Below are 144,179 nucleotides of genomic sequence, written 5' to 3'. Positions count from 1 at the left end.
AAGCCTAGTGATGAAAATACTAGCTTAGGACCACTAACAGCAAAGTTTATATTTGACTAAACAACATCATCCATTCAGTTACAACTATTTTTCCTGTACAGTTATACAATTTTCTACAGTCGTTAAAATATTTGAAATATGGAATATATTGTTAAAATAGTTATGTGGATGGTTGGTAATGTTATTGTTGTTTTAGTTTAAATAGTGTTTAAATAATATACTGGGTGACTATTAAGTCTTAGGACGACTTTATAGCTTCAAAGCAAAAAGAGATATCATAACCAATTTAGTTAGGATACCTCTTTTCGTTTTAAAGTTATAAAGTCGTCTTAAGACTTAATTGTCACCCTATATAAGTAGAGCAGCTTTTCATTCTATAGTTCGTCCGCTTAGAAACCGACCTGCGCGCTAATGCTAAACCAATGCTAGAGGAGGTCGTTTTCTAAGCGGCCGAACTATAATACTTGTTGATGTATGTTTTATATGCTTAAACACATAAAAAAGGAAATGATAAAACATAAAAATACCCGTATTACTTTTCGGTAAAGAAACCATTCTTTCTCTATAGTTTTATTTAAGTGTGTGTATTTTTCCTCTTACTTTGTGTAAGTGTGAAAAAATCATTAAAGAACATATCTGGTGCATGTAAAATTTAATAGTTTCACCCGTGGGATAAAATAAGTATTTAGAGGCAAACATTACAACTGGAATCAAAATGAGTGATCGATTTTATTATGCCATGTCGTCATGAACAAAATATACGAAAAATCTTATATTGGATAAAAAGTGCAGTAAGTGACAATATTTGACCTCAGTTTGACCTCTCAAGAGACGAAAACACATTATCTGAACAAGAAATCTCAATCTTAACTTTTCTATTTCCAATTGTAAAGTGTCTCGAGCGTTACTCTTCAGAAATAGTTTGATAATTTATGTCTATGTATAAACATATTAAATATATTAATTTGTATGATGTATCAGGGAAACAATCTTTAATAACATAAGACAAACAAAATAGGCATGGATAATCGTCAAAACTACAACTTTTAAAAACAAACAGAGCCTTAAAACTATGCAAATAAAAATAAATATAACTTGTACTTTACAATAATAATTTTCAGCTTTGTATACTTACATTCGGTTCTTAATATTTGCTAGGTTTTATTTTATATCATGAACGTGACATTTAAAAAAAATAATAATTAATGTTATTTTAAAATTGGGTTCAATATTTCAATTAAAGAAACTTTGGATCTCACATATAACCAATTGAACAATTAGTCCACATTTATCATAGTAAAATTTGTTTAGACGAGGTATAAGTTGATATAACACATCGAGGGTTGAAAAGAAAGACATACAAATACTAACAATAATAAATTTTTTTTAAGATACGTAATTATCGAATTTATCTGAATCGTTAATAATTATCACCTCACAATAAAATAATGATTATATACGTATAATATCTATAACTAAAATAAAAATAAATACAAAACTCCTTAAAAATAGATATGATTGTCAGAATAGAGTTGTGAAGGTTACAATATTGAGTACACCACTGTCCTCTCTGGGGACGAAAACACATTTCCTGAACAAGAAATCACAACCTGAGTACTTTTTAACTTTTGTCAAGTTTGAAGATGTCCCCAATGTCATCACCGAAAGTCATCTTCACCAAATCTGTCCAACTAAATCGGACAATCGTCTTGCTGCCGTGTATTTTGTTACACACTATTGATAATGTTTCGTTATAACTAAAACACTTTTGAAATATTTTTTACCTACGACCGTTTATTAAAGTAGCCGTTTCAGTACAGTTATTAGAATTGAAAAGTATCTCATAACAGCATTGTTTACTTTCATAAAAGCATAGTTTTACTCATAACAACACGGGTAACGGACCAATGAGGTTCAAGGATTGAGAGAGGAGAAGTAAAATTGTAATGATTCGAAATTCAACTAATCAGCTGTTCAGGCCAATTTTATTGTTGATTGGTGCAATTAGTGTTTGATACAATGTTTCGTTGCATCACTGTCACTGGCAATGAGAGGTTATAAACGAAAACATAACCTCTTTTAGAAGTTATGAGTAGTGATTTTTAGTAATTAAAACAATGTCGTAGTGTACGCAACTCGCGTAAATAATGTTAACGACACTCGTAGAAGTTTTTAAGGCACTCGCCAAGGCTCGTACTTTAAATGTTCTACTCGTGTCGTTAACACTATCTTTACGCAATCGTTGCGTAAACTACTATTACTGATCTTAAGATCAAGAAGCTAGTTTGGAAGTAGCTATTTCGCTTGAAATCCAACCGGCGGCCTTCAGATTTGAAGTACGATATGTAATAAAAGTTAGACGTCCAATATGAAGATTCAATATCAACAGTCAATTGAATCAACCCTAGCCCTATTGCTGCAATTTTGTTTAATTTTGGCTACAAGTTTGAGCAGCTGCTATGTCACACGCTATGAAGGTATGAAGGGATGTGCCAGTTTTTAAGTCAGAAACCTCTTAGGCTGTCATGAAAACACATCAAGTTGTGTGAAACTGAAAGCTTCCAACAAAACCACAACTTCACACTTGGGTACTCGGTCACAAATTTATGTGTGAACTAAGTTTACATTGAAAATAAACATTTTTTCTGAACAGAGTTTATTAATATTTTCTCTGTGTCCTTACAGTGGTAGTTAATATTGTAGGAACGTTGCTGTAGTTTACAACGGTGAGTGATTTCAGTTTGGTTGAAATATAGTTGAAGTAAACGAATATCAGTAATTTACAGCCGCATATTATCTCAATCTCTCAATTTAACTAACGGAAAGTAAATAATACGTCTTATAACACTTAAAACGTATATTTACGCTTATACTGTTACTCACAAGACGGTAAATATACAAAAGATGGTAAGTGGTGATCGATTTCGACTGGACACTCCAATCATCATCAGACCCAATAGGCGAATGCCTATTGGTGTGTCCAATTGAAATCGATCACCACTTACCATCTTTTGTATATTTACCGTCTTGTGAGTAACAGTATAAGCGTAAATATATGTTTTAAGTGTAATAAGACGTATTATTTACTTTCCGTAAATTTAATAACACGTACAATGCTGATCAAGAAGTTATTTAATTTAACTAAGGATATTTTCTGTTCTAAAGTTGACTACAACCTTAACGTGTGCAATGTGTACTTTTAGTAATGCAATATAGTTCTAGCTATGTAAAATGTAATAATCATACATGATCTTAGTACAACGTCTAAAATTATAACGTACTGCTAATATTCATATGTGCATTTCTTAAAGGTGCTTTTTCAGCTCATGTAAAACGAAAATTTTCATATCAGACAAATAACTAGCTGAGTAGTTAAAACCCTCATATTTCATCCCGGTGGATACAGGTTTTGGACATCAAAAGGTTTCTGGTTGAAAGTATTATTTTGTCTAAGAATGTGGAAGATTTCTCAACAAAATTTAATAAGTTGGTTTTGGACCTGTTGCTTGAAAGTCCTAAAGATAACGCCACGAACGTGGACGCAGTGAGGCAAGATTTAGGTTAAATCAAATTAACGCCTATGAGACAACTTGAATATTAGACCCTATCACAGAACATTGTGTAATCAAATATAATTAAATCGTATTTTGGTATACAGTATAAGTTATCCAACTCAATAGAGCTGCCTAATATCACTGTTTTGGCTGTTTTTTTTTTTTTTTTTTTTTGTTTTTTTTTACTCACACTGACCGCATGTGCAGGTTTAGTCATTTATTTACTCAAAAACGTTTTTGAATTACCCTCGCAAGTGTGCTATGAAGATATTTTTCCTCCGCTGTATTTTAATACTACAATAGTCAATGCTGCTTGATGTATACATAATTTACGTTATAATTGACGATAGCGTTTTTATTAAAAAAAATGACAAAATCCATAACGTGAGAATGATTGTTTTAACTTTTGACTAACGACTAACAAACTAATGTCTAATTTTAAATTAAGTTTAAACCCCATGCATATTATGGTACTGGTATTATGATTTTAAATATAGGCCTATAAAATATTTACACTAATTATTTTCAAAAATCCTAATTGATTATTTTTAAGGAAAGGTATACAAGGGAAAATTTGCAAGGTTTGGGCAACAAAAATACATCTTTACTACGGCACACTAAAAGCCCAGTTAAATAAGAAAGAGAAATGTAAAGTTTAAATGTGACTTCTTCATCTCACTTTTATAACTCTACAGACCACGTTGTTTCATTGAGATTTTGTAATCGTGTTCTTTGTTGTTACCTTTGTTTATAGTTATTTAGTTTATTTATCTAAAACTATCACCTATTTCCATTTCAATTAAATAGTTTGGTTTGATTACCCACTATAAAAACGTTCGTTTTTTATGAATCAAAACAATGAAAGCGTAAATTACCTAAAGTAGTAAGAGGGCAAAAAGTTTTTTATTACTTAGTTGTACCAACATATTTTTCTTCATTTATTAAAGTTAAATTATTTTTTACTTATAAAATATAAGTTTAATAAACTAAGTACATATTATTATTTATTTCGAATAGTTAACTCTGGTTTTGTACAGTTAGTGTGATATACAGGAATATTTTGATTTATCTACAAATTACGATATTGCAACATTTCATGTAGTGTTTTCACGTTATAAAGTAAAATGATGTTTCAAATTATTAGATTACACATAACTTTTAACTTTTCATGAAGGGTGGCTGAAATGGTAAAATTTTAAAAGAATCATAGCAGAGGAATGTATTTTGATGCCCAGGCAACCAAATGTATTAGTCCCTTTGCTTTTTTGACCGTGAAGTTATATACGCTTTTCGTGGGATATGAATCAATTTGATGAAAGCACTTGTGGTTTTAATCTCAAAAAGTCAAAATAAATTGGAGTTTTTAATCTGCTGGACTTGTTAACTAACAAAACTGAACTTGATATATTACCAACGGTTTTTCAATATAATTATTATGACTATCAGGTTGTCTTCCATAAACAGTTAATTAATCTAACAGGAAGACAGTCGTACATTATAATAATTTTAATACAACAAAAATTACTATTTGTGTAAAGAAATTATTTTTTTAGTTTTAACTTCATTTTATCATGTGAATTTTTTGTACTACTTATAAAGTAAAACGAATTGTCTATACATATATTATAAATACAATTTTTTAATTTATCGGTATATATTATTAAAATTGTAAACATAACTTTGAAAAGTTTTTTTTAAGTCAATGTTATAAATAGGAGTAATTAATGACATTTTACTCAGGTTTCTCAAAGGTTTTATTAAGTTAAAAACATGAAAGAATATGTGTCACTGAGTTGTTAAAACTGGCTTAATAGATCAGTCAATATAAGTACAAATATGTGTTTAAATAGCAATCAGATTAAGGCAAAACATTACCAAGGCATACTGACTTGAAGAACACCAAATATTTATTGCATTTTATAGCATTTGATACTTTTTTTAAATTATCTCCTCCCTCATTCACGTTTTGATTCCATCAATAAATAAAAAACCATTACTGACGTAGCAAACCGTTTTAAAACACACTTTAATCGTGACCAATGCCGAACATTTGAACACAGAATGGGTTTAATGGCCACATTTGCTGTGAGGTTTATGTTTATTTATCTCTGCCTACACAATACAATACATTCACACAATACATTCACACAATACATACATACAATACATAAACACAACACATACCTACACACAATACATTTCATGGCATTCTGGAGTTAATTTGTGGAATTTAAATTTAGATTTAGATTTTGATTTTGAATCTAAAATGTAATATCATTGTGAAGGGTTTATACATCTTGTTTAGTTCATACTAAAACAATATATTATTACCTATTTTTTACATGTTTAAAAGCAAACTACATTAAAAAATTGGAAGAAGAAAACTTATGTGTATATAGTGTTTACGCGTGCATTGATATAGTATACGTGATGGTACAGTATCGAGATTTACACCCACAGGCCACAACATCTCTGTTAAACATCTCTGTTTTTGTATAGTAGCCCGTTGCTCTACTATGAGCTACCTACTTACAAATTTAATGATCTTGATATCAGAAATGCCCTTTGATTATTATCTTTTGTCTATACTGTTCATATAATTATCATATTTCGAGTTTTATCATTTAATTTAGACTAGAGGTCGTCCAGTGGTCGAAAATTCGGCCAAAAATATGTAATGTACACGCATTGCCTATTGAATACTGAAGTAGACATTCCATCTATATGGACCAGCTGTTGCCATAAAAAAAACACACACATATAGTTGTGGGAGCCAGTCATAGAATGTGTGACTAAAATCATATTTTCTACCTTATTTTTTGATGCTGACAAAGTTTATGGGTCATAAACAGTTGCTATAGCTTATAATAAGTCATTCCATAAGTTTGATTTAGTAAAAAAACATCGTATATTCGACAGAAATTAGTCATTTAGATCAGCGCAATCTGTTGGTGGCTCACGTAAACTATGACGAATTTAATTTAAAAACTGGCTACAACGTTAGCATGGGGATGTAAGTCAAAGGTACAAACTTCTCTATTTTCAACCAACACTGTAAATAAAACATGTGATTGTAATTTGTTCCATTTGTTTTGATTTTCTGTTTATATTTCGTTGTTATTTCGTCACCAGCATGGCAACCCATAAAGCTCTTGTTAATTTTTTTATTTCAAATTCATTTTTGTGCTTATATTTGAGCCTATTTTAATTTTTAAAGGGATTCTGCACATCTACAGGAAAATATCTTTCTAACGGTATGCGTAGATTTTCCCTGCGATGCACACGAGCTGAGAAAAAGGATTTAAAGAAACATGCTTGCCTATTAATATGTAGATAATCACCTGTTTAAGTAAGTAACAACTCAATATGATAACGCTTACAATATAGTTCGGACAGTAATTATCTAATCCATCCATACTATTATAAAATTGAGGTGGTGTCTGTCTGTCTGTCTGGCTGCCACGCCTAAAATACTAAACCGACACAGCCCAAATTAAGCACAAAGTTTGTCCACATACCTAGGCATGACATCGCATTCACTTCTCTGAGTTTCTCTCGGGCTACCTCCCTTGGATGTCCAAAATTTTGAGGTGAGGTTTTCAAAAGTAAATATTAATTGGTCTCCATGGAATCATGAGAAAATTCAAAAATTTTGTTTACCTTTGCGTAAACATTTCAATGTTAACAGTCAGAACTGCTAAATGCTTATGTCACAATTTCAGACAGCTGATCCAAACAGATTTAGATAAAATATTTTAAACAACTGGAAATAAAAGAATGGAAATAAAGAAAGATTCTATAACCGTAAGTTATGAAAATTATGTTATTGATATATTTTGATGTAAACAGTAGGACAATAATTAATTACAATGTAGTTCATAATTTTTTGTAAAAATTTGGTGGTTTTTTGTTTATAAATTCGATCTACTTAACAAGTGTTTGTATTAGGTGGTATAGTACATCTTCTCGTTGCGAAGCACGGGTACAGCATCTAGTATAAACTAAAGATACGACTCATTGACAACATATACCTAATATAAGGCAGGGTTTTATAAGCCACTTACTACTTGTACTACTTATTTATCTTGTGTTAACATGTTGGTCACACGTGTTCATTAAGTGGAGGCTTTGTTGGAATCCTTGAGTTCCAAACCACTGTTGGTGTTTTCCTGACAGCTTAAAAGGTTTCTCACTGTAGTACCTTCACATATCTGTTCAACTAACTCTTAACTAAGCTTTTAGTCACTTATTTTAACTGCCTATTCATTGAAAGGAAAACGTTTAGACGTTATTGTTGGCACTAGTTAGTGTTTGGTCGTTGAGAACTGATCTTTTACATGTCTACAGCGTGTATTTTACATTATACACATTTTAGACTAATTGCTAGATATTCGTATGTAGCCTTTTAGCGAATTTCCCATATAGGGAATAAGCTATTACCGTAGTACTCATGGTAAGACCTGGACGCGGGACCGATTTTTTTTTCATTTTGAGGTCCCTAGAGGCCAAAAACACCATCCGTTCAAATTCATATATATATATATATTTATATATTTATATATTTATATATTTATATATTTATATATTTATATATTTATATATATATATATATATATATATATATATATATATATATATGAATTTGAACGGATGGTGTTTTTGGCCTCTAGGGACCTCAAAATGAAAAAAAAATCGGTCCCGCGTCCAGGTCCGTTAGCACGATAACTCGAGCAAAAATGATCCGATTTTGATGAAATTTGGTACAAACGTGTAAACCTACGTTTATTCGAACGAGTTCGCGATCCAGCATGATCGGACCATGGAAACGGGGGTTTACGGGGTTTTTATGGGGTAAAATTAGGTTTTTCCCATTTTTGACCCAAAAAACATAAAATTTAGCAATTTCTTTCCAAACCATTTTGTAGAGCTTAAAAAAACAAATAATCTAGTATATTTAAGCGTTATTATGCGCCTAATGGTTACGGAGAAAATTCCGAAAAATTGTAAATTTAAAATTCCCATTTTATTCTTATGGAGAATATGTAAATTGTTGTAGTTTGCTTGTTTATGAACATATTTTGATCAAATTTGGAAAATGTTTCTATTTCTTACTAACTATTAACGTTAAAAAAAAACAGTTTTACCCTCCCTGATGCAGCAAACCTAAGTACTAGTTAAACTAATTCTATTTAAATAGAGAATAAATGTTATATTTTTAAGTAGACATTTCAGTGTAAATCCAATCAGTCAAATGGAAATTCGCTTAGTCTGCAGGTTTGCTGCGGCGGGGGTATTGATACAATTACACTGTTTCATATTCATATTACAATAAAATTGTTATCGTAGCGTACTCAAAGTATAGACCTGTTGAAATATATTATCCAACCAATACAAAAAGATTATGGTGATTGTCATTTTTTTTATTAGAAGGTATAAAAGATTATAAAAAACTAATTTCATAGGCTATAGGGTTTTACTTATTTTTATACTTAGTAAAAATAAACAAATTTTTATAGCTTGGATATATAGTTTTTGCTTTTAGCTCATCAATATGTACACAAGTTACTCTAAATCTTTGTCAAGTTATGCTCTTAACTGTATCAACCTACTCTGTCATGTCCATCCCAGGTTGTAGCCACTATATCAAGCCAGTTTGACAGTATAATAGAACACTGCCCCATACATCGTGAATACATGTAGTGTGTCATTACAATAGAACGGTTCTGGAGACATGTATATTGCTTCACATAAGATAGTTATATGTAGTTGTATACCAAAGTATACTTTATTAAAACCTCTAATAAAAGTGTACGGGGGAGGGGGATAAATAGGTTGGTGGTATGTTGGTATACTTGTTTTAAAATTTTTGAATATTTTCCAACTACATGTATGAACAAAATTGCTACTGTTTATTCATGTGACCCCTTCATATTCTTAGTATAACCTGACATTTTGTGTAAACAAAGTAAATAGGAATAGAAAATATCAAATTATGAGACAAAAGTTACAAGTGTAGTTTTCTATTTAAATATATTTAATAGGTTCACAAAACAGCCTGATTGGACATATACATTTGTTTTGATGGGATTTGGCTGTAACCTCTCAAAAAAACATATTCATTTATAGGTTAAACCCCCTTAAACAAAACTTTTAGTTACAATAACTTCATCAAGAGTTAACTCATTTTTACATTATAATTATTAGTCTACTCCTGTCGACCAAAGACTAAAAAAAGACGGACATTTTTATACCCATGGTTAAACTTCAGAGTTAAAATGATTTGGTGGACACTATTTATTTATTTTTTAAGATTTTTTTTATTACTTTGGGAATCCTTTTAATTTTAAGGCAATTTTTTTAAATCTAATTGAGACGAGTTTTTTTCTCTGTACTCTGTGACTTAATGATTTTATAGGGAACCCAGGAAAGCCACTCAAACCTTTCTTATTTCACAGGTTAGTACTATGTATAGGTCAGATTTAAAGAATTTTTCTAAAAAAAAAAGTTTCACCTTTGCTGTTTGGTTTATGTTTACTAGCGATTTAGACTTACAAGATTATGTAAGTGTAGTATGTTCATTTTAATGTTATATTTTTCCGTATTTTATAATTTCTTTATCAACTAACTATGCTCTGGTAGGCCTACTCAAGTTTCAAACATATTTACTAAATTGTTGAGCCAAAAAATCTACTTTCAAAATATCAAAATAAAATTAATGGTGAGTTGACATTATATTAATTTGCAACTGTAATTTCTTACATTAATGTACGTATTTCTAACATAGTACATCAATTAAGAAATAACAGTATTATAGTCATACAGTACTTTGGCACCAAGGTTGCTGTTTTACCTGGAACCAATATGTTTAAATTGGACCGGTGATTCCTGGAATACAAAAAGAGAAACCATTTATATTGGCAAAACGACGAGAAGGTTTCAAGAGAATCAGTGATTAGATTTTCGAAAGAAGAGGATATTGCTGTTTAGAAGGTTTTTTATTACACGAGTCTTCATTTAGACGGACATTTAAATTATTATCATCTCTATAGTTATTCTAAGTCATCTTTATTCACTTCATTAAATAAGTTAGTATTACACAACAGAGTAAACGCGTTATTAAAAAGTCAAGAGAATAATATTCCGTCGGGACGTTTTACTCGAATGTAGCTTGGACAAGACTAGATATTGTAATAATTAGTTTCGGCATTTAAATTCAGTTCAAAGCATTTATGTTTTTTCAAAATTTTGCAGACGATTAATCGTTTAAAGGACTTAATTCATTTTTTATTATGAAGATAAATGGTTTTTAGGATTAAACGACATTATCTGATAGCATGAAGCTCTTTGTCGACATAAACTACTCAAATCTCTTAATCTCTTGAAAAGAATGATCTTCGACATAAAAATTCTCTTATCATAGTGGAAAAATGCGTCGTGTTTATGAATATACATTTTAATATGAATTTTATTATTTAGGCTCTATTGCATTTTGAAGTCTTTATAAACGGATTTATAAGGTTCAGAATTTTTGTTTCTCTTTTGGTTGTCATGGCAAAGTAAACCAATTTTAGAGTTGTACTATGTGAACAGGTCCTTTTGTTAATAGGATAACAATTTAAAAAAAGATATAGCTATACATTCCACAATCGTTTACAGAGGCAATGTCGAGTATAGAGGATGTCTCAAAGTATGATTACATTACAGAACCGATTCATCTAACTAGCTTAGAAGTCTGTATTTTGTAACTGTAAATTGAGCCCAAAATATTAGTAAAAAAATTTCCGAAACATTTATAGAAAGAAACAGTTTAAAATAAAAGTAGAGAGATTATAGGTAAAAACTTTTACCCGTGAAACAGTAGCTGTATATTATGAGCTAACTAATGTGTTTCTTGTCCTTGAAATTAAAACTGACTCTTCGTACATGGAATCATTATTATTTTAATCAAAAGTTCCCGACAACGTCTAAACACACGGTTTACGACGAACGGTCCCAGATTTGACAACTGGATGGGCTTGTGATGCAGCTCCAGGAGTAGAAAAGAGATCATCTTCTGTTGTTGTTTGGTGCAGGGTCTTAAGAGAACTGTACAAACACTAGCATGTAAGAGATGAGAGCAGCAGTCGCCGTGACCAGAGACACGCGGCTGACGACGAACAGTCCCAGAGCTGGCAACTGGATGGGCTTGTGATGCAGCTCCAGGAGTAGCAGAGAGATCATCTTTTATTGTTGTTTGGTGCAGGGTCTTAAAGGAACTGTACAAACACCAGCATGTAAGAGATGAGAGCAGCAGTCACCGTGACAAGAGACACACGGTTGACGACGAACAGTCCCAGAGCTGACAACTGGATGGGCTTGTGATGCAGCTCCAGGAGTAGAAAAGAGATCATCTTCTATTGTTGTTTGGTGCAGGGTCTTAAGAGAACTGTACAAACACCAGCATGTTAGAGATGAGAGCAGCAGTCACCGTGACCAGAGACACGCGGCTGACGACGAACAGTCCCAGAGCTGACAACTGGATGGGCTTGTGATGCAGCTCCAGGAGTAGAAAAGAGATCATCTTCTATTGTTGTTTGGTGCAGGGTCTTAAGAGAACTGTACAAACACCAGCATGTAAGAGATGAGAGCAGCAGTCACCGTGACAAGAGACACACGGTTGACGACGAACAGTCCCAGAGCTGACAACTGGATGGGCTTGTGATGCAGCTCCAGGAGAAGTAGAAAGATCAGCTTCTGTTGTTGTTTGGTGTTAGGTCTTGGTCTTAAGAGGACTGTACAAACACCAGCATGTAAGAGATGAGAGCAGCAGTCGCCGTGACCAGAGACACGCGGTTGACGACGAACAGTCCCAGAGCTGACAACTGGATGGGCTTGTGATGCAGCTCCTGGAGTAGTAGAGAGATCATCTTCTGATGTTGTTTGATGCTAGGTCTTAGTCTTAAGAAAACTGTACAAACACCAGCATGTAAGAGATGAGAGCAGCAGTTGCCATGACGAGAGACACGCGGTTGACGACGAACAGTCCCAGAGCTGACAACTGGATGGGCTTGTGATGCAGCTCCAGGTGTAGTAGAGAGATCATCTTCTGTTGTTGTTTGGTGCAGGGTCTTAAGGGAACTGTCCAAACACCAGCATGTAAGAGATGAGAACAGCAGTCGCCGTGACGAGAGACACGCGGTTGACGACGAACAGTCCCAGAGCTGACAACTGGATGAGCTTGTGATGCAGCTCCAGGTGTAGTAGAGAGATCATCTTCTGTTGTTGTTTGGTGCAGGGTCTTAAGGGAACTGTACAAACACCAGCATGTAAGAGATGAGAACAGCAGTCGCCGTGACGAGAGACACGCGGTTGACGACGAACAGTCCCAGAGCTGACAACTGGATGGGCTTGTGATGCAGCTCCAGGAGTAGCAGAGAGATCATCTTCTGTTGTTGTTTGGTGCAGGGCCTCGCTGTCATGGTTACGTCAAGCTCTTGTTTGATTTCATCCAACTCGTCAGATACAGAAGAACAGAATACAGCCAAAAGGACAATCGATGATGTAAAGTTCAAAACACGAAGCATCGCATACAGAGGTGATAAGTTAAACACATATTTTGAAGGGTCTTGAACACCATAGATAGCCCAGAGGCCGTACAGATGCCTAATAGTAAACAGCCATCCGACTACAGAGTACGCTGTCACCAGGGCCGTGTATGTTTTGTTTATATCGTCGTTACATTTTAGCACTCGTCTGATTCTTGGTATTACTTTTTCAATGTTTGCTGCTGATTCTGTCATTATCATGACATCTTTGAGTCTCTTTACAACCAAATGTTTCAAGATTGCAGCGTTTTCAATGTGGCAATTACAAAGCCAAAGACCAAGTGCAGTTAGATCGACAAATATCGTAAAGTTAAGGGAGTGCATTATTGCGAAGGTGGAGATGAACGTGACAAATTTGTGTAGAACAAGCGTTGTCAACTTGAGATCTGGCAACAAAACTCTGTCATTGATTTCTTGTCCGAGAGATTCCGTCATTTCATTGTGCAGCATTGAGAGATCTTGACCAGAGCATGTCATATATAGGTTAATCAGCACCATGACAAAAATTGCACTTCGCACAACTGCAGCTAGAAACACACCTATGTTTAGTTGTGGGGACGACACGACTGCTTTGAACATTAACACCATGTGTGCTAGGCTTATACAAGTTTTTAGAGCAGTCATTAGCGTAACTTCTCTTTGCAGTATATTTACTGACATGTGAAATTTGAGAGTCAAAAATCTCATTATTGCTGGTTCAGTAAACATTTTGAGCAAATAACCAAATACGGTTTCTCCTTTGAAGTTTTAACTATCTCAGGAACGATGATATTAACGTTCCTGAGATCATGTACGTAATGTTTGCAGCAGATATACGTGACAAGGAAATATTATAAATGGATTATTTTATGTCATTATTGGAATACCTCATGATATTCCAGACAGACACATGATGTTTATCCCATCACATTAATGCAATATCAACAATATCGTATCCCACTTTAACCACTCATTTTTGTTATCGATTTAATAAGAGTAAAAGATGATTTTCATGCTAGTAAATGTTTAAATAATACGTGACAAATTTGCATTCAATTATACAGGGTGTCCCTCGTAATGAGTCTCGAATTGATTATGAAAAACGGCTTAACGTACAAGGGTGAAATAAAGAATTTCCTGCTTAACTGATCCCAAGAAATAACGTAAAAATAATCTTAAGCTTTTTCCGATACGGGGTGTGCCAAAAACTGAGGGTCACTAGTTCGAACCTCGGAATTTTCAAATAAAAACATATGTCATGTTATACATCGCTTTAAAGGTGTTTAATTAATAGACAAACATTTTGGCAATAACAAAAGGCAGAGGATACGCGTCCGGTAACCGGACGTGGATTAGACGTCCGGCAATTACTGTCATAACCTAACCTAACCAACCAAACTTGCTGATAGTGAAAAAATCGAATTAAGGTGAAATTCTTTCTCTATAAAAAAAATTATAAATGCCAAAAATTCTAATAAAAGACGTACAGTTAAGAATAAATGGTATTCAATGCAAAACTCTTCGACAAAAAGTTAAAGTCATCAATGGGATTCGAACCCTGGACCTCTTGCATATCAGCCGAGCACCTTATCCACTACACCACGAACACCGATGGCTGGTCACTGTATTGTTGTGGTAAAGGCGTTCCAGGCTCCCGCAACCCCATGACGTCATTGCCGTACGCCTTATCCACGTCCGGTTACCGGACGCGTATCCTCTATGATAACAAAAATGTATTATCTTTTTTCGTTTCAAAATGGCGGCAGTTTTTGGGGGGGAAACTAATAACGTTTTTAGTACTCTGTTTTTCCTATTCTAATGCACTTAGCCATTCTCCGGTTGAATTTGCTCGACCATTATGAAATTAGCTTTACTGTAATAACGTAGGAGTACAGTAACTTAATAGTTTTTTTTTTATTCCAAAAAAATGATGTTTGAAAATTTCCAATGCCCGTTGTTTATAATTTTCAAATAGCAACATATTTCAAGTGGCTTATCATTTTATAGGTTTTTTTAAATTCTTAACAACCTTGTAACTTACACTTACTTAGTATCTCTTTTAGTTTTTTTTTTTTTTTTTTTTAGTTTTTTTATAATTTAATTTACCAATATCAAATTATTGTTATTTGGGTCACTAATGGCCCCATTTTATTTAGTGTTACACCCCCTAGTTGTCATTAGCTGTATTAATTAATTAACATCTGTGTCTAAGGAACATGTCGGCCTTAGTCACTATCAAGACTACAAGATCGCGCTACTCGTCCTACGTTTACCTCCATTCATACTTGGGTCAAATACCTACTTTGTATTGTCTTTATTTCAATAAGTTTTATTTTACAAGTTATGTAAAGCCCTTAGTATAAAAGGATGTAGGTTTGAAATAAAGTTATCAAAAGTTTCCTCAGGTGCCAACTTCAGCCATATAATTATCACGTGCAGGCAGTTAAACTGGTAAAGAACACTTATACACTGGTTTATATATCTTAGCACCTGCTTTAGGTTTCTTAAAGTATCTCGCAGTTAAAGTTTGTCTTTGTTAAAACGTTTTTAAACTTGTTGTAATATTATTTGTAATTTCAAACATTTACGCTATCGGGTTATGTTAAGGACAGGTAAAAAATGATAAAAATGTTTAGTTTTACCCACAAAAGATGTTAAAAGAAACGTGCATTTAAAATGATTAATCGTAAATATTTATTAATTTCTATTAGAGTCTGTGTGTCCTCTTTTTGTCCTGTGTGCTGAAAAAAATTCAGCTTACAAAACATTCAAACTCATGGTGAATTCTGTGCGAAACGTAATATTTTAAAAAGTTCTTTTAGTTAATGAACACTTTAGAACTATTATTGTAGTTGTATTTATATATATATGTAACTATTAAACTAGTATAGTAAAAAACCAAATAGGTATATTGTATCTATAGTTATTAAACTAAGCACTGTAAATATAAGGAGGTAGAGATCTCTATGTGTAGAAATGAAATACGATGAATGAAAATTAAATGACACACAAATAAAAGCATGTTTCTGAAAAGTCATGATATATTATAATATGAAAGAGTAGTTTGTGGAACTGGTAGCTTTGGTATGTTGTTTGTTGTTGATATGAGTTTCTGGGAAGAGAATACCTAATTTATATAATTACATTCTGCACATAAAAAACTTTTGTACAAAGAAATTTACATTAATAGATAAAATTCTGTATTCCATTATCATTTCAATTTATGGAAGTAGTAAAAGTGGGTAGGTAAGTCAATTCAACCAATAGAGTTTGTAAGAGACTTCACAAGTTATTATTTCTTTTCCTTATAACATTGATAAGTTATGAGAACTAATACAGCTGAATATCGACGAGTGTCAAACATAAAGACGATTTAGTTGACAGTTAATCGAAATTAACCAATTTGATAATAATGCGGTGAATAAATAATAAGATGAAATTTATGATTTTTGTGCTGAACATAAACTGTATCATACAAACATCAACCGTGCTTCGGGAAAACCATCGCGGATAAAATGGTGTGCAATTGAACTGTGATTATTGTAATTATTTTTCAAAACATTGTAAATATGCCTTCTGAAACTTCTGTAATGAGGTTTGTGACTCTAAAATGTCCCTTGTCAGTGAATATATTTCAAAAGGAAGTTCCTTTAATGAACGTACTAACAGCTCTCCTACCAACTATCAGCATATTTTTTACGTTGCGAGGCATCTTAAGTGAAACTGTATTAAACATAGTAACGTGTTTATCTATTGTTATGCGTAGCATGGTTATTACCATGTTGTTTGCGTTGACTTGCTCTGGCCAGGCCTTCACAATGTTGTACGGTGAAATAACGGAATCTCTCGGACATGAAGACAACGAGATGCTTTTGCGTTCTGCAGGTCTTACGTTGACAGCGCTAGTTGTACACAAATGGTGGCCACTTTTGGTGACTCTGGCAGTTAATTACAGCCTAGGCCCACAAATCGGAAGTAACATGACTTTCATGGGTATGTGGCTTTGCAATTCACAAATTGGAAACGCTGTTATCTTAAAGCATCTGATTGTAAATAGACTCAAGGCTGTCAGGAGAATGGCAGAATCAGCTGATATCTTGGACCAGGTAGTCATTGGAGTCCGTCAGGTGCTGAAATGTAACAACAAGATTAACAAAGCTTACATGTTCCAGGTAACACCATATGTCGGTGTCGCATTTATGTACACTATCAGGTATCTTTACAGCTGTTGGATGGTCTATGGTTGTAAAAGCCCCTCCAAACATGATTTTCTTTTTTCAATTCCATACGCAATGATCGCGTTTTGTTCCTTTATATCTCCCTTAGTACTACTGGCCTTCATCTCGTCTTCAATATCTGACGAGTTGGAAGAAATCAAACAAGAGCTTGACGTAACCATGACAGCGAGGCCATGCACTAAACAACAACAGAATGTGATTTCTTCACTACTCCTAGAGCTGCATCACAAGCCCATCCAGTTGTCAGCTCTGGGACTGTTCGTCATCAACCGTGTGTCCCTCGTCACGGCGACTGCTACTTTCATCTCTTACATGCTGGTGTTTGTACAGTTCTCTAAAGACTAAGACCTTGCATCAAACAACAACAGAATGTGATTTCTTCACTACTCCTAGAGCTGCATCACAAGCCAATCCAGTTGTCCTGGGACTGTTCGTCGTCAACCGCAGGTCTCTCATCATAGCGACTGCTCTTTTAAATTGCCAAACACCCCTAGAAATGTCCCGGAACAGCGAAACTGTAAATCAGGGACTGTAAGATTAGTGCGTTATGATCAACACCCATAAGCCGTAATCATAATATACCGGCTTTTGTTTACAGTCCTTGTGTCCAAGGAGAGTGAATAATATGCAACAGTTGTATAGCATGCTTTATCAGCTAGGAGTCCTTTTATAGTCTTAGTTCCACGTTAGTTTCCTTATCTCTTAATATTTTTAACACAAGCCACAATCCCAGAATGCACCAGTTTATTAACCAAGTTAGTCAAACCCGTACAAGAGATTACCCAGGCGAGAAATCAGTTCTGTAATGAAATCAAATTGCACGTCTTTGAGACATCCTGGATGTTCCACACTGCTTCTCAGACAGTTGTAGAACACTATCTGTTATTGCTTTAACTTGTATAGAATGTATTTCTCAAAAATAGAAATCATTATAGTTTCTTAACCGGCTACTATACCTCCATAATATAAAATAGTTTCATAATATAAACAGTTTTTATTTTTTATTCACATCCAGTTTAATGAATGAACACATTAAAAGATACATTTGTCCTAAAAAATAATTACAGGAGAAATAAATAATATAAATGTTTCACTACGTTTTGAAAATAACGTACAAAAATAACTACATGATACAAACATTGTGAAACATGACATATGGCATGTACCAACATATTTGACAAAGAACAAATTACACTTGTAGAGCTATATAATATTGTAAATGTAAACATAAAGCATATATATTCTGCTGACAAACATTGTGGTCTTTCTGTATAACATGAACGTGCGTAAATTTACACTACAACGAAAATGTAATGTGAATATATGTTTGTGAATGGATGTGAATAATTAAAACAAAAATTAGAAGAACTACGGTATCATATTTAAAAGGAAATGTGTTAGAGATTCTTTTATTTTTTAAATTAAGAACTTTTCTTGCAAAAAAACACTAAGATTTTAAGAGAGGTGAAACAATATTTTACTTTACTTTAGGCAATTATTAAAAATACACTGTAAATGGTTATTATTTACTATAAGACTACATCTGGAGATTTCAGACGTTATAGTAGCCATTAATCTACTTATGTGCAGCAGATTTATACAAAATTTAACAATTTTGTTAACAAAAATAGTGAAACTTTGGGGTTCTCCCAGAGACATAATTTGATGTAGGTCTATTTTAAAGATTGCAAATGAAGATTTGTGATATTGCCATTAGTATGTTTTTTAATAGGCATTTAGCACTTGCTTGGTATACAACCACCTAACGTAAGCAATGTACATGTCACCCGAACCGTTCTATTGTCATGACACACTACATGCATTCACGATGTATATGCCAGTGTTCTATTATACTGTCAAACTGGCTTGATATAGTGGCTACAACCTGGGATGGACATGACATATAGTCGTTTGACACAACTAAGAACATAGCTTGACATAGATTTGTAGTAGATATTTAGTAGATTTTATAGTATTAACCAATAATTATTATAATGCTTCACGTTAATAACTTAACACTTCTACTTATACTATGTAGATTTCCATATACAGTGTACATCATGTCATTCAAATTTTTAAGTAAGTTATCAGACTATGAATGACTTATTCCTGGCCAAGGTGACAATTGATATAATTTGTTTGGATAACAGATATCCAAAGAACATTATGATATTAAAAAGTAGTTCAAGCAAAAAATAAATTTATCGATTATATATTGCAGAAACGGTATTTTTCACCTTTTCGTTTGCACAATGAAACTAAATTGAAAAAAATCAACTTAACTTGTAACAACATAAATTGTGATTTATGAGGTGTTTGTGAACCAAAATTAAAAAAACCCTTGTCTAAAAGTTTTTTTATGATAAAATAAAAGTGGATGTCATTGATAAATTGTACTCAAAGTGGAATTATATAAGTAAAGTATATACTTGCAAAGGTTTTGTTGTCACAAGCCGTTTTACTTATTAGAAGAACATCAGTAGTTGTTTTGCTACTCGAGGTTTCCAAGAAAGCCACAACTTTTATTGGAATTGTAGAGGCACATGTACACGTGTAATTAACATGTTAACAAAATTAACAACTAGGACAGGAGAAATGTACTCACGTGTAACCTATATGTAACATGTGGCTTATTTGTATCCTTCCTTGCCAATCAGCTGATTGGTTACTGTGGAAAAAGTCTCCTGTTATTCAGTAGCTGTGTAATAGTTTGCAGATGAATGCAGCAGTGTACAAAGCTAGACCTGTACAAGAGATTACCCAGGCGAGAAATAGGTTCTGTAATGAAATCAAATTAAACGTCTTTGAGACATCCTGGATGTTCCACGCCGTGGGAAATAGATTTATCACAAAGGAAATGTAAAACTCAATAATCTTTTTTTTAATGCATATTAAATAGTATTATCCTTTAAGTTCGGGGATAACCAATTATAACATGGTTATTAATTGTGTTTCAATATTATTTGGTGTTCTCCATGAACAGCTGCGAAATTAGCACAGAAGTGAGAACTGTTATTGACAAATGAACGCATAAACAATAAAGTTTAAAACGTGCAAGGTCCAGTTATGATAAAAAATGTTCCAAAAACTGAAAGTTCTGACGAGTAGCTATAGGTTTGATTGTGTCGTTGTAGGGGCTTCATCCTTTGAGTGGAAGAGAGTTCACAATATTATTTGTAGCTCAAATATACTGTCTGAGAAATTTGAAAAATATTTGTTGCCACAAGTATGCGGATTGTAACTGTCAAAAATAAAGAGATTTTGGTTTGAGTTTGGGTTTATTCCACATTCTGACATGTTTTTGCAACGCAAACATTTAGTTACAGTTTTTACGACTTAAAAAAATACATACACAAAACGAAAGTGACATGACTAAAAATCAACCAATGATACTACTGCAATTTTTTTGGATCGGAATTAAATAATCTATTTTGATTGTGTGAAACCTTTGTAGATTTTGATAGTGTTGCTCTTACACCCAAACTATGCAGCGTTTGATAAAAATAGCCTACAGCAGGTGATATTTACAGTTATTATTCCAAATTATCTTTTAAGTGTTTTTTAATAAATGTTTGAGGTATGTCTAAGTAGTTTACTAAACTGCACTTGCTATATTACCAAATAAATACAAAAAAAAATGTCAATATATTTATAATCATGGGGTTAGTCCTGTAAAGTATAAATGTACAAAGTGAATTATAAACTTTATGGGAAACACAATCTATGTAGCCCAACTAAGTGTTTTTATTGTCGATAAGAGAGTTGTTCACATATGAACGTGTGACTTTATGTTCCTAAGTATAAAGTGATGGCTTTGTTGCAAACACTAAGTTCTAAACAACTTGCTGGTGTTTTCCTGACAGCTTAAAAGGTTTCTGACTTCAGAAAAGTCACAGGAATCTACTAAACCTCCTCCATAATAGAATTATGTTAGATTTTCAAACACTTTTGTTTATGGCATTCGGATATAAAACTATCTTATTTTTTAACACCTGTTATACAATCTTTAGAATGCACCGCTACAAAAATAGCCTTCATCATAATTTTAACCGGTAAAGTGACATTTACATGGAAAAGCTACAATCAATATATTTTACTTATTTTTAAAGTCATTTTAGGTTATTATTATAATAGTTTAGGTTAAAGTTCCAATGTTATTTTTTCATCTAAAAAATAATTTTTATCTCAAATCCATATCAATACAAGAACTGTAATTTGAAACATACGTCATACATATTTTTTGTTACTTTAATGTTCCAGATATTAAATAATATTGTGAGTACAAAAATTATATATACTTTTATTCGTCATATCTAAACATTGTAAGATATGATGTTCACGTATTTTTTTATCAATAACAAATCTAAAAATTTTAAATTTTCACTACGGTTACTTTAGTATTTATTGAGAATAAATTTTAAAAAGTATGTTATACTGGCACTGGTATACTGACACTGGTAACTGGTGGTATACTGAGTGATTGGCACTACTGTATTATGTAGTGGTAATACTTACATTATATTCTGTAGTATTTTACTTTTACGTTTGCTTAGTTTTACTAATGTAACTTATTAATTTATATAGTAAAAAAAATAGTTGTGATGAGGGCTATTTTCATATCCAGCATTATTGATTTATTTGTTATCAATCAAATAGTTTTGGTAATTTATGATTTAATCATGGAAAGCAATTTTGTTATTACTGCCCCTAACTAATTGGAATATTTACTCATTGAAATTTTAAATAATGAAAACTGATTAATATAACAAGGTAATAGGAAATAATAATACAATTTAAATAATGATTAATTTATAACTATAAAGACAAATTATATTTATAGAAAGGCAAATGCAATTTATTTAATATATTTTTAGATATTCCCAAATGCTCTGTTTGTAACCTTGAGTGTATATAAAACATATCTGTTCAAATGCAGGTCTTAGCCATGAGAAAGATCTAGAGATTGAATAGAACGTAAAAATCGGTCTTATATCGAGTTACTTCAACCCAGCTCTTATACATTGGGTTCTGCTTGTCTTTTATATCCAACAAGTGAGTCATGGTTTTAAAGAGATATATCTGTATTATGCTTCTTAACTCATCCTAAAATGCAGGAAGATAACTCAAAGTAAGTTAATAGACTCCAAGCCTTGGATGGCTACTAGAATAGCTTATTATAATTAACATTGAATAAAAGGGGTATATACAGGGTGATTGATATAAGTGTGCCAGCCGTTTTATTTGAAAACCATAAGAGATATCAAAAAAAGTTAAATGGTAACTTAAGTGCCTTGGATTTTTTATTGAACAAATTGTAGTCAAATCGAAAAAATTATTTTAGCCGCCATTTTTCCTATATGGCCGCCAACTTTGATTTTTCTTATGGAACACCCTGTATTTTATGATGTATTCCGGTAGAAAATGTAATTTTAAGACGATTTCATTCTTGTGATTTTTTTCATAAACCTAACAGTTTCAAAGATAATAATGGTTAATTTTTTGAAATTTCTGCATGAGGAAGAGTTTCGATAAAAGCCTAAGCAAGCATGCCAGCTGTTTTATTCGAAAACTATTCGAAATTTCACAACTTAAACCATTATTATCTTTGAAACGGTTAGGCTTATGAAAAAAATCACAAGAATAAAATCGTCTTAAAATTACATTTTCTACCGAAATACATCATAAAATACAGGGTGTTCTATAAGAAAAATTAAAGTTGGCGGCCATATTGGAAAATGGCGGCTAAAATATTTGTTCGACTTGACTACAATTTTTTAACTAAAAAATCCAAGGCACTTATTATTTAACTTTTTTTATAATCTCTTATAGTTTTCGAATAAAACGGTTGGCACTCTTATATCAATCACCCTGTATATTTCATCAAATTACAACGTATTGCATTACCTTTATTGGGTGAATCCAATCATCTTGATGTATTTATGATAAGAAGTAGGCCCTGCACTGAAAAGTTAAAAAATGTATATACTTCCACCGGATTTTGTTCACCCATTTATTTATTTTTATTGATGATTGTGCTTGTTTGCCAATTTAATTTAAGTAAGCTACCTTTATATTATTAGTATACATTTGTTATACTGTAGCCTGTATATTTGTATATGGCAATGTTTTATTAATATAAAAGTAATTTGTTTAGGGTTAATTTATTGTTATATTACCTTTTGCATGTGTTTAAGTAAACAATAAAATATTACCCATACTTAAGACCAGTAATGACAAAGAGGACTAAGACTGTATATCCAACTGATTCATTAGTATCATCATCCGGAATATATTTTTCACATCAAGAGTACATCACTATTAATAATTTAAATTTTGTTTCAGGATTTTGCTTTATCAGTTATTTATTAAGTAAGCATTCTAACAAATAAAATACTGTATAACGAAGTAGAAATTGAGCTGAAATGCCATCCTAAAACATTAACGAGTGATGGAAAAAGCAAAACCGGTAACAGAGAATAATGAAATAGAAAAAAGCAATATCAGAACGCCTTTTACTTACTTTCAATCTATATTTCTTCATTGACAGTTTATATATTTATTCTACGGTATTAGATCATGAAAAAAGCCTTCTTTTGCATCATCAACAATATTTCGTATTTATTTAGCAAGGGGATATTAAAAGTAGTATTTAATATGCTTTGATATTGTGTAGAGAAATTGTATAAAATACATATATTTTGTTATATGTAATTTATAATGATTTGTTTACAACCTGTAAATCTAGAAAAATTCTGCAAAGAATTTATAAACTGCTATCATTGACTATTGGATACTGAATTAGAAATCCCATTTATATGGACCAGCTGTAGCCAATACTTTAGAAAAAAAGAACTTGGTTGTTTGACCAAGTCACAGAATGCGCTTGTCTCTAAACTCTGTTTTATACCTTCTTTTTTTACCTGATGGGTCATAACAGTTGCTATAGCTTACCATTAGTCATTCCCTAAGCTAGACTTGGTAAAAAAGTTTGTGTATTCGACAGAATTTAGTAATTTAGATCAGTGCAATCTGGAGGTGCGCACATCAACTATGTCAATTTTTACCAAAAAATCTGGCTACAAATTTAACATCATGATGGAAGGTACGATTGTGTCGTTGCAGTGGCTTCATCCTTTGAGTGGAGGAGAGTTCACAATATTTGTAGCTCAAATATACTGTCTGAGAAATTTGAAAAATATTTGTTGTCACAATTATGTGGTTTGTAACTGTCAAAAATAAAGAGATTTCGGTTTGAGTTTGAGTTTATTCAACATTCTGACATGTTTTTGCAACGCAAACATATAGATACAGTTTTTACGACTTAAAAAAATACATACACGAAACGAAAGTTACATGACTAAAATCAACCAACGATACTACTGCCCTTTTGTTGGATTGAAATTTAGTTTCAATTTAAATAATCTATTTTGATTCTCTGAAACTTTGTAGATTTTGATCGTGTTGGTCTTGCAACGAAAATATTTAGTTAGAATAGAATAGAAGAGTGCTTTATTGAGTACATACTATGTACAGTAGGCTACATGAAATGGGTGCGATAATTTATACATGCACATACAACAATGGTCATACGACCGTCTGCTGGGTTGGCATAATGTCCATTCAATATTAATGAAATAAAATTGTCCCACATAAATCAACATACTGAGCACTAAAACAAAATAAAATAACACTTCTTTATGCACACATATACATAGACATATACACATACACATGTATGCATATATACACATATATTTATACTCTAAACATATTGTAATACAAAATTAAAAATTAAATTCCCTAACTAGCTCCCATCTACGTTTCCATGCAATTTTTAAAAAACTTCCAAGGCCCCGCCAATCCTTCCCATTCAAATAATCCACAAACTCCTCATATTGTATTTTTTGTTTACCAAAATACAAGAGTCGCAAGTCATTGAACACAGGGCAACTAGCCACAAAGTGTAAAGCAGATTCATTTTCGTTTAAATTACACAAGGAACATGTGTAGTTTTTGTCGACAAACCGTGGAAACTATTTAGTTTAGCGTTTGATAAAAATAGCCTACACCAGATGGCATTCAAAGTTATTTTCCATATTATCTTTTAATAGTTTTCAATAAATGTTTGAGGTATGTCCTGTGGTACTGTAGTTTCCTAAACTGCACTAGCTATATTATCAAATAAATACAAAAATAATTTGTAAATATATTTATAATCATGGGTTGTTAGCCCTGTAAAGTATAAATGTGCAAAGTGAATTATAAACTTACTGGGAAAGACAGGAATCTTTGTAAGTGTTTTTACTGTTGATAAGTTAAGAGTTGTTCACATATGAACGTGTGACTTTATGTTACCAAGTATAAAGTGGTAGCTTTGTTGCAAACACTAAGTTCTAAACAGCTTGCTGGTGTTTTCCTGACAGCTTAAAAGGTTTCTGACTTCAGAAAAGTCACAGGATTCTACTTAACCTCCTCCATAATAGAATTATGTTAGATTTTCAAACACTTTTGTTTATGGAATTTGGATAGAAAACGATCTTATTTTAAAACACCTGTTATACAATCTTTAGAACGCACCGCCGTGAATATATACAAAAATAGCCTACATTGATAATTTTAACCGGTAAAGTGAAATGTATATGGAAAAACTGTAATCAATATATTTTACTTATTTTTAAAGGCATTTTAGGTTATTGTTATAATAGTTTGGTTTAAAGTTCCAATGTTATTTTTTCATCTTAAAAATAATTTTTATCTCTAATACATATCAGTACAAGAATTGTAATTTGAAACATACGTCATACTTATTTTTTGTTACTTTAATGTTCCAGATATTAAATAATATTGTGAGTACAAAAATTATATATACTTTAATTCGTCATATCTAAACATTGTAAGATATGACGTTCACGTATTTGTTGATCAATAACAAATCTAAAAATTTTTAATTTTCACTACGGTTACTTTAGTATTTATTAAGAATAAATTTTAAAAAGTATGTTATACTGGCACTGGTATACTGACACTGGTAACTGGTGGTATACTGAGTGATTGGCACTACTGTATTATGTAGTGGTAATACTTACATTATATTCTGTAGTATTTTACTTTTACGTTTGCTTAGTTTTACTAATGTAACTTATTAATTTATATAGTAAACAAAAAATTGTGATTATGGCTATTTTCATATCCAGCATTATTGATTTATTTGTCATCAATCAAATAATTTTGGCAATTCATGATTTAATCATGGAACACAATTTATTACTGTTCCTAACTAATTGGAATATTTACTCATTGAAATTTTAAATAACGTAAACTGATTATTATAACAAGGTAATAGGAAATAATAATATAATTTAAAATATGATTAATTTATAACTATACAAGCAAATTATATTTATAGAAAGGAAAATGCAATTTATTTAATATATTTTTAGATATTCCCAAATGCTCTGTTTGTAACCTTGAGTGTATATAAAACATATCTGTTCAAATACAGGTCTTAGCCTTGAGGAGGATCTAGAGATTGAATAGAACGTAAAAATCGGGATTATATCGAGTTATTTCAACCCAGCTCTTATACATTGGGTTCTGCTTGTCTTTTATATCCAACAAGTGAGTCATGGGTTTAAAGAGATATATTTGTATTATGGTTCTTAACTCATCCTAAAATGCAGGAAGATAACTCAAAGTAAGTTAATAGACTCCAAGCCTTGGATGGCTACTAGAATAGCTTATTATAATTAGCATTGAATAAAAGGGGTATATATATTTAATTGAATTACAACTTATTGCATTACCATTATTGGATGAATCCAATCATCTTGATGTATTTATGATAACAAGTAGGCCCTGCATTGAAAAGTTAAAAAAATATATACTTTCACCGGATTTTGTTAACCCATTTATTTATTTTTGTTGATGATTTTGCTTGTTTGCCAATTTAATTTAAGTAAGCTACCTTTATATTATTAGTATACATTTGTTATACTGTAGCCTGCATATTATTTGTATCTGGCAATGCTTTATTATACAAAGTAATTTGTTTAGGGTTAATTTATTTTTATATTACCTTTTGCATGTGTTCAAGTAAACAATAAAACATTACCCATACTTAAGACCAGTAGCGACAAAGAGGACTAAGACTGTATATCCAACTGATTCATTAGTATCATCATCCGGAATATATTTTTCACATCAGGAGTCCATCACTATAATAATTGAAATTTTGTTTCAGAATTTTGCTTTATCAGTTATTTATTAAGTAAACATTCTTAACAAATAAGATACTGTATAACGAAGTAGAAATTGAGCTGAAATGCCATCCTAAAACATTAACGAGTGATAGAAAAATCAAAACCGGTAACAGAGAATAATGTAGTTGAGAAACGCAATATCAGAACGCCCTTTACTTCTATTTCTTCATTGACAGTCTATATATTGATCCTACGGTTTTATTAGATCATGCAAAAATGTCTTCTTTTACAACATCAACAATATTTAGTATTTTCTTAACAAGGGGATATTAAGAGCAGTATTTAATATTCTTTGATAGTGTGTGTTCAGTAAGGAGTCTTTAAACTGCTATCATTGACTATTGGTTACTAAAGTAGAAATCCTATCTATATGGACCAGCTGACGCCGATATTTTAGAAAAAATAATTTAGTTGTGTGATCCAGTCACAGAATGCGCTAGTGTCTAAAATTCTATTTAATACCTTATTTTTTGTTTCTAACTAGGTTGATGGGTCATAACAACTGCTATAGCTCACAATTAGTGAATACCCTAAGCTTGACGTGGTAAAAAGGATTGTGTATTCGACAGAATTTAGTAATTTAGATATGCTCAATCTGTAGGGAGCTCACATCAATTACAATGATTTTGATCAATAATCTTGCTACAAACTTAACATGGAGATGGAATGTCTAGTTGTATTAATGGTAAAAAAAACTACTATTTATCAAGTAATTTTGTCATTGTAAAATATAAATTTATGGGTGATTTCAATAGATCTGAAAAACATTATATACTTCGATTAAAATAGGACATTTTACGTAAACTTGTGATGCAGCTCCAGGAGTAGCAGAGAGATCATCTTCTGCTCTTGTTCAGTGCAGGGTCTTAAGAGAACTGTACAAACACCAGCATGTAAGAAATTAGCGCAGCAGTCGCCGTGACTAGAGACACACGGTTGACGACGAACAGTCCCAGAGCTGACAACTGGATGGGATAGTGATTCAGCTCCAGGAGTAGCAGAGAGATAATCTTCTGTTGTTGTTTGGTGCAGGGCCTCGCTGTCATGGTTACATCAAGCTCTTGTTTTATTTCATCTACTTCGTTGGACACAGATGATGAAAAAAATACTTTTACTATCAAACATGAACAAAACCAGACAAAGATAAAGGCAGCAGTCAAAGGCTTTGCGATGAACAAATACCTTGACGGATCCTTTACTCCATACAGCATCCAAACGCTGAATAGATATCTGATGGACACTGTAAGTGTTACTAAAGAGTATACTGTTACCAATATCTGGTACACTTTGTTTATATCCGCGTTGCATTTAAGCACTTGTCGAACTCCAGTAATTACTTTGTCCAGCATGATAGCTGACTCAGCCATTTTGCTCACAATTCGTAGTTTCTTACACACCAAACGTTTCAAAATGGCGGCGTTCAAAATGTGATTGCTGCAAATCCACATTGCAAAAAGTACTGGACTGTGCACGAACTCGATTGCAGTAGTCACCAAAACCACCATTTCCACTGATATCAAACATTTGTATGTTACAAGAACTGTTAGGATGTGATTTGTGGTGCTTGGCTGATCATCTTGGATACCTTCATTGATATGTCCATACAATTCAGAGTACAAATCTGTGAAACTGACGGCAAAGCAAACTGTTAGTAGGTCTGATAGAAACAAGATCAAATAGAAGAAAAAAACTAAGTTTTCCGTGCACGCTACGAGACCTCTATTTTCATTTGCTAACAACATATAGCTTACGGATGCCATGCCACAAATTAGTGAAAAACATGTCAAACAAGCAACTGATTTTCTCAACAGTTGTTGTCCAAGATACGGACATTTCAGTTCATAGTTCAAAGATAATAGTTCGATCAAACATTCTTCTGAAAACATTTTCCCCGAAGAACTATAATGCTACATATATAGCTTATTGTGTTGGCAACCTAAGTATTGTAAACCAAATTGATCCGTATTGTTTCTGAATTTTCTTCTGACACTCTATTTCTGACAAATATGGTACAAGTGTTATTATATTGCTCTTGACTATGACGTCATACGTCTTATACGATAATTGTACGTTGACATGACATGTGTGAGGACAACTGTGCAAGTTCTATTGTTGACATAACCATGAATTGACACATTAGATAAATGAGTATTATAATAATTTATTGACATCAACTGAATATTTAAATCTTTAAATATTTTTTTTTATTTTACTTTACTTTTACTTTTTAAACCCCGAAAAATTCTTTCTGCCATGGTGTCGGGATTAAGATAATGACTCAAGATATCGATGTTCTATTTGTTAATTTTCCCAATATCAACATCTACCAAAATCAAACGCAACTAGCTTCTAAAAAAGATTAATACCATTGTCATTCTACTGTTGGAATAGAAATAAACTTATAAGATTGTAAACCATTGTTTAAACCCACAGTCTATTGGACTAATATAAATTCCTAATAAGATGTGTTCAATAAAAACCCTCACGCACAGCAATATCCTTTTGCTTTAGAAAACTTCGACACTGACTCTCTTGGAACATTCTGATTTCTGATGCAATTGAAGTAATTTATTTTCTCAATATTACAAGAAAATTGCACCTGATAAATTAGTTTTGGGATGAAATATAGCACATCCTATTGGAGATTGAAATAGTTTGCAATAATTTCATATCACTCAGTATATAAAAATAGAATAAATCCATATTAGTAGGCCTATGAGTAGCTTTATATTGTATATTTTATGAGTTTACCTCCAACAGAATTCCAAGGTTCAGGTTACGAAAAACAGTTTAAAACTGTTAAAATGTAAATAGTCAAATTAAAGAAAAATTTTTTAAAATACTTCTTTACAAACACATCTAGAGTACCATTGAATTTTAACTTCATATTAGTTGACGGCAAGAACCACAATTTCACATAAGATAATGGGGATAGTGAAAATTAAATTATTTACATTTTCATACTAAATATTATTTTGAATACCACACATTTCTAATAGAAAAACATTATAAACTATATAGGCTATATAACGATTTTATTGTACGATATTACTTTTGTTTACCACAACCCTTATAAATCTATAAATAATGTGTTTCTTCTTTATTGCCTAAGTAAACAATAAACATGTTGATGTTTATTGTAAGTTAAGTCTGCATTGTTGTTGTACAATAGACACATTACGTCACAATAGATGAGGTCATCATGATGTCATACTACATAATTACATTGTACTGGTTATCAAAGTGTGCATATCAAATCAAATCAAAATATATTTATTCATCATCTGTACATGATTGGTACATTGAATTGTGTCAAAATAGCCTATATTACATTTAACCTATTTGTAACATAAACTTAAAAATTAAATAGTTGAATTGACAATAGTTGAAGAAAGTTGTGCAGACTAGGTGAATTACCATTTTCCCAATTTCATTTTAACTAAAATAAACACTTAACATGTCACATTTAATTGCCTAATTGAATAACATTATGTTTAACGAGTATTTAGGTTAGCTGCTACAGGAAGGGAAAATGTATTTTTCATCAAATTTTAAAGGATTGAATAAATATATTTGTCAAATTTGATCAAATCATATCCACAAACAGGTTAACTACAACAGTTTTTTTCTCCATAAGAATATCGTGGAAATTTTAAATGTAGTGTTTTTATGTAGCCTGCAACAACACTTACTAAAATTAATATACTAAATTATTTGTTATTGTAAGCTCTACAAGATGGTTGTAGTTTAAACTAAACATTTATATGTTTAAGGGGGATAATAAGAAAACTAAATTTGTAAAAAGCTTAACCCCCAACCAAAGAGCACCCACAACCACCCATATTACCCTAACTTAATGGTTCGTGAACTATTGAAAATGTATCCAATATAAATTAAATTCTTGCCAAATTAATTTCAAATATAATCATAATTGTTTGAGCTATCGCGTTCATGGACATATACACATATATGTAAATTAATCAAGGTCTCTAAACATGTCACCTACGGTAATAGCTTTTACTCTTTGGGTTAAATTTGTAAAAAATAAATGTTTAAACGTAACCGCAAATTTGTATGTCACAAACAAAACTAATAGTTTAAACCCTTTACAATTCATCGTGGACTACACCAGCTAAACGACCCGTATAATTTACTTTGAACAAGTGATTTCCAGCCATGCAAGATTTAATTGCTATGTTCATTTGCTATGTGTTTCATTCGCTAATTTATCTTCGTTTGAATAACTATAAACCATGCAAAATATGTATATTTTAAGTATTAATGCGTCTAATAATTAATATTTCTCACTATATTCTAATTTATTTAGGTCTTTTAAATACTGTTAACATTTAGTATATATCTCATTAACCTATTAACTGATATACCATATTCGAACAGATATATCATCTTTAACCTAGGAATGAATTCCAAGTCCTTAGCAAGTTCATATTTTATTGTCGGAGGACATTGTTCACAAACCCGGTTTTACTTAACATCTAGATTAGTGGCATTGTGCTATTGGGAATATTTATAGATACAAATGGAGTTTGCTTTGTTCAAAATAAGTTTTGAAGTAAATCACGCATTAAAATAGAATATCTTGAGATCTAATTTATTTGGAACAAAAGTAAGTATCTCTCACTGCCTTAAACCACCACTCTGACCAGACGTGATTTCATCCAGAAGAAAGTTCATACTAAAATAATGATTTTACATTATATTACCGGGCTTTACTTCAATCATCCAACGATTGATACCTTAGTGGTCTAACGCTTGGTTATGAGTTTAGTATTACACAAAAAAGTAAGTATGTATTCCCAAACAAAATTGAAACAAATCGGAAATGGTCATTAAGTCAAAAGTATGTTTACTGTCTGCTCAAAGCTAATAAACAACAGAGATTGTTAATGAGTTAGAAGTAATATTGTATCCAATGATGTGATTGAAATCTAATTATAATAATGATTAAATATCTCTCCTTTGTAATCCATTGAGTTGTTGATCACCAGACTGTAAAATTCAATTTGTATTTTATTACACTATTCCTCATAATCACTGTTGTACTAATTACTGATTACATGACCACTCTTTATACATAATGAAAATTTAATTTTCTTTGTATGACACAGCAGAGTATTAAATGCTGTGTAAATGTGCTCGATTATAAACTGAAACCCCCAACCTGGTTTACATAAAAATCCTCTTTAGATACGTAATAATTTAGGCTATTTCTTTATATAAATATTTTCACCATTGAATAAGTTTTGCCGTAATTCAGTTTTATTTCTTACGCAAGAGTTAATGTTGCAGTTCATAGCAATTAGAAAATAAAGTAGTCAGCTGATGTTTATCTTTCGCTCGAACCCATCGCTGATTCTGGGTCCAGATGCAATTTTTCTTTGTTATTGCTAATACAGTAACTTATGATTCTTAAAAAACATTTAAAACCAAACATAAAATGGTTTACGTTACCTTTTGCGTCAAACGATCCTTGATGTAGTTAAAATGAACTACATCTGTTTCATGCCACTGGGGCACATCTTCAGGATGTTGAACGTTGAGATAAAAGTGCTTTCATCCATGGATGAGTTTAATAAATAATTGTTATTACACACAAAATAAATTACATATATTTACAAACTCATCCATGGATGAAAGCACTTGTATCTCAACGTTTGACAGCCTGAAGATGTGCCCCAGTGGCTTGAAACAGCTGTAGTTGATTTTGACTACATCAAGGATCGTACGACGCAAAAGGTAACGTAAATATATATTGCAATTTTCAATCCAGAAAACCCATCATGAAATTTAAAACACATTTAAAACATATAAAGAATGTTATTGTAGTGGAAACCTCTCACATAAAAACCCACTAGTCGGGTATCCAATCGTTTAATACTTTCAATGATTAAATGATTTAGACATTTTTATCAAAATACTTCTTATAGTCATAGGATGGAGAAAAGTTACATATTCAAAGATTTAAAATCAATAATAGGCTAAGTATAGGGACATAAAGATAGATCCTAGATTTAAAGGCTGGCCGGATCGGTTTTGCGATATTGCTTTTATTATGAGCCGGAGAGATAACTTGTTGTATAATGTGTCTATAGAGTTCACTTATGTTACTACAGCTGTTGTCAAATGCTTACACTTGGAAATTAGGTCTGAAATTTTTTACGATATATTATTTTTATTTAAACATATATTAGGGCATTATTGACCCTAACCACTGTAAAAGAACACTACGCTACTTATTCATAAAACAGGAGTACGAGTTTTTATTACAAGCCAGACTGAAACATAAAAAGTGGAACAATAAACCAATAAAACCAATAACCAATCAAATGAAACCAATAAAACCAATAAAAACAATGGGTAACAATATATTACTTGTGGCCAATAGAAATGTGTTTTGCAAACATGATGCGCTGAAATAGTCACGAGCAAGCAATAGATTAAGGGAATGGCGTATAAATTGTCACTGGTTAACAGGCTGTTTTGCCATTCAATTTTGCATTCCATGTTAATATTAACTGTAAAACAATGTATAACAATCATATATATACCAATAATAAATCTTCATAGTAATTAAAGTGGGTTATGGCACACAGTATCTATTTATTCCGTTACAGTGAAAATGTTTAAAAAAATATATTACTTTGCTTTTCAAGTTCCTTTTGTTAAAGTGATATATCGATTATTTATTGACTACAGTATTATCAGACACAATAATAATAATTCTGGGAAACGTTACAATTTGTTACTACAACTATATCGTGTTATTCACAAGAAAATTTCAGCTAAGTCGGTATACATACTAATTTTATTTTGTGATGTAAAAAATATCAATTTCACTTTTAACCAAAAACAGTAAATATAATGTTAATTATTTGTAAAAACATAGTACATTAAAGTGTATAGAACGTTGCCTGAGATTTTAAGGTGTTAGATTCTAAACTGTTGGAGAATTTATACAAATGCTCCAACGTTTCCATTACACGTAATTTTATTAGTTTCCTCCTGACTGTTCTAGCTCTCTAGATTTTAGGCAACCGAAATCAACGCATTCCCTTCATTTTAATAGGACTAAATTTTATTATTTCAATCAAAGGAAATTAATTTGCATAAATCCCAATATTTGTCAAATATTTACAAAACATGAAATATTTGAACAAAGATTTAGTTAATTTTGGTTTGAAAATATTAAAATAGAATATAACTTTTCACAATACTGTTCAGATCATGAATGGAATTTAAACCACAATCTAAAAGAGGGGCATGTATTTATGCTTATTTTTAAATAACCTACGCTAATAAATTTTCTAGTAAATATTATATTAACCAGAATTTCACGTAGTATTTTATTTTATATTTTTGTTATAACTGTAATTATTAACATAAACAAATTATCTCTCAGGGAAGATTTATCATTGCATTCTGATACGTTTATTTCTAAGCTTGAATCTTTTCATCTCGAGCAAGGTTTGTGTAAAATTAAATTATTTAATTTAATCAAAACTGTTTGCTATTAATGGTGTGAAACATTTATAGAGATTATAAAGATGTTAATAGTGTAAAAAACACAAAATAATAAATAAATAAAATATCAACAAACGAACAGGGGTGTTAATATGAGCGTGGTGGTATTGGATAGTCCAACCAGAGTAAATTGTTCACTCTGTTGATTTAGTCGGTATTGAATTACAAATCAGACCTAGTAAATCAGCTGTTTAACTATCTATATTGCCAAAGAATGTTTTTTTGTGACGAATTAGATTCGTTTTAATTGTCATTTTATTTTAAAACAGCGACGCCCACACATAGCTATGTATTATAAGTTGAACACAAATGCAATGTGAGTGTAGAATGGAGTGAGATCATCTGTTTGGCTTTGTAAAATCAGCTGTTTCTTCAGCCAAGAGAATTTATTCCAGACTAATGCAATTTTCAGTAACAGCTGGATCCAATTTGAAACAATAAAAAAACTACTGACTCTTCTCAAGATCGAATCATCATCTTTTTTATTACAATGCAAACACTTTAACTACTAAGCTAACCAGCCATGTCAATATTTGTGTAAAAACCATTACTTCAAGAAATAATGTTATGTTAAATTAATACACCTGTTTACTCATTAAAGAGGAATTGATGATGGAACGCCAAAGTTTCATGTAATGTCACATTTATCACACCTGGGATAAGATACATTGTCTAACTCTGGCTTTTGAGAAATTCAATATAACACAGTTGGGTTTAGTAGTTCAATTCCAATTTTAATATACAACTAAAGATGCAAAAACGAATTAAAATAACAATGTTTACTAAAATAATATAGGACGCAGTACAAAAATCAAAGTACACCAAGAACACATCAAGGAAGCACCAGATTATATATTTTTAAAAAGTTAACTCTTGTGTATAAAACGTAACACAGTTAACATTCCAGTAAAGGTAAGTTAAAAAAGCTCCTAAAATGCTCACCCACTTTTTCGTTGTAGTTTATTCAAATTGCATTATAAAGATTTACAACTGCAAAAAGAACGGTAATCTGTATGTAGTGTTTTACTTTCAGAGTTAAATACAAATCAAAGAAAAACGGTAAAAAGGTTTAGACGAGTATAGGACAATCTTTACGACTCTTCAGTTTGCAAAAGGAAGAGAGAGATTCTTGTGGATTTAGAATCCCTCGTATTACCAACTATAATAGAATAACATAGATCAGTGACAAAGGAATATTGGTTTGTACACATTCTTAGATATTTTCTACTGGTCATTGTTAACGTTTTCAATTTTAGAAAACATTTTATTGTCAGATATATTTTCGTTTAACCTTTTTCAAAATGAGTATAACTCCCATTACCTTTATTTAGTACTGTTACTAACTTGATTTATATACTTTTAATGTTTACCAAATACTGAAAATTTCAGTATTCAGTTGGAAAATTCGGCCTTATTCAAATTAGAAGGTAGAAAATACTATTTTGAACCTATTTTATCTAGTTGAACTTATTTCCTACGTTATATACAATTTTTGTGCCAATAACAATGTTTTTTGGTAAAGAAATCTTTGGTAACTTAACAAATATAAACAGAATTTGAATATAGGATCAATTTTTTCATTTATTTTGAATCAGAAAGTCGTTGGTTTGATTTGATGCAAAATCGTTTATTGACAAGGATGCCATTGATCATTGGGCTACAAATTAATGATGCTGTCTAACAATATTTCGATGTTACGTGTTACCACAGATTTTGACGAGTTCCTTCAAAAGAGCGTAAACAATTCAATGTGTATGGATTATTCAAGGTAGAATTTAAAAACAAAAATTAAATCTTATATACTAAAAAAACTTTTGCAAAACTACCTGACCATACTACTGGGCCAAATTTCACGCGGTGTGTACCAAATGATAGATATTTTGCTGTAGATGTGCAGAATGTATAAATTCAAATAGGCTCCAAAATAACCACAAAAAATTAATTTAAAACTTTAAAAAAATTACATGGGCCTTATGGGTTGCCATGTTGGTGACCAAAAAATATAAAGAGAAAATCAAAACAAAATGGAAGAAATTCCAATCACATGTTCTATTTACAGTGTGGTGTGAAAATAGACAAGTTTGCACAATACATACTTTTGGTCGACTTTTGACCACGGGGTGAGCTCTCATTACTATTAATCTACAGCTGTTTTCACCCTCTTCACAGGGTTAGTTCTTGCATTCATTATCACAACAGCTGACTAACACAAGAAACCTCCCTAGCCTGTAAATAATCACCCTATGGAAACACCAGTATTCAAGTAACAAATCTCGTTTGATGTAATAACTGAAATATTGTTATTCATTTATGACTTATTCTGATGTCTTAGGTTTTGTTTTTCATCGTAAAAAACATACTTCTAACAAACTGACAAAGTTCTTTTTAAACCTACAGTATATAGGAAAAGTACAAATCGTGACTTTTTTCGTCACTCATTTGTATTTCAAGCTAATTTAAGGCTATGGTGGAAAAAAATTTGCTACTAAATTGAAATTTGTCAGAATGAAGAACTAATATTCAGAGCATGAAAAACTATATATTAGTTGTATCGCATGAGTGTAAATTATTTAGCAAGATCACACACAAATAAAATAATCCTAATGCGTTCAAAACTTCAAATCATTCTACTTTTTTGTTATATATTTTTGTATATGTTTATATATCAATATCTATATATCTTATCAGTATATTTCTAACTTCATCCCTTATAACATTTATGGGAAAAAATTATTTCTTTCATTATAATTTAAAAGAAGACAAACAATCCAAGGGTTGATAAAAAATATAGTTGAAAACATAACTCTAAGCCTATCATAGATTATACAATGGATGTAGCTGAGGTTTTATTGACGATAGTTTTGTGTGTCTACAAGGAATACTCGACATTGGAATAGCTGCTGACTATAGCAGTTTTTTTTCTTTCTATTTAGTGTTTTTTTCATTGCCAGTTAAAGTTTTTTGTTTGATTTCGTGACTAAAAAAGAAAATAGTGGTATAAACTAACAAATACAGAAGGGAAATCCAAGTGATCCTTTAGAAAGTGAGTTTCGTACATTATCGTTACGTTATTGTTGTTTGTTATACGTTATTGTTGTGTGTTATACGTTATTGTTGTGTGTTATACGTTTTTGTTTTTGTTATACGTTATTGTTGTTTGTTATACGTTATTGTTGTGTGTTCTACGTTATTGTTGTGTTATACGTTATTGTTGTGCGTTATACGTTATTTTATTTTATTTTATTTTATTTTATTTTGCTTCCAACGGTCCAAACAAACCAATTTACAATTATTTTTTTTAAATAATGCTTTCTAAATGTTCCTATAACTAAGGGTCAAGCCAAACATGCAAAGGGGCATAAGAATCTACTTAATGAGAGAACTTGACAAGACAACAAGAACAACAACTAAAATCTGAGCAATGTTGACTAACAATGATAAATCTTTGATATAATTAACATTGAATAAAAATGTGTAGCCAACAAAGATAACAAAAATAATAACAACAACAACAAACAACAACAGCATAAACTACAATAGCAACAATAATAAATAACAACAGGAACGAATAATGACAATAGCATATAACAATAATAATACTACAATAGAAAATATAACAATAGTAATAAATAAATAAACTGATATTTTACATAAACAACAAATCAAGGCAGCGCCTCACAGATCAACCAGTAACATCCTTTTTTTCAACGACTCGCCACTGATGGAGAAGAGGTCAATATCTTCCGGCAAGCTGTTGGCCAAGAGTTGGATGCGGGGAAATGTACTGTTGAACATGTACTGGGTTGAGTACTGGCGTCTAGCGAACAGATGAGTTTGGCGCAGGTGACGGGATGTGCGGAAGTTCAACTTATATAGTAGATCAGGTGCATCAATGTCTGAGTTAATTAGCTTCCTCAGGAACAGAAGGTCATTGATTTCATGTCGTGCAAGTAGTGGCCTCAAGTTTAACTGAAGTTGTAGATTCTGGATAGGAACGGTGCGGTAGTCATAACCCATCAGCACACCAACCAGACGAATGAAACGGCTCTGCACGTTCTCAAGACTCTCAATCTGCCCAATCAGGTAAGGGCTCCAAACTGGTGATGAAAACTCAAGTAAAGGCCTGACTAGATGAATGTAGAGGATTCTCAGTGCATTGATAGAGAACATGTTGCGACTATTCCTTATAATAAAATATAGGGCAGAATTTGCTCTCTTGCAGATACAATTTATATGCTCTTGAGGGTTTAAATTTGGTGAGAGTATGACGCCAAGGTCCTTGATCCTGAAAGAACGTGGGAGGGGTTGACCGTCAAGTAAGTAGGGGAAGATAATGGGTGTGCTAGATCTGGAAAAGGATATCACAGAGCATTTTGAAATATTCAGAGTCATTTCATTATCACAGCACCACTTCATCAGCGAATCAATACCGTTCTGCAGAATTTGGCAATCATCCAGGGTTTTAATTGTTTTAAAGAGTTTAGCATCATCAGCAAAGAGCAAAATGTTCGACCCCTGAGTATGCTGTACCAGGTCATTAATAAATATTAAGAAAAGAACTGGGCCTAAAAGTGATCCCTGAGGCACACCGGAGACAGCAGAGAAAGGTTGAGATAGACAGCCAGCAACCCGTACCCGAAGAAAACGATCCTGGAGATAACTTCTTAACCACGCCAAGAGGCATCCGCCAAGTCCAATAGCTTCAAGTTTGGCAACCAGGTGTTTGTGACTTACACGATCAAAAGCCTTCGAGAAGTCAGTGTATAAGTATATTGTTGTGTGTATACGTTATTGTTGTGTGTTATACGTTATTGTTGTGTGTTATACGCTATTGTTGTGTGTTATACGTTATTGTTGTGTGATATTCGTTATTGTTTTATTGAAGCTCTAAATGTTCAGCCAGTGTGATAAAGTCAACCCAAACACAAGTTTAAATCCCTCCAGTCGCACGACTATTAGCTATGTGATAGTGGTGCAATACTCTAAACTTAGTCTAGAGTAATTGTAATGTCTAAAACTGTTCCGGACGAGAGCCAAAATGTAAGGGAACGACATTTTAATCAAATCAAAAATACAAATAACAAGTAATATACACGGACAACACTAATTAATAGTTTTTCCATTTGTCCCTCTTACAAATCAAAAACCTAGTGATCACAAACACGTTCACCTCTTAATGTAGTCGACATGCCACTCAAGCATTCACATAGAATGAGATTAATTATCTCTGATAACTTTCGGCTGGAGGGATGAAAACAGTGTTATATTAGCATACAGATTGTCGCACCAAGCAGTTGTGTGTAGAGATTAGCTTTCTTGTGGCAAGTCTGCTGGTGACAAGTCTCACAAAATGACTCCGTGGTTGCCAAGACGGTATGATACATGAGTGGTTTTATGAAGATTTGCTATATAACCTTTTTGCTTATATTTTTATATTAAAATAATGTTAGTTAGAAAGTGTCATAGTATTCATTTTACAACGGTTTCTCATTTTCTGTGAGTGTTTTCGTGTCGTGGTGAAATCTCGTTCAAAACTTGTACCGAAAGTGATTTTCCGGCACTTGATAGAATTATTTCCGTTTTTGGATTCCCCTCGTTCCCAACAATAGCTCTAGTACCATAGATTAAAAGAATACTCCTTTTATCTATGCTAGTACTCTCGGCTTCGCCTCTCTCGTGAAATTTGGTGTTCCTATTCAAATTGAGCACGCTAGTATGTTTTCTGTGGCGCAACGAACATGCTACTTTCAGTACAATAATAAAATAGACTATTATCTTTAATTTTGTTTAATCCAAAGTTTTTTTATGAATTGGTATATCGTTGTGAAAATTACTCGGTGAGCTACGAATCACAGTGTGAATGACAAAAGATTAATGATTGAAGCAATCAGTTGTGTTATTGTCAATAACCTCAAACCATCAGGATTAAAAGCGATTGGTAGTTGGTGGTTGGGTATTGGATCTTTTTTGTATGTGTTATTTGCTTTCAAATATATTTTGAAGGTTACAGTGTGTTTATTTTAGTTAAGTGCTACATTCTTGTATTAAATGTTGACAGATGCCATTCAATTGTTAAATTTGTTTTACGGCAATAAAGATATTAATACTATTATTATTAATATTATTATTATTATTACTATTATTTTATTATTATTATTAGACAGTTGCCATTATTTATAAGTAACAAGTACTACTCCGCCAAGACAGTTGCCGTTATCTAGAAGTAACACGTATTACTCTACCGAAACAATTACCGTTATTTAGAAGTAACAAGTATTACTCCACCGAAACAGTTGCCGTTATTTAGAAGTAACAAGTATTACTCCACCGAGACAGTTGCCGTTATTTAGAAGTAACACGTATTACTCCACCGAAACAGTTACCGTTATTTAGAAGTAACAAGTATTACTCCACCGAGACAGTTGCCGTTATTTAGAAGTAACACGTATTACTCCACCGAGACAGTTACCGTTATTTAGAAGTAACAAGTATTACTCCACCGAGACAGTTACCGTTATTTAAAACAATAATAAATTTTAAGTCCGCAAATTTGTCTAAATATCGATAAAAGGTAGATGAAGATTTTAGTGAAACATACAATGAAATTGTATAATACTTATAATAACTTTTTTATTACGATGAAAATATTTTTGTCAATCAGCACTACTTTCTTCTGAAAAACCAGCGGAGGAATTTTGTGGCAAGAATATGTACAGCTGATGTTTGTCTCTGATTCTTTTTCGCCCTCAAATTGCTTCTGTAGCCCAGCATCACATGTCAGCCATTTTTTATGTTTTACACCAAAAAGGTATTTTTTTAAATGCTCAAAATGTTTTGAATCTGTAAATAATTGATAAAATACCCATGTATTAGGTCTAACTGTGCATATATAACAGCTATAAATACATTTTAAAAAGCATTGCAGTATTAATCAATATCGTTATACTAAAAGAGAGATGAAAAGATAAAATACCGATGCTTTCAACTCCCCCTCCATTACTACCATACTTTAGGAATAATTTATATAAAAGGTGGAGTTCTTTTTAATCACTTGTAGCCTCAAAGGATCCATTACTTGAATATTTTTGTACTATTTTAATGAGTCAAATTGAGAAAAGCTTTCAGGAATGAGGAAACAGTTTTAAAAAGTTATGTAAAGAATATAAGCCATGGATAAGATGTTTTAACTTCTTTGATTTTTACTCTAATACATATTACTAAATAAGTAGTGATTCGTTTTATTTTAAAATGTTCGGTTTGGCGCTCGATGTTAGAAATCTATGAGGAATCGTATGAGGAAAATCGATTCCAGTCGGCACGGTTCTAAGTGCAAGCAGCATATTCACTGAAGGAAATCATTCGTAGATATTCAATGTGGTTGGGAATATTGGCTAAGCAGAAGGAATTCCAACTTCAATCGTATTATCACGACGAAGGCGTATCGAGGAAGGTATTATTGAACTGTAAACGCATTGAACGTGAGATGAACACCAACATTTGTAAATATGAGATATCAAAATTAAAATAAGCCTTTGTACTTAATGTTACGTAAGACGTAAAACACTCATAATTTTTTACTTTTTTGTAAATATTTTGTTGTATAAAACTCAATATTGTTACAACTATACTAATGTAGTTTGGTAATTATTTTGGTTTAGGTTCATTCTAAACCAAAATAGAGACAACCGGGAAGTAGAACATAATTTAAATCTCAAAGCTGTGGCTGTTTTGAGAATAATAAGTAGAACGAATAATAGTTTAAACCGATGTAAAATTGTAATGTACATACAATACATTTGTCTTCCTTTTACACTTTTTTACTCTTTTTACACACAACTTTACATGTAGTACGCTATACTTTTGATGCACATCTACTCATATATGCACATGTAGACATTACAATAGTCTACTACAGTAATGCGGCACCATAAGTGTGTGACGCGGCTATAACATAGCTTAGAGTTATTGGTGATTTTAGAGATTCGAACTGGGAACATCGGGGACCGAAGCTCCGAGTTTTACCCGTAGACCGGATCACTTCAGTGCGGACTTTAAAGTAGCTCTGTAAAAGCTTAAATACGTCATCTCAACGTAAAATAAAGCTATTATAAGATATAATTCCAGTATTTAAAATCAGTGCTAGAACCTAAAAAATATATGTATTGTAAACGTATTGTGGACGTATTTAGTATAATCAGGTAGCTTCTTAGACTCAGAATGGTTTAGAGAAGTGAAATTGTTGTAACACAAAGCCTACTCGAGAACATTCCCCTCTTCTCTTTCCAATTTGTCACTTAAGACATTTTATTGCTACTTAAAGTCCTATTCTAAAACATGTAAGCCAAGCGAAATCGTTTTACAAGCCTTTAATCTCAAATTCTTTAATATGCCTCAAATTTATACAAAGTAAAATGTTTACCCTTATTGTGAATAGTATAGTCATTAGAACAAAAGTTACGTGCTATTTATTTGAAACATGGTTTTAGAGTTTGAACACAAGTTGTAAGTTTTTCCTCTAAAAAGGGTGTGTTAAAGTTTTAAATTTTTTTTATTTTAAACGTTGTTTAAATACTTTAAATTTTGTTGTACTGAAATGGCAACATATTTTTACAGCATAGTACAGTATTTAGTTGGCTACTTGCTTATTGCGATTGAAAAGTGATTGATTTAATGTCGGTAACAGAAAGAGAAGCCTGAATGGGATTGTTTAGATTGAAGCAAACCTCAAACAATTAATCATGGAGAGGTGAAAATAGCAGCAGTTTATATTTTGTTTATGATTTAGTAAAAACTGTGGTTATAGTATAACTTATTTAACTTCAACTTAATTACTTATAGTATAAATATATCACTCATCCACATGCAAAATGTATTGTTCTTGTGTAAATGGGTTATTTAGTAGCTTGCTTTTGTAAAATTTTACTTAAAAAACTTCAAAAGACCGCCATTTAGAAATTGAAATATTTTGATAAAAATATTTTTTGGAACTTCTATTGACAAAAAGTTGAAATTTGCACCAAGTCTCACAAGAAAATCACGGAGTTGTTTTAATTTATTAATTGAAACATTATAAAACTCTAGAATAAAATCTTAGATCTTTGTGGCTTAAGCCGAAATCGTATAATGTTACAAGATATTTTTGTCTTTTTTAATATGTATATACCTGGTTCTACAAATCCCACCAATAATTTCAGTGACACACTCTAAATATTTATTTCTCCCACTAGTTCTGGGGAAAGCCATGCCAATGTCAAATATGATAATTTTTTTTTTCTAATCAGGAAAATTTATAAATACATTCTTTGGGGTTGAAACCCTTCCCAGCTAAGCAAAACTTGATTAGCTATATAAAATCAATAGAATTAGCCTATAAGATAATTTATTGAAAACAAACGTTGCATTTCTGAATAGCATTGATGTTAGTAATAGTTGGCATCAAAACAATAAAAGAAATATTTACTTTCAAAGGAAACCGTATTGAACATTCTTCCCTTGTTTTCTCGACCTAGGAATGCTTTGTACAACATAATACTGACATTTATTTAAAAAAAAAGAAGAATTGAGCAACCCTTTTTTTAAATTTGATTAAATGTAAACGCTAAAAACTATTAAATATTCGTTGTTTAGCAAAAGGATGACAACTGTAGGAATTAATTTTTTAATTTTGTTTTTATAATGGTATACAAACTATGGATGTTGTAATTCTTCCGAACTTATTTTTTGTTCTTATTGGGATTCAAATTTCGTTCTCTGATAACATATTTTACCTGACAACAGGTTTTCAGGGTACTTGAACCATTGTACCATGGATAAAACATACTCCCTTGTGTTGCTTAGTCTATAATTGTAGTCTACTCATAACAGACACTACAAAATGCCAGCTATCCATTAACAATGCTATCTTACAAATGGTCGTTAGATAGTATCAAGACCAGGGCTTAGACCGTTTCCTTGTTAGAAAAGTAAAAAATACCACAGATGTAGATAAACAAAAATTTAAGAAATTTTGTGAAATATTTATATTTTTTTAATAAATAGTGTCCAATTATACAGGGCTATTAAAAAATATGGACCCAATTTCGGGACTTTGTATATTTAAAAGTATAAATCGGAAATAACTAAGTTTTACACCGTTAGAAAGAGTTTTATTTACTCTGATTGCAATTTACAAATGATCAATGTGCTGCTTGGCAAACATCTAGCGATAGGCAAATAAGTCCCACACACCAGACAGTATCTTTTGTATCACAAATTCCGTTAAACTGCCTAAAAACGAGTTTGCTTCTTTAGTCGGTGGTTGGTTACCAAATTCGATGCGAAAAGCCTGCTACACTGTAATAATTGTATATTCAGTTTTTGCAAACTCTGTCACACAGAAAATCTTATGATGAAGGCTTACTATCAACTTATGGTAAAACAAAATGGCTGCCCATTGTTGTGATAGCTTTTTCGGCCGTTTACAGAACTGTAGTAAAAAACTGTGAAATTTCCTCTATTTAATGGTGTAAAGTTTATGTCTGTCCGATTTATACTTAATATACAGAGTCATGAAGTTCGGTCCATATTTTTGAATAGCCCTGTATTTTAATTTCAGTTTATTTTGTTTTATTCGATCTGGTGTCACAACCAGGCTAATAAATCATTAAAATTATGTAAAACAAAATAGAGATAACTTAATACAAAAATCTCTGATTCGTTTAAGCAAGTGCTATAAGATATAACAAGTTCTAAGAACCCTCTACGAGTTTTAGAACTTCACGTAATAACTGTAGGACTAAAGTTGTCACCTTAGATAACTTTTAATGTTCTTTATATTACAGTCCTTGTGATAAAATAAAATTTCGAAATAAATGGTAGCAGTCATTTTAGGTTTGTGAAATAAAAGTAAGTATTTTAGAGACTCTTGACATACAAAATATTAATTTAAAGATACATTATGTGGTTTGAAAACATAGTAACCCCTTGTAGGCGTATAGCTTACATTTATGAGGAAAAACGATTAACCGCTTATCATTTAGACAGTTTTAGAGTAACAAATTTCAGAAAATACCTTTAAGATATTTTGGACACGGTAATATAGTAAATACCTTCAACACATTTATTACAATACTGTGATTAGATTTCGTAATCTAAATATTGCAAGATAACAAGGGCAATGATATACTGAGTAAAGTACAAAAATACACGTTAAAAACGTTGTAATAAAAGCTTGGTTGAGAAACGTCAGGAGAATATTGCAATATGAGAGAGTAATTTGTGGAATAGCTTTTAAGTCGAGATGCCTTTACATGTTGTTTGTTGCCGATATGAGTTTTGAGCGATGACTATATTTACTTTAGCAAATTACAATCTGCATCCTATATTATTACTAGATGAAAGGTTTTTTGCACAAATATGTATGTAGCAATTTTGTACAGTAGATTTACATCATTCCTCTCCCCATTTCAAAGTACGGGTATAGCGGCCAGTACACTTTTTTTGTGAATTAAGAAAATCATGTCACTAATTCCTTAGGGTTCTTATACAAACTTACAAAATCTTACGTTTAATTAAGAGTTATATCGAAAGGAAAGTCACAGATAGTTAAATTTATCTTCATTATTGAAATTAAACTGTTGCACTTAAGACCTTTTAAAGTGTCTATGAAGTAAGTGTTGCATTTATTTCTCGTTAAAATCTATAATAAGACAAACAAAATTCTTTATGTCATGATTTAAACCTTTGCCCCAACAAACTTTAGTTCATCTTCAATGTTTAATGATCTATGTTGTCTTTTCTCAATTGCTCATTGTTTTTAAAGGGAATCAAAATTCCTTTTTAATCGATTCAGCACTGAGTTTGTAAATCTATTTTAAATCTAAATGGGGATGTGTCTTATATCAACTGTGTAACTGTAAGGCAGACACAAGATGAATCCTACAGAATTATGTTTCCCGAAGCTTCTCCTCCGTTGTTAAGCTATCCCAATCATATCACTAAAACATAATATTATATTTCGCCTCCCTAGGCAAAGCACTGAAAAAGATTTCCTTTTTAGTTGACATTCGTCACTGGGCTCGATCATAAGCTTTACAATGACACATCAATCGTAAAAATTGGTTAAGTAGAACGGCTGGAAAGGAATGTTAAAAAAAAAACCTTATTGTCAGTATTTAGATAGATTGATGGACAGATGGAAGATTAGATATAAATGTATAAGAAAAACGTTCAATAATTACTCGTAATAAAATATATTAGTTTCCCGAAAACCCAATTATAATACTGTTTTCATCATCTATGTAGAAAATAAACAAATTACCTAAGTAAATTTATAAATATGTACTAAAATGATGAATCAATGAACACCAAGACAGCTTGATATGCACATATGGCATTCAAATTTACTATATTTCTGACAGTCCCTTGTTGATTAGATTGTAATGTGTTGAATCAATAGTGAGGTACACTTCCATTTGTAATATTTCTGCTGAACATTTCGTGCAAATAATAACACTATGCTTTGCAAAATACTTTTGCAACTAAGATAGTTCAAGCCAAACTGACGATTTGCAATTTTTTTTCCAAAAGCTAGTTAAAATTTTTTCTGAAAATGCAGTAATGAGATTTGTGACTCTCAAATGTAATATTTCAGTGAAAATATTTCAAAAAGAAGTTCCACTGATAAATATTATCGCAGCTTTTCTTTACGTGAACACCATGTTCTGTTTGCTGAGTGGAATCTATCTTGTACCAGTTAAGAAGGTGGTGATGATTTTTTCTATTGTTGTGCGGTATATAAATACAGGCTTGATGCTTAGCGCTCTTCATTCAACATTCTTTAGCCAGGACCTCACAGTGTTGTATGGTGAAGTAATAGAATATCTCGGACAAGAAGTCAACGACGAGATTTTGAATTCTGCAGATCTCATGTTGACAGCACTGGTTGTACATAAATGGCTGACATTTGTCTCCGCCCTGGTGATCGTTTACAGCATAAAATCCCAAATAGCCATCACAATTATTGTACTTGGTCTTTGGTTGTGTTGTTATCACATTGGAAACGCAGCCATCTTAAAGCATCTGGTAGCCAAGAGACTCAATGCCGTCTGGAGAATGGCAGAATCAGCTGATATCTTGGACCAGGTAGTCACTGGAGTCCGTCAGGTGCTGGAATGTAACGACAAAATAAACAAAGCGTACAAATCTCAAGTAGCAGTGTATGCTGTATCTACGTTTACGCTTACTATTAGGCTTCTATACGGCTATTGGACACTCTATGGAGTTCGGGAACACTCAATCAATTATTTGGCTTTTTCACCGATATATTCGATGTTGAATTTATTCAACTTGACATCTTCAGTGATACTTTTGGCCATGTTTTCGTCTTCAATATCTGACAAGTTGGAAGAAATCAAACAAGAGCTTGACGTAACCATGACAGCGAGGCCCTGCACCAAACAACAACAGAAGATGATCTCTCTACTACTCCTGGAGCTGCATCACAAGCCCATCCAGTTGTCGGCTCTGGGACTGTTCGTCGTCAACCGTGTGTCCCTCGTCACGGCGACTGCTGCTCTCATCTCTTACATGCTGGTGTTTGTACAGTTCTCTTAAGACCCTGCACCAAACAACAACAGAAGATGATCTCTCTACTACTCCTGGAGCTGCATCACAAGCCCATCCAGTTGTCGGCTCTGGGACTGTTCGTCGTCAACCGTGTGTCTCTCGTCACGGCGACTGCTGCTCTCATCTCTTACATGCTGGTGTTTGTACAGTTCTCTTAAGACCCTGCACCAAACAACAACAGAAGATGATCTCTCTATTACTCCTGGAGCTGCATCACAAGCCCATCCAGTTGTCGGCTCTGGGACTGTTCGTCGTCAACCGTGTGTCCCTCGTCACGGCGACTGCTGCTCTCATCTCTTACATGCTGGTGTTAGTACAGTTCTCTTAAGACCCTGCACCAAACAACAACAGAATGTGATTTCTTCGCTACTCCTGGAGCTGCATCACAAGCCCATCCAGTTGTCAGCTCTGGGACTGTTCGTCGTCAACCGTGTGTCTCTCGTCACGGCGACTGCTGCTCTCATCTCTTACATGCTGGTGTTTGTACAGTTCTCTTAAGACCCTGCACCAAACAACAACAGAAGCAGATCTCTCTGCTACTCCTGGAGCTGCATCACAAGCCAATCCATAGATTTTGTTTATTTGAAACTATAGCCTTTATTCTATCGACAGCAGAGGTTTAACAGTTATAACGCGGATAATTGTCTTGACTCCTGTATGTATGAGTTAACATTCATAAGGAAGGATGATGTGGAAATATGTAGTGCATATTGTACTCAAAAGACATGATGAAATTCAATTTAATGTTCATGTTAAGTGACCTGGGACATGTCCAAAAGAGTAGGTAACCATTTTTAATGTTACATTACGTTTTAAACAATGTGTATTTACGTATTATATCATTTATTTATCAGATCAACAATAATTTTTGTCCAAATCCAGAACAACCAATAAGGGACAAACATTTTCTTTCAAAGAGAAATATATTAAACATTCTTCTCTTCTCTAAAAGAGCTTGGTACAAAAGGATATTTCATTACAAAGAAGTGTTAACAGGATATTCACTCTACTTTTCTAATATTACAATCAGTTTATTGCAAAAAGTACTAAAAATAATACAATATTGTATTACCTAACAGTACATATGCCAGGCGTTCAGCCAATCGATTTAATCTATTCAATAAACTGTACATCGATATCTATATAATTAATACGCTACATGAAACTTTGTCGGTTGAACTCCTCCGTCATTTCTTAACAGATTTTATCCATTGACGTCTCATTGGAAAGAGCGTGTCGCGTAGATTTGCAAACTGGCCTTACATTTTTGAAAAAGTCCCTTGGGCTCTGCCCAGTGGCTTTGAAAGTTCCCATGTTATCCTTATGAAGAACATAATTGTTTACATTTTGATCAGCTGTATAATTTAATTGCTGTTATTTATTTTTCAATCAATGAAACGCATTGAGTACATTTATTTACTATTTGAGTTTGTGTAAACATAACCCCCAAGACGGATCGTGTTAGTATGGTTGTATCTTAAATTAGTGTATATATTGTTGTTTTGTGTAGCAATGACGGATCGTGTTAGCATGATTTTAACTTAAATTTGTGCATTTATCGTTGTTTTGTGTAGTTATAATTTGTTTATTTGTTGTTTTTTTTTTCTTTTAAATGCCTCCGACGCTACGACAACGAAACATAGACAGGAGGCGTAATCGTGATAACGACTGCAGCTACAGAGCAGTGGCGCGTAATAGGCTTAACTCATCAGAGTCAGCACCTGACCCTGGACAATCTCAACTATTTATTAGGTTACAAATGCCCCCTAACACTACCCCAAAACGACTTTTCGTCCTCAATTGGCCCTTTATCAATGAGCTGTGTTGCCTGTACAGCGAGGCATTTTGAGAAGGAGATAACCGGCCGGAATGCTTTAGGTTTATCAATAACGAAGATAAACATGGTCTGAGTTACATACCGGTAATCTTTGAGTTTACTCTTTTAAACTCATTGTAAATATGACTGTTATTCGATTTGAAATAGCTCCTGTAATACTTTGCAATTGCTCGAATTCGAGCAACATGTACACTAGTTAATTCAAATTCCCCTTGAATTTGTTATTACCCATGTGTTGACTTATAAATAGTTATGTAATATTGCAACAAAGATTCACATTCTATATTGAATTCTGTCGTATCTAAACTACACATATATAAAACTGTATTCCCGTGGTGTAAAGCACAGGATTTCATTCAGAACAAATGTTTTTTTTTAGAAAATATATTGGATTTAAAAACTACAGTACTACAGAGTAATAAACTGTAAATTCCTTTAGTTTTCAGATTTACTTTGAACTTGAAAACTAAAGGAATTTACAGTTTATTACTGTTTCATAATTAATTTTATGTTTGCTCCCCTAGAGAATGCAGAAACAGTGTTCCATAAGTAATTCGGGACTGGACAACATCGGAGAACCAAGGTCCAAATAAATAGAATGTACTTTCCGGTAATTAGTAATTAAAATGGTTTTGTACCATTAAAGCTGATTATTTCTTTCAATAAACCAAAAGATAGTAAAAGGTGGACGTAAAATACCCTGGGGTATAAACTATTGAGGAGTTTTATATCCTTCCAGTGTAAGGCTTTACGTAGCGTTGATCTTAAAATCCTACTTTAACGTGACAGGATTGGAATCGGATTCTACTTTACTATGACTGTATGATTGTATCTTGCTTGAAATAAGCTAATAAATAGTTTAAACATAAACTAAATCAAATTATGCACTATATCTTAGGTTAGCTGAAAATATTTTATATGTTCAAATATTTGTTAATCTGTTTATAATTGAACAAAAATGTTGGATAATAAATGTTGTTTTAATACTCTGTGGTGTTTTAATATATTATCTTTTTCATATCATGTTTTAGTTCCTAAATTTTTTTAGGAGTTCAAGTTTGTACTTAAAGTTTTAAGTACCGTACAATATTAAGATTAATTTAAAACTTATAATTTTATGGATTTATTTCCTAAATATTTTTCACAATAAACATATAAAATTTGTACGAAAATCAAAAGTTTTCTTTTGAAATAGCCATGTTGGGACATATTTCATCAAATATATATTCAAAATAGCACTGTTGAAAGTACATTTTCAAAAGATAAATAACCTATGATAAAACGTATATTAGATATTAAATGTAATGCAAGCTCTATAGTTCTCAGTATACAAACGTTGAAAATAATGTTTGTAATATAATATAGATAGTGAGTTAAGACGTGATTTTTTTCACTAATTAAAACACAGCATATAGGATACATTTCAATTTGATATTGTACTAAAATTATTGGGTTTTTGTAATGTAAAGCATAGAGATCGTATTAAAAGTTCAATCTTGTTAACACAGCAAAAGAAATCCGCGTTCATCTCTTCTGTATTTTTAATCCAATAAAACCTTATATTATACAACTTTGTCATAATAAGATTTCAGCCGGAATTCTTGTCTCCTCAGTCAATAGTCCTGCACCGCATTAAATATAAATAGTCAAATCTCATTTGCTCTAAGTAATAAAATTAGTTTGTAATCAAAAAAGTAATTGATATTAAATGTATATTTTGTCTGCATGTTTGTCATTTATACGCTACACAGCCATGTACCCAATCCCCTTGAATCGTCGGTACCTTGTGCTATATGGGGCATTAGATAATCCTAAAAAAATTTGTCTTACACTGATTTTTAAATTTTCCAGAATTCTGGCCTCTCGAGTTTTACCATTATAATTATAATGCAGAAGAGATAATGTGGTTCTTGGAATCCACAGACAACATCCACCATTGGTTATAGGAACAAAAGTCAACCGTATATCTTGGATTTTAGGAAAGTTGAAAGATTGCGAAGACAAGCCAAAGATAAGAAGAAAACTTGGCCTTGGTGATACTTAAAAGCATGAAGAGAAGTAACATAAAATCTTGTTAGACACCTTTTACAAGAAATCGGGGGACAATGCGATCTTATGCTTACCCGGGCAACTACACGGGAACAACTGAACTTACAATATACGATTTTAGTAGTTTACCCAATCTTTGCACCAGAATAAAAATCATAAAAATATGCCTACTTTGAAGCTCCTGTTAAAAAATTACAGAACTATTATTAATTATATTTATTTTTTGTGTGACAATCAAATTTATGAGTAAGCCAACAAATAACCCGTTATGGAACCGGTTATGACAGTTCCTGACCTTAAGACAGCCCATTGGAAGTTGTTAGCAAACATTTTCTTGAAAAAAGTGTCTAGAGTTCGGTACAATATTTAGTTAACAGGGGTTTCCTCATAAGAAAAAATTCTGATTCATTGCCAACTGAAAACGCCTGAAGCGGATCGCTTCGATTGAAACAAACCTCAAACAATCAATCTTGGAGAGGTGGAAATAACAACAGTTGATGTTTGGTTTTGTGGATAATTGATTTCTTGCTTCTTTCCCCTCTCTGCTAGGTTTATTAATCTTTGTGAGGGAAATTAAACATATTTTTCTTGCTTCGTAGGGTAGGTTAAAATTTGTTTTTTACGTGCAGAGTTAGATCAGATCATTATGTTATCTTTATATTCCTACGCTTCAAGTTTTGAACTGTATAATTGGAATCACAGTCAAGCTGTTTATTTAAGTATACGATAAGCCAAAGCCTATTAATACAACAGTGTCAAGAATATCTTTTGTTAATTATATCCACACTATTTAAACTTTTAATCTCCACATCTGCAATTTTATACCTAGTAAAAATATCTGTCCGTCATTCTGGAGTGAAAACTGTTTGTTTTCAATAAATGCGTTGTGGAGTAAAATTATTTATTTTCAGCCCACGGGCTGAAATAAATTAGCTGGAGTTCAGCAGCCAAATATTTTACCTTTGCTAACTTAGTCTATAGATTTGTACAAAGAATTTTAACTTATTTATGTTAATCGTCTTTGAGGGCATATTTGTTTACTGGTTGTAAGACTCAGTCCACTAGAAACCACTAGATGTGTCAAGTCTATGAAAAATAAACATGATAGAAAGTAAATATTAATGATAATAACTATGATCGTTTCATTCACGAACAACAATTATCTTTATTTAAGTTTACAGGGTTGTCAAAAAGTCCTCCTGGAATTGCAATTTATTTTTCACCCATTGCAGTTAATGTAAGAAAGACTTACACTAAGTAAGACGTAACCATAAACTAACTTTTTAGCAAATATAATTTTGTTTCATCATATTAGGCAGAGAGGACGGTCCACAAAGTCAGAAATATCTTAAATCAGAGCATTGATCGATTAGTACATCAAATTAAGAATTGTTTAGATTAGCTAAAATGCTATTTCTGACAATTTTAAGCTGCCACTGTTTTGGCTATAATTAACCTTTTTATGTCAGATTCACAGCACGGTTGTGTTCTATATGGAGACCATAAATTTGTAATTTTAAGCCACCGTCATTTTGGCTAAGATATACGGTACTCTGTTTTGCCAGTAAAAACCTTTTTATTGTCAAATTCGACCTATGATGCCATTTAAAATTTCCTTCCGACTATTTTGTGGACCGTTCCCAGTATGATAAAACAAACTCATAGTTCATAATTCCTTCAAAAACTATATTTTATGTATCGATTTGCAAAGATTTGCTGCACTATCTGGAATTATTCATCAGCTAAAAAGCCGCTCCCAGATTTTTTATGACCCTGTATATTAAAGGAATTAATTCTATCATCAATAAAAATAAAGCGGTGGAAAAACGAGTGAAATATTATCCTTGTCTAGTGAAGTTTAATTTTATTCATCACAGTATTTGCTTTGTTTCAGGATATTTCGAATCTTCTTTCTTTTGTACATTTAATCCATCAGGTTTTTCATTGTCATCTACTTCTACCACTTCTGATGGTTCTTTGCCCGTTTCTGAGTCTGCAATTTCCTGTATTTGCTTTGTTTCAGCATATTTTGATTCCTCTTTCTTTTGTACATTTAATCCATCAGGTTTTTCATTGCCATCTACTTCTACCACTTCTGATGGTTCTTTGCCCGTTTCTGTGTCTGCAATTTTCTTTATTTGTTTTGTTTCAGCATTTTTTGAATCTTCTTTCTTTTGTACATTTAATCCATCAGGATTTTCATTGCCATCTACTTCTACCACTTCTGATGGTTCTTTGCCTGTTTCTGTGTCTGCAATTTTCTTTATTTGCTTTGTTTCAGGATATTTTGAATCTTCTTTCGTTTGTACATTTAATCCATCAGGTTTTCCATTTCCATCTACTTCTACTACTTCCGAGGGTTCTTCGGCCGTTTCTGTGTCTGCAATTTTCTGGATTTGCTTCGTTTCAAGATATTTTGAATCTTCTTTCTTTTCTTTAGGTTCTTCACTTTCATCTACCACCACTTCTGAAGTCTCATCGCCCATTTCTGCGTCTACGATTTTCTGTATTCCTTCTATCAAGTTTGTTATGAAACTCTTCTTCTTGTTGTACTTAGTGAGGATGTAGTCTTTTGACGGTTTTATCTCACTCGCGACTGTAACTTTATGTTTTTTCGGTAACTTTTTCTTATGTTTTTGCACGATTTTTGGACATCGAGCTCCTTTCTTCTTCAGAGCGAAAGGACTTTGAGCTTTTGTGCGCAGATAATATATTCCTTTTGCACTGTAACAAATAGGTATATAAGTAAAAACTGTTAAATTTCTATTTACCATGATATTGAGAAATACTGTATACCCCTAAAATAAAATATTTATTACAACCAAAAAGTATTTAGACGTGGTATTTTGTTTAGGTTTATTCGTAAATACGCTTTATTGTAACTGATTTTTAGAGACACTAATTATTGAGCCTGTTTGAAACTTAAGGCAATATTAGTTCGAAGGTTGTGAAGTTCATAGATCAATGAACCAATCCTTGTTTTCAATTACAACTTCGTTTTAAAGCACGTGTAAAGTTATCCCAAATTGTTGACACCAATGTAGTGATAGGTAATACATAAAAATCATCATAGTAATGTTATATCTAAACAAAACAATTCACCACTATATGCATAACTAATGTTAAATATAATATTTTATTCACACATGAGCGTTCCTTTTTTTCAGAGAATTCAAATTGAAATCACACTAATTATACTACGTGAAAACATTTTTGATGTTACCTATGTACCACTTTATATGATTGTGATAAAAATTAGTAGTATCAAAATGGTATCAGACCAAAACCGGAAGTGAAGTTAACAGAATCAATGGAGTGAGTAACGTGAAAGTAACATTGAAGTAACGTGTATTTTTGACGTGCTTGGGACTGAGTGATGTCATTTTTGGTGACAATTTGGGGTGTGACAATTTGGGGGAGATGACATTTTTTTAGTTGACATTATTGCTAAAGGTACAGATTTTTTGGATGTAAGTGTCCCTCTTACCTTTCATTTGGAGGGAAGGTGATCGCAACAGTTTTATGTTTGTTGCAAGCACAGCTACTGAACTCTTTCCAGGTTGGACACTTTCTGGCAACAAACTTGTGAGGTCTGTAGACAGCTTCGATGTACAACTTCGGAACTCGAGTATGACTGCAGTCCAAACCTGAAAAAGATCTAGGCATTAGCTTGGTTGCACTGAAACAACCAGTTTTTAAACTGGTTCTCGCACAGAATAATAGTTTGAATAAAATTATGATTCAGGAACCTAGCTGTTTTGTTGATATAGCTATATATAGTCATCGCTGTCAAAGCGTGGCCGTCAGATATCCTGCTTCCTAGTGTTTTTGTCTTACCTTCACATCCTAGGACGCCCGGAACCATTTCACACAATACTTCAGGCTAGGCCCAGATGGTTGCGGCATTATCACTTTGATAAACCCTCTTGGCAAAGCAATGCGCTCTACCAATTCACCAGCTCATCCCCACTTAGAAATACTTTTCCTCTTACCTTTATCCTTAGTGCATCCCGGTTGGATGGTTCCCTTGTTATAGACAAAGTCCGCTGTGCCTACCCTGTTCCTGGTTCCACAAGAGATGGAGTTGGTATGGTAGAAGTGAGCGATGCGAGCGTCCGAGGCAGATACATGCATCAGAGCCGGATGACCTTTCCACTTAGCGTGAAACCCTGGACCTGCTGGGTCCAGACCTGTAGAATATCATTTGCATGTATGTATGGTGATGTGTTGGTACCTAAAGGCAACCCTTGGTACCAACGGTTCTTAGGAAAAGTAGCAGTACCAAGAACTGATTAAGATGTCGTTGATGGCAATTTAGTATCAACGGGGCACTCTTACGCTGGGTGAATTGCAGGTGCAGCAAACAAAAATGTTTATTAGTGGAAATTATTCATTTTTTGTCCCACAAAAGGGTGTTTAATTTTATTCTATGGTACAACTATAATAACAGTTTTTTGTTTTTTTCCTGGTCATAAAAATTATGAGAATGGTGGAAATGTATCTTGGATATGGTTAAAAATCAACAAAATCAACCTTAAATTGCCTTAAAATCTAGTGATATGGTTCTATAAAAAGAGACTGTTTAATCCAAAGCTTCGATTGTGTTCCTAAGGCTTTATTTTTACAACTTTGTCCTCAGGATGATTGCCTGATACTGTTATGTATTTATATTTCGTTGAAATAGTTTTAAAATTAAAATGTCAATATATAAATCAAAACACCCTCTCTAGGACAAAAATATACCTTAAAATTGTCTTAAGAATAACTGTAAAGGTTGACCAATTTAGTGTTATTTTTAATCTATCATACAACAATTTTACCAGCTATGAAGTTGATTTCCCCGACAGTTTCCTTGACCACTCGGGCTGCATAGCCCGCCACCTGTGCTCCTATGCTGTACCCAATGATGTTGATGTTTTCAGGCTTCACCAGCTGTTGTTGCACGGCTCTACTGAACATTTCACCGATCGCGTCTCCAGCAGGCTGCAAAACAGAATGTCGACTTAGCAAACTACGCCGGTCTTTGGGGAGTGAGATGGTCCAGTGGTAGAGCATGGAGCTTCGGTGCCCAAGGTCGTGGGTTCAAATCCCGCCAATCACCAGTGGATTTTATCAATGTGATAATGCCACAACCCACTAGGACTAGCCTGAAGTAATGTGTAAAACAGTTCCATGCTAGAACTAGCGTCCTAGGATGTGAAGGTGGGACATAAAAAAATCAAAAACCGTTGGTCTTTGGAGATGACCTTGTTGGACTGGTAAAAAAACAACATTTAGGAAACGTTGTAGAAAGTATTTGATCAAGCTACGATTTAATAAGGATTGGCTACCCGCAACAACTTGTAATTTTAGCTTACCACAAAAAAATAGATTACTGCGACGCATGTGAGTATATTTTCCAATTCAACAACGCAGACATTTCTAAGACAAAGATTTGATAGACCGTGATCATGGAAGCCTAGTTCACATCTTTCATGTTAAAAATTTGTATTATTTTTATAAGGTGGCACAACAGCATAGAAGACAGACCAAAGCAATTGTTCCGTTATCAAGTAGTACTAGGAGAAGATTACAAGTAATAAGTTAAGTATATGAAATTATTCTTATCCAAGTACTGCATGAAATATTATACCTGAACATTAGCGAGGATTCCAAAGTAGAATTGATTTCTAAAACTGTTCTCAAAGAGTTCTGGCATATCCACGGCAAAGATGTTGTACTCGTTTGTTAGCTTTCTTTTGTTGAATGCTAGAAGTAAAAAAATCATAAAGTACGTAGGCCTTCTACATTTGATTAAGTGGTGAATGTAAAAATAACCTGTTTTGGGCCTCAATCACTGTATTGCCTATACATTAGATAGTTATTTTGTTGGTCATAATTGAAAGAGGTGCGTTTTTGATTCACTGTAGTATAAACAATTTTTTTTCCTAGGACGCTATAAACAATGTTGCTACCTTAAAAAAAAACGCTGTTGAGAGTTTTAAGATTCTCATCCAAGATAGTTAGGGATTTTAAGATGGACTTTTCACTCTTTAAATGAGTACATGAATAAATGAATTCACTTCTCAAGCTTAACTTAGTAAGTTAGCTTTGTTACATGTCCAGGTTTGGAAAAGTCAGATATTTCTGAAGTTTCAAGTAGCACAGTTATTCATGATAGATTTTTGGACACGTTAAATATGTTGATATAAGCATTTATACTTAAACTTCATATTTTTAATTGAATTTTTACTTTAAATTAAATTTAATTGCGTGTAACATTTTTAGTATCATATTATGACATATCATATAACCGAATCGTTGAAAACCTGCTTATGACTATGATAACTATAGTGTCAGTAAAAACCACAAAATATATTTACCCCGAATGATTCCGTTTACAGCATAACAGTCAGCTCCATGGTCCATCCCATGGATTATAAGTACCAAAGGTAGCGTCTGATTGAATCCTTTGCTTTCTTGGAACAGTGTTTCTCCTTCAGAGATATGGGCTGCTTCAAAAACTGAATATCCTTCCCTGAAATTCTTACAGTTGGGTAAAAAACAAATATTTTGACATAAATAATTTGACTTTATTTTGAAATAAACCCAGGTTTTTATTTTTCATGAGGTTAACCGAGGTCATGGTCTTTGAAGCAACGTGCTGTAGTGCATGTTCATATCACTAAAAAGTTAATTTCCAGTAAAGCTTAAGAAGCCTCAAAATAGCATTGGTTTTGAAAGAGTGGATGAACGTTTTAGATAGGATATAATTCAATGACTAATTAACAATATTTAAAATATGATGAATGTTTTAAACTATGATGTTAGCCTCAGGATTGCCAAATAATAATAAAAGGTTTTTAAATACCTGCTATTAAGCAATCCATTCTATTGCAGTAGCAACTATAGTTTCGGATCACTATTGATCCATCATCATTGTACAAGGACTTCATATGAAGAGTGTCACATTTAACACGTAAATAAATAAACATTTACACGACACGATACGAACCCGGAAAAACATTTATGGTAGATAACTGATCAGTTGTAACAGACGCTAACCCGGTTTAATAACAGGTATTTAAACCTTTTTATTAATATTTTAAAGATTTGATAATTGATTTTTCCCTTACCATAACACTTAAATATGGTATCTAATATTCCAAACTATTATACCTCGGTTTGTCAAAACACTTTGCAGAAATCCTGGCTGGAGGTGATTATGAAAGTGAAGAATGATAACAGCAAATTAATGTGTATGTGGCATCCTAGTTCTTGATGGTGATCTACTTGGGAACTACGTACACTAAAATAATTGTTTATACACTATGGTTCATATAAGATCCTTAATAGTTGAATGACAATTAAAAACTGTATTTTTGTCTAAAATGTTTTTCTCTGGAATGTGTTACAAACATACCTTACCTGTATAATCTCAGCTTTATTTTGTCTTCATAATATATTGCCTCCACCAGACATAGCTGAAGACCTAAAGAAATATATTAATCATACAGTCATCACTTCTTCCCAACTTTCAATCCTATTTTTTTATTTGATATTTTACAAATTATTTTCCAATTTGGAATTCTTCTAATCATTTGAATCTGTAAAATAATCTATAGTCTATAAACTAAACTAGTATCACATTGTTCCTTAGTAAGTCCAGAGATTGTAGTTCTTAAGTCTCTATGGATGCTAATACCATTGTCTTTGACTTAGGTACTATACCGTTATCCTATCCCTCTTATTGAATAGAGTTAAATAAGCCTTATATATTGTTCCTATTGAAGCGTACATTTTAAATTCTATTTTCTCTTTTAGTTTTTTATACAATAAGACTTTATAGGAACATACAATATTATAAAGTTTACAATCAATTTTGTTTTTTATTCTTTAGTGTAATTCAAAAAGTTGGTACGATGAGAAATAAATTTAGTTTTGTACCTGTCAATGTTTCAATTGAATTATGTTATTTTGTATTCTAAAACTTGCTACAACTTTCACATTGAACTTCTAACAACACTTTGTAGGTATAACACTTTTATAATACAGGTACCATCTTTGCATAAGAGTAAACTAAATCTTAAAAAGCATTTTAAAACTTATATGATTACAATCTGCACTGTGATAAAACTCCCCTTATCAAGTTGATGTGGACAAAATTGTAAAGTATTATTTTATAGAAAAAGGCAATCTGAAAAATATAGGAAGGTTTGCAAACAGTTTTGAAAATATATATAAATAACTATACAAAACAAATCAATCACACAGCCTTTGCCAACAATGGACTTACAATGTATTAATAAAGCTGTGATGAAAAGACTCTGCATTATTTTGTATGAGACCACCAACACATTCTAGAAACTATTGTCACAATAAATAGAACCCTCCAATTTCTTCCAACTGTGTAATTGTCCTGGTGTCATTATTGAGGTAAAATAATTGATCCTATTAACTATTGAGCAATGTTGTCTGTAGAACAATTTACATTATGTACAATTCGATTGTATTCACATTTTACTTCACACCTCCCTATATCTAACAAATATTTTTTATTTATGTTTCACAATACATACCTTTGTAGTGTTTTGGGTTAAAAAATAGTGATTAGATGTATGGAATTAATTTGAAAAACTTGTGAATCTTTGCTTATCTAGATTGTTTGAACCTCAAACAGTCCTCAAATTAAATGTTGAGTGACAATTACAATAAATATACGTGTGAAATTCAAATCAAATTCCAGTGAATCAGTTAGCCAATTGCGAGGTAAATTTATCCAATCAAGAAAGGTTAATTAACATTCTAATTCAAGTTCACAAAGTTGGTGTCTCTAAGAAAAGTTTGTTTTTGTCTGAAGTGCTAAGTATCAATCAAGATCAGATCACCCTTCCATTGCATTCTGTTTTCCCTTCTAACCACGGTATTTAATTTACTTCACGGAGGATTAGATGAGTATTGAGTATGGAAGATAAATATATTTCCAATCACCCATTAGGATACTTTGGACTTGTTCCAACATTGCATTCCAATGCATCTAAGTTGTAGGTCAAAAGATTTATAAAACAACAGGGCCGGCAGCGGGCATTTGTAAAATTAGATTGATGCAATGTGATTAAATTTAAAGAAACTTTGCTTGATGATTAATGTGTTTCAGACTTCCTGGGCTGACAGTATCTCTATGTTTTGAAAACGTTCTGTTAGTTTGATTATCTCTCATTCAGTCACACCACGATCCACAAGCAAAATTCACCTTTATACTTTATACTTTCTTATGAAATGGCGACCATACAATTTAGGTATTTTAAGCCAAGTATGAATGGAGATGAGTGTAGGATGAGTGGCGCGATCTTGTAGTCTTGTTAGTGACTAAGGCCGACATTCCTTAGACACAGCTGTTAATTAATAGCCCAAACAGCTAATGGCAACTAAGGGACCTACAGTTTATAGTGGAATCCGAACCACATTTTTTCCTTGGTATATACAAATTGGTCTAATTATCAGGATAGCACTGCGGATAGTCGTAGTACTCACTAGTGCGGATGTTAATCCACACCAGGGAGTATCCCATCCACAGTGCATGCCTATAAATATCCACAATCCGTGACCTCCAAGTAGCTGGATTACAGGACGACGCCACCCGTCCCAGTCAACCAACTTTGGTCTCTTCTTGAAGACTATTGAATGACACCAGTTGGCCCACAGCATGAAAAACATCGTACAAATGTTGAAAACTCCCCCCACCCCTAACAATTTTTAGGTCCAAACACATTGCTCTATTCATGTCTGTGAAGTAGTGATGGATTTTAATAGCACTTGATAGACACCACAGAAATTTAATTCCTTACAGACCGTGATTTACCCATGGTATACTTGTTGGTAGTGTAAATTTTCTTTCACGACTTTTCAACTATACCAAGACTAATTGTCCCATTGGTGAGGTAAAGCTAGATTGTTAGTGTATTTCATTTTATTTCATCAGTGAATGTTCCAAGTCGGAATCAAATTGTCAATATAACCAGTAATTATTTCATGATTAATAGCTGAAAACTATCAAACATCTGTTTAGTTCGTGTTATGTACGTAAGCAAGAGTGACTACCTTTACATGTATGGCGGCCTACCGTATAAACTCTTATGGCACTTACGAAAGCGACATTTTGGCTGCTAGTACTGGGTATGTAATTCTTATATGTACTACTTTTGTCAATTCATTTTCTAACATATGGCTGCATAAATGTACAGTAATCATTATTAACTACCGTCAGCAAAATGTAGTGAACAAATTAGAGATTACTTATCACAATATATGATATTGACCTTGTGTATATTTAAGAGTCTACTTGAGTTTTATTTTAAAACTTTAAGCTTCAGGGATTATTCATTGATATGATTATTCATACTTGTATTGTGTTTTTTTAATCCTTTTAACACTAAAATTTGTATGGATCAATTTTATTGGTGAATACAAACTTTGACTAATAAAACTAAACATTAAATTCTCATACTAAATTTGTAGCCATTTTGCACTGGAAATAAACGTAGTTGAGTTTAAGCCTGCAATAGAGTCCTCTGATGTGAATGACTAAATTCAGTCGAATACGCTAACTTTTTAACCAATCTAAAAATAAAAGAAAACATGCTCTATATTACATATTTTGTGTTTCATTACAGTAAAAAAGTAAAGGAAAAAATTTAGAATTTGGCACTTTGTTAATGGATCTTGCAGCTACAGTATGTTCTTTTTTAATAGTGCTCACCTTATATTCCAAAGGTTGCCGGTCCGATCCTGAAAAAAGCAGTAGCTTTTTGATGGCTCGAAACTGGGTCGAGCTGTCCTTGATCATTGAATGTTTCGTAAATGGTCCTTGCTAATGAAACAGCTGATCTTAGTCAATAGTTAAGCTAAACAGATCATCTCACTTCATTCTACACTCATCCTTCACTCATATTTGGGTAAATAGGCATCTAGGTGGCTTCCCCCTCCCAATCTTAATATTTAAAAAATTCGGTTTTTATTTCCCGAGTTCGTTTGGCTCTTCTACCCGACCGATTTTCATGACGAGGTCTCAAATTGAAGGTATCAACGAACAGATATCACATCAAGCATTGGCATATATTTGCATTTTTTACCTACTGTATTACTTGACCAAAAAACATAAATTTGATTTATTTTTTAATTCTTACTTCAATGTAAGACGTATTTCACCAGTTATATATAATCCTATATATTTGGTCTAAGAACCTTCAGTGAAATACAAGCTTTTATTTGAGCTATTAGTTATTCAAATCGGACGAGTTTCAAGCAAATGCGGACAACCAACATAAAAATTATTTTTTAAGGTTTTTCTATGATTGAAAATCAATATAGCTCCAGTATTGTTTATGGGGAGCGAGCTGGCGTAGTGGTTAGAGCGCGGGACTTCAGTCCCTGAGGTCCCGGGTTCGATCCCCACCAAGTCACCAATGGATTTTATCCAAGTGATAATGCCGCAACCCCTAGGTCTAGCCTGAAGTAATGTGAAAAACAATCTCAGGCTCGTGCCTAGCGTCTTAGGACAAAAAAAAAGTATTGTTTATGGGTTTTTATATGTTTTAGACTCAAAATAATCAGTAAATTATAGGCTTTAATTTGAGCTATTGATCGTTAGAATCGGTTAATTTCAGGATACTGTATTACTCAATCAAAAATCATAAATTTTATTATTTCTCGGATATGATATTTATATAAGGCTGCGAATCAGCATCCATGGGTCATCTAGTAATTAATAATAATAACTCTTCACTTGATTTATTGGCCTTTGGAGGTCAAAAAGTTTAATAAATAAACATTTTTCCAGTGTCCTCTTTGCAAATATCAAAAGCAGAATGGTCGGCAGAAGGACGTGTTGGATTACGATTTTACACGTGAGTATATTTATAAACCTATCAATTTTAACAAGCTTTGGCTAGTGATAAAAATATTATATATCTTTATTTGTATTATTATTTTTTGAGTTGTAGCCAGCTTTAGAATGAAAAAATGAAAATTGAACCTAGTTGAAAGGATAAAATATACATACCGAAGACCGCTTGGCCGGCCTTGGCGCAGTGGTGGCATGAGCCATCACAGGCCCCCGGTACTAATCTATATATAAACATGTAATCATTAAAGTTTTCTCCAGGGAAGGCCCCAATGTCTACATAGAGGAACCAATAGAGTCAGGAGTAAACATCTTCAGCCACAACCATTTCAATAGCACTCTACCGGTGGTCATACTTATTCATGGAATGGATGCGTCAGTCGACTGCATATTTGTAGAGGAGAGTGTCAAAGGCAAGTGTAAAATTATACCAACAAATATTTTGTATTGAATTGTGTTTGAATGGTATGATTCCAGTTGTGATGCTATGTTAATGATCACTTTAATGTACTAAAGGTAAATATCTAGAGCAATAAGTATTTTTGTCGTTTGTAGAAAGTGGCTATTTTTGTAACACTTGATGTCAATTTCAATTATTATGCTTCTTAAGCACTCAATTTAATTTATACTTGTTGTCTCTTGCGTTGTTTTCCATTCACGTACTATGTGTTTCGTGGTTCATTAGAGAATTATTTTGTAGTGGAAATAATATGATTTTAGCTACGGGTATTTATCAATAAAGAAACATCTTATAAAGAAAGTTCTTATAAAAAACTTTCAATTTGCTATTTTCTCACAATTTTTTGTCTTGAACTTTGTGTGGTCATCTCTTTGCCATTTAAATCATAACTTTTAAAACTTTATTTTTAAAAACTTGGTGGAATACTAAATGCATTATCTTTGATTTTTTTAACGTATATATTTCATTCATTTTCAGCAATGTACTTCCGGGGGTTGAACAAAAACTTCAACATCATAGCTCTAAACCTACCTGAACTGTTGGCGGTTCAGAGTGTGATGGATAAATATCTATACACCACAGCAGTCAACAGCAAGGTAGGTTTGGCATTTTATTGAACCAATTCCCATTAATATGGTTTAAGATTCAAGTCTTTTCACCAAGAAACATTGTAGTTGTGTTGTAGCATTTATCAAATGGTTTATCTTATCTTACTAATATTATAAATCTGAAAGTTTGTGAGTTTGTGTGTATGTTTGTGTGTATGTTTGTGTGTATGTTTGTGTGTGTGTTGCTCAATCACGCATAAACTACTGGACGGATTGGGCTGAAATTTGGCATGATGATAGCTCACATTCCCGATTAACATTAAAGCATATTCTTATCTCAAAAACCCTTTTGGGCTCCGCCCCAGTGGCTCTGTAGTTCCCCATGTTAATCTTATGATTTTTCATATTTAAAAGGAATTAATGAATCTTAACAGCTGTTTCAATTAAACAAGTTGGTTCTGTTCTATGATGTTCAATAGCATAAAAGTTACAAGGATTACCAACAGGGTGCAGCACTATTATGTTTTTTATTTATTTATGACAACAGCTAATTTCCAACCAAAAGGTGAGTGAGCGTAGCGAACGAACTTCAACCTGGAGGCGAGTTAGCGTAGCGAACGAGCTAACCTGAAGGCAAGTGAGCGCAGCGAACGAGCTCCAACCTAAAGGTGAGTGAGCGTAGCGAACGAACTTCAACCAGGACGTGAATGAGCCATGCGAATACTTATGAAGTTAAACGGGGCGAAGCCCGCGGGTACAGCTAGTTAAACATAAACCATTAATTGAACGTAAACTGTTGTAAACAGTGTCCAATTGAGAAGAAATATTGTAAATATTAATCAGTGCACCAGCTGACTATTTGCACAGACTGGGCTCCAGTTTGACTAAAAACCATGCAGTCTAAAAGCTTGCATTTACTACATGGGCCACTGACGCTTCACTTTACTACTTTTCAATGAAGTGGCGACCATACAAAGTAGGTATTTTAAGCCAAGTATGAATGGAGATGAGTGTAGGATGAGTGGCTCGATCCTGTAGTCTTGTTAGTGACTAAGGCCGAAATTTTCCTTGGATACAGCTGTTAATTAATAGCCCATACAGTTAATGGCAACTAAGGGACTTACAGTTTATAACCACGGCCACAGTGCAGCAATAGTGGTTCAGTGGCAGTGAAAGGCTACAACACAGCACGGTTTTTTGCCTTCGCCATATTCATAACCGTGTTGTATTAATACCAAATAACTTACTTTTACAGTTTTTAACCGAATGGCAGAAACCTTGTATGAAAGGAACTTTAGAGTGTATATAAAAGTTTTGAGTTTTAACTGATGGCTACTCAATTATCTACTATTTGCAGATTAAGTCCTGAAATATCGACGTTATTTTGTGTGACTTTTTACGTAACTATAAGCCCCTGGACTCTTGCATCTCTCAGGTAGGCAATCTTTACACCTTTTCAAAATTATTAACCAAAAAAATGAGTATTTCCTCAATATTTGATAAAAAAGCAATATTTTCCAGATAGCAGGGGTTGCAGTTGGAAAGTTTTTAAACAATGTTATAAAACAAAAATTTACGACCCCGGACAAGATTCACGTGGTCGGTTACAGCATGGGGGCTCAAGTATCTGGGTACTTAGCTAGGGAAGTCAAGGCAGAACATGGATTGATAAACTTCATTATGGGTAAGTGAAACTCAATGGTTCTTACGCTGCTCGTCAGGAAAGCTCTTAATTGATTTTTTTATCCAAGGTAGGTGTACTGCAAACTCACTGCTTTTAGTGGCACTCGCCCCTACCAACGACATGTAGTCTGACATGTAAGCTCAGTTGGTGTTGTACTGACTATTGTAGCACTGAGGACTTTTTACATGTGCACCTTGCAGGTTCAATTCCCATATGTGGGCAATAAATATTAAGCTTCCTAATGTGTGGCTTAGTCAGTGGAAGAACCTGCCTTAAACAAACGATGTCCGGCTTGGTAGGAAACTTTTTTTATAAAGAGGTTGGCAGCATCTTTTAACCTTGCATTTGCCCGTCCACATAGACTACAGATCTGCGCGTATAACGTATCCAGCAAAGCAAGGGGTGAGCCGGTACAGTACAAAGGTGAACTGTACTGATAAAAGTTAGTGGCAGTGACCAGGATCCGAACCCACGACACTACTGCCTAGGGCCCGAAGTCCGCGACGCTACCGACTGAGCCACCGACTCACAAAACTGACCAACTGACGGTATTAGTGAGTTTAACACGTTCAGTGCTAGGGGCGGGAATTCACGCCCCGCGGTACCGGCACCTCTGACGCGGGGAAATGTAGTCCTTCTCCAATTCCAACAACCTTGCTTCAATGTGAGCTCAGCCATTGCCGGGGAACGTTATAATCGTTGCCAGCCTGTAGCTTAGAACATAAGCTTTAGTCTGGTGTAGGTTGGTACTAAAATTTCCCGTAAAATCCCATCTGGCAATGCTTTTGTCCTGGTTCCAGCAATTTTCTCTTTTCGAGCCACTTTACAAAGACACTGGCTACGGATCCATTCAGTGCTGCTACCTTTGGGTGTTTCAGTGAACTACGTCCACTCTCGGGCTAACGCAGCACAATCACTGCTGCTCTTTTTTTACTCGTCAGGCTGAAATATTTGAATGCCAATTGCGTTCACCGATTCAGTTGCGCGGCGGGTCTTCGCCCGGGCCTCGCCGCCATTGGCGAGCGCCTGTTTGAAGGTATGCCGCACTGAATGTGTTAATATAGATCGCTAACAACACCTGGCTTACTTCTTTTTACTCTAGCATACAAAATTATATCAATAAAGGAATTTAATTCCAGCATTAGTGTTGTAAGGAGCCATCCCATGCAATAAATATTTACTTCCCTACATTATGCACCATAAAAATGTATACCTAAAATCTTTCAACCTAGATATTTTCTGAGGGGATCCATGCAGAGGAAAAGTCATCCCCAACAAAATCTTAGTAAAACAAATCCTTAAACATATTTTTGGTTGTAGCATTATTGCAGAAATGTTTACAATTTTTGGCCCCATGATGGTTATTAACAAACCAAAACAATATGCATAAGTAATACAATTATCAATCATTAAGATGAGGATATGTGCTTATGATATATGTGCTTATTTTAACTAAAATATGAGTGAAGGATGAGTTTAGAATGGAGTGGTATGATATGTGTAGCTTTGTTACTGACTAAGATCAGCTGTTTCATTAGTCAGGATCATTTATTAAAAGCCCAATGATCAGGAACAGCTGGACTCAGTTTCAAAACATTAAAAACTTCTGATTTTTCTCAGGATCAATCTGGCAACCTTTTAATTTCCAAGCAAACCGTATAACCACTCAGCTACCGAGCAACACATAGTGCATTTTGATATGTTGCCATAGGACTAGACCCAGCTGGTATTGGCTTCACCCCGTCCACTTTCGCCTCATGGTACACCGGACTGACGCACGTGACGGCAGACGACGCACAATATGTTCACTTCGTGCACTGCAACTCCCTTGGCTGGGGAACACTTCACTACCAAGCCACGGCAAACTTTGTCTTCAACGGAGGGAATTTCCAGCCTGGGTGTGCCACCAGTAAAAGTTGGTAGCTATGTTTTTTAATATATAAACGTCTTGATCCCCTTATTGTTAATACGAGGGCTATTCAGAAAGAAGGAGCATTTGCGTCTAACGTTAGGCATGCACCGATTGTGAATTTTCAAGTACAGGCGTGTTCATCTCCTCTGTAAGTCCATCGCTCACAGTAGTGAGTGTTGTTGCTCATTTTTTGCGATACTTATGTTACAAATTTGCAATTGAAAATCTTGCCAGTTGGGAGGTGCGTGCGTGCGTCTTTACGGATTTTGAGGCCAAAAACGTAAAATCTACAGAAATTTTTCAGGCTGCTTGTCCTGGACTCCCTGGTGTGGCTGAGATTGCAGACGACGGAATTCTGTGACAAAGAAATTTCAGAGCTAGTTTACCATGCATGCTATCTCCAAAATATTTATGACTAAAAATTCATCTAGAACAATTTCTTACAACCTACGTTCATTCAATCCACAATTATGCCATAGGTCGACTAGTTCGAACTAGGGAGCATCACTAGTAGCCATCTCCTAATAAGTCATAACTAATATTTATTACTCATACAAGTGTAAAGTGCTTTATAATTATCAGTTAGACTCTGGTTTGTTTAGATCTCGGATGCAGCCACAACAGAGTGCCGTTCTACTTCATTGACAGTGTTTTGTACCCAGAAAACTTTGTAGCTAAGAAATGTGATTCGTGGAAAAGTTTCACCTCCTGTCAATGTGAATCTGAAGAAACGGTGTTCGTGACCTTCCCACCTGTATTGGGGTATGTTTAGAGTTTTAAACATCAATTACCAAATGTAGGTTTAATTTTTCTGCATATTGATTCAAACGATAATATAATCAACTCATCTTATGTATCAGAATATATATATTTAAAGGCTATAAAATAGTCTAGTTTGTCTACTATGCAGAGTATATATGACATGTTCTGCTACCTGGAGGCCAAGTTTAGAACTAGACTACCAAGCTTTGGCTTTTTTGGCAGGGGATTTTAGAGCGAGCGGTAGACAGTAATGTTAAATCAAAAGTGTAAGGTGCTGTCTTCCAGGCTAGGAGACAAAACTATGGATTAAGGGTACAAATGATCACCAATCCCCCACTGGCCCTGGTTGAAGTCAGGTCTGGTGTACACCTCAATGGCGGCGATAAGAATAAGAAGTACCCGTGGGCCATCTTCAACTCTTCTCTTAATAATCTTTAAAAACATTATCACAGGTCCCCCTAAACTTGCACTTTTGCTTTTTGCAACTTCCGAGGCACCAAGTTGTAGTCATTGTCTTATAAAATATGATCGCAACAAAATTGTGAATACTTCTCACAGTCACGGAAACATTATTATAGTCTAGTGTGATTGCAAAAAAACCTAGGACATCATCAGATAACAACATCATGGTCTCCCGCGATAGCGGCCCAATCTCTAATATTTCCCGAGTTGCAGAAACATATTATTTTTCTGCAATCACAGTAAAATCCCAATTAAATGTACTGCGGAAAAAGAAATGTCATCATCGTCTTATGTAGTAGAGTTAAAATCTTAAATGTCTTGCACAATCACGGAAACATTCAAATTGTCTTCCACTATCGTGAAACCTCCTGCGGTCCTGTGGACATCATTATTGTCTTCGGCAATAGCGGCATAACATCTCCCACAGCCAAGCAGACATCATCACCTGCGGGGAAATGTTCTTGTCAACATCCGCGATCGCGGCAAAAGCGTTAATCTTAATAAAAAACGTACGGTAATACCATATAAATATTGTTGTGAGAGTGCCTGTGTAAAATCTCCCTAAATCCCAGGCAAGGCTACCCCCCCCCCCCCCCTAGCACCAGAGGCCCTGCAGGACCACTATTGCCCCCACTGATTCACCATTGGCAGAGTTTAGTGGGGAATAAATGGTGAAAGGTGATGGGATGTTTGGATGTGTGTTTTCTTCGAGAGTCACACCTGAAGTCAGGCATTATTGTGAAAGGCTATTAAAAACGGTTTTAATATTATTTATATTTTTGGGTTCGTAAAGATGAGGGAAATGACTGATAAAAATATGAATTGTTAAATCACACAATAATTTATAAAGTTAAAAGTTCGGAATGGTTCGTTAAAAACTAAAAACCCTCTATGTTTCAGAGCTAAAGGAACTTATCAATTAAAGACAAATTCAGAAACTCCGTTTGGACTTTCAGAAGCCGGTGTCAAATGTGAAAAGGACACCACAGTGTTGGAAGTATCTAAATTTGTGAAATCACTTCAAGAAAACAATAAGAAAATCAGAAAGCAGGGCTTGAAACTAAATGGAAAATATGTCAAAACGTCAAGCAGAAAAGTTCACAAGACGGCAAAATCTCCTATATCATTTCGTCATAGGACTGTAGACAAATATATTAAATTACATCCGAAAAAACCAGCGACATCAAGAAGTAGTAAAAATAAAGTTAAACACAGTGCTAAACTTAAGAAGCAATCAAAGACACATGATATATCCATGCATGATATGGTGGAACATATGCATCACAACGTCGTTGATAAATGATTTCTAAAACATAACTTGTGAATTCATCCATAGCAATCTAAATTTTATAGGTATCTATTTTTTCTGTTTATTTTTTATCTAAATTTTACCGTTCCTTCTAATCTTGCAATCTTCAAAAAGATTTTAAATTTTAAATAATAATAGATGAAGAAAATTTTTGATGGTGAGAATTTAAGAAACACATAGGCTACCAGTATATACACTTTTGTTGATTAGTAAAAAAATGGAATTTTTAAAGGGGTCGGCGGCTTTTTATTAACCTAGTATTTTTCTATCCATACGGGTCTCTGGTCTGTGCATGGAAGGCATCAAGCAAAAGCTAACCAAGGGATGAGCTGGTATGTTACGAGAATAAACTGTGTTGAACAATTTATTTCAGTCGTCAACTTCTGCTGAAGACTGTCACATTTAAAAAACTAACAAAAAATCACATAAATTTTTAAATCAGCTGATTTTGCAAAATCGAACCAGGCTAAGGCAAGGCCACACTAAAAAAACAGGCAGTAATGCTCGTCAAGCATGACGTCACGATAGAAGACGGCTATGACGTATAAGTATTTATTTATTTATTTTCCAATGAAAGATTAAAACAAGCAGCTGATCACAAACAGCAAAATTACGTCATTGCCGTCTTCTATCGTGACGTCATGCTTGATGAGCATTACGGCCTGTTTTTTTAGTGTGGCCTTGGCTAAAGTTGAGCTTGGACTGAGTTCAATTCAATATCAAAATTAGTTGCTCGTCTTAATGCATGAAGTCAACCTCTGCAATTCAAACCGCGCTACTGTAAGCCTCTGTAATTCTAATTCGGGACAAAAAATACACCCGTTGAAAAATGAACTGACGCTCTTATTTACGTTCCCATGATATGTTCATTAATGCAGTTTAAGCGATTACCACATAAACAAGTAGCTACCCTTTTGATGTTTATTAATGATCCAGAGGTTATAGAACTAGCATTGACTATATACCACAAGTGTGAGTAATTTAATTTTCAATCTGCTAGGTGTGCAGGGAAATTTCCTGGCCTCAACTGCTACTATGAACTCGGGAAGTCTATTCATGGTAGGCCTATATAGTCAATGGTACTAATAATGAAGTTACCCAAGCTACACTATATCAGCACAGAGATTTATACATGGCAACAAAGATGATTTTGGCATGCTAAGAGAAATAAATGAAAATTTGAATGTAGATAACCTTCTTTATTCGCTTATGACGCATCATACACCTTGGTAAACTGATCAGCCCATTCAAAAGCCAGATCAAAAATGGATAAGGGACACTTTTCTTTGTACTTGGAGCATTTCTTCTCGTCTGTATGGTACTCTTCCAGGATGCCTGTTGTTTCATTTGTGGGTATCCTAAAAAAGTTTGTTTTGCAAAATTAGAAATATAATACTATAAAAGTTTAGAACAGCAACAAACTACTGTTTACCATTGAAGTAAAAAATTATGAGGTTTGTCTGCTTGATTTATATCTAAATTTTTATTAGTCAGGATCATAAATTGAACGTATTTCCAAATTTGTAAGCCTTGACAAACAACTATGAAGACAATTTCAATGAATTTGTCGGTCAAACGTTACACATGAAACATAGTATACCAAAATAAGCTTAGAATTTATGTTATAATAGAAGAAGAAGTCTGTACTTTCAGTAAGTAATTCCTAAATCCTAACTTTTCATCAAAGTATCATATATATATAATATCTTAAGTCAATTATTGTTTTGGAATCGTGATAAATATTTCACTCATGATAAGATTCAAGGATGAAGTGATCCGTAATGTACTTACGAAAATATAACATTAAGTAAATCTTGTATCAAGTTTTCTTCCGATGTTTTTGGCATGGTTCTAGTGTCGCATAATGCCTTAAGCAAGCAGGCTCTCCCATCATGACCTTGCCTTGAAAACCACACGAAAAGAAACAAGATTTAAATTATATAAATATAAATCATAAGAAACAAAATTCTACATGATTAGAGTATATTTCTGTGTTAAAAATTGACTCAAAGTAGTCTTAAGATGGTCACTTTATAAAGTAGTGAGTGATTTTACTAGTGCTAAAATTTGTAAAAAGCCAAAATCGTCGCATTAAAACTATTTAAATCACTGACAATCTAATTTGATCAAGAAAAGAGATTAAGGTAAAGAGAAGCCATATTTTTATGTTTGGTGAGTGAGATTAAATCTGAATAACTTCTTGATCAGCATTGTACGTGTTATTAAATTTACGGAAGTAAATAAAAGAAACATCTTATAACACTTAAAACATATATTTACGCATATACTGTTACTCACAAGACGGTAAATATAAAAACAAAAATGGTAAGTGGTGATCGATTTTGATTGGACACTCCAATCATCATCAGACCCAATAAGCGAATGACAAATGTAAATATGTCATTCGGTCTGATGATGATTGGAGTGTCCAATCAAAATCGATCACCATGTCGGCCTTAGTTACTAACAAGACTACAAGATCGCGCCACTCATCCTACACTCATCCTTCACTCATATTTAGGTTAAAATACGCACATAGTGGCGTCCCCATCTTAAATAATTGATAATTGATAATTGATAATTGAACCACTTACCATCTTTTTTGTAAATTTACCGTCTTGTGAGTAACAGTATAAGTGTAAATATATGTTTTAAGTGTTATAAGACGTTTCTTTTATTTACTTTCCATTAAATCTGAATCCAGGCCTTCCATCTCTGCTAACTTTTGGATACTGAAGTAAATGTCCCTCCTATGAGCCAATTGTAGCAAATTTTAAATCAAATCAAACATATGGATTAATCGATTAATCACTCATAGAACATTATCATTATACTCTGTTCACAAAATGTAGTTGGTATTAGGGGAAGAAATATATCCCCTTCATGTCTTGATTCTACCATCAAAACATCTGAGCTCAACTGCTGAGATTGTTTGTAAAAACATCAATCAGCTGTAACATACATTAAGCAGAAAAAAGTGGTGGGGGAACTTCCCCTCAAACCGCCTACGTTTTGTGAACGGACTATAAGACAGGAACGCACAAAGAGTTGCATTGAAATGAGGTATGACATACTAGTAGCGTAAATTGGCGTAGCGTAGCGCAGCGTACGACCGAGAAACAAACTATTTTGTTTTTCTCAGAGCGTACAGTAGAACCCCTCATATCCGGCCACGGCGGGACCAAGCCCCTGACCGGATAACGATTTGGCCAGATAAACCAACCTACTATGAAAATGACAATTCATACCTAATAATAATAGGTAATCAATATATGCAATCAAAAGTATCATTTAATTCTGTTATGGGGTCATTTTTAGAAAAATAAACATGTTTGTAAAAAGAAAAAAAATTGTAGGTTAAAGTCATTAAGTAATGAATGTACAAATATTACGATTCCAGGTAACAAAACCTATTAAATTTAGGTAAAAATGACAGTAAATTGTACGTACTTAAAGATCATTAGTACTTGAATGGTACATGCATTTCTACTCAACATTCTTAACCATTTTGTGAAATACAAAAATTAATGTACTCGTATTGTACTGTAATAACCCCACTTTGGAAATAATCAATCAACTGATCAGAGGCCTACTAGCTCAACTGAGTATAGTGACTCAGCAAATATATGTATAAACAAACAGATAAATAATGAGAACAATTTATTTTATGACTTGAGCAGTCACAAAGACTAGTGCTTGCATCTAAACGTCTACGAGCTGTGAGAAAAAATTTTGATATTGGCTTCCTGGAAGGGGCCGGATAAACAGAGGACCGGTTATGAGGTATACCAAGGCCATACCATACAAGGTATACCAATACCAAAGGCCGGATATGAGGGGTTCTACTGTATTAGAGCGCATTAGCTGCACACACACTTAATTCTAGACTATTTTCTGCACCAATTTCTCTCCTCCAATTAGTTGTCAGCTTCTCCCAATCATCCTTCATGAAACTAAATATGTAATCGAACGTTGTAGTCAACATTCTTGAGTAATCTATATACCTAGACTCGTGTTTCTTAAGGATTGGAACTAATTGGTGATATTCACCATGTTTGTTCCAGCCTTTACACACTTCATGCACCCCGACACTTCTCCTACTGATCAAAAACTGCCACCTAAAGGTATTTTCGACAAGACTAATACGAGCCGTCTTCGACAGGGCCATCATCTGTACTGATGTACCTTATGAAGACCGTCTACAACAGGGCCGTTCCTAGGGTTGGCTGCGCCCGGAGCAAACGTGGTCGTGGCGCCCCCTCCCCCTCAGCAATAATAGTCGTATTCGCATATTTCAATACTATGTTAATACAAATAGGCGCTGTTGTCCCCCCCTTCGGATGGCCCTGGTCAAAACCTATAATGCACTACACTACGCTGCGCTCTCTGTGTGTTTTGGACTACGCTGTGTTCTGTTACGCTAAGCTGCGTTGCACTACACTACGCTGTCTGCATGTTTCTACACTTAGCTACACAGCCAGTTTTCTGTTTTCTGAAGTACGGAGGTATTCAGCTTCTGACTACCAACCTATACTTACATGTACAACAGTTCCTCCAGCTGATCGTAGAGGTCACGTCGCTGCCTGGAGTGTGTCGTGTGGTAGATAGGAGGCTGACCTAGGGCTGTCTGTGCTACTAAATCACCAAATAAACTACCAACCAACTATACTTACATGTACAACAGTTCCTCCAGCTGATCGTAGAGGTCACGTCGCTGCCTGGAGTGTGTCGTGTGGTAGATAGGAGGCTGACCTAGGGCTGTCTGTGCTACTAAATCACCAAATAAACTACCGACCAACTATACTTACATGTACAACAGTTCCTCCAGCTGATCGTAGAGGTCACGTCGCTGCCTGGAGTGTGTCGTGTGGTAGATAGGAGGCTGACCTAGGGCTGTCTGTGCTACTAAATCACCAAATAAACTACCGACCAACTATACTTGCATGTACAACAGTTCCTCCAGCTGATCGTAGAGGTCACGTCGCTGCCTGGAGTGTGTCGTGTGGTAGATAGGAGGCTGACCTAGGGCTGTCTGTGCTACTAAATCACCAAATAAACTACCGACCAACTATACTTACATGTACAACAGTTCCTCCAGCTGATCGTAGAGGTCACGTCGCTGCCTGGAGTGTGTCGTGTGGTAGATAGGAGGCTGACCTAGGGCTGTCTGTGCTACTAAATCACCAAATAAACTACCGACCAACTATACTTGCATGTACAACAGTTCCTCCAGCTGATCGTAGAGGTCACGTCGCTGCCTGGAGTGTGTCGTGTGGTAGATAGGAGGCTGACCTAGGGCTGTCTGTGCTACTAAATCACCAAATAAACTACCGACCAACTATACTTGCATGTACAACAGTTCCTCCAGCTGATCGTAGAGGTCACGTCGCTGCCTGGAGTGTGTCGTGTGGTAGATAGGAGGCTGACCTAGGGCTGTCTGTGCTAGCTGGAACGGGCTGGGGTCATGAGGAAGTGGGAATATAACATCCAGCTCATGTATAGTAACTAGCTTGATTGTAGGTCCTACAACCACCTCACTGGCTACACCTTTCAGTAGGGAACATGTTAGCTGTGAACATCAAATAATCATTTAGTGGATGACAACTGGTGGCAGCCCAGTTGAAGTGCCAGTCAGATAATTTATAATTCTTTTTTCTTTGTTTGGTTTAAAGAAGTGGTTTCTTTTACCATGCATTTGTCCGTCCACAGAGGCCTGTGAGTGTAGCCTATCCAGCAAAGCAAGAGGTGAGCCAGTACAGTACAAGGGTGAACTTTACTGATAAAAAGTTGTAGTAGTGACCAGAATCCGAACCCACGACATCGCTGCCTTGGGCCCAAAGTCTGCGATGCTACCAAATGAGCCACCGACTTACCAAGTCAATAACTAAAAAGTTCTTTGTTCCAGAATTATAAAATAAATTGTATTCATGAAGTCAAGCTGTACAATGGTTAAATAAACATCTCTAATTCCTTAAGTAATATGTACAAAATAGTTTGACTGTTAAGTATTTTTTTTTTTACATTTTCCTTGATGTAAGCACTTTTCTGACACTATGGAGATTAAAACTTTTCCATTTAGTTAACTGATAGCTAAACTAACTGCTTTTGGATTTCATCATTTTACCTCACTTTTGTTTATTTCAATACCAAATGTGACAGATTTTAAATACACTTTGAATTTTCAGTAGCCTGATTCAAAACTAGTTAAAAACATGAACTTACCGTAAATATCTTGTAGAAATAAAATTATAATAAGTTAATGTCAGCAAAAACTATTTCAAACTTACCACAAACGCAGCCTTGTTTGGAAAACTGAGATATCTTTTTTGTCTCTTGTTGGTTGGAAGATTTTCACCTAGAACAAGCTCCGAACACAACAAAGAAACAAACAGGCAAACAAATCTGTAGGAAACCATTGCAATGATGGAGCCCAACTGTTCATTAACACTAACTGAAGGTGCTAAGTAGCACAGTACCTTACGGTTCTGTCTATTTAAATTAGTAAGGTGACTGTTAATTATTAACAAGTTGTTACCAAATCTACATAATCAACATCTTGTAATATCTCTGTAATTATGTAAAAATGATGAATCCGTGAATAAATAAATTCATTGAAAACTGTACCATAAATTACCAATAATGTATATAGGCTGAAACCAAGTAGAAAAGCTTTTATGTACTACACTGCATCGCTTCACCAAAACTGTTTCGATAATTATCACAGAAGATAAGTATAATCAATGGCAAGCGGTCTGTAGGATATAAACTCTTCGACCAGGAGACGAGAGACAACACCATAGATTTAAGAGCTTCATCTCCTCTCAGGTGTACTAACTCATGGGAAATTTACCTGAATTTTTGAGTATGAGTATATCAACGTCTTAAGCATTTTTTAAACTGTTGCATGAGAACAACTCAAACCTTTGAGAGCACTAAGTGGCAGAGGCCCGCCCGAAATCAATGGACAGTTTCAGTGGAAATAAACAGGATAGGTGGATTCCCAGTGAGCATAGTGAGGTAATTTTCACCTTATCCTCATGTTGTGTGTGTGTGTTGAACCAAAAACTATGTTAGAAGAAATTGGGGTTTGGGCCCAACTAACTTAAAATAATTCATCTTTGAATGACACTCCAAGCAACTTGGTCATTGCAAGATATTACTTTGGTGGAAACTTTGCATTTTACGAAACTGTTTTCAAGCAAACATTTAAAATTTACAAGAGGATCTGTTGTTTAGGTAGATGATATGATGGGTTTTTTCATAATAGCCAAAACAATCACCATTCACCATTGAGGCCAACTGGTAAACAAGAGTATAAATGGTGAGAATAAAATTGTATGACGCTTAATACACATTTAATATAAAATTACAATCACAAAACACTGATTATAAAAATACCTTATTCAATATTCATACACATAATGTTTATGGTGTAAACATAAACATAAAATAGTGTCGTCACATAAAATGACAATAAATAATCTGAAAAATATAATTTGTTTGATTGTTATAGCTGCAGGATTTGTGTTGCTATCAATTATTGTGATAAGTCTCTAAAGTGGTTAGATTATTGCTGTATGAACAGTAAAGTTTGTTGATTGTTGCTGTTGGTTGTGATGAATCTCAAAGTCCTCATAGGTCAGGTGTTGTCATCGGAGTATTTTCTCTGATCTGAAGTCCCGGTGAAGTCCAGATCCAAGATTGAAGTAGGGCAAAGTGTTTTGTACTTAGCACAACTATTGTGATGAGCTTCGTCATAAACACTAGAGAAATCCTCTTCTGTGTCGTCGAACAATGGAAGCCTAAAAGAAAGCACTGATAAGTAGACATGGTATAGTTTCTAGAGGTGGAAGTGACCTCAATCTCAAATCAATGATGCATCTATTGCTTTGAAAATTGCAAGACAGATTGTACATAACACAAAGGTAGATTGTGTAACCAGCAATGCAGATGACAATTTCCCAAAAGAAAAAATACACAGTAACCAATAAAAATAAAACTACACTATACAGTACCAGAATGTGATGAAAATCTCTTATTATTTTTACTGAGCGCATTTAAATGTGTGCTATTTAATTTCATGAGTGTGTGATCGATTTACTAATTTTGTTATTCTTTAGGGTTAAGTTAAGGGTTTTGTAACAAGCGAAAATTCATGATTGGATACGGTAAAAAGGTTTTAAGTTAGCTTCCCCAAGAAAGTTAGAGTCCAGCCCCAGATGCTAATAGATACACAAGTCACAAAAACATAACACTGACATTTCATCTTCTTTTTCAGAGAGTAGTGTGAAGAGAAACGGAAAAAAATATTTGAAACAAATTTTGGATGGAAAACAGTTTTTGTAAACTTAAGTGACAAATTATTAAACTTTTTTGGACGTAACATACTTGATATATTTAATTATACAATTTTAAATTAGATGCTAAGGGATGAAATTGATTACATTGTGTTAAGTAAATTCCCAAGATAAGTAGTTACTTACGAGAAAATAGAATGGAATATTTCTTCCATAAATGTTCCATTGCCTTTTGTCCGTTCTCTTGATTCACAAATTGCTCTGAGAATACACCCTCTTCCACTCACTCCATATCTGAAAAAAAACTATAATTTTACTAATTGTGTGGAATGTTTTGAACTACACTCAACCCTTTCAATGTTATTTAGTGTATAAGAACTGTAGATTTTTGAAGTAAAGATGGTTGTTACTATATTACTAAAAGAGGTTAAGTAGTAGTATATCACGTTACTAGTCCTGAAAATAAGTGTTTCCTGGACAAGTGTGGTCGTTCCCGTGCGAGACGAAGTCGAATGCGGGATTACCATATGAGTCCGGTAAACACATTTTGGACGAGTGACGTACGATATTTTACGCCATACTAGATACTAAGCAAACTTAACAACAACAAATTTGTACAGATCCTAATATATTCCCACGGACTAAAGGACTAACAATTTTAAGTGAGGTCATGTTTTTGTTTATAACCACTCATTTCCAAATATAATCAGCTGGTTGGTGTCTGGTAAAAACTCATTACAGTACAGTAGTACGTAAAGAAACATCATTTGATTAAGCTGACGGCAAACAGCGGTTTTCTTGACTAAATCCTTGAGTGGGAAGTTCGTTAAAACAGTGTAGTGCGGCATAAAACAATTACCGGTACTTACTGTCATAGAAATAATCAACCAATTGTTTGTAGTTTACACATACTAGCTTTACTAAGTAGTGAACACAGTAAAATATAAACAAATAGATCAACTGTTACACAACAATCAGAGTGCTTAAGTCGCGAAGGTTTGAGGATGCAACTACGCATCTGTTAGCCGTGGGAAATACATTCTAAAATTGGCTTCCAAGAAATAACCGGATAAACCAAGGAGTGGGAAAACCAAGGCCGGATATCGCAGGAGTTCTACTGTATAAAAATTAGTTCTCGTAATTTAGCAAAAACCAAATCAGCTCACTTCACACTAAGTTACTATATCTAGCATGATGTTGCTTTTAAGACATGCCTGATGCCAAAAATGGGGAACTAAAAAATTAAAATTATATTTTGGATCAAACACTTACTTGTCTAAAAAAGTCTCAATCTTGGGAAAGAGATCTCTTCGGTGGCGACGATGGACGAAAGACATTGTTGCATTCCGTAGGAAAGGTCTGGGGTCTTGAGGTATCTCCCACGCAAGTCCGAGGGTTATGCCGATGGTAAATAGACCTCCTGGGGTACCATAAGCAGTGGTTAGGAAGCAGTAGACCATCTGTAGCAAAACATATCAATTGTGTTGGAATTTTACATGTCAGGGTAATACAAGGCCAGTCCTGGTAACACTAACGAGCTAGCTATAGAGTACATTGAAATTTTAGAGTTTGTCAAACATGTAAATCAGAAGGTGAAGGGGTTGGGGTAAAAGTAGCTTTTTGATGGGACAGGACCCAGATGTCCTTGATTGGGCTTTTAGTAAATGGTCCTGTATAAATAAACAGCTGATCATATTAACAGTAACAAAGCTACCAACGTCACACTCCTTTTTCATTCATAGTTAAATTATGCCTTAGTAGCGTCGCTATCTTTGCAATAATGTTACACCGAATGTAATACTATTTTTTTTAAGGAACAGCTTAAAGGTTACCTGTAGTGAGCTTCCTTTTGGGAAAATAATAAACCTTTTCCTCCTTGACACAACTTCATTCGTCTCAGAAGAATTCTTCGACGATTCTATTATTTGTTGTGTTGAAATCAATGATGTCATCAGGATTATTAAAACAAGGTGGAAAATCTTCAAATAATTTTTCTGAAAAAGATGTGGACACAATAAATAACAAAATTACCAGCTAAACTGTATAAATAAAACACTGTGGAAAAAACTGTAGCTAAATGCACACAAGTCTAAAATTCTTAAAAGTAAAAATAAAAAATTTTTGAACTTATTTTAAACTGAAAAGATACTTACCATGGTACTGAAAAAATCCAAAAATAATTCAATGATTTATAAGATCAACAATAGATAAGTTTCAATGGAATTACACAACGGTACATGATGGGCAAAGTTGAACGACTGGGCTCTAGAGAGTTAGTGCTCGGGTGTTAAAACAGTTACGTGAAAATTACTGAAGCCTGAGTAACGGAGATGAAATACAGTTCTAGACGTTGAGGAAAAACAGTTCAATAATTGCAATCGTAATACCTACTCAAATTTTAGGTTTAAAGGTGTATTATGAGTCTTAGATTTCAAGCCACATTTGAGTAAATTGGTTTCTGGTATTTTACCTGTAAGGTGTTTAAGAGTTTATGTTACAAACTAAAGAACCGGTTACTTTGGTAAAAAAAGGTTATCATTATGTAACTAGGGATTTTATGTTACTCAGTATATGAGTCGAAAGGGGATTTTTACTACTAAATAACTTGTCTTTTTGAAATTATTTACTTAAATAACTACACATATTCATATACATGCACATTTAATAGTTTCAAACAATTGTTTAATGAAATCCCAACAAGCATTTTATGTTCATACTTCAAACAGAGAAATTTAGTTATTAGCTTTTATGTTAAAACAATTTTATATTTAAGTTTTTTTTATCTAATATCTAATACCTAAATTTGTATCAAAATCAAAATTAATCAGTCTTAAAGATGTTATAATCATTTAAGTGTGCATTTTTTGTGTGTCATTGGCAAACTTATTTATTTTTTAATGCAGACTCTTCTTTTTAATTTACTTTCAAAAGAAAGATTTTAAAAACGTAACTGTAGTTTTGAATCACTGATAGGTTTTGATTCAGAATAGTTTAGTAATTTATTTGTGTTTATGCTTTGAGTTGTATTGGTGAAACTATAAGATTTTAGAACTAATAAGGTTTAATGTTACCTGGCTTCAGTCTACGATCCACAGTAGATTTAGGGAACTACAGCTGTTTCATGCCTCTATTATTGGCACATCATCAGGTTTGTTGAACACCAAACCTTATACATCCCTCGGTGTCGAGTTCGGTTTTAGGATGAACATGAAGACACTTACACACACGAAACATTTTAAACATTAATTATGTTCAAACGGTCGACGCAGAGGGTCAACCAACTGCGAAACGTGATACGGCGCCGAGGGATGTTTAAGGAAGCTGGTGTTCAACAAACCTGATGATGTGCCAATAATAGAGGCACGAAACAGCTTTAATTTCCTAAAACTACCGTGGATTGTAGACTGAAGCCAAGGAACATAAACCTTATTAGTGCTAATTTTAACGATCCAGTGGTCTGATAAATTTAGTCTGATCTATTTAGTCTGATATTCATCAGGTGAAAAGACGGATAACTATATAGCCTAAGGAAGCAATGCCGTTGGTGATGTTGAAAAGGTAAAATTGACATTGTGTCATTGCTTCCTTTACCTAATAGAGTACTAACATTAACAAGCCAATAAAGAGTAAAATTTTAAATATTTGCAAGCAAAAGAATAAGAAGCTGGAAACTCCTATATGTTCACGCAATATAGCCATTCTCGCAGCATGCTACAGAATCAACCTTTGTTGATAAAGGTGTATGCGTAAAGACAGGAATTGATTTAAAATTCGCAAGTGCTCACTCATTAACTTACATCACTTGATTTTTACTTATTGAATTTTTATGATGAATATTTTACTTGAAATAACTAAATCATTTTACCAATAAATTGGACAAGAAAGAATTAATTAAAATCAAGTGTTTCTTCCGTAGGACTATTCCATATAAGAGGGTCGATTTTTAAGGGCCGTTTTTGCGTATAGCTCCGTAGTTTGCATGTATGCTGTAACTAAGCACCTTGCCACTTTTGTGAACAGAATCTCACAACTTCAACACAAGTTTTTTTTTGCTTTAACTGACGTGTAAGTTTCACTGTGCGCATAGAACATTTTTTACAATTATAGGATATGCCACCAATTTGTTTAAAGCCTTATTTCACATGTGACTCGCGAGAGACACATTGTTTACTATAATCAGTGATACGTTTTTTGACAAGTAACATATCCAATGTCGATACCATTTTGTCTAACAATCAGAAAGTTGTGAGTTTGAATTTGAAAAAGGCAGTTGTTTGACCCTGAACCTAGCAGTTGTTCATTGGATTTTTTATTAATGATGCTGACTAGAAACAGCTAATCTAAGTCAGTAAAAAAGCTACACAGGTCATCTCACTCTATTCTACACCAAGCCTGTATTCATATTCTGCTTAAGATACAAAAAAAAAACTCTCTGTCTTGGTAAATTGGGCTGCACTTTACTTGACGTCCTACACTCATTCGATTGTTTTTTCGATTTGATATTTTCATTCGATTGTTTCATTCGATATATCGTTTGGTTAGTTAGGTTAGGTTAACCTTACCTAACTAACCAAACGATATATCGAATGAAGCAATAGATTAATCAATATATCGATCGATATTTTCATTCAAATGAGTGTAGGACGTCAAGTAAAGTGCAGCCGTAAATTGATCAATGATCCTTTAGCTATTTAGCTATATTAAGCTGGGGTTTTCTTAGGCACTAAACCGGAGAGTACAGTCCGCTCTCTTTAATGGTACTGAATCCTAAAGGCGGAGCAGACCGCCACTGGACGAGCGGAAAATCACTTCCCCGCTTTCCGCTTCCGCACCTAGGAAAACCCAGTTTTATGTAAAAGTTAAAGTACAATCTTAAGAATCCTATACGTTTTGGCAAAGGTATAATTAAGGTTCCACAACAAACAAATAAACCGTTATTTTAATAATCAATCATGAATCCATTGTAGACTTTTCTTCACAGCTGTCAAGTTGTGTGTCCTGATAAAGCATGGTCTAGAAGATGCAGCAAAGACACAGGGCAATCCACTTCCTCAGGACAACCGTAGTTTGCATTTTCCGTAGAGCTAAAAAAGAACGTCACAGATTTGTTCATTTGTTTACTATTTTTGTTCCTTGATAGTTGATACCTTTTTTGTTATACTGTAGCAAAAACTGCTTTTTTAAATGTGTTCCCAAAAGAATAAGCTATACTGGTTAGTAAAGAACGTCATTTTGCGATTAAGTTTGCTGAAATAATAGCACAGTAAAAAATATTGCTCATTACATGGCATGGACCAGAGGTTTATTTTTTAACCTCACTCATTTACTACTAAACTTTAGCTTGAAAATGGTTACTTTAAGCAATAGTGGTGAATGTACTATTAACACTATCTGAACAAATTTAAATTATCAAATTGTTAACAATAACGTTTCATTAGGTACTACAACCATACAACACACTAAAGCAAAGATGGTAAAATGCAAACAAAAATAAAAGAGAGACATTTTGTTGTCAACAGCACACTCAAAATGTAACTAAAAGTAAGTGAAAAATAGGTAAAAAAAGAGGCTTCAAATGTTTACAATGAGATGAAAAATCTATTCAACTGTTCAATGCCAAAGCTTAACATTCAAAATAAATTGAGAATCAAGGAAATAGGCCTATTGATGTGTAATTTCTATTGGTTTGAAAAAAGTGTATTTAAATTGTATTTTCACTTACTTAAACACAAGCCTTAGAATCTGGCTGATGACATCGTCTTGGTGGATTAAGCTCACTTCACAAAACACTCTGGTTAAGCAAGCTGTCCCGTTCAATCCATGCCTGCAAATGAATAAAACTATGATAAATAAAGATTGATGGATGGAAATTTTCAAAAATCAACCATGTTTATGATACAATTCGAATTCAGTTTAGTTTTGAATGCCTTTGAGATACATAAAATCACTAGCATACTTTAAATAACTTGCAACTTTAAATTATTTAAGAAACAAACAAATTTACCAGTAATTGAAAAAGTTATTTTAACAAATAATTGTTTAGCGTAGTAATAAATATTCTATGCTCTGTGATAAATACTCGTTAGTTTTAAATTGAGGATTCTTTTAGCGAATTTCCCATATAGGGAATAAGCTATTACCGTAGGTCTCATGGTAAGACCTGGACTCGGGACCGATTTACTTTTTCATTTTGATGTCCCTAGAGGCCAAAAACACCATCCGTTCAAATTCATATATATATATATATTTATATATTTATATATATATATATGTGTCCGTCAGCACGATAACTCGAACAAAAATTATCAGATTTTGATGAAATTTGGTATAAACGTGTAAACCTACATTTATTTGAACGAGTTCGCGAACCAGCATGATCGGACCATGGGAACAGGGGTTAATGGGGGGTTTTATGGGGTAAAAATGGGTTTTTCCCATTTTTGACCCTAAAAACATAAAATTTTGGAATTTTTTTCGCAACCATTTTGTATAGCTTAAAAAAGTAAATAATTTAGTATATTGAAGCATTGTTGTACGCCTAATGGTTACGGAGAAAATTCAAAAAAGTGCAAATTTAAAATTCCCATGTTATTCTTATGGAGAAAATGAAACTGTTGTGGTTTACTTGTTTATGGATATATATTGATAAAATTTGGCAAATTTATTTATTTCATCCTATACTATTGACTTATGGTCGAAAAACCCTTTTTACCTTCCCTGTAGCAGCAAACCTAAGCACTCGTTAAATCTAATGTTATTTAAATTGAGAATAAATATGTCTTATATATGGAAATATTTTAGTAACAATGTAATCAGACAAGTTGAAATTCGCTTAGTCTGCAGGTTTGCTGCGGCGGGGGTATTAATACTTTGTGATGTACCGGTAGTCCTATAATTTTTTACATTGTTTTCGATCTTATAAACTACTAATGTGTCATTGTTTCCTTATTGGAAGACCAGAATTTACCCAAGGGCAGAAAACGTTATTTGGAGTTTTTATTTGTATTTTTTTAAAGCTCAGCAAGCTCCATGAGAAAATCGGAGACCAGTTACTTAATAGATACACAACACTATGTTATTCTTGTAAGTACTGTTTTTAGAGTGTTAGCCTAGTACGCAATGTTAAAAAAAAAATCTATTTTCAGAAAGGTCAGAGGGGCTTTCTGATGGTTCGTACTGGACTCAGCTGGTCTTGATAATTTTTGGATTTAGTAAGTGGCCGTGGCTGAAGAGTCAGCTGTTCTTGGTCAGAAACAAAGCTGTCCTCAAATTTTTCTACATTTATCCACTCTTATTTTTAACTGATGTTGTCACTGAAGGGCACACTCATGTTTCAGCGTCATATACAGTATTGAGTGAAAATCATTTTTAATTAAAACTAACATTTCTCATTATACTATTCCCTCATGTCAAATAGGCCTACTCCTACTAAAAATTAAAAACTTTAAAAATCGGAGAAAATTATATCTTTAGTCATTTTGCCATGGCCAATTTACGTGATTACAGTATTTTTTTTAAGGTAAATGCATAATGTAATACGAAGTGCTAATGATCTAATGTGGTTATAGAACAAGCCTCCGGTTCTGTAAGCTCAGGTTCTACTCCCATCATTGTTAATAGTTGTGTAATAAAACCATGAACAGCTGATTTTTCCCCTAATTTTCCATTCAACTATCAAGAGCACAAAACAAAAAATCCCTGTCAAGAACATACTTTGTTCTGTTGAACTCTCCACTAAAATCCATAGATAACCAATGTAATAGAAGTACCCCCGGTAAGGATGAAATTCTCAAATTGTCAAGGAACAGATAGAAATTAACACAGATAAGTAATTATTTGTTAGAATACTTACCAATCAAAAGCCCCTTGCACTGCACTATGGATAGCTCTCTGGTAGTATGATGCTGGGTAGTATTGATACTGGGTACTTTGATACCTGTTGTATGGAATATTCCCGTATTGATTGTAAACATAGCTGCTCGGATAGTTTGGGTAGTAAGAAACAGCTGGTTGGTCTACTTTCTTCTTCGGCCGGATAATAGTTGAAGGTTTGATTTCCCAATTTCCTCGAAATCCCATGGCAAAAGCAAATATCGAGGTGTAAGGAACTACATTTACTTTCACGTTGTAACGTACCTATAAAAAACATAAAAAATGGCAAAAGTACTTTCCATCATTAGCAAAAATAGAAGGATTATTCAATACATGTGTTGGAAGTCGTTATTTTTATTCCCTAAGTAATAAATCAGCAGGATTTAAGGTCATCAGCTGTACATTTCTTAATACTTAAGTTAAATGTTAATAGTAACTTGGTAACAGCTGTTTGTTGAAAGTAGCAAAAAACAGATTCCCAAAGAGTCACTTTTGGCAGTAATAAAACATACTAGTTTATTATGTTCAAAGTTTTTATAATAACCATTACTGTACATCAAAGAACAGTGTGAGGTCCAAATACAGTAATAGTAAAATATCAAAAAATATTGTTGGTATTACTCTGAAATTAAAATACAAAACTCTACCAAATCATTAGCGCACTAGGGACAAACAGATAAAACATTAAAAAGTCACAAAACACAATAAATGTTTATCCTAGTGTGTGACTGTAAAAGAAAGGATTTTATTGGTCCACTTCGACAAAATCTGAGTAATATTGAAAGATTTGTTTCTTTCTCCATAAAACACCAGAACTATTTTCTTCCGAACTCTTAACTCCTAAATCATCCACATGAATATCTCTTAAGGTATAATTTACTTACAAAGACTTTCATCATTTTACGGAAATCCAACAATCGTCTTTTTGATCGAGCGGCACAGTTGTGGTCGATCATTGATAGTGATAGAAACACAAACAACAGACTTGAGAAGTTCATTGTGAGTTCGTTAAACTCTGTCTTTACACAGGCCGAGCCAGGCCCTGTTATGCTTGTCCGCTAGATCACATATTGGTGATAATTGTTGAGTAAAGAGACTGCAACAATGTTTTAAACCTATACACCTTGCATGTCTTATATAACTCTTTGTTTGAAGTTCATTGTTGGTGATGGTGAGTTAATGTTGTTCAAAGGTTTATTGCGGACATTTTCCATCACGAATGTAAAAAACAATACACAACGGGAACAGAAGACGGGATCAGATTCCAGATCCCGAAACGTTGTGTATTGTTTTTTACATTCGTGATGGAAAATGTCCGCAATAAACCTTATATAACTGTTGTAATCTTGTTGTATCCAACAGTTGAGTACATTATGCTAATTGAAAAGCAAACAGAAGTAGAATTTTAAAAGATAAATATTCAAATACTGATGAAGGTTGACATCTACTGTATTTTCAATAAAAGGTGGTTTTTGTACGATCTGTGTGTTTAGTTTATTCTGGGTGAAACCTAAACTATTAATACTACCTGGTTGAAATTTTACACTGAGGTAAAATTTAATTCTAAGCCAGGCCACCAACACATCGGCTTATAGTAGGACTATAAGCCGATGTGTTGATGGAAACCACTTTGCGTCACACCCTGTTAACATCCATAGTTTTTAAGTTTCGGAATTAAATATTGATTGGTCTCCATGTCAATAAAAATCCACAACCATAAATTTTGCACTGTTTACATTAACTTTGTATTTTGGATGTTATATTTTAATAAAAAAAGTATAAAGTATAAGTTATTCATTTGTACTCTGTCACACATCTTATTGGATCTACAAAAGACAATTTTACAAAATTAAGTGGAACAGTTGACTTTATTTCTATATTTAAATTTGGATGACAAACCTTTTCACAGCAGATTTAAAGAATAACTTTGCTTTCTTATGTTGTATTGCCGAAAGGGCCAAAATAGGTTACAAAAAATTTAAAAACAAACTATCCAGTTTTATAATGTACTGAAAAACGTTTCTTGAGAATTCATCATACACAAAGACCAAAACTCATCTTTGTTTTAACTCTTTTAGACCTCAAAATTGTCTTCATTTTTTTCTAACAAGATTTGTTTACTAACAAAGTATAATTGTATCTATGAATCAAGTTATCAATGTATTAACATTTTTATGGTTATAAATGAACTTCTCAGATGTCACCAAACAAAAATAAATAAAAGTATTTTAATACTTTGCACTTAAGAAAAAAAACTGGATCTAAGACAGGGTTTTGAATAAATCACAAACATGTTAAGAATCATTAGCTGTGTTGTATAGAAGATACATTCACAAAAATTAATTTAAAACAATTTTTATCGAGTTAAAAAAGTTTCAGAACTAATTTTAGTAAGATTGCAGCATCGATAAATTCTTTGCAACTTCGTAACACAATATATAACAATAATTATATTTAAGCTGGCTTGCTTAACATGCGCTGAATTGGCAGTATTTACAACAACAGAATAGAAACAAAACAACAAAACTTGCCATAAAAAGGACCTAATCTAGCTCAATCATTAATATTTGTACAAATCATTAAATTCATAAATAAATTACACAAAGAACTTAAAAACTAAAAGAATATCAATCCAGAGGAAAAAACAAAATGAAAGTTTGTGCTGAAATTACAAAATAAACACTTTTCATAAAAAATATACTCTTTCAATAGCTAAGGCTACGAATTGCTACCATCTTAACGTGTTTAATTCTGTAATTTCAAAAGCAACTATTTCCATTTTGTTCTTTTTGACAAATACCTTAAATTTATGTTCTCTTAATTTTACTGTACAACTAAAAAATAGCTGCTTTCCCCAAAGACCTTTACCCTTGGAAGATTGTTAAAACAGCGAGGAAGAAGAAAAAGAGGAAGCAGAATTTTAAATTTTCAAGGGTTAAATAATACAAAGGGTTAAAGAAAATGTCTAAGCAATCTTAAACATAGATCCAACATTTAAACAACAACATAACAGTTAGAAAGGAAGGAGAAATACAACGAAAGAATCTAAACCTAGTGTGCTGTGCATTTAGGCCTTTTTGGACAAAGTATAAGGACACATATCTGAAAAACATACAGAACCATTGAATTTCAGTAAGAAAAAGTAAATATTAAGTTTAGCACCAAGATAATGTGAGCACAATTTAAAACCTAGTTAAAAATTCATCGATTAAAATTAGTTGTTAACCTGTTTCTAGGAACAAATACGCTGATAAAGTAGCACGATTTTGATTGTTTCTAATAATAAATAATTAAATTGTCAATAGAAATACTAAACAATCTATAAAACTGTGAACACTCCAAGTCTGTCACTAAGTACACAATATTGCTTGGATTAAATTTATTGCTATTGGTGAAACTCTAAAACCAATCGTACTGCAGGAACAAATAATCACACTCCCATAAAACTATACTTCAACTTTGTATAAATCAAAAGCGTTCACTCGTACTAATAATTCAAATAAACAAATTAAACTTCTAACTAAAATATCGTTTCTAACATAATGAAAAGGAAATTTTAATTCGGTTGTGAGATTTTGACTAAAGCTCATTCGGTATACTCTTATCCCGATTTCTACCACTTCTGATCTAAAATAATCTTATGTATACTAATAGTGACTGTAGTTATTTCTGATGAAAAAGCTGTGATCAGAAACTTAATTGTATTATTGTATGAAGCTTACAAGGACAATTTTTTTAACATCCTCAGTGAAGTAATAAAAACAAAGGAAATTTTAGAAGAATCCATCTGTTTTAAAATCTAAATCTTCTTCAGATATGTTTGATGACAAGTAAGCGTACAGGACATTCTATGTTCCTCCCTCAAGCAGTGCTTTGCTTGTTATAATCTGGGGATAAATATTAGTTTTCAAGAGGGTCATTTGTTTTTTCTCATACTTGGTGGAATTACAATAAATAAAGAGTAACATAAAAACACATTCTACATGAGACAGAAACATTGAACTTCAACTGATCTATAAGGATGACTTATTTTATGAGTAATGACTATGTGTAACCTATGATTTCAGTCAAACATAGTCATAATTTCCTTTGTATTTATCACTTCTCATGTTTCCGCTTACAATGATTCTACATTTAGAGTACTGGTCATGTACATGAAATAATTAATCTCGACACTTGTATTTTCAATAGAGTTGGAGGTATCCCTGTTGAAGAAAGATTTTTTATACCGTTATTCATATTCAGGCCTATTCTTTATTCAGTGAATATTTTCAACTAAATAGTACCAAATCGGGAAATTTAATTCGTAAATGGCACTGGAATTAGTAATGATATTTTCTCATATTTTATTTACATTCCGTTAGTCACTAAATACAGGGTACACATGAAAATAAAGTACCCCAAGCCAAAACCAAGGATGAAACCAAATGTGCTCAAAGACTGTCAGTAATGTTTGAGTGAGACGTTTTATTTATATTTTAAGTTTATTTTAATTTTACTTTATTAAATTTTATAATAATTCCAACCAAGTGTAATGATCTGTTTGTAAACTACAGTAATCTCCCAAAACAAAACAAATACGGGGCCCTGTACAGATTATAGCATGAAATGCTCTGGTGTATTGCTTGCCCTCTTGAGCACGTATTGTAAATTTAAATTTAAAATCAGAGAAACAATTTCAATGAACGTCAAAACACTCAGGCTTAGCCAGGAATGAAACAAACGTTAACATAATTTTAAGGTTTTCCCCATTAAGATGAGGAATCTACTTTCAGGATATATAATCAATGGTCAAACATAAATGTAACTGCCATTCCCACAAAAATATTGAATCGCAAAGTTATGGTTACCCTAAATGTTTTACCTTCATTTATTTCTATATTTCATCGATTCTATATTCATCAGACAATGGTTGTTTTAAGGACTACACTTTGAAACGGACAAAATTGTTAGAGCGTAAACATACTTTTTCTCAACTAAAAAAACATCCAACTCTATTAAAATTTGTCAATACAAGAGTAAATCTTCAAATACCCAAACAGAAACTTCACAAATAAAACTAAACTTATCAGAAATTTCATATAGGTACCAGTTTATCATAAGTAAAGTGGAAAATGTATAGCAAAAAATATTTTACTTTGTATTATGCTTGCACCATTTAGGTAAAGGTAGAGATAAAAAATAAAACTATTTAGTCACTTGTTAAAACATAAAATTACAAAAATATGCACCTCTGTCATGCGAGAATTTGGTAAACAGTTTAACGTATAAAAATACACTCTCTAATACAAAGATGTTGTTAAAATTAAGACCAGTAAAAATAAAAGAAATTTTATTTTATATACAGTGAAGTTGTATAATGCCCTTGGTTTTAGTTAATTAAATTAGCACTATTGATAATTATGTGACGATTAACATAAAATTAAATTAAAATCATACTTGATATCTCGATTCACTAAGGTGTTGTTAAACAACAGGATTCACAATTTTCAAACAAAATTTACATTTAGTTAAGCACATTGTTTTACAGAAACAAATACGATTTGATTAAAGTAACACTTCAATAGAAAACTAATAAATTCATACAATGTATTGAGCAAATGTTTACACTCAGCGCAAGACACACAGAACCGAAGTGAAATAACACGATGTCGCAGTGTAAACCATGGTGCGAATGTGACATGTTCTACCAAAAAATTAAAAGCTCTAAGTTGGCAGTTCAATGTTATGAACTTGTCAACTTTTAAAAATAAATCCGATCAATTCTTGTGTTTCTCATATTTAAAAAATTCAAACTGAAAATTTTTTATTTAGTTTCATAAAGCTCTTTTTTAGTGATGACATTTTTTTACTCAATTTCAAACAATTGTATCAGTTGTTAAAACTCATTTTGTAAGTGAACAAAATTGTCATGATAGTAAAATTAAACTTTTAAATTGACACGAATAATAAAGCGAAGACAACAAAAAGCAAATAATTGCAGCTGTAAATTAATTAAACTTTTATTTTTTGATGTAATATTACACTCTTAGCAGAGGGTGTCTACCAGTTCTGTTGAAGATGATTTATCTGTAATAGCGTATTTATCTATCAGAATAAATTTCTTGACTCCAGAAATGAGTTGAGCACAAAGTAAATGATAAGTTTTTTTTTTACTAAATTCATCAAGTTATAAAGAAAAACTATATTATATTTACATTTTTGCTTTTAACTAGAGGATGAATAAACTACATTTACATTTTTAAACATTTCTTTACTTTGTACAAGAAAATCAAGTGATTTAGAATTCTTTTTGATTTAAATCAATAAATTTCAGTAGCCTCTAGAAAATTCAGTAACTTCTGAGACTAGGGGTGCGCGGGCCAGACAAGAAATTTAGCTTTTATGTTGTAAGCCAAAATCGATTTACTCAGGAAATCATTGATTTGAAACCATTTTAACCTTAGTGCTACAACTAGTTTAAACAATTTCGTAAGTAATCTGTGTTTCTGGCAAACTCATGAACATCTTCCGTTGTCACTGTGGAATTGTGAACCTATTTTGGGAACCGAGGTAAAACTGTGAACATCTTCCGTCACTAAAAAATCGTGAACATCTTCCATCATCACAGCAAAACTATGTACATTTAATAACAGTTGCTTTCTGTGACAAAAATAAATGCTCAGTTCGATTTGAAAATCGAGTCGTTCTAAGTCCTCTAGCATTAATAATCCAATTTGAGCTTGGCTCAAACATTATTTTTGGTCTGGACCAATCCATTGAGCCAACTTTTGACCCAACTCGACCACAGACCTCTATCAGTGATTTCAGTATCCATTACCCTCACGTAAAATCAGCAACTTTTCAATGATCTCGAACGGTAGACACCCTGTCTAAGTACCAAGAAATAATATTTCCATAAATAGTTTTCAATTGAAAAACATGTTAAAGCTTTACACCCCTACATTTGAGATCAGAAGTTGATTTCACTTCAGCCGAAGCCGTCCGTCGCAAGCACACTCCTATTGGCGAGGTCTGTCGCGACTGTGATGTCAAACTAAAACAACCTAACCTAGCAGCTAAGTAACCAAAATACATATCAGAGTATAACATTTTATATATATTTCATATTTGTACGCACATTCAAATGTAGTAAAATAGAAAAACTATTTTTCAATCTGAAGACACAGAACTTGATTACATTGTACAAAACCGTGCTTGGCAGGATTTTAAACAGAATGTGTAAGAATATTATATAATGAAATTCTTAGAACTCAGGAAATGTAGATTTGAGAATTCTACAAGTTTTTTTAACCAAGTTTAAATCTGTGATTGGTAAAATAAAATCAAAATTTGGATCTCAATAACAAAAACTGTAAAGAAATGATTTACTAACTACTACGATTGTTAATAGTTGTTGATAGTAATCTTGTATGTACTGCTAAAACTCGAGATCTAGTTATAATAATAATAAACTGAATTTACAAGTTAATGCTCTTTTTTTGCTTAAATTTTAAAATTAAATCCCTGTTTGAGAAGCATATATCCTATATTTTACCGCACACAGTTATACTTTTTCACTACTCAAATGGATTCCCAAATTTCCTTCAAAAGGACTCAGAAATTGAAAATCTTAACGTCAATATAGTGATTAAATGCCAAATTATTTTTAGAGGTTGGCATCCTCTTTTTTAAATATTGTAATTAAGTACTTTTTATTCTTTACGATATTTATAATTTTGTTTATTTTATTCTTTTTATCTTTATATTTTTATTTTATAATTCTGTAAAACAAGACTTCTTGGACACCACTGAACTAATTAAGTTATCATTAAATAAACAATTGGGAGACTTTGGAATCAAAGACTTTGACAAAAATGTGGCTAAACTGCTAAAAAGAAAACCTAGCGATTTACAGATTATAATACAAAACATTGATGTAAGCCTAATTTCTAGAAAGCATTGCCGTTGCTGTCTTACTATTCAATTTGAATATTTCAAGGGCTGAACCTTAAAAAACCTAATCTAACCTTACCTTGTATTTTATCAAAGAAACTACTTCTAATTCTAAAAAAATAATTCACGATTCAAATTAAATAAAACTTAAGTGGCATAGAGGTGCTGTTGTAAAAATGTAATTACTAGTGTCCTGGCGTCTTAGGAAGTGTGGATTCGTAAAGTGTTGACGTCACAAGTTTATTATTCTGCATCGATCCCAAAGTGTGCGTTTACGTTGATTCTGAAAGTCTGTGTCAATAACCAAAACATTCTCAGATTGCATGTAGCTTTACAGTAAAATAATCTATTGAGAGATCCAACTACAATTAAGAGGTTTAGAGTTCCATTTAAATTTATTTAGATATTATTTACGAGTAGGTGCCAATAGGAACCGATGAGATTTTTATATCACTAGGAACTCAAAAAATAAAGGTGCCAAAATTTCTTAACGCTGGGAAAAATTAACTGAACTCAACCGTATTATGTTTTGTTTTTGTAGTAAAATTCCTATCTGCTAGTCTCCGTCTTTATCAATGTAAAATGGGGGGCGAGCTGTTTTAGAGTTCAACTCATTTGCTACTCATTAATTTATTTCCGCCTTCTATTACACCCACGGTGTGCCACTTGTGTTTTAGCGAGTAGTCATGTGTTTAACACAAAAATCTTACTTTTGACAGGTAATTTCCTCCACATCATAAAACTCACTTTTTACCACTTTGATTAAAATCACTAAAGTGAAACCAATAGTAACTGCTTTGAGCAACAACTCCGTTAAAATCCCACCAAACACTATAGCGATATTGCTTTTAACCTGTACAGTTTAACCGACAATTGTATTCTTACAGTAAAAAAGCTTAAACCGACGTACAAACCAGCTGTACAAAAGGCGAGACGCATCGGGGGTTTATTACAAGGGAAATAAATACGTGGGCGCTGCAGTGTTAAGGCTTGAACTTGACCAGTGGTATGTTTTTCGACTGAAGACACTTATCACAAACCCACTCTGCGTACACTTCTTGCGTTAACAGCTGGTAAGCCGCTTCTATCAGTCCTGTGCAAACTCTGCAACATAAAACAGAACATTAGACAACCGTCAGAGGAGAGATGATATATCATAAGCAATCATAAAACATTTTACTGTATCCAGGGTTAGTTTGGTCAAGAAAAGGCTCTAGGCCAGGATTTTAAATTGTAGATACAATGAAAAATAACAACTAAATTGCTGTCAGTGATCTTGAAATATTCAATTTTTGTTAAGGCCTATAATATAGTTTTGTGTGTTTCTTGTGCCAGTTTGGATTCTTTCCCATTCAGGTAAGAGCATGGATTTTAAAATTTTCTAAAAGATTCTCACAATAAATTTTAAAATCCATGCTCTTGTGCTCTATGTTTCATCCTTGACAATCAGCTTAGTGAAAGAAAAGCCTACCCTAAACAAACTGTGAAAGTGGATAATATGGGTGAATTTACTACAGGTTAAACTGTGGAATGTTGATACACTTTACCTATCTTAACGTGTGTACACAAAATAATAAACTTCTTCACACAGATTCCTGAATAAAATAGAAACCTTACCACTCAAGTAAACAAAAATGTTTTTAAGCTTAAATGTTCTTGAAAGAGACAAAAATTCTAACATTGCTGTTATTTCATTATTTTTTTATACTGACTCACCGATGGAACCAGAAGTTGCAGCCTGACTCACACAGGATCGCCTGGTCGTTGTCATGGACCTCCTTGTGGCAGATGCCGCAGGGGTAGATGGGAGGTGCGTTGGGGTTCTGGGGGTTGAACACCATCGGCTGGTCCACAGGATACACCTGCATATTCATTATATTCTTTATTCGTGTGAAAAAAGATTGGGACCTCCTCCATTGAGCAGTATCACCAGTTTTTTCTGTTATGCATTCACTTATTTGACAGATAATGATGTGTTGACAGTCAACAGATCATATGGCTCAGTGCTCGTTGTGGCAATGGTTTAAACTGCTGTTTGGATGGAGTTTCAGATGCCCTATATCTATTGCATTGAAGCCTGACATAGCGCTGTGATTGGTCAAATTTTTACTTACAGTTTATATGTGTTTATAGTTTATAGATTTTAAGTAACATGCATTGTTATTCAAAAGTTTTTATATTGATATAAAATAATATAGATTGATATTCAATTCTGTGATATACTGTGATATATCACAGAAGAGACCACAGTTGTCAATTGAGAATAAATATCATAATATTAAAAACTTTTGAATAACAATGCATGTTACTTAAAATCTATAAACACTATAAACACAAATATAAACTGTATGGAAAAATTTGACCAATCAAAGCGCTACCTCAGGCTCTAATGCAATAGGTCAAGTTTTACATCTAGTTAGGCTACATAAGGTCCACTGTGATATTGTTTATTGTTCATGACACTGCTACATTTTTCAGTTTATAGCTTTGACAATGTCTATTGCACAACTGTAGGGCCTATCTAATGACAATAAAGGATTCTTATAGGAGTTTGGACTCATATCTAGGACTACCGAGTCCCTGTGTACTACCTGTTGCAAAAACATGTTGCGTCCATTATCACCAGTACTAAAAACATTGACCCTGCTTGAATGTTTATGTACATTTAAATGCAGTTATAAAAATCAAATGTATGTTAATTATTACTATTAATAATATTGTCTTCAAATAGGAGGACTCCGTCCCAGAGTCCTTATCCACCAGCTGCCACTAGTTTGGACTGTTTCCTTGCACATTTTTTGGGAGTTTGGATCAGTTCTAGGTTAGTTTCCAGGGTTAGGTTAGGTTGGGTCGAGTTAGTTTGGATTAGATTAGGAGGTTAAGCTAGAAATAAGACTACCTAAACTTCATAGTAAAACTATCTATTGTTACATAAATTATAGGCTAAAATGATAACGGAAACGTCTTATTATAGTCCCAATTGTTTTTTCTATTGCCAGCATGAAAAAAAACCATTTAAAATGTTTGAGGTGGTAGCACACTAACCTTGCCAGCAGACACGGGCATGGGCTTTGGTCCCTGGTACCCATGAGGCATGCCCATGGGGTGCATCCCCTGCATCATATTGTGGTTCATCATCCCTCTCAGCGGTCCGTTACTGTTGATGGGTGGTCCTCCGCTTCCTATCGTAGAGTTGACACTCGTCGGAGGTCCGTTGTTCATGTTGTTCATACCTTTGCTCATCATAGAGTTCATGTTCACACTGTTAACGTTCACATTGTTCATGTTCACTCCACAATCACTGGTGGGAATGTTCGTGTTCATGTGGTGGGGAGACTGGCCGCCCATGTGAGGTGATGGGCCGCCCATAGGTGATTGGTTCATGTGCGAAGGTGGCCCACTCATATGAGACTGGGGTCCGCCCATATGGGGTGAGGGACCCATATGTGAAGGACCGTTAGGACCCATGTGTGGAGAAGGACCGGGTCCTTGCATATGAGGCGAAGGGCCCCCCATGTGTGGTGAAGGGCCCCCCATGTGCGGCGACGGGCCTCCCATGTGAGGTGACGGGCCTCCCATATGTGGCGACGGGCCCATGGAGTTTGGACCGCTCATGTGAGGGGACGGCCCACCCATACCACACATGGGGCTGCCCATGGGCCCGTTCATGGGACTTCTGTTCATCACTCCGCCCCCCATGTCACCCATGCCCATTGGGCTGGAGATGGGGGGCCCCACACAACTGCCGCCCATCGGCCCGTTGGGGATCGGACTGCCCATCGGTGAGTTGCAGCTCATCCCGTGAGGCCCTTGAATCGGACTGCCTTTACTGCACTCCATTGGACTCCCTGGAATAACACAAAATGTGTTAAACACTTAGTAACCAAAAGAATGTACTTAAATTACTAAATAACCAACCCTATCAGGATGCAATTTATTACCTTTTAGAAAAAAAATATTTCTTTGCTGTAAACTTTCATATTGCAAAAAAAATTAAAATGTAATCCTACAGTAATAAGTCTACAGTTAAGTGCATGGTTATCTAGAAAAAGGCTACTGAAATATTGCATTGAACCTGAAAATCTATCACATCCTGAATATGAAAATCCATCACATCTAGAATATGAAAATCTGTCACATCTAGAATATGAAAATCTATCACATTCTGAATATGAAAATCTATCACATCATGAATGTGAAAATCTATCACATCCTGAATATGAAAATCTATTACACATCCTGATAATGAGAATCTATCACATTCTGAATATGAAAATCTATCACATCCTAGGCCTATAAATAAAACATAGAAATAAAAATTGCTTTTTTTTTTGATTATTGCGGAGTTTTGACTACACTTAAGATCTGAAGCACCTCATTGTCTATGAGAATTGTTTACCTACAAAACCACTTATATAATTGTTTACAAAGTTATACAACTGTTCAATACATAGCCTACAGAGTATAGTTGAAGCAACTGCCAGTGGTGAGGTGAGAGAGATTAATTATAAATCCAAACTACTGTAGTTTGCTTGGTAAATATAACCTAGTGGCATTTAAAATTTCAAGCTAAGTGGCGACACACTTGTAACATCCAACAAATGGCTATAGCTAGTTCAACTAGTTAGTAGATACTGAATGTTAAATGTTTCCACACACCTCAAAAGAATACAAAAAAGTTAAACAATATTAATCTTAAAATGCTACAAAAATTGAATGGTAATATCATTGTGTTCAATTACATCTTTTTTTTACAAATAAAGTTTACTTTGCATAGCAAAAGTTATACATTAGAAAACGTAGTGGTTTTTCACACAAAATATCAAACTTAATAATAAATACATAGTGCAATATACTAACTTGAGCAGTTTTTACCCCTCACATCATAAGGGCAACAATCTGTTGATAAAGAAAACAATTATTATAAAGCATTTCATTAAACTTTTACGAAACAATACACTCAAACATCAATGAATAAATCTCTTAAAGAAAAACATTGTATGTTTTTGAAATCTTAACTCAACAACCTAAAAAAATTTAGAAAACCCTATATTCATAAGCAAGTAACTGAGTAAATGTAATAATATATACCAAATTCCATTTTCAAATCAAATACCTTATTAGATTAATTTATCAAATAATCATAAATTAGGAATGATAGGTTTTAGCAATAGCTTAAAACCACAATTCAAATTGTGGAAGAAAATTGTTTTAATTATTTCAAATAGTCCCTAAAGCCATAACCAATTTATTGACAGCTAAATTTCCGATTTACTGTAGACTATTATGTACTCTGTACAATGTAGTTTGTTTAGCCCACAATGGAAATGATTTTGATTTATAAAAGACAAGCAGGCAAAAAAAATTGAAAATTGATAACGAAGAGGATTTTTTACTCATGAAAATTATAATTGCAACACCCTCTGTAAACAATTGATATATAGTTTAGTTTGTCAAGTAGTTGCTTTTCTGGAAAGATACTGCTTTAAGTTGTTACTTTTTGTAACTTGTTTGAAAAAAATTTCTAGTACCTTTTTGAGCTAAAATGAGATCTTACATTGATACTACTACAGAGGTCCCTAGCGTCACCCCATACTCACCTGAAGGTTGTCCCATAGCGTTCATCACAGGTCCCAGCGGACTGCCTACAGACGGACTCCTGTTCATGGGGTGGTTCATGGGACTACTCTGGGGTGGTCCACAGCTCATCATGCCTACAACATGGTACAATTACTACAATGATCTCCGCTTATCCAACTTTACAATTGTACTTCCAAGTGGTTAACTCTATAACGTAGTGAGTTTGTCGAGACAACACCTTTTACCACCGCTGTCTTTACACTGTGATTACACACCAGGGTTAAGGCTCAACTACATCTTTACTTTCGGACTGTTGTACGTTACTATATGAACACAGTAGACATTTGCTAATATGGCATGTTCGAAGCTTAGGCAATGCTGGATTAGCCTACCGAAAATTCTGGATTAGCCTACTAAAGCCATTATTGTGTGACAAGCGAAAATAAAGGTTAAGTAGGTATTCTATAATCTACTGTTCAAGCGGTACTTAAAATGTCCTCACCTCCTCCCTGGTTACAAGGTACCATCGGGCTTCTCTGAGGTCCGAGGGGGCTGCCCATGCCCGGGCCACAGTTCATGGGCCCGCAGTTGTTCATGGGCCCGCAGTTCATGGGGCCGATGGGGCTACCCATGGGAGGACCACAGTTCATAGGACTGCCCCCCATCTGACAGGGCCCAGGTGGCATATGCATCATATGAGGGCTGCATGGCATGTGTCCTCGGTTCATGTGGTTCATGGACATGACCTGCTGCTGGGGCGGCATGTCGTCAAACGGGTTGGACGCAACTATCGTGTCCCCGTAACCTGTAAAACAATGTTGCTTCGGTTAAAGTGAAAACTACTTCGTCATGCAGGAAAACCAACTGTTTTAAAACCAGCTGATCAGCTCATAGATTCATGGTCATAAGCAACAGCAAAGACTTATTTATCTGAATTTTTTGTGTTTACCTTTTAAGCCAGTGACATTTTTTGTAAGGGAACGGTCTGAATCATTTACTGTTGTCCGAATTATTTACTTATGTCGACCTTTTGTTGGGTAGCCACTCGGCTACCCATACAACTTGTAGTTAGGTTAATATTTTGCGCACTATGACTATGACCAAAAATATTGCTCAGCACACACAATAAAAGTGACTATTCAGACCTTTATGTTATGACCACCATCAAGCTCTTATCAGATTAAATGCTATGTAACATATCAATCCATGTAAACAAAGGTGAATTAGCCTCCATACTAATAGTGGAAGAAAGTACTCGGGAAATAATAATATTTATCTAATAAAAATTCAAACTCATATTTACACTTAATACTGTTAACCAAAAAGACATTTACGGAGTACAGTTAAAATACTTATGATGTTAAACGGTGATTGATTTTGATTGGAGACTCCAATCATCACCTGACTGGTTGATCAATAAGTTATTAAAAACAAGAAACTCACAAGGAAGGACTGTCTCAAACTTACCAGACAATGGAGGAGGCAGCAGATCCTGAATGGCAGGTGGAGGGTTCTGATTCATCGCTTGGTTGTTGGATTGTCGTCGCTTTTTCTTGGGCGGAGGCGGCTCAGGATTGGACATCATGGGGGGTTTAAACTCCCCCATACCCATCCTAGACAAACAAAAAGCAAATGTATAGATTTTGTACAGTAAACCATACCAAGTGCAAGCCTCTTCACTTAAAGAGTCCTTGGATGATTTCAAACAGCTACTGAAGAGTTATATAACGTCCAAAAATATTTGTTCAAACACCAAAGTGATTATAATTTAAATATCTAGTATAGACCTCCTGTGAGATTGGAAATGTTTTTTGTAGTTTTGAACTGTTCTCCAAGGGAGCCCATGGAAGCTACGGCCATCAGGGTTTGCCCGCCATAAGCGAAATGTGTGATTTTGTTTATAAACTTGATTAAAAGTGTTGTAATCTTACCAGCTTAAAAGTACAAGTTTTGAGGGAGGGAGCTGGTCGAGTTGTAGATTGACAGACTTTGCTCCATGAGGTCCCGGGTGACAGTAGTAGTTAATCGTTAAACACGTGTTTTGTGTAATTGTTTTATATTTTGATTGAGTTTTTGTTTTAAATGAGAACACACAACCTTTCATGTGTTCAGTATAATTATCTAATAATTAATCTAATGACACCGGGTTCAAACCCCTATTTTTTCTATATAATGGCAAGATCCAATGGGTTTCGCCTGAATGTGTAAAACAGTTCCGTGACTAGAACCTAGCAGCCTAGAATATGAAGGAGGGGCATGAATAGTGCAAGTTTACTCTATGATGAGGTATTTACCCGCAGTTGAGTTTATCATCGGGGAAGCAGAGGGGTCGCTGCAGATGGTGTGGAGGGGGAGGAGGGGGTCCATCGCCTGGACACTGGTTGTAATACATCTGGCCCCGACCCCTGGGCATGCTGCAAACATATTACGTTTTAGTTTCTGCCAGAGTTTACGAACAACAGTTTGACATTGGTCTGTCTAAATAATACAAATTATGGTCGGTTACCTTTATTGTAGTCTAAACATATTTTTTTTGTGTTTCTGGGCCAAATATCAGATATACTCCCTACACAGAACATTTATTCTGCACATGAATGTAAATGTTTCAGGTGTAAGTACTGTATGTGTTTATGATGAGGACAATGTTCACCCAAGAAATTACAGAATTTATCAGGTATCCTCGGCTTACCATTTTACACCACAAAAATTGATAATGGTAAAGGTGAAGTAAAACGTTCACCAATAAAGGTGGAGAGGCCATTTTGGATAACCTATTCTTTTGTTAATCAATGCTATGAATACAAAAGTCGTCTTATATGTTATTTTAAATTACTAACATCTTAAAATTATAAATTATAATTAAAAAAAGATACAGAAGTAAAAACAAGGTTTCAAGCTAATGAAGAGCCATCAAATTATATTGACAAATGGATGAGAAGCAATTTGTCATTTAAATTAAACACAAACACCTGAACAAACCAAGATACAAGCATAGGCCATTGCATTAAGCAATATTTAACTTAAATTCAATTAAACCCACAGGCCTACTTTTTTCCAAAATATTATTGTAAAGGTGTGGATTACTTGTTCGTCAACAAAAAAAGAAAAGTATTTTTTCTTAACTTAAAATGGCTCTTAACTTGCAAGAATTTTTATCCTAGAGATAAAAATAACAAACCAAATAGACATAAAACTTTTACACAACACCCATTATACTCCCTCAGCAGCAAATCAGCAGACTAAGCAAATTTCTATTATCCTGATTTCATTTTCACTTGAATGTATTTAACTTAAACATACCATTAGGTTCAATGAGAACCTAGGTTTGCTGCTACGACGTGGGTATCAAAGTGTTTTTAGTAGGCCTAAAATATTATTCACTTAGTATAAAATAAATAAATTTGCCAAGTTTGATCAAAAGCTTAATTGATAATGTAAGGTCTTACCTTTGCAATCCTATTACAGTATTGTATTGTACTACCGATATATCAATTTGCTCCGTGCTCAAAATTGCCCACATCCACCCTAGATAACTTAAGTTAACTTAGTTAGGCTACATTAAATATTAGAGCTACCTTAAGGTTAGTCCAAAACATCTAAGATCTTACCTCATGAAAGGAGCCATTCCACCAATATTGTGGCTCATGTCTTCGACTGTCTCATGGTACATTCACTGTCAAATAATCTGCCTCGTCAGTTTCATAAAACTAGAGATGGTTCCTGCAAAAATTATTAAGCATTTGGTAAAATCACAACTCTCTCGCCTTTAAACTTACCAAATAGGAAATTATGTGTATTGACCATGGGAACCTATGACATAACAATGTATACATCATTAGAAACTAGATTTTTATCTGAAAACAATGGTGCAAGTATGTAGTTCTGCTGTCAGAAAAACCGAATAAATCACGGTTGTTTGAATTTTATTACTGTAATGCCTCTTGTCTCTAATGCCATTACTGTGGTAAGTGAATTCAATACTAAATTAACAGAAACATGAACAATTGAAAGGATCGTCTAGGGAAAAAGAAAAAACCTAAGACATAAGACATTTATTGATCTTTAGGCAAAATTACATGCAATCGATCTTGTCATGGACGCTTGAAATGCACAAAACAGTCATAAGTACAATAGTTACAATAAGTACAAGACAACAAACATTAAGTTTGTAGGTAGAAAGAGAACAAAGCGAAGAATAATTTGTAAATGCAACTGAACGTTGATTAAGTTATTGTGAACTAGTCAGTTCTTATTTAGACAAGTGAGGTAAGTTAGATAGGTCGGGTGTTAAGGGGATTCGTGACTGTAGCCTATATTTTTAATGTTTTGAAGTTAGGTTAGATTGTGAAGGTAAAGTTTTGGTTAGGGCCTATAATGAAGTGAGTTATTGATTTATGCTCCAAAACTGTTTAGGTACTTTTCAAACTATTACCGTATTTATTTATTATTTTAAAGTGCAATTTTTAAACAGTCTATAGAACATAAATCAACAACTTGATTCATTATAACTGAAACTTTCTAACTTAACCTACATTCAAAGGACTTAATACAGTCACAAATCTGCAAAACGTCTGACCTACCTGCCTCACATGTCTTTTCCTTCTTTAAAAACAAATTTTAAGCTGTTCGAGAAGTATGGTTGGGTTATGTTTAGGTTAGGCCTAGGTAGAACAGTGTCAATTTGTAATAAATATATAAGTTAGGCTATCAATTTTTTCAAGGAAGTTTGGTCATAGATTAAACACAATGACTAGAGTAAGGTTTGTTAAGTCTGCCACTACACCATTATCATAATGGGACATAACTGTTAGGCCTACATGGTCAAAACCTAAGCTAAGCCACTCAGTGAAGTGGAGAGAAGAACCAAACAAAATGAATCATTCTTCATTTTTCATAATCCAGTCCAGATTAAATATATGTCCGACCAAGGAGTGTTTAAATTAATATCCTACTTAAATTAAAACGGATTTACCTCTTTAAGTTTTATGGATGGGTTGTCAGGGTAATATTTACTTTAAAATGGCATCCTACAATCAATAAATGTGATTTGGGATAGGCCTATTAAATTTGATTTTCTAGTGTTTGCCTACTAGGAATTGAGGTGCAGATCAACATTCCTGTTACGGTAGAACCTACAACATTAAAATAAAATTCAAATGAGAGTACGGTAACTTACCAGGTAGTTTATTCAGTTTTTGTGACAGCAGAAAAACTTTTAGGTAAACCATTGTTTCAGGTAAAAATCTAGTTTCTATTCAAATTCTAAACCAAACAATGGTGAGTCTATATGCCACTGTAGTAGGCTAAACCTGGTTTATTCCCGCAATCACAGAAAACATACTACTATAACCCAGAATGCCAACCGCATGGTAAAAACCATTAAGTGTTTTGAGAGAGCTTTGCCTTTCAATCCGTAGGCAGCGCCACCAGCGTTACCATGCACTCAGCATAGCAAACGCTGGTGGCGCTGCCTACGGATTGACAGGCAAAGCTCTCTCAAAACACTTAATGGTTTTTACCATGCGGTTGGCATTCTGGGTTATAGTAGTATTATGTTTTCTGTGCCGCAATCTAACTTAGTCCATTTTGGTACTATTTTCCTGTTAAAGGGAACATTAATTATATTATAATTGATCTTTTCGATATCAATATTTTTGTTTAACTTCACAATCCGTTACTTCTGTTTTATTATCTTCAAACGCATTTAAATTACAAATTAAGAACTAGGTAACCTTGTTTAGGCAAAAATAATACCGTAGCCTATATATAGGCTATTAAATTAAGAAATGAAACTATTCTACCTAACCTAACGTACTAAACCAAACTTGCTGTAGGTATGCTAAGTTACCATTTCAAAATTTCATTTTATACCGTAACAGAAAAGGCATCGGGAACTGGCTATCAAATGGAATTTTGAAATGTTACAGCGAGTTTGGTTCCAGGTTAGGTTAGTTTAGAACAGTTTTATTTTAAATATAGGCCTACTTAAGTTACCGGTACCTAGTTTTTTAAATGTTTGTTGATACTGAACAATATTTATTTATCCTCATCTAAGTTGTCAGTTGATATGTTTCAATTTGTTATTAGGCTATAAATAATAAATAATATAGCCTATGATCGAAAAATAAATTATCAATAAGTTAGGCTATATCAAAAAGAAATCATCAATAATAAATAATGAATTTTTTCCTTTTAACAGGAAAGTATCGTTATTTTTATTATTAGGAAATTAGGATACAGTACGCATCCGGTAACCGAACATGTATTAACTTAAGAATGCCGTCGGTGTTGGTCCGGACGACACGTATCCTCTGCCTAGCCTAAAAACAAAGATCCACAAAACCACTTGCTCTAAAAGCATTTAACCCTTTCAGTGCTAGGCTATTAATTCATATTTCGTAAGATTTTTTTGTTTGCCTTTTAATTCCATGACCTGTTGTTGAATTTTGACTGTCATGTTGTCACTATTTTATTAATTAGGCTAATTTTGAATAATAACACGATAAGAAAATATATAACAAAGATAAATCCCGGTATTTGTAGTAAACATTAAATAAAACTTAGTTTTTGTTGTAATATTCCTGGTTTTCCTATAAATTTTTATATTCTGATAGCATTGTTTGAATCCAAAATCTCATAAAATCAAAATAAGTTAGGCCTACGGTACATATAGTTTACAACGTAATATTGAATTTAACTTTGATTTAGTTGGACGAGGTTATCGTAATATAGCCATTTTAGGGAAACTAATGTTTTTGCAGCAAAGTCTCAGGAACACATTTACGATCACTGTTGTGTTTCAACTAAAAAATTTCATCTAAATAGTCCGTGACTAACTGGTGCTGCTACCTAGTAACGCATTGAACAACCATCTGTAGCGCTATCTGTTCGCAATCGGTGGCGTCAGCTTAAATACCGGTTTTTGACTCCTCAGTCTTCAAGCACAGATAGCCGAGAAGGCTAGGGCGTGTGTCACTTGGCCAGTGGCATTCGTCTGCTCGGGTTCAAATCCCGTCCTGTGTGGCAAATAATTGGTGACCCGTGTGTTTGTAGCGATATAGCCTACTACAACCACTGGGGCATAGTGAGGTGTTCATAATCCTTGGTTTAGACATACACCTCGAAATCATCGGATTGGGCGAATCTTTTAGCCAAGTGGTTGTTAGAGTATTCTATGAACATGCAGGTCACCAATGGCCGCTTTGCTATTTTTTTTAAATAACCTTCCTCTCTATATCCCTTGGAGATTTTTTCAAACAACGATATAACGTTTCATAGCACTGAAAGGGTTAAGTGCTCTGTAGGCCTAAATATGCCTAGGCCTACGTTAACTCTTGCTACCTACGGGTAACTAATGTTTTCATTTGTTAAGTTATTAACCTAATGTGGGCTTAAGTTCTTAGGCCTCATAGGTAAAAAAACTACCGTTTGGCCTACTAGACCAATAATTAATTATAATTGATAAGTTAGTCCTAACAGTCTAATTGTAAATAATGTTTCCTGTTACACCGATATTGCTCTGCTCCTGCAATAGATTTAATTTAGGTAGTTGTTAAGTTTTCTGTTATAAGTTAATGCATGTAGTTAAGACCTACCACATAGGCTTCTTGAATCCACATTGTAAATTAGTGATCTTGCCGTTGGAATGAATAAATAAATAAATGTTGCTCAGAAAGATTAAATTAGGCCCAGGCAACTTACTTATTTTACGTTTAAAAATTTAACATTTGCCAACACCCAATTTAGGCTAAGTTAACCCTCCAAGTGTCCATAGTAATGGTATTAATGTCGGCCCATTTATTGCGCAATCGCAGGGTTTTATTGAAATGTATCTTCGAAACTTAAAAACACTTTAAAGTATACTGTTTTATTATATCCTTTTGTTTGGAAAATTATGGGCTTCAATATAACATAGGTATAAAACATTACAAAAAAATTTCAACAATTTTTGTGGGGTTAACATTTCTCAAAAGTTATAAAAAAATATAAAAAAATGTATGTTTGCGGTTAATAAATTGTTATAATTTATAGGTCTACAAATATTTTAAAATAGCCAATTTGTTCAAAATTTTATGAGGATTCCAAAAATATAAGGAAGTAGCTTTGCAAATAAATAAGTTATGGGTGAAAAACTGATTTCGTAGGTACATTTAGCGTTAGCTAAGAAAGCATAGCCTAACCACAGCTATGAATCTGGCGGACAATTTACATCAATATCACTGACTAACTTACCTACTTCTTCAGGATTATCAACCAGCCCTTCAAAATCACTTAGGCTAAATCTTCTTATAATGCACCTCTTAAACCTTAACCTCTTAAAAGTATAGCCTATCACTACTTTTTATTTTTAACACTAAAACAATCATAAACGTAATAAAACACATCAGTCATCGGTGCGAGGTTACCCAAGTTGTTTACAAATACACACGTCATCTGTTACAATATTTTCGGAACTAAAATGAAAAGCGCCTAGAAACAGACATCAGGAGAAAGCTCAGAATCTGCCAAAAACAACGATACCAATCTCGATCCAGATCTGATTCAGTCAGTCCCAGAGCCTTTGCCGTAAACGATGTTTGTGTCACAAAAGCGACGCAGAACACCACGGTAGGTGTGTTGTGCATCGATTACGCGATGCTTAACACTCGGAGGGTTAAAGGGCAAGTTAAACGTAGGCTTATGAAAGTTCTGCCCTTAGGCCTACGATAGGCCTATGAAATTGTAACTAGGAGTAGACCTATGCTAAGTAAGGTAAGGCCTGTAGGCTAGATAGAGAATTATGTTAGTAACATACGTAATAACTTAACAGTTACAAAACACTAAAACTAAGGTAGGCCTAGCCTATTCTAACTTTCTTTCGGCATGAGCAACCTTTCAATCATTAGACTACTTAGGTCTATGTTTAGACTCTAAGAATCTTAATAATGGCCCAAGTCTCAAATAAACTAGCCTTAGTTGCCTGAGGGGTTAAATTTGACCAGGTCCTAAGTATTGGTGTGAACCTGGCAATAACTCCAGCCATAAGTAGTGCGCGCGCCCGAAAAAATCTATTGCTGGCCGCTTTGCGGCAAAATACGTCCGCGATGCATATTACCGATAATGCTAACAGATAGAGGACACTTTAACGGACACGACAGTATCAACATTATGTACCTGGGGAGTAGGATAAGGGGGGTAAAATCGGCAAAAAGTAGTGCGCGCGCTACAAAAAATCTATTGCTGGCCGTATTTCAGCAAAATACGTCCGCGATGCATATTATCGATTATGCCAACAGATAGAGGACACTTTAACGGACACGACAGTATCAATATTATGTACCTGGGGAGTAGTATAAGGGGGGTAAAATGAGCAATAAGTAGTGCGCGCACCACCAAAAATCTTTTGCTGGCCGTATTACGGCAAAATACGTCCGCGATAAATATTACCGATTATGCCAACAGATAGAGGACACTTTAACGGACACGACAGTATCAACATTATGTACCTGGGGAGTAGTATAAGGGGGGTAAAATCGGCAAACAGTAGTGCGCGCGCTACAAAAAATCTATTGCTGGCCGTATTACGGCAAAATACGTCCGCGATAAATATTACCGATTATGCCAACAGATAGAAGACACTTTAACGGACACGACAGTATCAACATTATGTACCTGGGGAGTAGGTTAAGGGGGGTAAAATGAGCAATAAGTAGTGCGCGCACCACCAAAAATCTATTGCTGGCCGTATTACGGCAAAATACCTCCGCGATGCATATTACCGATTATGCCAACAGATAGAGGACACTTTAACGGACACGACAGTATCAATATTATGTACCTGGGGAGTAGTATAAGGGGGGTAAAATCGGCAAAAAGTAGTGCGCGCGCTACAAAAAATCTATTGCTGGCCGTATTGCGGCAAAATACGTCCGCGATGCATATTACCGATGATGCCAACAGATAGAGGACACTTTAACGGACACGACAGTATCAACATTATGTACCTGGGGAGTAGGTTAAGGGGGGTAAAATGAGCAATAAGTAGTGCGCGCACCACCAAAAATCTATTGCTGGCCGTATTACGGCAGAATACGTCCGCGATGCATATTACCGATTATGCCAACAGATAGAGGACACTTTAACGGACACGACAGTATCAATATTATGTACCTGGGGAGTAGTATAAGGGGGGTAAAATCGGCAAAAAGTAGTGCGCGCGCTACAAAAAATCTATTGCTGGCCGTATTACGGCAAAATACGTCCGCGATAAATATTACCGATTATGCCAACAGATAGAGGACACTTTAACGGACACGACAGTATCAACATTATGTACCTGGGGAGTAGTATAAGGGGGGTAAAATCGGCAAAAAGTAGTGCGCGCGCTACAAAAAATCTATTGCTGGCCGTATTGCGGCAAAATACGTCCGCGATGCATTTTACCGATGATGCCAACAGATAGAGGACACTTTAACGGACACGACAGTATCAACATTATGTACCTGGGGAGTAGTATAAGGGGGGTAAAATCGGCAAACAGTAGTGCGCGCGCTACAAAAAATCTATTGCTGGCCGTATTACGGCAAAATACGTCCGCGATAAATATTACCGATTATGCCAACAGATAGAAGACACTTTAACGGACACGACAGTATCAACATTATGTACCTGGGGAGTAGGTTAAGGGGGGTAAAATGAGCAATAAGTAGTGCGCGCACCACCAAAAATCTTTTGCTGGCCGTATTACGGCAAAATACCTCCGCGATGCATATTACCGATTATGCCAACAGATAGAGGACACTTTAACGGACACGACAGTATCAATATTATGTACCTGGGGAGTAGTATAAGGGGGGTAAAATCGGCAAAAAGTAGTGCGCGCGCTACAAAAAATCTATTGCTGGCCGTATTACGGCAAAATACGTCCGCGATAAATATTACCGATTATGCCAACAGATAGAGGACACTTTAGCGGACACGACAGTATCAACATTATGTACCTGGGGAGTAGTATAAGAGGGGGTAAAATGAGCAATAAGTAGTGCGCGCACCACCAAAAATCTATTGCTGGCCGTTTTACGGCAAAATACGTCCGCAATGCATATTACCGATGATGCCAACAGATAGAGGACACTTTAACGGACACGACAGTATCAACATTATGTACCTGGGGAGTAGTATAAGAGGGGGTAAAATGAGCAATAAGTAGTGCGCGCACCACCAAAAATCTATTGCTGGCCGTTTTACGGCAAAATACGTCCGCTATGCATATTACCGATGATGCCAACAGATAGAGGACACTTTAACGGACACGACAATATCAACATTAAGTACCTGGGGAGTAGTATAAGGGGGGTAAAATCAGCAATAAGTAATGCGCGCGCTACAAAAAATGAACATTAAATAACTAATACAACTAGTACCTATTAAGACTACAGCCTGGTTTACAAGGGTAGAGTTGTGGGTAGAGTTTACTATTAGGTACTAGTTGTATTAGTTATTTAATGTACATTTTTTGTGGCGCGCGCACTACTTATTGCTCATTTTACCCCCCTTATACTACTCCCCAGGTACATAATGTTGATACTGTCGTGTCCGTTAAAGTGTCCTCTATCTGTTGGCATCATCGGTAATATGCATCGCGGACGTATTTTGCCGAAATACGGCCAGCAATAGATTTTTTGTAGCGCGCGCACTACTTATTGCTCATTTTACCCCCCTTATACTACTCCCCAGGTACATAATGTTGATACTGTCGTGTCCGTTAAAGTGTCCTCTATCTTTTGGCATCATCGGTAATATGCATCGCGGACGTATTTTGCCGAAATACGGCCAGCAATAGATTTTTTGTAGCGCGCGCACTACTTTTTGCCGATTTTACCCCCCTTATCCTACTCCCCAGGTACATAATGTTGATACTGTCGTGTCCGTTAAAGTGTCCTCTATCTGTTGGCATCATCGGTAATATGCATCGCGGACGTATTTTGCCGAAATACGGCCAGCAATAGATTTTTTGTAGCGCGCGCACTACTTTTTGCCGATTTTACCCACCTTATCCTACTCCCCAGGTACATAATGTTGATACTGTCGTGTCCGTTAAAGTGTCCTCTATCTGTTGGCATCATCGGTAATATGCATCGCGGACGTATTTTGCCGAAATACGGCCAGCAATAGATTTTTTGTAGCGCGCGCACTACTTATTGCTCATTTTACCCCCCTTATACTACTCCCCAGGTACATAATGTTGATACTGTCGTGTCCGTTAAAGTGTCCTCTATCTTTTGGCATCATCGGTAATATGCATCGCGGACGTATTTTGCCGAAATACGGCCAGCAATAGATTTTTTGTAGCGCGCGCACTACTTTTTGCCGATTTTACCCCCCTTATCCTACTCCCCAGGTACATAATGTTGATACTGTCGTGTCCGTTAAAGTGTCCTCTATCTGTTGGCATCATCGGTAATATGCATCGCGGACGTATTTTGCCGAAATACGGCCAGCAATAGATTTTTTGTAGCGCGCGCACTACTTTTTGCCGATTTTACCCCCCTTATCCTACTCCCCAGGTACATAATGTTGATACTGTCGTGTCCGTTAAAGTGTCCTCTATCTGTTGGCATAATCGATAATATGCATCGCGGACGTATTTTGCCGCAATACGGCCAGCAATAGATTTTTTGTAGCGCGCGCACTACTTTTTGCCGATTTTACCCCCCTTATACTACTCCCCAGGTACATATTGTTGATACTGTCGTGTCCGTTAAAGTGTCCTCTATCTTTTGGCATCATCGGTAATATGCATCGCGGACGTCTTTTGCCGCAATATGGCCAGCAATAGATTTTTTGTAGCGCGCGCACTGATTTTTGCCGATTTTACCCCCCTTATACTACTCCCCAGGTACATAATGTTGATACTGTCGTGTCCGTTAAAGTGTCCTCTATCTGTTGGCATCATCGGTAATATGCATCGCGGACGTATTTTGCCGCAATACGGCCAGCAATAGATTTTTTGTAGCGCGCGCACTACTTTTTGCCGATTTTACCCCTCTTATACTACTCCCCAGGTACATAATGTTGATACTGTCGTGTCCGTTAAAGTGTCCTCTATCTGTTGGCATCATCGGTAATATGCATCGCGGACGTATTTTGCCGCAATACGGCCAGCAATAGATTTTTTGTAGCGCGCGCACTACTTTTTGCCGATTTCACCCCCCTTAAACTACTCCCCAGGTACATAATGTTGATACTGTCGTGTCCGTTAAAGTGTCCTCTATCTGTTGGCATCATCGTTAATATGCATCGCGGACGTATTTTGCCGCAATACGGCCACCAATAGATTTTTTGTAGCGCGCGCACTACTTTTTGCCGATTTTACCCCCCTTATACTACTCCCCAGGTACATAATGTTGATACTGTCGTGTCCGTTAAAGTGTCCTCTATCTGTTGGCATCATCGGTAATATGCATCGCGGACGTATATTGCCGCAATACGGCCAGCAATAGATTTTTTGTAGCGCGCGCACTACTTTTTGCCGATTTTACCCCCCTTATACTACTCCCCAGGTACATAATGTTGATACTGTCGTGTCCGTTAAAGTGTCCTCTATCTGTTGGCATCATCGGTAATATGCATCGCGGACGTATTTTGCCGCAATACGGCCAGCAATAGATTTTTTGTAGCGCGCGCACTACTTTTTGCCGATTTTACCCCCCTTATACTACTCCCCAGGTACATAATGTTGATACTGTCGTGTCCGTTAAAGTGTCCTCTATCTGTTGGCATCATCGGTAATATGCATCGCGGATGTATTTTGCCGCAATACGGCCACCAATAGATTTTTTGTAGCGCGCGCACTACTTTTTGCTGATTTTACCCCCCTTATCCTACTCCCCAGGTACATAATGTTGATACTGTCGTGTCCGTTAAAGTGTCCTCTATCTGTTGGCATCATCGGTAATATGCATCGCGGACGTATTTTGCCGCAAAACGGCCAGCAATAGATTTTTTGTGGCGCGCGCACTACTTATTGCCAAGTTATTGCCAGGTTCACACAAGTGTCCTAAGTAGCCTATACTTGGTGGGATAAGGGCCCCAAGAACCTTTGTATAGCCTAGGCCTATTCAGTATGGATTTACTTACATTGTGAACACGTTTGGATTACCATTACAACTGGTGGTTACAAAACCCTCGGGAAATTTTTAGTCCAAAATCACACTCGATGACCCAACTCACATTTTGTGATCCTTACGAATATGACATGTTGTCCTTCCCTGATCGAGAAACACACAACACACACACACTCACGTAATGGTTAGAAATCAAAGCACCTTAACGAACAAATGTTAGCACTCTATTCTCAAAATCTCTTATACAAGAATTACACTCCCGGAGAACAAATTTAATGCGGGTTATTCACATTTCTAGCACGTCAACTCGACATTTTTGTTCACTTATTATATGAAAAACGAAGAAATTTCTTTACAAGCGGCTTGATATTTTTGACTATAAACAGCACCAAAGAGGATAACTGCTAAAAATACAGAATGGCGTTCTAAAAGAATGCATAGCATCAAAATTTCTCTATGGTATAATTATGTTCTGCCATGTAGGGGAAAAGAAGACAAATTTATTATTGTAATTGTATTTGTATGTAAGAAAAAGCTAAAACGCCAGGATTTTCGTATTATCAAAGGTAGCATAAAAATGTAATCTTTGGTATTATGTATCTAAAACTGATTGTGGAGTATGCCTAAATGTGTCTCATTATGAATAGTGTTGCCATTAAAGTACACTAAGAAAAACAGACTTCGAACAGATATTTTATATGGATGAATAGTTTATAATAAAATAATATGATGCCCTGCATACAGATTTTTTACAATCCATGAAGATTTCAGAATACCTACAGTAATTGAAGAAATAACAGGAATTAGCAAGAACTATCAAGAAAAACTCGAAACCCACCCGAACAATATAGCCGTTAATTTACTGGACAATAGCGATTTTCCCAACAGACTGAAAATTGTGAAGGTTCTTGAATTCCCATACCGATTTGTATAGTTTTAGTTATGACATGACTATTTAATTTTGCAAGATCTTTCACAGGGAAGATTCTTGGTCAAGCCACTTATTTATATTATCCCTTTTACTAATTGTTCAAAGTACTGAACAGATTGTAAAATAAAATGAAGTTAAGAAAAAAGTTTTCGCACAGATAAAACATACTCCCTTAGTAGATTTCTTATCATTATGGAACAGCTGTCAAAGCCAATTTTATCATTAGTTCTGTCCAAGGTTACCTTGAGCCATAGATTATTAAACATACTCCTTGAGGAGTATGTTTTAATCTATACTTGAGCTCTGTCCGGTGCACTGTAGAGGTTCTGTTTTGTTTACAATTTTTTTCTTGTTATTTCAGTCATTTTAACCAAGGCCCCACTAGAAAATTGTTTCTAGTGGCGGCCTTGTTTAAACCCCCGTTTAGCCAAATAAAACGATATACAGTGATAAAACGATATACAGTGATAAAACGATATATAATGATATAACTAAACAGTAAAGCACGAATCATGAAATTCACTCTAAAACAATAGAAACAAAATTTTGTCGACACTAGCCACCAGTGTCGCCGGAGATGAACTTGATTATTTGAACTAGACGCAAAAACAAGCTTCAAATTTCAAAATTTTCAATGAGATGGGAAGTCTACGTTGTGTTGGTAAGTCTATGGTTTTAATTGCCAAAAATTAAATAAAGATAGAGACCAGAGCCACGGCCACCTTTAACTCCAGGCCGCGGCCAGTTATAATTTGCAACGTTGCAAGTAGTGTTGTCTGGTGCCAGACGTCCCATACGATACCATGGCAGACAGGTGACACCAGCTTATTAAATTGCGTTTAATTCATTTAAATTTTAATTTATGGACATAAATTTTATGAAAAGATTGAAAATCAAACATAAATAATTGAAAACCAAAACAATCTTTCTAATATTATGAATGTAACTTTTTTTTAGTAATTTAAATAATCAATTATTGAAAATCTGTTTTTTACATTAAATTGGAGTAAATATTTTCATAATCCAGTAACTATAAGCTTTTTCCTACAGTTACCTAACAATGTACATGTTCTCTCACTGATTTGAGAAAGCAAAGTGGCCAATTCGCTCATCAGTGAGACAATGTTAACATTGTCTCACTCTAATTACTTTGTCTCACTCCAGATTTGCAACGTGAAGGCAAGAAATAGTGAGCACGTAACATGCAGGCAACGTCGTATGCGCGCGAAATACGTTGGCAGCACTGGCTGTAAATCAGCTGGTCAGCTGTTGTACTGCTGTATTTGTCACTTCACATTAAATGTTATATTAAAAGTTCACTGTGCAAAAATAGGTTATGTTTCTTCATAAATTATGGTAACAAATTATGGTTTTATGGTAACTGTAGGAAAAGTATAATGTGCAACTCGAGTTCAAAGTACAATTGCCTCACTCGAGAAACCATTCCTCACTCGCCTACGGCTCGTGAGTAAGGATTTCTCTCGAGTGAGTCAATTGCTCACTTTTCTCACTAGTTGCACAAAAAATAACTTTTTTCATTCTTAAAATGTACACAAATACCATTAGCCACCTCCAAACAAAACAGCTGTTACGTGAAAACCCTATTAGTACTTGCGATGTTGCACGGCCTAATTTAACTACAGACCACGGCCTGGTAGAATTGGCTACGTCGCAAGTGGTGTTGTTTAGATAACAGACGTCCCATTAGATAACATGGTAGACATGTGACATCAGCTTATTAATTCCCACTTTACTGATTTAAATTTAAATTTATGAACAAAAATTTATTATAATATTGAAAATAAAACATACAGAATTGAAAACCGAGACAATATGAATTAAAAATCTATATCTGTACATTTTAAGCGGAGTCAATTTTGTCAGAGTCCAGTAAACAATCTTTCGTAAATACCCAGCTGCTTCCAAACAAACAGCTGTTACAACACCACTTGCGACGTTGCCACTTCGAAGGCTGTGGCCTGGAGTTGGAGGCGGCCGTGACCAAACACGGCCGCCTTTACCTACGCACCGTAGCGTCTACTCTACACACAAATATTCCCATAAGAACTACATCTCACAACGGACATTTTTTATATTTTGCCTCATAGAGTCGACCTTGGGGCCCTAATCCATGGCCACTTAATCCCATACTTTCGATGTAGTAGGGAGGGCAGTAAGTTATATGGAATTAGGAGCTGTGGAACCCCTCTCGTCGACATACCAGTAGTGTTGACAAAAGAGCGGGAGATTCGAATTTTAAGTGAACCGATTTTCTTAAACAACTCGGTGGAAAGCTTACCAGATTAAATTTTAATAAAAGTGTATTAAACCAGTTACAAAAGTACAGTATAGAATTTCAATAAACTTGAAGGTAAATCGCTCTAGAGTTCATTGTAAACCCAGTTTGTTAGGACAAAGCGGAAGACCAAAAAACCATCAACTAGAACCTTTTTATAGCCTTCTTTTATCTAACAGGCAAATAATAAAACCGGCAACCAAATAAAAACTGGTGATGGATAGGATGTGATTTTAGGATGGATATAAAGATCCTTGGTTGATTTTCAATTTTGTTTAAATCCAGAAGAATTAAAATAAATTCTATATTGATTAATGAAACTGAAAACTAAATTTTTAATATTGTTTTCATCTAATTAACTTTTTACATCATGAGTTTTATTTGTTATTTATGTGTTTCAAACTATTAAATACTTCACGATTCCCAAAGCCCTGGTCTTTCCTCTAGTTACACACGCATTGTAATTACTTTAGTAGAACATTACTACTTCCAAACGTTCTTCAATAATAAGCTGTCGTCAGAATGCATTTTATTTCCAAATGTGTATTCGCTTTCAAATAAATCCTAAAAACCTTATAATCTAAATGCGAAAGTTTATTGTGTGTAGGAAACGTACACAATAAATGTATGCGTTTAGAGTCCACGGAATAGAGAGAGATAATAGAGAGAGATAATAGAGAGAGACAATAGAGAGAGACAATAGAGAGAGACATTCCGCTATCAGAAATAAAAGAGGTTAACCGATAAACAGACTTTTTACCGAACAACTAGAGGTAGTCTTTTATTCTACGTTTGATTATTCGCAGACTTGCGATAAGACCGTCCAGCGATAACACCTGGTTCCGATAATAATCATCGCTAAATATTATACCTTATTTATTCAGTTTTAATATAGTGCTGTGAGTGGTAACATCGAATGTTCAATTGTGCGCATTAATACATTTTCCGTTGTCGATGTCTATGGTACAATAATTTCCTCAGTTCGCGCACTTTTCGGCGGTCCTTTGCATACTCAATTGCACTCGAGTTTTTCGCGTTTATGTAAAATATTTTGTGACTTTCTGTGCTAATAACGTGTTTAATATTTAGTTCACACTGTTCGGAATGTCTTGTGTCCATTTTATTACATTAATTCGAAGTGAAAAGTGTTAGTTTTCTCTTTAGAAAGATTTATGTCGGAATGTTACACTCTCGTGTGTCGTGTGTGTTAAGTGTTAAATGTTTTGGTTTTAAAAGTGTTTTAAGTCTTAAATATGTTAAATACCATAGGCTAACATAGTTTAAAGTGTCATGTGCCCATTATTTTGGAGTATTTCTGATGGAATCACCTTCAGTAAGCAGTTTTATATCCACCTACACATGAGCTAAGGTACGCCGGCAATTTTACTTTGTTTGGTTTTAGCTGTAAAACTATTATCTGACTGTGAAAATATGATGTAAATGGAAGGCTAATGAAGTAGTTTAACTACTGATTTCATGTAAGGGACGAGTTTTAGCTTTGTTTCAGAAATATACAAAGATCATTATAACCATTTTTTTAGAAAGAATGTCCGCCATTTTAAGTTTCCAGTTTTCAGCATCCTTCCCAAAGTAAACGACGCCTTTCCTGATTGGTTAATTTGCGCCAATCAGAGAGTTTGTTTTGAGAAGAAGAAGGCAATTTATTAAGTAAATTGCGCAAAAGTATGTATTTCCGGTCAAGTTAGAGTCTATCGGAAAGTTTCTTTTACAAAAGGCTGTATTTTACGGTTGGTGCAAAAATTAATATGTTTATCCAATACTTTGTATTCGAGACTCGATTGCCATAATCAATATGAAAACTGTTGAAACGGTATTTATGTAGATTATTTATGCTGAAAATTATGTCCTGTTCATAATTTGTTTTAGTAGGCCTAATTACAATTAAATTGAGATTTTAGGTTATTGATCAGGTTAAATGTTAACTGATTGGTCAATAAATTCTGAAGAGAAGGAAAATAAATAATTTAGATGCAAAATATTATTTTTCTACTTCTTTAAATTAGGTTTAACCTTTGACTATTGGTTAAACATAACCTAATCAAAGTTAGGTTAACTTTAACTGTTTGCACTACTGTATTATAATAACTTACAAAATTTAGTCAGTTACATATTGCGTCCAACTTCTTCAGTTGTACGATGGCGGCATTATCTCATTAGGCCTAACTACATTATTAGAGAATGACGGATCTAACACAATAATTTTTTGTTTGGTTTAATGCTTCCAAAACAATGAATCATTCTAGAATAAAGTGAAGGGTCGTGATAGCATTTTTATCTTTCCTAGTTTTAACCTAAATATATTTTTACTAGTAAAATAATTTTTAGTTGTTGCTTTTAACTTGTCCCGAGATAAGTAATGCTGAAATCATTTAACTTTGAGCGTTAGTGTTTCTTGAGTGTTAGTGTTGTGTTAGTGTTGCTTTGAGTTAACTGTGTTTGTGTAAAATTAAAGAAACTTAAACTATATTTAGTTTTAGCAAATTGTTCGTATTGGGAATAAGTTAATGCCGTGGGTCTCATGGTAAGACCTAGACCCGGGACCACTGTACTTTTTCGTTTTTATGTCCCAAGAGGCAAAACACCATCCGTTCAAATTCAGAAATATACAGGGTGAATCACGTAAGGTGTCCAATGATTTTAAACCAACTGTTGGTCCCACAATTTGATGAAATGGGAATGTTTCCCACTAAACCGACCCGAAGGAATAACTTTAAAATATTTCAAATATTTTTCGAGTACAGAATGTACCAAAACAGCAGTTTCACTAGTTCAAATCTCAGAATTGCCAAATACAGTACAAACATTATGTTATATTTTATCCTACATAACTTTAAAGTACTACTTAAAACAAACATTTTTGTGAAATCAGAATTCGACCATTTTTATTTGTTTAAAATGGCTCTTCATGTGAACAATTTGGTAGAATTTTGAATAGGTAACCTATATTTTTCTTTAAATGCATATATCTCTACTCTAATTATAATTTAGCATTTCTTATGTTCTAAGCTTCAATTTGATATACAACATTATATTTTTACACGGGTAATCAAAAGTCAAAAGTTAAAAATTGTAATGATAGTAGGCTTATTTATCAAATTGCATAAAGTGTCAAAGTTATTACAATTTCAAGCAACTTTCATTTTTATTGTATGCGTTTTTAGTTTTTGAGGTATCAAATAACAATATGTCTTCCCCATATAAAACGCATGTTAATTGTTTGCAGTAACGCTGGCATCTCTTTAGGACATTATAAAAATTAGGACATTATTGGGAATTCTTCTAACTTGTATTAGGGCGTTAGGGAATATTTCAGTACAGTAGTAATAGAGCAGAAGGTTTGCTGCAGCGGAGGTTTTCAGGTCGTCATTTTAATTGTGATTCAGTAGTTAGTAGTTTATTAATTGTTTTAATAATTTAATGATTAATGATGTAGTGTCAGAAAGGGCGATGTGTTCCCAATATGGATAAAACATGCGTTGGTTAGTCTCTGCCAATAATACTTTGTCAATGTAACTGCGAAGCGTAATAATGCACTTCCGGTTCCGCTGCAATTGTCAAGACCCCTCTAGGACCGCCCTGCATACAACCATTGACTATATAGTACTATATATATATGGTATATACATTACTATACAGGGTTAGTAAAAAGTGTGGAGACCCCCCATACTAGAACGGCCCATACTAGAAAGATTAAACTCGGCACACCTTTATGGCATGTTATGAAGTAATTTTTGGGCATAACCGCCACTTGATGTACATCCCCAAAATGGGGGATTTTGGGGGGGGGGCCATCGAGTGACCCCTTATTTTGAAGGTCCTGATAAAAGGAAACTAACAACGCAAACTAGAGGTTTCTATCTCAATCCAGTAAAAAATGGAAGCTGATTGAAATCGTTAGAAATCAGAAATAACTTGCAATTTTATATTCAATTGGCTGCCATATTTTACTTTGTTAAGATAGAGACCTCTAGTTTGCAATGTTAGTTTTCTCTCATTATGACCTTCAAAATAAGGGGTCACTCAATGGGGCTTAACTTTTAAATATCTTTAGTTTCCCCCAAAATCCCCCATTTTGGGTTTGGGAACCAAGTGGCTATTAGGTTTAAAAAGTACTTCATAAAATTCCAAAAAGGTGTGTAGAGTTTAGTTTTCCTAGTGTTAGCCATTACAAAATTTACAGGGGGTCTCAAGACTTGGAAAGCTGTAAGTTAAATTTAACTTCTAAGAATTTCAATTGGCTGCCATTTTTTACTGGATTGAGATAGAGACCTCTAGTTTGCGTTGTTGGTTTTCTTTTACTAGGACCTTCAAAATGAGGGGTCACTCGATGGGTCTTTGTATTTGAAATTTTTTAGTTTCTCCCAAAATCCCCCATTTTGGAGATGAACACCGAGTGGCGGTTATGCCCAAAAAGTACTTCATAACATGCCATAATGGTGTGCCGAGTTTAGTTTTTTAGTATGGGCCGTTAAAAAATAACAGGAGGTCTTCACACTTTTTACTAACCCTGTATTATACAGGGTGTCCCGGAACTCTCTACCAATATTTTAGGGCATTGTTCCTGGGTAGTTAACAAACCTAAATATCATATTTAAACTGTCCGGAAGTCCTTAGTTACTCACACAGCCGCCATTTTGTTTTTTTTAAGTTATTAATTTTTTCTAAGGAATGGTTAGACATACGAAATTGAAACTTTGCACAAACATTTATGACAACTAGACAAAACTCCAAAAAAATTATGACGATTTTTAAAATTAATAAAACAAAATGGCGGCAATTTAAAATTTTGTTTCTTTAATAACTCGAAACCCGTTGATCTTACAAAAGTTTTACAAGAATAACTTTTTTAAGGCAATTTTATTAAAAATCGATTGACACCTTAATTTTGAAGATTGGACAAGTATTAACTGAGATATGGTAGTTTTAGTGATACGTGACCGCTTTCAGCATGCGCTGCAACTAACGCCTCTTTCACACGACGCGGCGCGCGCCGTGCGGCGCCCGCCGGATCCGGCGTAGGGCTATGGGAGTATATGAGTCCCTTCACACTATGTCCGGCGCGCGCCGCGCGGCGAATTCGCCGCACGGCGCGCGAGTTACCGCCGGATGCACCTTGAGCCGGACGACAGCGCCGCGCGGCGTCCACGCCGGACCACTTGGTGAAGGTGCATTGGTTCTTATGGGAGCTTTCACACGGTGCGGCGCGCGCCGCACGGCCCAACCCCTACGCTGTCTCAATTTAGGCAAACAACCTGACCAAGAAGGTGCAACAGTTAATTTAGAAATTATATATCGTTGTATCGGAAAATAATATATTTAAAGCTATTACAAAACATATATTTTTATGTTCATCCCATGCAAATCGGTCAACTTAAAGTATTAAAACAAATTTTTTCTTTAATAACTAGAGGAGAATATTTAGTATTAAGTTAATAATTTAGTAATTTATACGTAATGTAACATTTTTTTAACTTCTAGAATACAATATTTTCAGATATGACGAATACTTAAATATAATACGTGAAGGCGATTTCTATAAAATACTACTCCTCTGTTAATAATGGACGGATTTTTACAAACGATGTGTCAAAATTAAGTATTTTTTTTTTCAATTCAATTCAAACATTCTTTATTCATAAATTTGCACAAAGGTACAACAAATAGTGTCAATGTTTACAAAAAGAAATAGTAATGACAATAATCCTATATATAAAAACAGTTACACTAATTTCGTCTAAATTAAAAGTAAATTAATTAATGTGTATGGAAGGTTCATTTTCTTATCAATTATTGATTTGATTTGTTACTCATCAATTACTCTAAACTCTGTGGTTTTCGAAAAAATTGGTTAAAGAGTATGGGGGTATTTGTTGTGTACCCTTTCACCAATTCCTGTAGTAAAAGTCCTCGGGCTTTGCCCTCCGGCCATGAAAATCCCAATGTATATCTTATGAAGACAAGATTTTGTTTAGTTAAACCATAGACTAACCAACACAAGTAGACTTCTCATCCCATTGTTAATTTTGAAGCTCGTTTTTCATGTCTAGTTCATGTACGCCATACTGGGCGCTAGTGTCGACGAAATTTTGTTTCTATTATTTTAGGGGGAGTATTTTTTATCTATGGTTAAACAGACGAATAATTAGTATTAATTACAACTGTTCATAGTACACACATGATACACAGAGAGTTTTCGTTTTCAGTTTCGATAGATGGAGTGGAGTGAGCGTTCGTTTTCAGAGTGAGTTCGTTTCCAGTTTCGATAACTGGAGTGGAGTGATTGGTTACATTATCTATGAGTTGACTCTTTTAAGTCGACGGAAATTGTGAGAATTATTCGTAAAAAAACTACTTTAATATTTTGCAATTGCTCGAATTCGAGCAACAGGTGCACTAGTTTTTATATTTTAAATTAGCCTACAGTATTAATTTTATTTGAACTTTTAAGTGGAGTATTCATTTAAAAGTCACAACTGAACGGAAATTAAATTAGCCTACAGTATTCATTTTATTTGAACTTTTAAGTGGAGTATTAATTTAAAAGCCACAAACTGAACAGAAAATAATAAATATTTAGGAGGGCCGTACGGCGCGCGCCGCACGAAACCATACTAGTGTGAAGACACACGCTTGTCCGGCGCAGCGCCGCACGGCGGACGCCGCACGGCGCGCGCCGCTTCGTGTGAAAGAGGCGTAACCTCCAGCGGTTACCACATCGTTGGCGGTTACGTATCACTAAAACTACCATATCTCAGTTAATACTTGTCCAATCTTGAAAATTAAGGTGTCAATCGATTTGTAATAAAATTGCCTTGAGAAGTGTATCTTGTAAAATCAACGGTTTTCGAGTCGTTAAAGAAACAAAATTTAAAATGGCCGCTATTTTGTTTTATGAATTTTAAAAATCGTCATGATTTTTTGGTAGCTTTGTCTAGTTGTCATAAATGTTTGTGCAAAGTTTCAATTTCGTATGTCTAACCATTCCAAAAAAAAATAAATAACTTAAAAAAACAAAATGCCGGCTGTGTGAGTAACTAAGGACTTCCGGACAGTTTAAATATGATATTTAGGTATGTTAACTACCCAGGAACAATGCCCTAAAATATTGGTAGAGAGTTCCGGGACACCCTGTATACTGTATATACTGTAGTAGTCAATGGTACAACCAGTACAGTATGGCTTTTATGGAATCGCTTTTAGTAACCAATCACAAAGAGTATAATTTATTAGTTGAGTTATCGTTTCAGGTTTCAGCTATGCTTCCGGATGTTCAATTGACGTAACTATACAATATAGAATCTTTGACTTGTTGAACGAAGCTCACTATCCCTCACTTTGTAACTTCTTTGTAAGAGCATCAGAATGTAATGGCTTGACCAATTGATATGAAATTTGGCCAACAGCTAAAGAATACTGAGCACAATGTTTTGGTACAAAATATTTGCAAATTTCCTTCTGGATTTTATTAAGTTGAAAGAGAAATGATATTGGGTTTATGACATAGCCTACTAGCTGTACCCACGGGCTTTGCCCCTTTTAACTTCATAATTCGCATGGCTCAATCACGTCCCGGTTGGAGCTCGTTCGCTGCGCTCACTTGTTTTCAGGTTAGCTCGTTCGCTACGCTAACTCGCTTCCAGGTTGATGTTCGTTCGCTACGCTCACTCACCTTTTGGTTGCAAATTAGCTATTGTCATACATTTTAAAAAGTCATCCCTTTTGTTGTTTATAATACTTTGATAAAAGTTTTTATGTTTTAATATTCAACATTGGAGAATTTAAACGTTGTTAAGTGCACAGGTGTGCTGCGATTGGGGTTTAATGCATTTGGACTTATTCAAAAGTAAAATAGTTTTCTGTGCTGCACTCTGTAGAAACACTGTGGCACTATTTCAAATCATGGCTAATGCTAATACAGAATGTTGTAATTATTCAAACCTACAAAACAGTTGGTGAAAGTAAACATCTGCTTTTAAATTATATTTATTTGTAAACATTGTAGATCAAAAAGTCTGACATTGGCCCACTTAAAACCCTCTGGGGCAGAGCCCTTTTGACAGATCTGCACCAAACTTTACTCGAACCATCCTTGAAAGATGCTTAATAATGCCTGAAAGTTTCATTACAATCTGTCGAGTGGTTTCGGAGTCCATAATGTATATACATATATATATATATATACACACACATACATAGTTCCTCTTTTATAGATATAGATGGGTTTATTTCGTTTCATTTAAATAAGATAAACATATGTTAATCGTTTGTAACTGTTTTGTTTACATTTCAATGTTTACTTTTATCCTAGGTTAAAGTTGGAATGTAACAGTTTATCAATGGAAGTAACAGTTTTGCTATATTTGTTTTGAGCATGCCTCAAAGGCCACGTCGTAATATTGGTCGTCGCACCAATAATGCAAATATTGTAAGAGAGTGGCGTCGTGAACAAGAAGAACCAGATGAAGCAGTGGCGGAAGAAGCTGATAATGATAGGCAGTTAGCTAATGAATTCCAACATGAATTAGATGCACTAAAATTTTACACTTTACACTAACTGTCATCGCCAACAACAGCTTCAAACCAATCACCGATTTTTTTCGCGTTGTCGTTCAAATGCAGCTAAATTCACGGCGTTAAATAATATGGATGTGTCAAGTGTCCCGAACGAATTAACTGACCTGACGATTGTAGAACAAATGTTGATTGCGCGAGTACATCCTGCTATGCGCATTTACAAAGTACAAGCAAATGGTCAGGATGGCCAGTTTCACTACACAGGTACAGTATGGATATCAGATAAATTTGTCATTCTTTAGAACTTAAATAATATCGGGCAAACAAACGGTGAATCTTTTGAAAAGGAACATATTGTAGGGCGTTAGCTGCTTTAGCCATTGACAATCTTTAAATAATGCTTTGCTCATTTATGCGTCTAAAGTGTAACGGCAGACCACCCTAGTTACTTGATACCACATTTGAAGAAGTTAAATGCTTGACTTTAGAAACGCACCTTGATTAGGTTACATTCAGATTACAGTTGCATTCGAATCTAATCATTGTTAGCGCCATTTCATGATGTAAACATTGACGATGATTTGAATAATATCATATTAACACCGTATCCAATTTCATTACCCTCGCTAAATATAGTCAATGTTATAATTTATCTAAAATATTATTACGAATAGATTACTATTAATAAATTCCGAACGTAGGCCTATCTAGTAGAAAAATATAACATTTCACTAAAAATAAAGTGTGTGCGGTGTGTCGACGTAGTAAGAAAGGGAAAAATAACCTGCTAAACTAATCAACAATTTTGTCCATTTATTTCATAGCATGAACAGCCATAGCATGTAGAGCGTAGGCCAATTTTTAGTTCCAAAAACATTCCTCTACCTACGGTCAAATCAATTGTTTATTTGTTCTAGGAATAAACAAATAGATCGGGAGCGCACCCCGGCGATAACATAGACACAGACAGTAGTACCAACCTCACAACACACCTTTAAATCCACCTGGCAAACTTTCAGTGTAGCCCATTGTCATAAGCACGGGTCACACTAGGCTGGCATCAGCGGCGAATTGAAAGAAGCCGCGACTGTCAGCTAAATGTGACCACAAAATTCGCAGCTGACACTGAGTTGACACAGCCTGGATTGGTGAGCCGGTGATGCTGGTGCCAGCTGCTGATCACCATCGGCTGGCGAGCAGCCTAGTGTGACGAGTGTGACCCGTGCTTTAGGCCTACCACTGGCCTGCCTACCGTTACACTGAATAAGTAGTTGTGCTTTGTTAAAAGTTCTATAGGCCTACTGATATTGTTTTAAAATATACGTGAAACCATGTTCATAAGAGTAAGTGTAAGAGAGGGGAGGGCCGTGTGGATCTAACTTTGCATGTTTAAATAAATCATTTCCATTCAGTCATTCATTTTATTTGGACAGTCTGTTGATTAATATCGAGGAAAACAATGTGGCGTTTGGTTTTAAGAGCAAACTAACACAAAACAGATTTGGCTCTTACAAGTTTTGCAATAACATTCTTCAAAACAATCACAAAAATGAATGCAAGCTCTAGTTCAAAGTCAAATTCTACAACTTTAACTAGGTGTCTAAAATAGTTATTCTTGAGTTTACATTTTGTCCCTGATCATTAATATCCAAAGATTATGAGTTAAATGAGTTTAAGGTGACACAGTACTCCCTATCCCGCCCATGTTAAAATGACAGTTTTTAGGTACACATCACTTGAACAAATATTAAAATATCAACTTGAAGTTTTTTTATTAAGTTTAATACATTATTACCAACAATAATATGAAGTAAAAAAAGTTTTTGAGCAAAATTAAATTTTAAGTATGATTTTAAAAATTTTATAAATATTTTCTAATTTTTTAACATAAAATATTTTTTTATTTCAAAGGTTTTTGGTTGTCATGGAAACTGATTCATATTATTGTTCCGTATCATATGAGGAACACACACACAAATTTTTATTGAAATTGGATTATAATTGAGGAAGAAAAGTGTACCTGTTCAGGAAAGTGTATTCTTCAAAACTAAATAATAAAAAATGTTTACAAAAATTTTAATATTTGACGGCGTACCCTCTGCGTCAAGATTAGTAGTAGGACCTTGGGGATGCTAAATTAGGCTGCAAGAGTTAATAAAAGTAGCTGAAAATTTTAAAAATAATTTTTTTCTTCCTTAATATTTATTATCTACGTCTTCAGAAAAGTCTGTTCTACAAAACTAAATAATAAAAAAAAAATCATATTTGAGTACCGGTACTGTGTATACCTTGATTGTATATTTTGACCATTCCCCGACGAAAATCGAAACTAATAGTTTTCTTTTCAACCGACTTCCCCCCTACCAACAAAAGGAGGAGGTTCTCAATTTGTTTGTGGCAATGTTTTTTTTCCTATGTATGTTTACCGATTTCTCTGTGATTCTTTTACCGATCAGCGTCGTTCCACCACCAAAATAACCAGGAGAGTTTCTATTTGGTCCCATATATATATATATATATATATATATTATGTTTAAGTGTAATATTGTTTCGGTAAAAAATGCTGAAAACCACAAATATTCAACATTTATTTTGTTTATATTTGTGCAGAGAAGGCAATAAATAATAACATTCCTACAGCTGTTAGTTGAAACCATTTAAATAAAGCTACAGACAATTCTTCATGAAACAGTTGCTTTATATTGATTAATAAACTATTTCTTGCCATGGAGCCTAAATAAATTACATTGAAAAAATGCATTTTGTTTTGGTTACAGTACTATAAAAAATGTATTTTAAGGTTTGACCTGTATACAGTAATTCTGTTTTTAGTATTGAATATTCTGACTTATAAAACATATATGTTTCAGTGAATAGCTGTATGATATTGACCAATAAAGGTGTATTGTGAAAACCAAAGCATTCGTAAAAAGAGGTCAAAATATAAATTAAATGCAATTATTCCTTACACGACCTATAAAGTGTGAGAGTGCATAATCGTCGATCGTCTTAAAAGTGTTAAATAATTTAATTACTAAACATGCATTTGCAGATGTGGAATGTTTATTAATATTCTCTACCCAGTTGCTATATCATATCATATTAATACTATTATGCCTGCTTCGGAAAGTCCTAGAGGAAGCTGATTTGCAATTTCGACTACATCTTGAGCAAACTAAACCACCTACCCGGCTTACACCACTTTTAGCTGAACCAATTTTTTATATATTTTATATTTTCCAAAGGTACTATACGTGATAACAACAAATTTTCTACTTTTGAGAGATTGTTTAGTGCTGGTAGCTGAGGAATAACTTTCATATTGTTCCAAAAGGCTTGAGACGTTACTGTATTTCCTTTTAAAATGTAGCAGTACACCGATTGCAGGAAAAGATGATGTCTGACGCTGACATTTTCAATGTCTCTAGAAAAGACATTTAGTTTTTCATTAGGCCTAATGTAATGGACAACTCTTTGTTTTTTTAAGGAATATCTAAAACTGTTTATTTTTATACCTATTGATTATGTACCCTGAACAGGTGACTCAAGCAATTTTCAAATAATAATTGTTCTGTGGCACTTTTGATTGTTTCAAACAGTTTTGCTCATCAAAAAACCTCAAGTAATTAATATATAACAAATTATACACTATACAGTCACTAAAAATCATGAAATAATTTATTTTTGTAAAAAATACAACCGACTTCAAACGCTCTAAAAAGAATGAAATAATTTCAATAAAGTAAACTTTTGTGTTAGTCAAGCTCACATATTTCAAACCGGCACGGCTCTAACTGCAAATATGATTAAAATAAAATATTGTGTGTGTATTTAAAAAAAATCAATTGTATCTGGATAACATAAATATATAACAAACATACTAAACTGTTTTGTTTATATATCAAAGGAAGTATTTTCTTGTATTTTATGTTTACTTAAGAATGAATGCATTATGAAAATAACACACACAAATGTTCTTAGAACAATGTTCTATATGAATAGGAAAATAATTTATTTTGATATTATAGGGAAAAGAAGCTAGTTTGATATTAAAACGTTACTTTTCCAAGTTAGAAACATTTAAATGCATCATAATCGTTTTAAAGATCCTCCTTAATAGCACTATAATGCCGATCTTTGGTTAAGATAATAAAATAACACCCAACGCATAATTATGAAAAAGACATGCAGATTAACACCTTTAGTTATATAGATAGTCACCTGCAATATGGACATACTCTTTCAATTTTGTATCAAAAATCATCATAGTGCCGCGCCGTTAAAATACGTGACCTTGACTAATACAAAAGTTTACTTTATTGAAATTATTTCATTCTTTTTGGAGCGTTTAAAGTCGGTTGTATTTTTTCACAAAAATAAATTATTCCTCTCTGATTGCATACGAACTAACAATATACTGTACTGTATATTAACAAATTCTTCGGCGTCGGTGCCCTTTGAGCTTGCTCTTTATCTCTCCCACTAAGCGTGTACATGTGAGTGCAGTGCTAACGTCATGGCGGTGGTTGAGGGGAAAGGATAGCGATGTCTAAGCTAAGCCAAGTGAATTTATGGAAATTATTTTGCGCCTTCAATGCGTGAAAGACAAGTCATTTACAGTTCGTCTCCGCTCACAATCAAAGATGCATAGAAGGCGCTCCACTGCTCCAGTTTGATTGAATTGAGATTGGGCCTTGTCAAATTTTGGCAAAGGACATTCATTTTGTCCTTTGCCAGAATAATTTAATTTAATAATTTTTAATTTGCACAAGGTATCATTTACTTTCATTTTAAGGTGCTTAGAGGGCAAAAACACAGTTTCTCTAATCACATACAAGTTTATAATTTCATTCTAAACCTATGTAGAGCTAAAATCAACAATTTAATATTGAAGCGTTTTTTTTATGTTGCGAAGAAAATTCTATATAACTGTAAATTTAAAATTCCCCCATTATTATTAAGGGAAATAAATAAACTCATTTAGTTTGCATGTTTATGGATGTATGTCGATCACATTTGGCAAATTTATTTATTACATCTTAAGATAAAAGAAATGCACTAAAACACTTTTAGATTCCCAGTAGCAGCAAACCTTCGTAACTATTAAAATTAATTTGATTCAAATAGGAAATAAATCTGACAATTTTAAGGGCCTATTTTAGAGGAAATCCAGCCAGGTAGAAGGAAATTTGCTTAGTCTGCAAGTTCCTGTGGCGGGGAATATTTTTTAAGCTGTATACGATGGCTGTAATACAAATTTGGCATTTTATTGTTAAAAAAACTGATTTTTTAAAAACTTAAAACCAGGTTTTATGACCCGATCATGCTGGTTCGGGAGCTCATACAGGTTAATTCAGTTTTATGCTTTTGGTCAAATTTTTATGAAATTTAGCATGAAGGTTAATACTACCGTCCTCTGGTCCCCAGCCTATGTTAATAGCTTCACCTTTTAGGAAAATTTGCTAAAATGTATGACCATCCTTTACAACAAAAAACAATCCGCAATTCATTGTGATCCGGTGGTCTAAAAGTAGGAATCAGATATGGAGTAAAAACACATTTTAACATCTTAGAATCGGAGTTAGAAACAGTTTTGTAATCGACCCATTACTACTAAAAATTTGAAACAATGAACAAATTTTATACAGTTTTTTTTATGCTGGAGATCCAAATAAAAAGTGTTTAATTAATATCAACTTGTAGCTTTAAAACACAAAATATCTCACTCTTATATTCAAGTGTAAAAAAAGTTTAAGCGAGAAAAATAATTAAGTTATTTTGTTTACAGGTTATTGATTGCGGACGTACCAAAGGTAAGAACTTTGTGTGATGCCTTGTGTTGGTTTGGAGTGTTTGGACTTTACTTCGGGTGATTTTGAGCTGCGCATGTCGTTCTCAGAATTTAGGGATTAGCCGAACTAATTGGTCGTGCTGCGCATGTAGCTCCGTCGATGGTAGTCTACAGACTGCGCACTATTGTTCTGCAAAAATGTCACGTCAGATAGCTTGTGTGCTTGTAAAACCTACACCTGCGGGTTTTACGGCCACCTCTTGTACTTAATCATCCTAAAATTGTATATTACGTACCTAGGGCCGAAAATGAGGTTTTGCCGGCTCAAAATAGTTTTTAAGTTCGAGACGAAGTCGAGAACTTAAATCGATCGAGAGCTGCAAAAACATTTCGGTCCGTGGTACGAACGCTATTTTTCACCACACTATACCATATTACCACTATTCACCACTATAATAATGTACACTGATAGTCAACACAACTACAACTTTAAGGTTATGTGAAGAAATAATTTTAGAAATCAGCAAAAATAAAAATAAATAGTTGCTAGGCAACGGTGACAATAACACAATTCTATTGCAATGCTATGGATTTTGATTGTGTATTTAAAATGCACTAGTGGTCGTCCAGTGGCCGAAAACTCGACCAAAAATATGTAATCTACACGTATTGACTATTGAATACTGAAGTAGAGATCCCATCTCTATGGACCAGCTGTCGCAATTTTTTTTATTAAAAAAACATGTACTGTAGTTCTGTGAGCCATTCACCGAAAGCATGTCTTAAATTCTATTTTCTACCTTATTTTTTGTTCCTGACAAAGTCGATGGGTCATAACAGTTGATATAGCTCATTCAAAATGTTTTCTCTATTTTCACCCCACGCTGTAAATGAAACATGTAAATGGAATTTCTTCCATTTGTTTTGATTTTCTGTTTACATTTCGTTGTTATTTAGTCACCAGCATGGCAACCCATATAGCCCGTGTTAAATTTTTAAAATGTCAAATTTGTGTGTGCTTATATTTAAGCCTATTTTAATTTTTAGGGGGGATTCTGCAGGGATTCTGCACTTCTACAGGAAAATATCTTTCTAACGGTATGCTTAGATTTTCCCTGCGTTGCACACGAGCTGAGAAAAAAGGTTTTAAAGAAACATGCTTGCCTATTAATATACAGGGTTAGTAAAAAGTGTGGAGACCCCCTGTTATTTTTTTAACGGCCCATACTAGAAAAACTAAACTCGGCACACCATTATGGCATGTTATGAAGTACTTTTTGGGCATAACCGCCACTCGGTGTTCATCTCCAAAATGGGGGATTTTGGGAGAAACTAAAAAATTTCAAATACAAAGACCCATCGAGTGACCCCTCATTTTGAAGGTCCTGGTAAAAGAAAACCAACAACGCAAACTAGAGGTATCTATCTCAGTTCAGTACAAAATGGCAGCCAATTGAAATTCTCATAAGTTCCCAAACCCAAAATGGGGGATTTTGGGGGAAACTCAAAAATTTTAAACGATAAGCCCAATCGAGTGACCCTTCATTTTGAAGGTCATAATAAAAGAAAACTAACAACGCAAACTATAGGTCTCTATCTTAACACAGTAAAATATGGCAGCCAGTTGAATATAAAATTCCAAGTTATTTCCGATTTCTAAAGATTTCAATCAGCTTCCATGTTTTACTGGATTGAGATAGAAACCTCTAGTTTGCGTTGTTAGTTTTCTTTTACCAGGACCTTCAAAATGAGGGGTCACTTGATGGGGCTTATCATTTAAAACTGTTAAGTTTCCCCCAAAATCCCCCATTTTGGGTTTGGTAAGCAAGTGGCTATTATGCTTAAAAAGTACTTCATAACATGCCAAAAAGGTGTGTAGAGTTTAGTTTTCCTAATGTGAGCCGCTACAAAATTTACAGGGGGTCTCCAGACTTGGAAAGCTGCAAGTTAAATTCAACTTCTGAGAATTTCAATTGGCTGCCATTTTGTACTGAACTGAGATAGATACCTCTAGTTTGCGTTGTTGGTTTTCTTTTACCAGGACCTTCAAAATGAGGGGTCACTCGATAGGTCTTTGTATTTGAAATTTTTGAGTTTCCCCCAAAATCCCCCATTTTGGGGATGTACACCAAGTGGCGGTTATGCCCAAAAAGTACTTCATAACATGCCATATAGGTGTGCCGAGCTTAGTTTTTCTAGTATGGGCCGTTAAAAAAATAACAGGGGGTCTCCACACATTTTACTAACCCTGTATAGATAGATTCTTGTTTTAAGTAAGTAAGCGGACAGCTGATTTTGCGACCCCGGGCTGTAAAAACCTGCTCGGTCCCCAAATTACGATGACAGCTGGCATGGCCAGCAAAACGTAACTTTTAGCCACCAATCAACGTATGTAATACAGCCAAAAACATCATAGTGTGGTGAAATAGTATATTACGTTACTAGTCCTGAAAATAAGTGTTTACCGGACGAGTGTGGTCGTTCCCGTGCGAGACGAAGTCGAGTGCGGGATTGCCATACGAGTCCGGTACAAACATTTTGGACGAGTTACGTACGATAGTTTACGCCATACTACTAAATCTGTACAAATCCTAATATTTTTCACCAACTAAGGGCTAAAAATCACTAGTCATAACCTCTATAAGAGAGGTTCAATTCATTGCCAATTAAAAATATAGTATAATCAGCTGATTGGTGTCCGGCAAAACTCATTACAGTACAGTAGTACGCAATGAAACGCCATTTGAATAAGCTGGCGGCAAACAGCTGTTTTCTGGACTAAATCCTTGCGTGGGAAGTTCGTCAAAATAATATAGTGTGGCATAAATATACAGGGTGTCTCAAATTGATTACGGAAAAACGGCTTAACGTACAAGGATGAAATAAAATTATTTCCCGCTAAATCAACCCCAAGGAATAACGTAAAAATATTTTTAACTTTTTCCCAATACAGGGTGTGCCAAAAACTGAGGGTCACTAGTTCGAATCTCAGAATTTTCAAATGTAAACATATGTCATGTTATACATCATTTTAAAGGTATTTGACAGACAAACATTTTGGCGAAAACAGAAATTAGTTATTTTTTTTCATTTCAAAATGGCGGCAGTTTTTTTTGGAAAAAATCTATATTTTTTTAATACTCTGTGTTTCCTATACCAATGCATGTATCCCTTCTCCGGTTAAATGTTCTTACTCGTTATGAAATTAGCTTTATTTTGATATACTACAAGAAAGGGTTTTTTGAAATTATAAAAATTAAAAAAAAAGTTATTTTTGAAAATTTGCAAATGCTCATTTAAAAAAAATTTCAAATAGGAACATATGTCAAGTGGCACATAATTTTAAAGGTTTTTTAATTCCTAACAATTTTGTAATTTACACTTACTTCGTATCTCTTTTAGTTTTTGCGTAAATAACAAAAACCCTAATTTTCCTATATCAAATGCATGTTATTTGGGTTTAACACTAAAGGCCCAATTTGATGAAGTGTTAATCCTCGTCAAACCCAAATAACATGCATTTGATATAGGAAAATTAGGTTTTTTGTTATTTACGCAAAAACTAAAAGAGATACGAAGTAAGTGTAAATTACAAAGTTGTTAGGAATTAAAAAACCTATAAAATGATGTGCCACTTGACATATGTTCCTATTTAAAATTTTTGAAAAATGAGCATTTGCAAATTTTCAAAAATAATTTTTTTTTGAATTTTTATAATTTCAAAAAACCGTTACTTGTAGTATATCAAAATAAAGCTAATTTCATAACAAGTAAGAACATTTAACCGGAGAAGGGATACATGCATTGGTATAGGAAACACAGAGTATTAAAAAAATATAGATTTTTTCCAAAAAAACTGCCGCCATTTTGAAATGAAAAAAGATAACTAATTTCTGTTTTCGCCAAAATGTTTGTCTGTCAAATACCTTTAAAATGATGTATAACATGACATATGTTTACATTTGAAAATTCTGAGATTCGAACTAGTGACCCTCAGTCTTTGGCACACCCTGTATTGGGAAAAAGTTAAAAATATTTTTACGTTATTCCTTGGCGTCGATTTAGCGGGAAATAATTTTATTTCATCCTTGTACGTTAAGCCGTTTTTCCGTAATCGATTTGAGACACCTCTCGTGAGACACCCTGTATATACTGCTTAGTAAACAAATTAAATATTTCAGTAGGTATGCAAATATTTACAATTCTACAATTAATATCACCATGTTTATCCTTATCTATCCATAACGGTTGGTAAAGCTTTGTGCGATTCTAATAAAACCCAACTTTCATTGAATAAACATAAAAGGTTGACAAGACCGATACTATTAAACTTATACTGTACAAAAATGGAGTTCATTCACCAAGTAGGCCGAACAACCCATGAATCGTCCAAACAACGTCGAATAGATTCCACAACAGAGGGCAGTGCCAACTGTAATCGGGAAATCTAAAAAATGAGGGGTGCCGATATTTGCATGACCGAGTTACTCATACCTCGGTATGCCACACCTATCTCAAGCCTGCATGCGTACATACTTAAACGACAACTTACCCCAAATTCCTTCAGTCCCGTAAAGTCTATCGATCAGATTTTTGGGCAAATTTAAATTGTGGCGTATTTTAAATTTATTGGTCCTGTATTTGATTAAATAATAAATCATATCTATATTATTTTGTATTTTTTATACATGCGTCCTATCAGTAAAACAAAAATTATGTTTTCACCGTATAATGTAAAATAACATACAGGCCTATATAATGTGTAAATAATGACTGCTGTAATTAACAATTAAATGTGCTTAGATAGTTTTTGTTGTACAAAATTTTAAGCTTAAAGCAAAATGTAAAGGCTTAAATTAATGTAGGCCTACAAGGGGTCTTCAATAGTGTGACGTAAACACCATATAGGTCTTATGGGTTTTCATTATGATTGATGTTTGTTGAATTTATAAAAAAACATACATTTTAGACTTCCCATGTGATATGAACGTTTGAAGCCAAGAAAATAGATTAAGTTCAGGACCATCTCACCAGAGTTTACTAGTGTATTGGGTTGAATATTAATTAAAACCAATGCAGTATCATAGCAAACAGCTGATTGATTTATCACTTAACACAGAATATTGTCATTAGTTGGTGACCATCTCAACAGATTGCAGCACGTTTTTTTGGCTTCAAATTTTTACATTACATGGGAAGTCTATTTACTGTCCAAAGATCATGATATTATTTTACTTTAAAGTAATTTAATTTTTTGGGTAGTACGAGTAGGATAAGAAAGAAATAGCCCGCATGAGATATATCATACATTTAAAATTTAATACTTAAGTCACGTTGTTTTTGTTATTACCCAAACCATAGGGGCAGACTTTGCTCGGAGAGAATATTTGTCTAGACTGCCAAATGGTAGTTCCTATTATCAAATCAAATCAAATCATTTTATTGGGCTAAATTAACAATTATACAGTTTGCATTAACCAGATCAATACAAATATACTATACTATACATCAATTACTAATATTTTCTAATATTTACAATAATAATTACAAATTAGAGCTTTCAAAACACTTCAGGAATTCTTGGACGCTATAACAGGTTATACTTAGCAATTTATGTTTTAATTGTTTTTTGAATTTTGAAAGGCTTGGTTCCAACTTAAGGGATAATGGAAATGAGTTGAAAAGCTTTATGCCAATGTACAATGTGTGTTTTTTGAAAAAAGAAGTTTTGTGTTTAGGAATTGGCAAGTTAAATGAATTGCGCAATGTGTATTGATTTTTAGTAGAGAAGTCAAATTCAGGAAAGTTTTGTTTCAAAAAGGTCAAAGCTTCTAAAATGTAGATGGAGGGAAAAGTCAAGATTTTTGAATTGAAAAAGTACTCTCTGCAGGATTGACGCTTACGCAAGGAGAAAATAGTTCTCACAGCCATCTTTTGGATTTTCAAAATAAATTTGGTTTGTTTGCTCTCAAATCCCCAAATTGCAACAGCATATGCCAGATGAGGATAAATGAGACCATAATAAGCCGTCAGCAGCACATTGAGATTTTCATTGTTTCTGAGATTGCGTAAAACAAAAATTCCAGAACTGAGTTTACTTGAAATGTGTTTGGCATGGCTGCAAAAACTAAGTCTCTCGTCCAAGATCAACCCTACAAAATTTACATTTGCAGTTGGGTGGACCTCAGTCTCGTCCAGGAGGAGACTAAAACCAACATCATGTTACGATTCTTTTATTGCATATTTCTTGTGTTTTCCTTGACCAACAGTGTAACCCACAAGGCTAATGTAGAAAGTATTACAGTTTAATTATAAGTTTGAACTAAACACTATTTCTCCTAAAAATATTCCACCCTACATTTTTAGACTAAAATGTAATATAAAAAAAAATATTTTTAATATATTACCTAAACAGGTTTATTGCGGAAATTTTCGATCACAATGGTAAAATGCAATACAAATGGTTTCGAGATCTATCTGCAAACTGAGGGCGGATTCAGATTGCAGAGCCCTAACGTTTATGCGTTGTATTTTTCCATCGTGATGGAAAATGTCCATAATAAACCTTTAAACAATATCAACTCGCAATCATCAAAAATGAACTTCAAAACAAAGGATATTTACAAAAGTTTAAAATAATCGTTAGAACCATTTCTTTAAGAAATTTTTAAAATCTTTGTCCGCGAAGACTTTACTCGAATCAGAATAAGGATATGGTGATAGATATTTGTTATAGGACTATATGCAGGCCATTATAGTGAATTTTCCATATAGGGGATAAGCTATTACCGTAGGGCTCGTGATAAGAAGTACACCCGGGACCGATATGCTTTTCGTTTTGAGGTTCCCATAGGCCAGCCAACCCCTTCGTTGGTAACACCCTCCGTTTAGATTATATTTATACTGTATACTGTACGTATTTATGGGTGTATATATTTATGTGTCCGTTAGCACGATAAATCAAGCAAAAATGATCCGTTTTTTACGATTTTTTACGTCTTTGGTGGTGCCTTTAAAGGGCCACATTCTTAGTGCCGCGTCCAATGGAGTGATAGAGTCATCGGTGTTTCCTTTCAAGGGCCACACTCTCAAATGCAGCGTCCAGTGGAGTGATCGAGTCAACGTTGGTGCCTCTAAAGGGCCACACTCTCTGGGCAGCATCCAGTGGAGTGTTCGAGTCATCGGTGGTGTATCAAAAGGGCCACACTCTTAGTGCCACGTCCAATGGAGTGATCGGGTCTTTGGTGGTGCCTTTAAAGGGCCACACTCTCTGTGCCGCGTCAAGTGGAGTGATCGAGTCTTTGGTGGTGCCTTTAAAGGGCCACACTCTTAGTGCCGCTTCCGGAGAGTGATCGATTTTTTGTGGTGCCTATAAAGGACCACATTCTTAGTGCTGCGTCCAGTAGAGTGATCAGGTGTTTGGTGGTGCCTTTAAAGGGCCACACTCTCTGTGCCGCGTCCAGTGGAGTGATCGAGTCTTTGGTGGTGCCTTTAAAGGGCCACATTCTTAGTGCTGCGTCCAGTGGAGTGATCGGGTCTTTGGTGGTGCCTCTAAAGGGCCACACTCTCTGTGCCGCGTCCAGTGGAGTGATCGAGTCTTTAGTGGTGCCATTAAAGGGCCACATTCTGAGTGCCACGTCCAATGGAGTAATCAAGTCATCGGTGTTTCCTTTCAAGGGCCACACTCTCAAATGCAGCGTCCAGTGGAGTAATCGAGTCAACGATGGTGCCTCTAAATTGCCACACTCTCAGGGCAGCATCCAGTGGAGTGTTCGAGTCATCGGTGGTTGCTCTAAAGGGACACACTCTCAGTGCAGCGTCCAGTGGAGTGTTCGAGTCATCGGTGATGCCTCTTAAGGGCCACACTCTCAGTGCCACGTCCAATGGAGTGATCGAGTCATCGGTTGTGCCTCTAAAGGGCCACACCCTCAGTGCTGCGTCTGGTGGAGTGATCGAGTTTTTGGTGGTGCCTCTAAAGGGCCACACTTTCAGTGCAACGTCCAGTGGAGTGATCGAGTCTTTGGTGGTGCCTTTGAAGGGCCACACTCTTAGTGCCGCGCCCAGAGAGTGATCGAGTTTTTGGTGGTGCCTTTAAAGGGCCACATTCATAGTGCTGCGTCCAGTGGAGTGATCGGGTCTTTGGTGGTGCCTTTAAAGGGCCACACTCTTAGTGCCGCGTCCAGGGAGTGATCGAGTTTTTGGTGGTGCCTTTAAAGGGCCACATTCATAGTGCTGCGTCCAATGGAGTGATCGGGTCTTTGGTGGTGCCTTTAAAGGGCCACACTCTCTGTGCCGCGTCCAGTGGAGTGATCGAGTCTTTGGTGGTGCCTTTAAAGGGCCACATTCATAGTGCTGCGTCCAGTGGAGTGATCGGGTCTTTGGTGGTGCCTTTAAAGGGCCACACTCTCTGTGCCGCGTCAAGTGGAGTGATCGGATCTTTGGTGGTGCCTTTAAAGGGCCACACTCTCTGTGCCGCGTCAAGTGGAGTGATCGGGTCTTTGGTGGTGCCTTTAAAGGGCCACACTCTTAGTGCCGCGTCCAAAGAGTGGTCGAGTTTTTGGTGGTGCCTTTAAAAGGCCACATTCTTAGTGCTGCGTCCAGTGGAGTGATCGGGTCTTTGGTGGTGCCTTTAAAGGGCCACATTCTTAGTGCTGCATCCAGTGGAGTGATCGGGTCTTTGGTGGTGCCTTTAAAGGGCCACACTCTCTGTGCCGCGTCCAGTGGAGTGATCGAGTCTTTGGTGGTGCCAATAAAGGGCCACATTCTGAGTGCCGCGTCCAATGGAGTAATCAAGTCATCGGTGTTTCCTTTCAAGGGCCACACTCTCAAATGCAGCGTCCAGTGGAGTAATCGAGTCAACGATGGTGCCTCTAAAGTGCCACACTCTCAGGGCAGCATCCAGTGGAGTGTTCGAGTCATCGGTGGTTGCTCTACAGGGCCACACTCTCAGTGCAGCGTCCAGTGGAGTGTTCGAGTCATCGGTGATGCCTCTAAAGGGCCTCACTCTCAGTGCCACGTCCAATGGAGTTAGCGAGTCATCGGTTGTGCCTTTAAAGGGCCACATTCTTAGTGCCGCGTCCAGAGAGTGATCGAGTTTTTGGTGGTGCCTTTAAAGGGCCACATTCTTAGTGCTGCGTCCAGTGGAGTGATCGAGTTTTTGGTGGTGCCTTTAAAGGGCCACATTCTTAGTGCTGCGTCCATTGGAGTGATCGGGTCTTTGGTGGTGCCTTTAAAGGGCCACACTCTTAGTGCCGCGTCCAGAGAGTGATCGGGTCTTTGGTGGTGCCTTTAAAGGGCCACACTCTTAGTGCCGCGTCCAGAGAGTGATCGGGTATTTGGTGGTGCTTTTAAAGGGCCACACTCTTAGTGCCGCGTCCAGAGAGTGATCGAGTCTTTAGTGGTGCCTTTAAAGGGCCACACTCTTAGTGCCGCGTCCAGAGAGTGATCGGGTCTTTGGTGGTGCCTTTAAAGGGCCACACTCTCAGTGCAGCGTCTAGTGGAGTGTTCGAGTCATCGGTGATGCCTCTAAAGGGCCACACTCTCAGTGCCACGTCCAATGGAGTGATCGAGTCATCGGTTGTACCTCTAAAGAGCCACACCCTCAGTGCTGCGTCTGGTGGAGTGATCGAGTTTTTGGTGGTGCCTTTAAAGGGCCACACTCTTAGTGCCGCGTCCAGAGAGTGATCGAGTATTTGGTGGTGCCTTTAAAGGGCCACATTTTTAGTGCTGCGTCCAGTGGAGTGATCGGGTCTTTGGTGGTGCCTTTAAAGGGCCACACTCTTAGTGCCTCGTCCAAAGAGTGGTCGAGTTTTTGTGGTGCCTATAAAGGACCACATTCTTAGTGCTGCGTCCAGTGGAGTGATCGAGTCTTTAGTGGTGCCATTAAAGGGCCACATTTTTAGTGCTGCGTCCAGTGGAGTGATCGGGTCTTTGGTGGTGCCTTTAAAGGGCCACACTCTCTGTACCGCGTCCAGTGGAGTGATCGGGTGTTTGGTGGTGCCTTTAAAGGGCCAAACTCTCTGTGCCACGTCAAGTGGAGTGATCGGGTCATTGGTGGTGCCTTTAAAGGGCCACACTCTTAGTGCCGCGTCCAAAGAGTGGTCGAGTTTTTGGTGGTGCCTTTAAAGGGCCACATTCTTAGTGCTGCGTCCAGTGGAGTGATCGGGTCTTTGGTGGTGCCTTTAAAGGGCCACATTCTTAGTGCTGCGTCCAGTGGAGTGATCGGGTCTTTGGTGGTGCCTTTAAAGGGCCACACTCTCTGTGCCGCGTCCAGTGGAGTGATCGAGTCTTTAGTGGTGCCATTAAAGGGCCACATTCTGAGTGCCACGTCCAATGGAGTAATCAAGTCATCGGTGTTTCCTTTCAAGGGCCACACTCTCAAATGCAGCGTCCAGTGGAGTAATCGAGTCAACGATGGTGCCTCTAAATTGCCACACTCTCAGGGCAGCATCCAGTGGAGTGTTCGAGTCATCGGTGGTTGCTCTAAAGGGCCACACTCTCAGTGCAGCGTCCAGTGGAGTGTTCGAGTCATCGGTGATGCCTCTTAAGGGCCCCACTTTCAGTGCAACGTCCAGTGGAGTGATCGAGTCTTTGGTGGTGCCTTTGAAGGGCCACACTCTTAGTGCCGCGTCCAGAGAGTGATCGAGTTTTTGGTGGTGCCTTTAAAGGGCCACATTCATAGTGCTGCGTCCAGTGGAGTGATCGGGTCTTTGGTGGTGCCTTTAAAGGGCCACACTCTTAGTGCCGCGTCCAGGGAGTGATCGAGTTTTTGGTGGTGCCTTTAAAGGGCCACATTCATAGTGCTGCGTCCAGTGGAGTGATCGGGTCTTTGGTGGTGCCTTTAAAGGGCCACACTCTCTGTGCCGCGTCAAGTGGAGTGATCGGATCTTTGGTGGTGCCTTTAAAGGGCCACACTCTCTGTGCCGCGTCAAGTGGAGTGATCGGGTCTTTGGTGGTGCCTTTAAAGGGCCACACTCTTAGTGCCGAGTCCAAAGAGTGGTCGAGTTTTTGGTGGTGCCTTTAAAGGGCCACATTCTTAGTGCTGCGTCCAGTGGAGTGATTGGGTCTTTGGTGGTGCCTTTAAAGGGCCACATTTTTAGTGCTGCGTCCAGTGGAGTGATCGGGTCTTTGGTGGTGCCTTTAAAGGGCCACACTCTCTGTGCCGCGCCCAGA

General features: G+C 34.6%; 5 protein-coding genes across 7 annotated transcripts; 1 reads left to right on the top strand and 4 right to left on the bottom strand.

Annotated features, from left to right (window-relative positions):
• Positions 1-54,491: 54,491 nt before the first annotated feature.
• Positions 54,492-61,028, bottom strand: LOC129002761 (uncharacterized). The gene is made up of 8 exons (XM_054430800.1): positions 60,923-61,028; positions 60,055-60,118; positions 59,010-59,164; positions 58,280-58,395; positions 57,468-57,630; positions 56,640-56,837; positions 56,135-56,294; positions 54,492-55,371 (listed from the first exon to the last, which is right to left on the bottom strand). Exons 1-8 carry the CDS (start codon positions 60,957-60,959, stop codon positions 54,519-54,521), a joined length of 1,746 nt encoding a protein of 581 aa, XP_054286775.1. The 5' UTR covers positions 60,960-61,028; the 3' UTR covers positions 54,492-54,518.
• A 366-nt stretch (positions 61,029-61,394) lies between these two features.
• LOC129003790 (phospholipase A1-like) lies at positions 61,395-71,894 on the top strand. The gene is made up of 9 exons (XM_054432092.1): positions 61,395-61,418; positions 62,622-62,802; positions 64,466-64,532; positions 64,790-64,941; positions 65,466-65,584; positions 67,058-67,220; positions 68,932-69,135; positions 69,735-69,894; positions 71,257-71,894. The coding sequence occupies exons 2-9, from the start codon at positions 62,763-62,765 to the stop codon at positions 71,657-71,659; spliced, it is 1,308 nt and encodes a 435-aa protein (XP_054288067.1). The 5' UTR covers positions 61,395-61,418; positions 62,622-62,762; the 3' UTR covers positions 71,660-71,894.
• A 7,408-nt stretch (positions 71,895-79,302) lies between these two features.
• LOC129002213 (uncharacterized) lies at positions 79,303-81,875 on the bottom strand. Its single transcript, XM_054429860.1, has 4 exons — positions 81,795-81,875; positions 81,235-81,422; positions 80,149-80,256; positions 79,303-79,467 (listed from the first exon to the last, which is right to left on the bottom strand). The coding sequence occupies exons 2-4, from the start codon at positions 81,420-81,422 to the stop codon at positions 79,305-79,307; spliced, it is 459 nt and encodes a 152-aa protein (XP_054285835.1). The 5' UTR covers positions 81,795-81,875; the 3' UTR covers positions 79,303-79,304.
• Positions 81,876-84,899: 3,024 nt separating this feature from the next.
• Positions 84,900-88,085, bottom strand: LOC129002142 (uncharacterized). The gene is made up of 3 exons (XM_054429740.1): positions 87,815-88,085; positions 85,685-85,786; positions 84,900-85,046 (listed from the first exon to the last, which is right to left on the bottom strand). The coding sequence occupies exons 1-3, from the start codon at positions 88,039-88,041 to the stop codon at positions 84,947-84,949; spliced, it is 429 nt and encodes a 142-aa protein (XP_054285715.1). The 5' UTR covers positions 88,042-88,085; the 3' UTR covers positions 84,900-84,946.
• Positions 88,086-95,149: 7,064 nt separating this feature from the next.
• LOC129004425 (protein pygopus-like) lies at positions 95,150-115,817 on the bottom strand. 3 transcript variants are annotated; one of them, XM_054433008.1, is made up of 10 exons: positions 115,468-115,817; positions 104,958-105,069; positions 103,644-103,763; positions 102,817-102,962; positions 101,852-102,154; positions 101,370-101,483; positions 100,630-100,668; positions 98,815-99,617; positions 97,486-97,631; positions 95,150-96,873 (listed from the first exon to the last, which is right to left on the bottom strand). In XM_054433008.1, the coding sequence occupies exons 2-10, from the start codon at positions 105,017-105,019 to the stop codon at positions 96,753-96,755; spliced, it is 1,854 nt and encodes a 617-aa protein (XP_054288983.1). In that variant the 5' UTR covers positions 105,020-105,069; positions 115,468-115,817; the 3' UTR covers positions 95,150-96,752. The 3 variants fall into 3 exon arrangements, with proteins under 3 accessions (XP_054288983.1, XP_054288984.1, XP_054288985.1); XM_054433009.1 differs by having other exon boundaries at positions 115,561-115,817; XM_054433010.1 differs by lacking the exon at positions 100,630-100,668.
• Between the last annotated feature and the right edge of the window lie 28,362 nt (positions 115,818-144,179).

The sequence above is a fragment of the Macrosteles quadrilineatus genome, unplaced genomic scaffold (assembly GCF_028750875.1).
Source record: "Macrosteles quadrilineatus isolate MER2022 unplaced genomic scaffold, UCM_ALF_1.0 Scaffold_9__3_contigs__length_116548681, whole genome shotgun sequence".
Classification (NCBI taxonomy): Eukaryota; Metazoa; Arthropoda; class Insecta; order Hemiptera; family Cicadellidae; genus Macrosteles; species Macrosteles quadrilineatus.
The sequence above is the reverse complement of the archived record's forward strand: the minus strand, read 5'-3'. Positions and strand labels throughout refer to the sequence as shown.

Excerpts from the sequence above, each read along its gene's own strand:
- LOC129002761 (XM_054430800.1), bottom strand. The coding sequence starts at position 60,959 with ATGCAGAGTCTTTTCATCACAGCTTTATTAATACATT. Across the intron at positions 57,631-58,279 it reads GAATCCTCGCTAATGTTCAG|CCTGCTGGAGACGCGATCGG; the intron begins GTATAATATTTC and ends TCTGTTTTGCAG. Across the intron at positions 55,372-56,134 it reads ACCTTCCCTCCAAATGAAAG|TGCAAAAGGAATATATTATC; the intron begins GTAAGAGGGACA and ends TATTTGTTACAG.
- LOC129003790 (XM_054432092.1), top strand. The coding sequence starts at position 62,763 with ATGGCACTTACGAAAGCGACATTTTGGCTGCTAGTACTGG. Across the intron at positions 64,533-64,789 it reads GTTGGATTACGATTTTACAC|GGAAGGCCCCAATGTCTACA; the intron begins GTGAGTATATTT and ends AGTTTTCTCCAG. Across the intron at positions 67,221-68,931 it reads ATTGATAAACTTCATTATGG|GACTAGACCCAGCTGGTATT; the intron begins GTAAGTGAAACT and ends ATGTTGCCATAG.
- LOC129002213 (XM_054429860.1), bottom strand. The coding sequence starts at position 81,422 with ATGGTCTACTGCTTCCTAACCACTGCTTATGGTACCCCAGGAGGTCTA. Across the intron at positions 80,257-81,234 it reads ATTGAGACTTTTTTAGACAA|ATATGGAGTGAGTGGAAGAG; the intron begins GTAAGTGTTTGA and ends GTTTTTTTTCAG. Across the intron at positions 79,468-80,148 it reads ATATTCCATTCTATTTTCTC|GCTTCCATTGTTCGACGACA; the intron begins GTAAGTAACTAC and ends GCTTTCTTTTAG.
- LOC129002142 (XM_054429740.1), bottom strand. The coding sequence starts at position 88,041 with ATGGGATTTCGAGGAAATTGGGAAATCAAACCTTCAACTATTATCCGG. Across the intron at positions 85,787-87,814 it reads GTGCAAGGGGCTTTTGATTG|GCATGGATTGAACGGGACAG; the intron begins GTAAGTATTCTA and ends ATTCATTTGCAG. Across the intron at positions 85,047-85,684 it reads ATTCTAAGGCTTGTGTTTAA|CTCTACGGAAAATGCAAACT; the intron begins GTAAGTGAAAAT and ends GTTCTTTTTTAG.
- LOC129004425 (XM_054433008.1), bottom strand. The coding sequence starts at position 105,019 with ATGTACCATGAGACAGTCGAAGACATGAGCCACAATATTGGTGGAATG. Across the intron at positions 102,155-102,816 it reads GCTGCCTCCTCCATTGTCTG|GTTACGGGGACACGATAGTT; the intron begins GTAAGTTTGAGA and ends ATTGTTTTACAG. Across the intron at positions 96,874-97,485 it reads TGCAACTTCTGGTTCCATCG|AGTTTGCACAGGACTGATAG; the intron begins GTGAGTCAGTAT and ends TTTATGTTGCAG.